At 47.5% G+C, this 127,411-nt stretch overlaps 2 protein-coding genes across 8 annotated transcripts; both read right to left on the minus strand.

The window, feature by feature from the left end:
* Positions 1 to 7,777: 7,777 nt before the first annotated feature.
* Bcl9 (BCL9 transcription coactivator) lies at positions 7,778 to 27,705 on the minus strand. 4 transcript variants are annotated; one of them, XR_011708990.1, is made up of 9 exons: positions 27,627 to 27,705; positions 26,439 to 26,755; positions 24,642 to 24,831; positions 23,512 to 23,611; positions 19,018 to 21,259; positions 17,256 to 17,516; positions 12,903 to 12,953; positions 8,600 to 9,431; positions 7,778 to 8,082 (listed from the first exon to the last, which is right to left on the minus strand). XR_011708990.1 is itself a non-coding variant. In XM_071618506.1 (8 exons), the coding sequence occupies exons 1-8, from the start codon at positions 27,677 to 27,679 to the stop codon at positions 9,397 to 9,399; spliced, it is 3,249 nt and encodes a 1,082-aa protein (XP_071474607.1). In that variant the 5' UTR covers positions 27,680 to 27,705; the 3' UTR covers positions 8,513 to 9,396. The 4 variants fall into 4 exon arrangements, 3 of the variants coding, with proteins under 3 accessions (XP_071474607.1, XP_071474605.1, XP_071474606.1); XM_071618506.1 differs by lacking the exon at positions 7,778 to 8,082 and having other exon boundaries at positions 8,513 to 9,431; XM_071618504.1 differs by lacking the exons at positions 7,778 to 8,082; positions 8,600 to 9,431; positions 12,903 to 12,953 and adding an exon at positions 13,768 to 16,059.
* Positions 27,706 to 27,720: 15 nt separating this feature from the next.
* LOC114081976 (uncharacterized) lies at positions 27,721 to 91,807 on the minus strand. 4 transcript variants are annotated; one of them, XM_071618509.1, is made up of 4 exons: positions 91,624 to 91,807; positions 33,291 to 33,356; positions 31,326 to 31,407; positions 27,721 to 27,939 (listed from the first exon to the last, which is right to left on the minus strand). In XM_071618509.1, exon 4 carries the CDS (start codon positions 27,925 to 27,927, stop codon positions 27,721 to 27,723), a length of 207 nt encoding a protein of 68 aa, XP_071474610.1. In that variant the 5' UTR covers positions 27,928 to 27,939; positions 31,326 to 31,407; positions 33,291 to 33,356; positions 91,624 to 91,807. The 4 variants fall into 4 exon arrangements, with proteins under 4 accessions (XP_071474610.1, XP_071474611.1, XP_071474612.1 ...); XM_071618510.1 differs by lacking the exon at positions 91,624 to 91,807 and adding an exon at positions 37,475 to 37,762; XM_071618511.1 differs by lacking the exon at positions 91,624 to 91,807 and adding an exon at positions 36,777 to 36,841.
* Between the last annotated feature and the right edge of the window lie 35,604 nt (positions 91,808 to 127,411).

Consider the following 127,411-nt stretch of genomic DNA (forward strand, 5'->3'; position numbering starts at 1 on the left):
TGGGACCGCAGCTGTGCGTCCTGAAGTGCTGGGCAGAGGGTGAGGTTCGGGGCTGCTGGGAATCCCTCTGGGAGCCAGCGGTGTGCTGCCCTCTAGTGGCCAAGGGGCTTGAGGCTCTGGCCCTCCCAGTCCACCTGCCGGCCTCTAGCAACCTGGGATGTCTAACGCTGTCTGCAGAGAAGACGAACACTTTCCGCAGTAAAGGAAAAGGTTCTGCGTGTCTGGCCTGTGGAATCCACCTGAAGAAAGAGGTGGGAGGGGCCTCGGCACGATTTCTGAAGCCAAGGTCCAAACGAAGGTCTGAGAACCCAGGAAGCATTAAGTCGTGAGTTCTGAGGTCAAGTCCTATCTCATATGCACTATTTGTTATTTGTGTGACTTTAGGTAAGTCTATTAATCTCTGATAATAAGTCTGCATAGAGCTAGGGCATAGCTCAATGGTAGAGCATGTGCTTAGCATCCCCAAAATAAAAACAACCAATCGATCCATCAGTCTGCCCATCTGCATTTTTAAGTAGGACTCCAGCATCCCATGCCGCCATGGCTTTTGCAGGTGTGTGAAGCACTTCCTGAGACACAAAGGGTCATATCACGGGAGGCACTGTTCATGCTATGGCCAGAAAGAGCCTCTTCTGGGCTCCTCCCAAGTGTCCCTCAGGCAGCTGTGGGTAGCCAGTGCCATCCAGGATGGGTTGCACTTGGTGATAAGACTTGGTGACAGGACCTTTGAGGTTTGTAGGGTTGCTGAAGCCTCACAAGGTGGTAGAGGAAGCATCTCCTTTGCTTGGAATTGAGAGCCATGTACTGAATTCCAGATCTGCCACTTCCCTGGGCCCTCCGACCTCAGGCCATTCCTGTGTGTTGAGGGCGAAGATGCTGTCAGCCGGGGTGGGGCCGGGTGGGGTGGGGTGAGGCGGACCACTGGGAACTCGTCTGGAACACGCTGTCTGCTCAAACACAGATCTCAAATCTGCATCTTGAATCTGGGGCTTACAGAATTCAGCAGCTACGAATGCCCGGAAGCTTGAGTTATTCCTCGTGGTACAGAGATTTTTAGAGAAGGCAGGTCTGTGCTTTGAAAGTCAAGGTACAGCCCAGGTAAACCAGCAAAGGAAGTGGGCGTGAGGTCAGGGCCAGTGGAGTGGAGCCGTTGGTACTGGTAGGAACGAGGCGGGATTTCACAGAGGCAGGAGAGATCAGGACTCCAAGGTAAGGGAGAGATGTAGGGAATGGCCTGCTCTGAATCACTGCAAAGGACAGTATTCATCAGAGACTGATCTGGAAGGAAATAGAGTGTGAAATAGCAGCAAGGCTCTCCACTCTGGGCACCGCACCGTGGCTTAGAAACCCGGGCAGTGCTTCAGAGGTTTGCCCAGGCCCGGCCTGGAGGCACCTCCGGAAAGCAGCCAGGGGATGCCCAGAGACACAAGTGCTGAGCTCGGGGACTGATTGAGTGTGTAACTAAGGGGAGGGCTGGGTAACCCTCGGGTACTCGATGGGGTCAGACCAGCAGGGCTTCTGGGAGAGGAGAGCAGCCCCTGGAGCTGTTAGCAGCCCAAGCCCGATACGCGACGGTAGGCACAGCTTACCTGGGCCTTGGGAGGAGAGTCCAAAGGCTGAGGGAGCGGTGGCCCCTGGGTCAGAGTGCCCACAATGCCCAGCGCTTCAGTTCTCGGGAGAGGTTATATCACGGAGCAACGGACACCGAGAACCAGACAGACTGACTTGGCCAAGATCACATGGCGGGATGGAGACTTAATGGAGTCCGGGTCCTGGTTGGGCAGCAAGTGTGTGTCACACTGACGGAAGCACTGGAAGTGGACAGCTTGGTGGGTAAGGGGCAGGTGTCCTTCGTTCATATGCGGGGATCGGGCAGCCTTCACGGCATCATCTTTGCAGCATATTGTAAACAAGATGGGTATGTGCGAGCCGGTGCCGAAGCAGTTAGGCCGTTCATGACTGTTGAACATCCCACTGAAACCCCAGTGTGTGAATCCCGTGTGGTAGGCCCTGCCGGCCCCTGACCCCATCCCCACCATACTCCCTTTCGCTCTCCCCCAAGATCTCGACAAGGTGACTCTTTCTAGTCATTCAGATCTCAACTTAAAAATCACTCTCTCACCTGGGAATATCTTCTTGTGTGTGTTTAATTGAGTGGTCATTTTTACACAGATGCAGTAGAAGCCCAGATTGACAGACTCTGGAGGAAGAGTACCTCGGCTACTGTTCCATCCATTAGGCTCCATGTGACCTTGAGCAAGGGACTTCTCTGTGCTTCACTACACTTTAACTATAAGAGGGAATAATAATAGCAATTACCCCTTAAGGTTCTGTGAGGAATAAGCATAAAACATTTAAAACAATGCCTATCATCTAGGAAATGTTGATAAATGTCAGCTATTATCTGTTTGTTTATTTATTTATTGCAGTGCTGGGGATTGAACCCAGGGTCTTGTGCATGCTGGGCAAGCACTCTGCCACTGAATCCCAGTCCCAGTCCAGCTAGTCTTATCTTTAAAATGTCTCATGATCGTCTGTCTCCCCCTCTGTGGTGATCAGCCGTTTGTTCACTGCAGTCTGGTTTGTTCTTTGCTGCAAGCTGTGAACACATGGTCTGCTGTAGGGAGATCATAACCTGACACAGAGTAGACATTCAGGACATATCTGTTAATTAATTTGAGAAATTAAAATAAATGGTGGTTTGTTGTTCTTCAGGAAGGTGTTTCATGGTGATTGATAGACTGCTGCCATTTCTTCTCAGTGATTTGCTTAAAAATATAACTGAGGACAGACTGGTCACATTTACTGAGCACATAAAACCGGGAGGAGGATCATACTGGATGACCAACTGCCTACCCGAATGAATGAATGAATGAATAGATGAAACACATATTAAGTATGTTCTACTGATTTTTGGGGGTCCTATCACGGATTTAGAAGGTGAAACTTAACAGAGATAAATTCAGGGTGCTAATCTTGGGTCCTCAAAATCAATTGCCCACAGTTGGATAGAGGTTTTCCCGAGCAGTTTGTTCAGTGTGGATCAATAGAATGATGTTTTCCTCAAAACTCTAAATGGATGCTGGCTGTCCTGGTACCTGGAATGAAGGACGGGATCATTCTGGTCCACCCTGCACAGCTTAGAGCACACCCAGGGAACTGTGCTCAGACCTGGGAGCCAGACTTGGTAGCAGAGCTCCACAGACTCATGAGCTGGAGAAGGACATCAAGAGGCAGGGCTCAAAGAGGCTGAAGGCGTGTCACAAATCCCAGACCCTTGACTTCTGTAGGCCCCAGGACCATCGCAGACCAGAACGTTATCAGTTACAGGACATGAAGACTGGAGATCAACGCAAGGACGACCTTTGAAATAACCAGAGCTGGGTGTGGATGTCCTCTTGTCACTGGAGAGTCATGAGCTGACACTGGCATTTAGCCAAAGCCCCGTGAGGGTCTCATCCGAGACAGTCTCTGCCTACCCCGACTGTGGTTCTAGGTCCACTGCGTCCTTTGATCCCTCTGGTCAGTTTCAGTCAGAGGCAGGCCTCATTTTGCTCTTCATGTGGTCAGGGGCGAAGTCTGGTTCTCTAATTTGATGATTCTGAACTTAGAGGACTGGTGGCCTTGGTGTAACCCTAGGTGGCCCTGGTGTGACCTCATTAAAGATCGCTCTATCCCCATCTGGGCTGGCCTGGCTTTGGGACTCCGGGGAGTCAGCGGCCTCCACCATCCAGCTTGGGATTTCCCTCTGACAATCCCTGAAGGTTCTCTGGGCGACCTTTCAATGCCCAGGAAGCAGCAGGAGGGCTCTCCGGGTCTCCTGGAAGAGGGGACAGGGTTGTAGGCTCCACCTGGGACTCCTGGCTGGCCAGCCGCGGGCCTCACAGAGCAGCCTTCTCTGCACCTGCAGAACGCACTGCACAGGTCACATGACACCGGTTTCTCAACACATCGGGGGCACCCAGCCTGAAGCTCAGAGAGTTCCCAGCGGACCCCCACAGAGGCAGAGGCAGAGGCAGGACTGAGACCCCTCCTGGGCCTTGGGACCCCTGGGCCTTCTCCCCACGTCTCCACTCCTTCCTGGGGAAGGGCTCTCCCCCAGTCTGCCCCTCACCACGGTGGCTGCTGCTCCTGGCACTCTCTGGTCTCCTTCCCCAAGCCCACTCCACCTGTGCTCTGAGTCCTTGCCTCTGCTTGTGACTTCCTCCTGTTCAATCTTTCCCTCCAGGGCTCCTCCCATTTTAAAATGGTATCATTGGCTTCCAACTCTGCTTGGGTCTGCTCTCTCCCTAAGGGCCCTGCTTGTTCTCCTGCCTGGTGCTGCTCACTGTACAAGCTTCTCTCTCCCGTTTCTCCCCGAAGCCTTCCCCGCACACTGGCCTTTCTGGGTCTGCTCCTTACCCACTCTGGACTCTGGTCTCAGGAGCCACGCTGCTGCCCTGCTGTGCCTGGTCCCTCCCCAGCCTCTGGCCCTGGGCCCTCCTGCTTCACTCAGGCCACTCCCCTGCCCCTGAGGATTTATGTGACTCTCTGCTTTTGTAGCTACTTCAGTGGCTGATTCTTTTTTATCAGGAAAACCATTTCCTCGTCAATTATGTGGGAGAGGAGGGCAGATCATTTAGAGATTTCCTTCCTGTCTGTGACTTTCCATTTCTTTGCTGGAACTTCTCCCCTTGGGATGTGCGGACCCCTCCTGGCTGACTCCTGGAGCCCCTGGCAGGGAGCGCTCAGAGCTCTCAGCTACTGCCACCCTCACACAGGGCCACGTCCTCATCTTACCACCACCTCCTCAACCTGGAGGTGGGCAGAGAGGGGAGGCCCAGGACTTTATTATAGTAACGGAGTAAAACAGTCCATAGGCGGTACGTGGGGGCGGGGGAGACTTACTAGAGAAGAACAAGCAAGGCTGGCTGGTTCCAGGTCCCTTCGCTTTCCTAAAACTCTGTCCTGACCAGAGACCCTGTCTTCACCACAGACGGCAGACAGACCTCGTGGGAGCCACTGTGCCGGGTTGCTTCTGAGTTCAGATCTTCAGATCTGGTGACCAATCCCCGAGGTAGATAAAGAAGCTGTAAAGGTAACTGCAGACATCATCTAGGAGAAATTCAAATACTCTGATTCCCAGACTCGGAGAACCAAAGTACTCTGTTTTTAAATCCACCGTGGACTCCAGAATCTGAAGACGGGGAAGACCCCCAGAAGAGTCTAGAGTAGACTTGCAAAGAGAAGTCTCTGAGCAGTGAGCCTCATCCGGAATCAGTACCTGGCTGATGGGTTTCCATGTTCCTTTGGGCTGATAGACCAACAGGAGAAGGATTCCAGGGAATTTGATGAGATCTTTCAGTTAGGCCACGCTGGCCGGCCTGACCTGCGAGCAGCTTCCGTTTCTTCTTCTGTGCTGTGCCCGTGCCTGTAATCACTTATTCCACGTCCAACTTCTTCACGAGACTCTGAAGTTGGTGAGAGAGGGGTAGAACGATCCCTGGCTGGTTTACTGTGTCTGAAGCGCCTACCCTTGTAGGTACCGATTAAAATAATAAATACAAGAACTAATTATCCAATGGGTAAATGGATAATGTGAACTGGAAAATAGACTTACAAGTGATTACACAAGTTTATTTAAATTTTTAATAAATTACCAAATTGATGTCAATATAAAGATTAGTCCTAACTTATAAAAGTCAGGGGAAAAGCTCCATGATATTGGATTTGGCAATGATTTCTTGGGTATAACACAAAAAAGACAGGAAAGAGAATGAAAAATAGATAGGTTGCACTTCATCAAAATAAAAATTAAATGAATTTTAGTGCACCAAAGGACACAATCAAAAAAAGAGAAAAGGCAGGCCATGAATGTGAGACAATTTTTTCAGATTACATGTCTGATAAGGGATTGATATTCAGAATATATAAAGAACTCCTACAATCCAACAATAACAAAAATTTATTTCAATCAAAAAATGGGCAAAGGACTTTAACAGATATTTCTCCAGTGAAGACATAAAGGTGGCAAGTAAATATACGGAGAAGATACTCAACATCATTATTTATCAGGGAAATTCAAACCAAAATCACAATGAGAGACTACTTCATGCCCTTGGAATAAAAGCTTTCATTAGGACTTTGCTTAAAACAAAACAAGTAACACCCTCTCCCTTCCAAAAAAAAAAAAAAAACCCACAAAAATAACCAGTATTAATAAGAATGTTGACAGATAAGAATCCTAGTCCATTCCCGGGAGCAAAGTAAAATGGTACAGCCACTATGGAAAACAGTGTGCAATTCCTTAACAAAATTAGACATAATAAAGTTCCCATATAACCTAGTACTTCTGGGTATATACCCCAAAGAAGTAAAAGAGGGACTCGGATATTTGTGTACCCACAACGTCATTCATGGGCGTCAAATGAAGAAATTAACATAAACACCATGTCAATGATGAATGGATAAACAAAATACGATACATACATATAATGAAATATTATTTAGCCTTAAAATGGGAACACATCTGTCATGTGGATGAACTTGAAAACATTATAAGTGAATCAATCAGACACAAAAGGGCAAGTAGTGTATGATTTCACTCAGATTCATAGGGTCAGATGGTAGGAAGGTGGTGTCCAGGTCTGGGGAGGAAAGAGAGGGAGGTTGTTAAATGTGTACGGAATTCCCGGTTTGCCTTATGGAAAAGTTCCGGAGATGGATGGTAGTGACCGTCGTGTAACAATGTGAGTGTACTAATGCCACAGCATCTTCATGTGCACTTTGAAATGGTTAAAATAATCAATTTTATGCTAGGTTTTTTTTTTACAACAACAACAATAATGATGATGATGATGATATAATAATAATAATAAAAAAGAATGAGAAAAGGTACCTCTATAAAGCTTCACAATTAGAACTTTAGGACTTTATTCTGGGCTCTTTCATCACGTGGATGAAAATCATAACAGCTTTGCTTTTTATAAAAAAATAGAATCAATATAAAGAATGTTAGAAGAAGTTTCTAAGGAATAGCAGATCAAAATAAATATTGAAATAAAATAGGAATAACTGTAATTCTGCATACAGGCTTAAAAAAGCCAAAGAAAATATAAGATTGGGAGTAAAAATAGTTTTATATTAAAAAGATCTTGGGGTTTTCTTTTCCTAAAATTTCAATGCAACCATATAGCAGAAGGAAAAAAAAAAAGGTAAACTTTCGGTATCAGTAAAACTGTGTTTGGATAAAAGGACATGATAGTCTCACTGTGTGAGATCAGAGAGATGAGACCAGGCACCAAGTATTCCCTGCTGCTCCTTTAAAGTAGGTCTGGCTGTGACAAAATAAGACCAAACTATGAGGGAGCCTGGGAACTCAGACGGGATCTCACGGGGCGTGAGGCTGGACTGGGGCGTCGGCCTGGCGGACAGACAACTAGGAGGGACATGCTGACCATGGCCAGCTATCTGAAAGGCTGCCATGTGAATAAGGACTCCCTTATTTTGTGTCTACATCTAAGGGCAGAATCAATACCGATGTCCAAGGCAAAAGTCCCAAGAAGCCCATTCATTAGTGGCAGAATTTTCTGAATGTTAGAGCTGATGACCCTCGTCAGAGTGGCCTCCCTTCCTATGGAGACCCTGTAGAGCAGCGGGTTGGTTCTCCCCAACACCACGACTCTTCCTTCCAGTTTCACTCTCAGAATCTGGCACCATGCCTGGCTCCTGCATCTTCCCCCCAAGGTCCCTCCGTGTATACAAGGGAGAGCTTGGTACATTGGAGATACTGAAATCAAAGTGGTTTGGCTGGAGCATAGCAAGGTGCCGTGGGCCTGGGAGGCACGTTAGAGGTCTTGGATTTCATACATTGGGAACGCATTACAGGGCTCTAAGGAAGAAAGCGGCCTACGTGATTTGTAGTGTTTGAGGTTTCTCTGTGTACCATGTGGAGAGTAGATAGAACACAGCAGGAGTGAAGGTAGATTAAGAAATGGGGGCTGGGGCTGGGCTCGGTGGTGGAGCACTTGCCTGGCATGCGTGAGGCACTGGGTTCCATCCTCCACATATGAATAAATGAGTAAAATAAAGGTCCATCGACATCTAAAAAAATATTAAAAACAAAAAAGAAATGAACATCATAGAACTGGTAAAAGATGGTAACTTGAACAAGTGATGGAGGAATGTGGGTGGATTTAGATATGTTCTGGAAAAGGTCATGAAAGCATTGTCGAAGGCTGTATTTGAGGAATAGAGAATCAAGAATGAGTCCCAGTGTCTGAGACTGAACTAGCTGGACTGGAAGTTGGGAATGGAGATCAGATCTGGGGAAACTGAGCAGTTCAGTTTAAGACACTATAAGTTTGAGGTGTCTGTTTGTCACCCCAGAGGCAGCATCAAGGTGCCAGTTGACCAAATCTAGACTCATATAAATCAGCTGAGAGGAAGATAGAAATTCTAGAGTTGTCAGCATCCAGATGATGCTTACCGATTGTGACTGGCTGGTGTTGGCTGCTCAGTCCCCAGCCTCAGGAATGTTCCTCTGCTGATGGGGGAAGACGTAGGAAGAGGGGAGGGCAGTGATGCAGAAAGGGAGTCACAGGTAGGATTGCTTTCTTACCATGTCCAAGACAGCCACCACTTCACTATGGAACGTGAACACAGAACGTGGTAACGCTGAGCAGGGAATCTAGTCTTGTCGTCCCTCTGTGCATCTCTTCAGCTGGACAGAGGTTCCCACAGCAGCTGTCGTATCCACTGAGCCTAGCACCGCGCAGCGTGTAAGGTAGATGCTCAGTGCTTTTGTTTAAGTGATGGCGATACTGTCTTATAAAGGTCTGTGCTAACATCAGGGATCCTGCTACACTAGGCTAACAGCTGGATCATTTCTTTCTTGGACCAGGTGACATCTGGCTCATCCTTCGTGTGGATTTGATCTTTGTATTTCCTTGTTGGTATTATCACGCATTTAAATAATCATGATTGTATTTTAAAGGCCTCGCAGGCACCAAGTATGGTCAGAATAAAGAGAAAAATAAATTAATTGCAGTGGGTTGACATTTCAAAACTGTCATTTAATTATTTTCACATTTTACTCAATTAAATGTTCATATATACTTGTATAAATAAATCTGTGTGGGTATGAAACTTTTTAATAGCTCAACTACTGACAAGTATTATAGAGGACTTTACCAAAGACTAGGAGACTTTGTAATTTGGAGAACAAAATAAATCACAGCAATCCTCCATCCCCTGTAACCAAATGCATTTTGACTGAATGTAATGGTGATGACCCTGTCCTAGAAGGTGCCGGGCCCAGCCCCCATTACACTTGACACTGAGAACTGAGCAGCCGAACCAGAGCCGGTGAAGCACGTTCTCAGGTCACAGACGGACTCCTGGGGACAGGCTCAGTCTTCAGGAGAGGTCCTCACAGGGTGGCTGTGGAGTCCCTAAAAGGGAAGCGAGGAAATGAAAGCCCTGGGAGCTGGGTGAAGATCAGAAACAGACACAGGCTCCCAGAAGGCCTTACACAAAGGCCTTTCTATAGTAAACAAATAAATAAGACCTTAGAACTGAAGCTCACCCCTACCATGGATTAGCTGGATGCAGACACCACCGTGAGCCATTCTGCCTTCTACCCTGCTCTGGCCACTGGAGCGGAAGATGGCAGCCTGCACACAGCTGTGCGCTGGGGGCTGCTTCCCAGGTTAAAAAAAATAAACAGATTCTTGGACTTCACCTCTGGCCAGGTATGAGGAGTCAAGCCCCCAGGAGCACACAGGAACGCGCAGGTCAGCCAGCCCAGCTGCCTGCCACCTGTGGCTCCAAGCAAAGACTGACTTTCCTATGACTGGGTTTCTTGAACCAGTTCTTTGGAATCCTCGGGTCCCTCAGATTGCTTGGACTCTGAGTGGGCTATTTTGCAAGGGAAGCCTGAGTTCTTTTGCATTTGGTGAAATAAATGCATTCATCATTTGATTTTGTGTGAGGAAGCGTGTGTGAGACAACCCCTGTGAAGGTTCTCTTTGCCGTCTTTCTGTGATCGCAGGCCCACTCCCCTTCCTCCTCTAGCAGGGTTGGTTGCCAAGTGCAATTAAGCACTGAGCCAGGAGATGACATTGGAGTGTAGTCACCTACAGGTCACCTACAGAACACAGATTCATACCCAGATAAGAAGCCAGGTTAAACAAGAGAGGGAGGGGGAGGGGGAGGGGGAGACAAAGTTTATTATAATCCTCATAACATACTTTCCTTTAAACATTATTATTTAACTCCCTCCATGAAACGTTTGGCCATAAAATGGTTTTTGTGCTTTTTAGACTATTTGCTTTACATGTGTTATTAAAAATTTAACCGCCAAATTAAGATTATATGATTTTTCTTAAATGTAAGAGTTTGTGACTTCCAAAAATTACAGATCTGAGCGAGAGAAAAGAAAGTGGCATTAAGATCCAAATTTTCTAAACAGTATGGGAAATGTGATGCAATTTGATGTTTTTTCTTTTTTCTTTTTTTAAAGCAAAAGGGATGAGTCTTGAGTTTAAGGATTTTGTAAAATAAGCAAGTTTTACTAGTGATCTTCCTGTGGTTCCCTCCCCCAGCCCCCAGCTGCCTTCCACACATTCCAGTTTGTAAATTTTATGAAAAATAATCTGATTGAGCTGGGGCTGCAGCTCAGTGGTAGAGCGCTTGCCTAGCATGTGCAAGGCCCTGGGTTTGATCCTCAGCACCACATAAAAATAAATAAAATAAAGGTGTTGTGTCCAACTACAACTAAAAAAAAAAAAAAAAAAAAAATCTGATCACTTCATTCCCTTGCTTAAAACTGATTTACAAATGTTGTGGTTCAGGGATCAAACTCAGGGCCTCACACATGCTAAGCCCGACCGCTACCACTAAGTGACACCCTAAGCCTTCTTGCTCAGAACCTTGAAGTGGGCCGCTCCAGGGTTTCATGACCGCCCCTTCCTCTGCCCCCTTAAAGAGACCTCCCTGCTGTTTCCCTTTCCCTCACCAACAGGAAACTCCCTCCTTCAAGAGTCACACAGCATCCCCTGGGCTTGAGGCTCTATGGAGACGGCCTGTTGGCCTGCTGGACCAGGGTCAGCACTGTCACACCAGTGGGGACCTGTCTGTGTTAGTGGTTGATCAAACATGGACTGTTTCATCCCAGCCTTAGCCCAGTTCTTACATACAGTGGCTCCTCTACCAGTTTTGTTGAATACATGTGTCCTTGGATTAAAGACGACTTCCTTCTCCTTTCACTACTTTGAAAGTACTCAGAGGAAGAAAAGGAAATGACAAAGGGGTACACAGTTTAATTGGAACACGACTATCTAGCTGGGGTGCTCCCAGCTGCTGGTTAAGCAGAAAGTAAGAATGAATGCAGTGCCAGGCACGTGGTGCCCACCTGTGACCCCAGCTACCTAGGAGACTGAGGCAGGAGATGCACGAGTTTGAGGCTAGCTTTAGCAACTTAGCAAGACCCCATCTCAAAATAAAAGGGCTGGAGCCGCTGGTCAGTAGTAGAGTGCTCTTGGTGCAATCCCAGTATCAAAAACTGGAAATATGTGGCACAACATCAAGAAGTTAAGAATTCCCCACAGTGACAGCAGATCATACAGCCAGTTGGGGTCTAACAGCCCCGTGATGCAGCTGAACAGCAATCACAATATTGAGAAGTTGTGGGAGAGCAGGACAACTGGGAAAGAGGTTGGATCAATTTTTTGAAGAATGACTTAAATTTTATTGGGGGTAGAGGATGTAGCTTTGGGACAGAGAGCTTGCCTAGCAAGTGTGAGGCCTTGGATCTGACCCCCAGCACCACAAAATGAATGAGTTTTATTTTCTCATGCCACATCCTTCATAAGATCACTACAGGATGTTTGTGTTCATTCACAACTGCAGAATCACTTTATTCCAGATTGTGTCAGTGGAAGTGCCACATATTCCTTGTCAGCTCTTAAGAGATAACGCCATGACCCATGCCTCACCACTTACCCTGAGGTGAAGCAGCAGGCCATGACTGACTGCATTTCCTCCATCCAATCCCAACTCAGGGAGAGCGGGTAAGGGAAGACTGGCTGGGCCTTCACAGGATTGTGTATGGACGAGACATTTTTACCACTTATTGATTTTTTTGTTAAAAAAAAAAAATCTTGCATCATTAGTTCCCTATGCAATCGCATGAAGTCTCTCAAAATTTGATTCTATTTCATAAGACGTAGAAAAAGTTGTAATAGCTCCAAATAGACTTGGCTTATCAGACACAACATGATGAAATGGTGGCATATGTTGATAGAGTAAATAAATGAAAGATTTGTGACGTGTTTAAAAACCTCAACTAGCTGGAACTGGGAGAGTTGATCTGTACTGCAGCAATTCTCCAGAAGGGGGCAGCAGTCGCCGAGCCAACTGTAACTGCCTCCTCAGAGGCCGCCCAACTCTTGCCTGCCCTCCAAGGTGGTGCCTGCTCTGCAACCCTTTCCTGACTTGACTCCCCGCTGCCTGGCAGGAGCAAGGGGACAACACAGCATCAGTGACCGTGACACTCTTCCACGGTTATGCTGCCTCAGAAACGAGCCCATGGACAAATGCCAGTCCCCAGCCTTGCTCAAGGCTCTCATCTCACGCTCCACATGCTTGGCTGTTACCCTGTTCTCTAATTCAAAGCAAGAAACTAGTGAGATGGCTGAGTTTGCAGAATGAAAACCTCTTACTATCCTAATGTCTCTAGCACATAAACAGTCACACCACCCAATACCAACAGACTAGATCTGATTGAGTTGGGTTTCTTAAACTCCTAAGCTCAATTTTCTCAAGTGCAGAAGAAATCATAACTACCTCCTTCATAGGGCCCCTCAGAAATCAGCAGGACAACACACGGAGGTGACTGGGAGACTAGGCGCTCTGACACTTACCTCCACATGTTTGCTGTCTGGGGCTCTTGTGTTGCTCAGGCTGGAAAACTGCTGAAGGTGAGAGAAAATGGCTCTTAAACGCACTTGTCGGAAAGAGCAACACTCACAGATCAAACTCAGACCGTGAAACACCGGCAGAGCCCAACTGTACGAGTTTGTCAGCAAATGGTGCTGCACCTGCTGCTCCTTGCTTAGATCCTCTCACCTAGGAACAAACATGCACACAGACGCCCACTCATCGGGGTAAAAGTCCTATGACCAAAGAAGTGCGCAGGCCAGAATACAGTCAAGTGCCCAGAAACACGACACCAAGGCCCTCGGAGACCCTGAGGTGCCACAGGCACGTCCAGTGGGAAGTGGAGTGTGCAGTCTGCAGGGCCAGCAGGGGCGACAGGGAGCCGACGGTGGGGACAGGGGTCAGGGCGGATGAACACAGAAGTCCACGGACTGAGAACCCAGGATCTGCAGGTGCAGTCACGTTTTATCTCGGCAGGAGGCAGGGACACCTCACAGCTGGTTCAAATGGCTGAACATAGCTTTGCCTTCTTAATTATTTTATACCATTAAACTGTCACCAAACACTCCTAATAAAGATGATCAACCGCCCGAGAGGTCAAGGTCAGCCAGGGGACTAGGGTTGCTCTTCTGCTCATAACCAGGACTTCGGGGCTGAGACAGTACAGCATGAACTTCCTGAGCAACGCTTCCTCCGTAGCAAGGAACAGGCTTCATCTGAGAAGGCGCTCTTGAGACTTCCCCTGTCGCCCCAGTGACCAACTCTAACACCTGGGTTCTCCGCTGCTGGGCACGTGGCAACCAGTAGGCCAACCCGAAACACACAGGACCCAAGTGAGCAGAAAGGCAGTTCCGTTTTGTAAGAAACAATATAGTTTATTTTTCTGACACCACAGCTCTGGCGAGTGGTTTTGTACCAAATTTAATGGAGGTCACACAGAACGTTTTACGCATGGGAGGGGAGGAAGGGGAAGGAACCACAAAATCTAAAACAAAAACAAAATCCTGGGTAGCTTTTAGCATCTGTTCCACTCCCACATTAATAAAATTCACTTGGGAATTCCTAATAAAAAGAGAACAGAAAATGAGGTGGGCAGGGGGAGTGGGCTGGGGGTGGGAAGGCCAAGGGAGAAGGCCAAGGGCCCTCCCAGGACAGAGCTCCCCTGCAGGGCCAGGAGGACACCCGGCAGGAACAGGGCTTCGCTGGAGCAGTCCCCAGCAGAACACCAGGTATTGCAGCTGCCACAGGGGAGAGGAGAGGAGGGCCGAGGGAGGAGAACACACTTAGGAAGCGTGGGGGAAACAGAGAAGACCTGATGGTGGGTTTGTGTACTGGGAGAGACAGACAGTGCTGACGAGCACGCGAACTGAAACAAATGTCCTAAGCTTCATTATTTTTAAAAAGAAAAATTTCCCCCCTCCCCCCACCCCTCGCTGAACTTAGTTCCTTTTTTGTGCTTTTCATTAATACTCTGCTCTGAGGTCGTAGTTTGGTTTTTCTATACACTGGAGTTGAAAGAAAATAGTCCAAAGTCTGAAGATGGATTCTCCACCTAAAGTAAACAGCCCAGCATTCCTGTTCTCCTCTTGCCCCAAAGACTAACGTCTCTGCTAAAATCCCTTTTACAATATAGTACAGTACACACAAAAAAATAAAGCCCAAATTTAAAAAAACAAAAACAAAAAAAAAAACATAAAAGAATCCTGGGAGAAGCCAGTCCAAAGGACGTAAACATACAGAGAACGGTGCAACACGTGACCGATGGCGATTCTCAAAGCACGGCTACAGATTCCCAAAAGTAGGTGCCATCATGGGATACCCAAGTCCACAAAAATAATTTTTAAAAAATAAATCTTAAAAAAAACACACCTGTTGATTAAACGAATAATTTGTTTTCAGATAGATCCATACATTCTCAAGTTCCCTCCCCCAAAGCAGCCCTCGGGTCTCTGTCCCCCTATTGCATGACCAACATCAGCACTCCTGGCGCTCCCTCCGAGCAGCTCTCAGGACCTGGAATCTCATCTCGACAAGCATCGGCACATCCAATCTTAGCAGCTTAAAACATCATGTTTCCTGGGTTGCCAGGTCCTTGGCTGAATCCACCCATGCCCACGTCAGCAGCCATGCCCCGGGGCCTCATCTGGGGGGGGATCATGATGTTCTGTTGGGGTCCCATCATGCCCTGCATGGACATCATCATTCCCGGGGAGCCCACAGGCCCGGGGTGTGTGTACAGCCCAGCAGGCCCCCGATCCTTGCCAGGAATCATGCCCACGGCAGCAGCTGGATTGCTCATCAGGGTGGGCTGGCCGGGCATTGTAGATTGTGCTGGTGACATCATCCGATGGTGAGGTCCCATCATGCCTTGCTGGAGAAAGGCTGGTGGTCTCATTGGGTTGTGGCCTGGCATGGATGGAGCCGTACCAAGAGGGATGTCCGGAGTTCCCACTGGCCCTGGACCTCCCATGCCAGGTAATGCTAGTCCCATTCTGGGGGCTTGATCACCCATCATCCCCTGCATGTGCGAAAAACCAGGTCCAGGCCCCTGGGGCTGTTTACGGCCTGGGACTTCCCCTCGAGGGAAATACTGCAGAGTCTGGCTAGGTTTCTCAGATGGAATAATGCGGGATAGGTCAAACTCAGGAATTCCGGTGGCTCCAGGTCGGATGACCTCCTGCAGATCTGGGTCTGTAAACACCGAAGGCAGGCTGTTCCCCAAGACAGTGAAGGAGTCGGGACCCCCTGGGCCTCCGGGTTTGCAAAGTGCTGCATCTGCTGAACTTGGGGGCAGGTTGCTGGGGCGGCCAAGGGGGCCATCTCCTGGGAAACCCATCCCTCCTGGGAAATTGCCTTGTCCTCCACTGGGGCCATTGTGAGGGAACGGGACTTGCTGTGGAGGAGACTGTACTGGAGGGAAGCCCTGGGGGAAACCCATCCGTCCTTGAGGTACCATCGGAGGCTCCTGGGACCCATGCCCCATGATAGGGTTGTGTGACATCAAGCCAGGCCCCATTGGGACCCCATGAGGAGGTATGTTGGGTCCCATAGCATTCGGTGAGGGCATCTGATTGGAGTGAGAAAGTGGCTGGGTCATTCCCATTGGGCTGAGGGTTGGCATCGGAACCACGGGGTTTGGACCTGAAATTCGAGGATTCTGTGTATTAATGCCCATTCCTAGAAAAATAAAGATATCAAAGGAATCAACTCAACTAAAAGCAACTCAGAAAAACTAATAAATCAAATTAACAAAAAAAGTTATTGTGCATCTAATGTGCACAGTTCTATCATGGGAAAACAAAATCCCTGCCATCAAAAGATTATAACACACTTGGGGGGGCGTTTGAACCACGCATATGACATGACTGTGCAGAAGACAGCAAGGGAAAAATTCTATGTGAAAGTTCTAAGTTAATATGCAAACAGTGTTGTCTTCTTCACTGGAGACAATTTAACACAGGAAGAAAATAATTTGCCTGAACGACTGAAGTACGGCCCTTTTTGGAGACACAGGATTATTGGTTCCACAAGTCCAGTGGTCAGGAATAATAACAAAGAACCCAAACGAGTCTTTTTTTCCAACTGACACCTGGCATTATTTTATGTTGCCTTCCCAAGAGACCATTTAACTCCAGGTTACAAGACACGTCAAGGCAATGACAGCGATGACGTTTAATGGAAAAGGGGAAGTGTCCTGTCTGCCAGTCTCTGGGATGTCTAAACTTCTGGCCTCCCTCTGGACCGTCACTGAGGGCGGCAGGGAGGGCGTCTGTGCCCGTCACCCAGCGCGGCCTAACCTGGTTAACTGGGATTGCCATCACCTTCACCACTGAAGATCACGCCTTTTTTCTGAGATTGGTGGGGGCAGAGGTGGAGGTGGGTGAAGGAATGAAGGCAGACAGAGCAAACGGTGAAAGGAAGACTTTTATTATCACCCTAGTTCTAAGAAAGGACTCGTCTAGGAAACAGGGGCTTTCCACTCTCTGGAACCCTGTGGTGGCTGGTGGCTTGAGGGTGCCTTTCCAGGAAACCACGTGAGCGCTAATGACATTCCCATCAGCATGCGAGAAAGAAATGACTTCAGCATGACTGCAGGAGGACCCCAAAGGAAAAAGTCCAGAACCCGCCAGGTACACAGAGCAGGGAAGCCCTCTCACACCCTCAGATGAGCTGATGAAGAAGGCCACCCTCCTCTAGTCAGGCACCTCAACTCCACTGAGACTGACTCTGATGGCACATGGCTAACTATTCAACGTCCACCTGTCACTAAGAAAACAATTCAGGAAGTTTCTCCCTAGTCAGCACCAGCTCCACACCCCGTCTTTCTGGCTTCTTACCTGGCATGTTGTTCATTGACGGCAGGTTGGGAGAACGGGCTGGAGGGGAGTCGTCATCAGAGCTGGCCACAGTCTTGATGGCATCATGGTACAATGGGGTCGAACTGGGCATTGCGAACTTGGACATTCGAGACATCATAATTGAGAGAGGGTTCTGGGAGAGGGTTGGCTCTGGAGGCATAGTGTAAGGTGTGCTCGAGGGAAGACTTCCAGGGATATTCACGGAGGCAGGCTGGCTGGCTGTAGGCGGTGGAGGGCCACCTAGGAGAACAAAGCAAAACAAAACAAAGATGGGCAGGGAGTCCACTGGTTCTGAGAGCTACTGGGCCCTATGATTATGAACTGGCAAGGCCAGGAAGGAGACAGATGAGCAGGACAGTGTTATTAGACCAAGGACACGAGTCATCAATCTTCTAGTCAAGCTCTCTGTGTGTGCAGAAGGAGACTGTGGCGTGATATGGAGGTGACGGATCAGCAGATGTGAAGACAAAACGCAGCAGGGATACATTAGAAAAATGAGATTACGAACGACCATTTCATTGAAAAGAATGTGAAATGTAAATGGAACTCTTTCCCTTGCCAGTCACAGTTTAGAGCCTGATCCAGGTATTAGAACCCCGTGAAGCCAGACTAGTGCCCAACCCCAGGTCCAGCCATATCACCCTACACAAACTCTTCGTTTCCATGACTGCTACGGGTTAGAAGCTCACACCTAAGACAATGCAAGGTTTGGAGAAACAGTTGGGCCACAGCCTTAACCTAATCAATGAATTAATCCCTGCTGGGACCAACTGAGTAGTAGCTGGAGGCCGGTGGGCTGTGGCTGGAGGAAGTGGTTCGTGGGGGAGCGGCTATGGGGTATGTATTTTTTATCTGGAGCGGGCAGAGTCTCTCTCTCTCTCTCTCTACTTCCCTCTGCCACACTCTTCTGCCATGATGTTCTGCCTCACCTTGAGTCCCTAGGAATGGAGCCCGCCTTCTATGGACAGAGACTTCTGAAACCATGAGCCCTCAAATAAAGTTTCCCTCCTAAAGTTGTTGTGGTCAGATCGTTGAGTCATAGCAGCAAAAAAGCTAACTAAAACAATGGCCATGATGCTTGACCTAAGAAGGTCCGAAGCAGCTATCTACTCCACTGTTTTAATGACCCGCTTACCCCAGAGGAAGACCCTTGGCTTGGCAGGACAGGCCTCCCATCTTGTTCTGGTTCTAGTTTTCTCGGGTGGAGACTGTACCAAAACCAGTATCACACCTCAGGGCTCTGGTTCCACCCACGAAGCTACTATCATCAGTGAGGGTCTCTCCCAAGAAGAAAATATGAACAAACTGCAGCTGATCTGAGGAAATGGAGTTTTCTGTGGGCAACTATAGTTTCAAGAACCAAACAAGTCTTAGAATAGCCTCCCTCTATTTGCGTGGGACAAGACTCAGTCACAGCCCCTTGAAGTGGGTGGGCCCAGGGTCTGAGGAAGTCACATTTCCCCACTGTTAGGACGTCCTATCTCGCCAGTCTGTGTTCACTGTGCTCATGTAAGTCCCCTCCTCCTTCCACAGCACCCACCACACACAGACACTTTGTAGGGCTGGGTACTTGTGCATACACCTAACGCAGTACTCAGAATGATGCACCTTGCCACGAGTTTTGGCAAAGGCCACTTCCTCTGGTTACATTCAAAGACACCAATTTTCTTAAGCAAAGTCAGGGTCTGGCAATCTCCAGGTATGAGTGCGACTGTGAGGATGCCGTTGTGAGGATACTGACCTGACTCTACACTTCCCAGCATGGCTGGGGAGGCCATGGTGAGGGGAGCTTTATGGTTTGGAGGAATCCCAGGACTCTGAAGGGGAGGTTTGGGAGAGGAGGTCCATCCAGGTGACGGGGCAGGAAGTGATGGAGACTTGAGGTGAACAGGCGAAGCAGCAGCAGACCCCAAAACAGGGGGGGACTTAATGGAAGCAGCAGCAGCTGGGCCTGCCAGCATGCCTGCCAGCTGCGACGGAGTCTGGGGGGACTTGAGGTTCCCCGAGGGTGAGCCCAGCATCGGGGACTGGACTTGGTGCATCGTGGGAGACTTCAGAGGGTTGATGCCTGGGGAATGCACCTGGCTGGCTGCCACAGATATATCCAGGGGCTTGCGTCCCAGGCCACGCTGGACGGGGGGAGCTGGGTTGAGGCTGGTGGGGTTACTCGAGGGGTTGAGAGGTAGTGGTGGCATATGACTGAGCCGGCTGTTAGTCCTTTGGTCGGGCCCAATTGATTCTCTGAGATTCCGCAAGCCACTGCCGCTGCCTGGACCCTGAGACATGGGAAGGAATGGCCTGGGGCCCATGCCATACTCCTGCTGAGGGTGCTCACCAAATGGCAGGGGAACCATCTTCTGCTGGGCAGGCAGCATGTCTGAGCCGCCTGGGCGGGACTTCATCGACTCCTCAGGGCCCGCGCCAGCCTCTCTCATCTTCTGAGGTATCATCTGAGGGCTGGGTCCCACGCTGACATTCAGATGCACGTCTCCCTTCATCCCACCAGGAACCATCCCAAACTCAAGTTCCCGACCAGGGCCTATCTGTGGAGGCATTCCTTTTGGAAAGTCGCCCCTGGAAGGACTCAGCGGGCCCTCGACTGGTATCCGCGGGAAGATGGGATTGTTCCCGGGCTCCATGTGGCGCTGGGAGCCTGGGATCACCCTGTTCACCTCCATGCTGGGCCTGATGCCCTCCATGCCCATCCCTGGGGGGAGACCCAGCTGCTTCTCTGCCAGCTGCTGCTGAAACATCTCTTCAGACAATCCTTGGGGGTTTGGGAAGCGCTCCCCTCGGCCAGGACCGCTGAAGACACCTTGGCCGGGAGGGAAGTTTCGACCATCTGGGATTTTTGGCACATCGTCTGGCCAACTGACTCCAGAGAGGCCTGGTCTAGACGCAGGGTTGGGCACGTTTGGCCCCTCCATTTCAGAGTTTATCATTCCTGCAAATCCCGGGAGGCGCATCTGGCTCCCTGGCATGTTGGGATGGGGAGCCATGCCCCTGGGGGGCAGAGAATGCGAAATGCTGATTCCATCAGAGAACGGCTCTGCAGCCCCGGGTGCCCAGCCTTCACCAGGGGTCACCTGGTAGGGAGGGGGCGGCCCTCGGCCCACAGCCCTGGGCCCGTGCGGGTGGACCAGCACGTCCTGCAGGGAGCACTGCTGCACCACCACTTGCTCCTGCTTCCTCCTCTTCTCCTCGTAGAACTCCTGCTGCAGCTTCAGCCACGCCATCTGCTCAGGGGTCATGTGCTCCAGGTGGTCAGGCCCGATGGGCCCAGACTGGGAGTTCACAGAAGGTGGAACCATTTCATCTGGAGAAAAGGGTACATCTCTATGTCCTTGAGGGCCAAAGGGAGCTCCCACATCTGTCCGGGGCCCAGGACCCTTACCCAGGCTTTGGGACTGAGCCATCATGGCCTGGATTGGCCCTTCTGTTTTTTTCTGAGGTCCATCTAATACCCCAGGATTCTGCTGGGGCCCCCCACTCTGTCCTCCTGAGAATTCTTTCTCATCAGGGAAGAGCATACGCTGGATGTCTCTGAGGGTCTGCAAGGAGCGCTCACGGTGCTCCAGCTGCTCCTGAGACAGGCCGTCGGGGTTTTCTCCCAGTGTGGGGGGCTCGCCACTGGACACTGATGGGGGTGGAGGGGCTTTGGGATCTGCCGAAGAGCTACTGCTCCCCTGGGAGACAGGGGTCACTGCTCGATTGTTGGGCGTTGAGTTTGGCCCGGGGCCGTCCGGGGGCAACGGAGTGGAACTGGCAGGACTGCCCACAGGAGCAATCAGTTTATTCTCCACCCCAGGACTGTCGTGGTCCAGGGGACGTGGGGGTGCCACAGGCTTGGGTGCTGGTGCCGGAATGGGTGGAGTTGGCTGCAGTCTGGTGTTCTGGGAAGAATTCTGGTCCTGGTTGGCTGGAGCTGGGGGTTGTTGTGGGAGAGGTTTCGGATCATTGCGAAGGGCAGATATCTGTGTATTCTGAAGATAAATGAGATTGTTTAGATCATTGGTAAACTGAACAGAGGGGCAATTAAAAGAGCAAGATACGTTATAAAGGACTTGTCCCAGTGACATAACTCTATACTGACACTTGATTTTGAAATTATTTACGTACAACCCTTCTTTGGACATAGAGATGTTTCGATTTTTTTTTTTTTTAAACCTTACTGTCAAATGGCATCCTCTTTCCCTTGTTGAAGATCAGGTTCCAAAAACTTTATAAGCATGCCAGGGGAGAGCCACTCTGCCAAAGAGAATATATCTGAGTATCTATTTCGGGAACAGGTTTGATATCACATGTCTACTATGTGTTTTTGATTCAGGGAAAAGATTAGTTCCTTGGTATGTGGGAGGCTACACCTAACACCTTTTTCTTTTTCCTGGAAGTACAATAGGGTATGCAGACTTATCGTCATCAATCAAAAGGTCTGATGCTTCACTTGTAGCTCTGTGCTCTGCCAGCTACATGCAGCGGGAGGCCACTCCATGTCACATCCCCTCTGGCAGGGTGACGACTGAAGTGTTCCCTCCTTGAGTTTCCAGGGGCCTCACATCTATGGTTTCTGTTTTTAGTTTGTGATCACTGATTCTGTATCTGATAAGAATTTGTACATTAACTGTAGTAGGACAATCTGCAGGAAGGAAGCGTGTGCACACAAGTCTGAGGTTATCTAGCTGGCAGTGTCCCCTGATCTGTCCCTTCCAATGGACAGCAGGCTGCCCTTTTCAATTTATTAAGTACTCTGCTAAACTGAGTCCTGATAAAAGCTCCCTTACCTACACCTGGTGACACAGACACTACGACTGTCTGGAGAAGGATGTACATGTTCTAGGTCTCGACTTCAGCACAGCTGAGACTTCAGAGGGTTAAGAAGGGCCTGGTCTACAAACTTTCTCAGTTATTTTTCACCAGCTGTCAGTGACCCTCCTAATCCCTTTCTGGTGTTCATTTGTTCCTACTTGTTCATTTAATCCATTCTGTATTCCTAAACCCACAAGGCTCTTAACTTACCTCCCCACTTACTCTCTGGAATGTTTACCTTTGGGTAAATCTGCACATGAATTATTACGTGTATCTACACAAATGAAGAACTTATATTTCATATAAGCAAAAACATCCTTTGAGTATTTATACTCTGTGAAAAAATATATACACAAATGTTTCATTGGAAGTACTGATGCACATTTGTCTGTAGATATGTTTGTATGGGTAAACTCAGCTCAATCTGTTTGACTCTGTACAATTCCACTTTTGCAACTCCTCAACTGGAGCCTGGAGGTCACCCCAATTTCCCTTGTCGTGCCGTTTCAGGTTTGGTTTGGTTGGCCAGGTTAGAGGGGGGTAAGATTTAATAAAGCAACTATAGTCAAGGAAACTGTTTCTCACTACCCCTTTCATTTCAGATTTGGAGCAATGGATTATTACTAATTCCCTCCTTAACTCCAATTCTGATTACATTTTAGCACCAGAGAAGGTGGAGGTGATAACTGTATTAAGAACTATCATTAAGTCAATAAAGCTCGACTGAGTTGCAAGGTACCCAGTGGACCCCCAGACGACAAGCATTTTAAATATAATGGTATTCACTCTCCATCTCTGAGTAGTGCAGATACCTGGGAAATATAAAATTCCTAAGTTCAGGAAAGCTCAAGCTCTGCTATGTCCACAGAGATGGAGATTTCTTTGATACACAAAGTAGACAAGATGGCACCGATTTTATCTGGAATTATAACTTTGCTTACTGTCATTTAACTTTCCCATGATTAAGACTCATACCAGTATCAGAGTTCATGCTCTCTGAACACAGGGACTGTGTCTTGAGCTTCTTAGCATTCCCCACAGCATCTGGTGCAATGCCCGGACGATGCCAGACACCAGAAACGTCGTTTGGTTCAATTTAATCAACTATATGCATTAAAATAAACACTGCATATTTCTTCTTCAACTAATTCAAGAATGTTATTTTTAAAAAAATCTGCTCTACACATAGGGTTGAATTTAGATTTTTCCTAGAGATGGTGACCCTGAAATATCTGTGTAACTCCTCTTTTGTTTAGCACCTTCTTCCCCTTACACGTCATCAGTTTACCAGCATCTGATAGAAAGGCACAGTGTGACATGCCTAAGGCCCTACAATGCCAGGGTCACACTAGATACCCAGAATACAGCTCCTTGTCAATCACCACCCCCTCCTGGGCAGTCACTGTGGACCCACTTCTCAACCACATACCAGAGGGGCTGTGCTTCTGTCCGCCTTGCTGCTGGAGATGTTCTGGATGTGGAAAGAGACGATGGTCTCAACCTGGCCCTTCAACACGGCTTCGGCAGCTCTGCAGAGACAAAAGGGCAACGTGCTAGGCCATGTCTCTGTCTCACTCACTGTGACCCCAACTGGACCCCACGCTGGACCTCTAAGGGAGTGGAAGGAGAAGCACCAAGAACCACCAGAGATGTTGGATAAGAAGAAACCAAGGGGCCGGGGGTGGCTCAGTGGTGGAGCGCAGCCTGCCATGTGTGAGGCTCTGGGCTCGCGTCTCTAAATCAACAACTAAAAAATAAATTTAAGAACAGAAGAAGAAACCAAGGGAAACATTTTATTATCATCAAACACCTGAAACTAAAAGACAGCCATGAATGTACCCCAAAACAGGCATTAAAAAAACAAAAAACAAAACCCCAAACTTTCTTCTTCTTAATGAACCTACTATTAAGGTATTTTATAGAAGATCCTAGTTCAAAATCCCAAACTGAGAAGTGTGAACACTAAAATCTCAAAAACACCCAGGGATAGGGAAAGTTTAAGTTTGTTAAGATTCACTTTTTATCTTAAGTGAAAAAGAAAAGAAAAAAAGTGCACACAGGGTACTTTTTGACGAATAAACGAATAAAAATCGATTCAGCCATCCACTCAGAACATACATAGCAAGACGTTCATGGTAGTTATGTTTAAAATTCCAGAGGTTTTTCTTTTTAGTGGTTTTTTTTTTTTTTTAATTTTAATTATTCCACTATAGACAATTACTACTTGGGGCATTTAAAAAATAATAATAAGCAAATTGTAGAAAAAGTATTTATTATATAATCACTCTTCTATGTTTAAAAAAGGTAGATGTGTATATTTGTATTAGCACAAAAAATTTCTGAAAAAAAAGTCAAGGAAGTATTATCAGTGGTTGCCTCTGGGGAGTAGGATGGGGAAGGATTTACATTTTATTTTATCTCTTTTTGTACTATTAACTTTACATGATACAAGAGGGGGGAAAAAAATCAATCTGCAAGGGGAAGGGGAATAAGAACTAAGGTCCCCTCTCCCCACACACATAAGTGACGTTCAACAGCAAGACAGTGCCATCAACTTACTTATTGGCCATCTCAGTAGAAAACACATACACCACTTTGGCTGGAGTCTTCTGAGCAGGTGTGGGCTCTGGGGCAGTAGCTTGGCCATGGGAAGGGGTGGAAGACCTGGGAACTGTGGCGGTCGATGGGGTCATGGAGTGTGGTGTGTGCTGGGAATCCTGGGACTTTATATGGTCAGCAGAATTACATTCTAAAAGAATAAAAGACTCATTGTCATGGAAAGACTGAGACTCTTTTTTTTCTGCCAGCATTTACAGCATCACAACACAAACCCACCTTGAGAATTTCAAGGAGAAATTATCTTGTTAAGAGGAAACCTTCTTTTCTACTTATAAAATTTCAAACACTCTTCTCCCTACATGACTCATTACAAAGCACCCTCCCTCCTCATTTCTGTAAATAGAATACATCCTTCAGGTATCAGTATAACTGTCCCTCCCTCCTGGGAACAGTTTTCAAACTTCTTGGACTTGCCTAGATGCCCCAGCTAATGGAACTCATAGTCCCCTAACTTCTCTTACTTCAGCATTCATGAAATTTCATTGTTTGTTTAACGATCAGCTTCTAGATACACTCAAATCCTTAAGGAGGCTATTGCATCTATCTTACTGACCATGGTACCCCTAGCATCTGCATGGTGCTGGCCCTCATAGTAGGCTTCCCAAACTTAAGGAGGCCTTCCAACACCTGAGGAAGGAAGGAAAAGAGGTAGGGAGGAAAGAAAGGGGGAACAATCACCCAGGTTTTCTTTTCTTTTTTTTCACAATATTGGGACTTGAACCTAGGGCCTCTGAATGCTAGGCAAACCCTCTACCCTGAACTAAAACCCCAGGCCTTTTATTTTTCATTTTGAGTCTCCAGGCCAAAGACATGCATAAAAATGTGGCTAGCCCTGTGAGGTACCCTGTCAAACTATGTGCATCCTCCTGGGCAGCACTCAACAAGGTGGTTCCAGACTAGGCTCCAGTGAGTAGAAAAGTGAGAAGAATCAGTTCCATCACACATCACTAAATTGCCAGGGGTGGCCTTGAACTGATGCTCCTCCTGCTTCAGGCTCCAGGCTAGCTGGGATAACCATGAGGCCAGCTTTTGCTGCACCTGGCAAGGTTTTCCATTTTTCATATGGGTTCCAGTTCTTGAAAACTAACTTCACATTCTGGCCTACAGTTAGATTTTTAGTCTTACACTAGGAGGAGAAAAACCTAAAATCACATATCATACCCCTTTCTGGCTGACTCCACTTTGGTACCTGCCAAATCTCTACCGCATCTGGTAGTCACTCATTCCTGCCACAGTGAAATCAGCTGTGACAAGTCTAGAGTACTGTCAGGGCCATCAAGGCTTCCTCTTGTGTCTGGAAGCCTGGCAAAGTGGCAACCAGAGAGCACAAACCCAAGCCCAGGGGGACTACTCGGATGGAGAACAGGAGGGGATGCTGGAGAACTAACTGCTCCACTCTAGGCCACTTGCAGAGAGGCTGGAGCTACTGACTGGAAACTGAAGGAGAATCAGCACAGAGGCCAAAGACATGCATAAAAATGTGGCCCGCCCTGTGAGGCACCCCGTCAAACTATGTGCATCCCCCCGGGCAGCACTCAACAAGGTGGTTCCAGACTAGGCTCCAGTGAGTAGAAAAGTGAGAAGAAACAGTTCCATTACACCCTGTGAGAACTCCTGAATCTGACTCCTGTTCTCCCCACTTGACCGACACTAGCCTTTCTGGCCTCCAACAAATGTCAGAGGCTTTCCCTCAGGACACCGACTTCCCTCTGAGTCTCAGGGGTCTTAGAGACATACCTTTCGTGTCAGAGTCATCGTTTGGAGTCCCAGGATCTCTCTGATCAAAGGAGTCGGCGGAAACACTTCGCTCCCTTTTCCCCTTGCCCTTGGCACCATTTCCAGCCCCATTCTTCAGCCCCATGCTCCCACCTGGGCCAGGGAGTGCTTTAGGGGTATGGCCCCCACTCTTGGAGTCACAGGGGGATGGCTGGGATTGGCTGGCTGAGCCCCCCTGTTTACCCTGATTGGAGAATTTGGAATCCAGCTGGGGGTTTCCAGATGGGGACATCACTGTAGGGGGACGGACCATCACCTCCTGCTTTGACTTAGGGCTACTAGAAGAAACAAATAACAAAAGGAGATAAGACACCAGGCACAGAAGCAGCAGTTTCCTCAGTGGGTCCAGGACACCCTAAGGACTAAATAACCACCCCATGTTGCACCTCAGCCACTTGCTCGTTCCCATTTCAAAGCCATCCACAGAGGAGGATTGAACACAGTGGACTGCCAGGTTTCAGGAACCCTGGTCACATGGGGACCCATCTCTAGGCCTTCTGTCAATAAAGGACAACGGTTTCTATGTACACAGGGAAGTGACTCTCACACGGAGACTAGTTTAGAGTCAACAAACATGCACCCCCAGCCTGGTGACAGACAGCTGTGAGGAGAGGCCAGCTTCCCTGCTGGGAAATGTGGACAGTCCCAGAGAGCAAGAGGGAAACCCACGGTGCCTGGAAGCTTAGGGAGACCCTCCAGGACGCGAATCCCTCCCAACGGTGCATTTTACCAAAACAGGGTAGACTGACCACTGCCCCAGTGGGGGAGGGAAAGGCTCCTTTCAAAATGACAGCTCAAGTTCTGGGTAGCAGAGGGAAAGCCGGCATGGGACTGGGGCGACTGTTTCACTTCTGCAGCCTCAGGCCCTCACCTTGCCAAGGTTAGCAGACTGTCCTGTTGGTCTTTGTATGCGAGTTTTGGCAAGGTGTGCAGTGGTAAAGAGGAGAGGTCCGAGAAGGATGAGTAAAGAACACTACAGGGCAACTACATAAGCTTTGTCATTAGCCCGGTGACTCTTCTGTTCCTATTTACTATTCCATTTCCCTTCCTTTCCTATCTGCTTCTAACCCAACACACCGTATCATCAGTAAGTGTCTGTGGTGCGCCAGGAATCCCCAAGGGGCCGTGGGGAGTGGCCCTTGCCCTCACCTCTGTGCGTTTCCTGATGGAGAGTTCCTCACTTTAGGGTTACTGGAATGCATTGATTGAAATCCTGAGCTTGCAGTCACAAACAGGGACGGGCTCACCGAGTTCCTCTCGGGCTATCGCAGAAGCAGCTGCTGGGAGCAGCAGCAGCGGCCCACTGCTTGCTTGGCGTGTCCCTCAGCACTGACCACCTGTACACCTTTTTCCTCTTTGTTTTTCTCTGCTGGGGAAGTGGGTCCTTTCTCCTTGCAGCTCCCGCATTCTCTGGGTGTGTGCCTCCTGCTGCCAAAGGAAAATCTCGCATCTCCAGGGCACTCTACAAGAAAAGAACACCCCAAAATGGTGAGACATAACATAACATAGAAACATAAAACCACATCACAACAGGATCAAGAGGAAAGCACCAGCCAACAAAGAGCCAGCGAGATCATCCCTCAGCTTCCTGCAGAGTTAAAGGACAGGGCGACACTCCTATCCTGGCCACAGGCTCTGGTGTTGAAGTAGCTGAAGAGTGACTAAGACCTTATCCCAGCACACAACCTCCCACCCAAGCAGCAAGAACTAGGCATCTGTAAGCAGAGGAGAAATGCAGTTTAATCTTTAGCCATTTAGTCTCCTTCACATTTCTCTACTTCTGAATACAAAATCCTCAAAAACATTTTATTCTTTTCTTCTTCTAAAACAATGCTTTGAAACCACTGGGAAGTGCAGATCCAATCCAGTAACTCTGCTATTTTAGCTCTGGTGGCTAAACAATGGCACCAAAATGTAACAAACCCACCCCAATTTCAAACCACGAATCCAATGAATCTATGCTTATTTTCTTAGGGCCTCAAGGGCGAGGAGGCATGAAAGGAGGTACTTCTGAAAACAAATATTGAGCCAATACTAAATACAATCAGTTCTGTTCCCGATTTCCATGATCTTTCTATTAAATTATGCCAAATGTGTGTCTTGTGTTCTCACTGCTTAATGACAGGGACTTTAGGCATCGGTAAGCAAGGGAATGATCCATAATTCTGAAGGTAAAAGAACATCTTTGAAGGCTAATATATTTTTTGAGCCAATTTGCAAGGCTAATGTGCAGCATAAAGGTCAAGTAAATATTCCCAAACCTAGCTAGAGAATAAATGAGAAAGCCCTTTATTTAGGGAAGCCCAGACTGGCTAAGGGAAAATCCAGGTATACCCTGAGTCAGTCCCTCCCTTCCCTCCCCTCCCGCTGCTGGTATCTTACTTCAGAACACAAGACTGAAGGGGGAGATTATTAAGTGCAGGATTAGTAGCTGAAGAATCAAAACGTGTCACGTAGCTCAGGTGTTGCAGCTTACATGTGTTTCCAGAGTTGAAAACTGGACTAATACCGGGAGGGTCAGTTATTTTCTAGGTTTTGGCAGTATGATCATTGCCAAGTGTTAAGTGTCTATTTTGTCATTTAGAAATTTTTATAGTCCCAACCACTTTACCTGGGATACAGAAGGAATTCATGGAAGTTGTGAATATACACACTTTTTAAATAGAGAAGGCAGGAAAAAGAACTAGAACAAAACATAGGGAATGTTTCTAGGCTGACCTCAAGAGAAAAAAATTCTATAAACATTTTGTTTTTAATTTAAGGTTGTATTTTATCCCTATCACCTTTCAGCCTTTTTGCTTTTCCAGTTTAAACCATAAAATGGATTGTGTTTGTCCAATTTGACAGACAATCATAAAGCATTCTGTAACTTCCCATCAAACATCAGCAACCTCTGGTAAGGAGGAAGCAGCAAATGCATCCGCACGGACAAGGCTATTCCAAACCCTTTACCTCAGGAAAGAAAAGCAGTTATCCCTGTACAGGGCCCATAGCTCCTGGTCCCTCCCGTCTGTGTCACACGACTGACCACTCTGTGTGCATATTTTACCCCTGTGTGAAGGCTGTGTCTCTGAAGACAACCCCCTGTTTCAAGGTCTTTGGTTTTTCTATAACACTCAGCACAACACACTAAGAGAGTTGGGTCTTCTGTGACTTACTTGGCTTCTCACTGAATGGAAACACCCAGCATTTGTGTTGCAATCTCTTTCCAAAGAAATGCAAAACATATTACAAATATCAAATCTCTATTAATCTGCCACGAATTTATGATGAGCTGGTAGCACAGACTCTTTCTAGTAATAATGCTGTGACCATAAAACACTTTTATTTTCAAAGTACTTCTACATATAGTTCCTTATTCTCTTATCACCCCAAGCTCTAGGCCTTCTGATAGTAAGAACAAATGAGCAAAATTCTCGTCTTTTTGTGGGGGATAGCAGGGGGTGCCAGGAATTGAACCTAGGGACACTAAACCACTGAGCCACATCTCCAACCCTTTTGATATTTATTTTGAGACAGGGTCTCACTAAGTTGCTTAGGGGGCCTCACTAAATTGCTGAGGCTGACTTTGAACTTGTGATTCTCCTGCTTCAGCCTCCCGAGTGATGGGACTACAGGCCTGCACCATGATGCCCAGCTCATCTAGATTTTGCTGGGGATCCCTTCCTTCTTGAAACTGACCTCATTTGGTCTCCCTAACACCATGTTTCCTAGTTTTCTCCTAGCGCTCCAGTCATTCCATACCTGCTTCCCTTGAGGCCTCTTCTCCATCAGGCTCCAAAGCCCCAAGCTCCTCAGGACTCTACTCTGGGCCCTCCGCTGTGCTCATCCTGGAGTTCTCTCCATGCCGACAGCTCCCAGATCCCCACGAGGCTCAGCCTCCCTCTGCGGACTGCACCCACCCATGCACTTCACACTTCCCCAGACAGTTCCAACCCGACAGGATCAAACGTGAGCTCCTATCTCTGTGTAGTCTTCCTCCCAAACGACTTTCCTTCAGTTTCCCACACTTTAATAAATGTCTCCTTTATCCACTCAGTTGCTCATGTCAGAAATTTGGGAGTCATTCTTGACACTTGTCTGCTAACCCCCACGTCAAGTTTGGACATTTCTGTTTAAAGAATGAAGTCTCAGCTTGTTTCTTCTTCAGAGAAGGAAGGTTCCTTAAAACCAGGAATCTACGCGGGATTCTGCATTACATTCTTCTCACAGCATCCTGCATTTTTCCGTGTTTATAATTACATGTGTAATTATGTGATCATCTGTGTAACATTCATCTCTAACAGCACACCGGAAGCTCCATGAAGGTGGGGACGAAGACCGACTTGTTCATCCCTGTATTCCTAGAACTTACTACAATGCCATGAAAAATACTGGTTTTTATCCACCAAGAAAATGATATCAACATGGAGAAGAAATAACTGCATTCTCACCCTCACTATAGCATTTACAATAGCCACGATGTGGAATCAACTCAAGTATCTGTCAGCGGATGAACAGTTAAAGAAAGTGCGTTACATTCATGCACACCCTCTGGAATATTATTTGACCTTAAAAAAAGATTGAAATCCTGTCACTTACAACATAGATGAAACTAGAGAACATTACTTTAAGTGAAATAAGCCAAGCACAGAAAGACAAATATTGCATGATCTCACACACAGAACTGAAAAAAGTTGAACTCAAAGAAGTAAATAGTAGGATGGTGCTTACCAAGGGACAGGAGGTGAAGAGGGGAGTTGGGTGATATAGAGGGGAAAAGGTCCGTGAAGCAAAGCCCAAACTTCCTCAAGACCACCTTTCAAAGCCAGGCCTGCACCCCAGTGCTGTCTCCACCAGTGTACTCACCGAAACCCCCGGGGTCACGACACTGCAGTGCTCATCCTGGAGGTGGGGAGTCCGGGAACCCCTTTCTTAAAGGTGATCTCACCTGGAAGACGGTAAATAGTAGGAAAAAATTCCTAAATAAATTTTTAAAAAATGAACCACATCAATTTGTCACTAAATACCTTAAGAGAAAAACAGGGTTCCCACTTATTCTAAAATATTAGTTGACAAGAAAATTGTCATCTCCATGTAAACAGAACCTACTCCCAATTATTAAAGGGTAGATATACAATCTGTAGATAATTCAAGACCCTGTGGCTTTTCCTCCTTCCCAACTGCATATTTTACTTTCAGACACTAGAGAAATACTGGGTGAAATCAAAATCTATTTTTCTACTTTTGAAGTTTCTGGGCATTTGGTCGGGGTACTTTTGCTTTTGCCCATTTCTTATGAGTGTAGAGAACTGAGCACTGACTGTAAAGGTGAAAAGACAAAATTCAGATGGGCTTTTGAACTGACAAAGTGAAGACCATTCATGGTTACTCCCTCCTCTCAACTGTATCTCTACAGGGCAAGCATCCAGCAAGAAAATGTATTTTCATATACTTTGGAAGGAACTTAGGGCTGAGCAACCTGGCCATGTGATCTCCTTTTATTCAACCCCTACTATGTGCAAAATGCTTAACATTAAGCCAGAACAAATACTGGTCAAGTACAACTATTTTCAATATTAGTCCTCATATACTAGAGTTATGACACTGGGCCCCCGCCTTTGCCCAAAACTTACAGTTCTGAAATTGCAAGGAAGAACAGTTCCAGGCTGTCTTACAGCCAAATTATTCAGAATTTTTAAAAGGAGACTCTATAGGGTTGATGTAAAGTTTTAGGTAAATTCACAAATAAATTTGACCAAGCTCAGAATCACCTCTAAAATTCCAATTTCAGCTCTGACAATGATGCTTTCCTACTTTCCTATTCTAAGTTTATTAGAACTATGTCATGTTTAACAAATTTCATTTCTATGCTATGACCACTACTCCATAAAAGGCAGAGTATCAAACTTAGAATGTGGAACTAAAAGGCCTCAGGATTCCATTCCGAGCTCATTCTTAACTTGTGGCATGCCAACTAATAAAAGGCTTCTTCTCAGCAAAAGTACACAATAGGAAAAACCAATCTTTCCCCACCAGCAGGAAGACTGCGGAGGAAAGTAAACTCTACATAGGGTATGTATAGACCTTGGCCCACATAAAATATCAATGTATGTTTTAGTTCTTATGAGGTAAAATGTAGCTACTGACCTTCAATAACTAGCAAACTTTCAAAGAAAGAAAAATTCATATTAAACTGAAGAATCTCAACAACATTCAAGCACTTAAAAATGAATTTCAACTACTTGATTTGAATCATTTAGAATAATGGCTACCCAAAGTAGTATTTCAGAATAAATTTCCCTTCTCTGTGAAATTCTCCTAGATTGCCAACTATCCCCCTTATGTCCTCTATGGCCACACAGCATTGTATTAACACTACTATAACACCTATAAAACTGTGGCACTGTTATATATAGACAGGGGACTCCCTGAGGACCATGTCTTTCATCACCTCAGCACCTGACACCCAGGAGAAACTCAATAAAAGCGGGTTGAGGCATGCATCATAATGGGATTGAGCACTGCCACCTTCACCTTGCGTTTCTAGAAACCAAAGGTGACAGGGTAAATGCCTGTTCAACACCCTACCACCTGTCTTACTCCTCAGTCTTCTGAAGTGACTTACACTCAGTCCCTGCTCACAGAAAAGTATAAGGTAACTGCATTTGTAGTTTTGACTTGCATTTGTTTGATGACTTTTACCTTAGGAACTGCTAGAATAATGAACCAATACAATTTAGCTTAGAAGCAACCCTATGGATACAAAAACAAAAACCCCCCAAAATGCAGACAGAATCCCAGAAGTTATGGGCTTATTACCAAGTTCTTTACCTTTCAAGGTGTCCAATTTGCTCTCTTCTTCTACATCAGGACACAAGAGCTTTCTGAGAATGATCTCTGCCACCCAAACAGAAGGAAATTTTTAAATGAAAGTGGAAGGACACTAGCTAGTCCCACATTCAGTCCTACAAGGACAAGATGAAAGTTAAAGTTTATACCCAAGTTCATACTGATTCCAAAGAAAACCACCCATTCCACAATTTTCTGTGGTCAAAGCAATATCTGGAAAAGGCAATTAAAAAGCACCCTGGTCAAAAATGGGAAAGGAAGGCAAAACCCACTAGAACTCAAAATACAAGTTGGAGATACATACCCTGCAGCCCAAATCTAGCCCAGGCTGAGGAACAGTTATGATTAACAGGTAACTGAGAGCTTATAGAGCAAAATCCACCAGACACAAAAATTTCATATGAATTATTGTTTTTAACTTTTTCCACAGTCAAGAATAGCCACCATAGGTTGTAAAATGGACTTTTATTTCATATGTCCCTGTTTTTCAAGTGGTAGAGATACTGAAAGATATTACAAAGCCTAAAAGGCAGGTGTCCATAAGAAATGATAATTTAACTTCCCCAAATTGCTTTGTCTAGGAAAAAAACAAAATCCACTGGTCTGCAGCAGGCATTCCCCAACCTGGGAATCACTGACTCCCAAGGCTTCTGTGGAGAGACTTCAGGGAGGAGGTGTGTCTATGGACTTTTTGGGAAAAACTTCAACTGTGGTTATAGTTATAATAATTCATAAAAGTATTAGCAATCCTGTGACTGTTACCAAAATAACCTCAAGACATTTTCATGTCAACATTATAGGTGTTGTAGATACCCTAACATAACTTAGTACAGTCATTCCTACTTCAAAATTATAGTATAATTAAACCTGAGGCTACATTTTATTATTCAGTGTGTTATAAAGAAGAACATACATCACTATGCCACAATTAACATTTTGATAACTGTTTACATTTCATAAGCAATTCTATGCATTTTATTTTGTGCATTTAAAAAATATTTTCAGAAGGGGCCCTTTGTTAAATTGCTAAAGGGGTACATGGAATATAACAGTTAAGAACCCCCAATCTAAAGCAAATAAAGTTTCTACAGACTCAACATCATATTCCCCGAGGCGGACAGAAGCTAAGTCATCCCACCACACTATTTCATAGCTGGAGAAAACTAAACTGCCAGGAAGCAGAGAAACAAATTCAAGGCTACATGTACACAGAGTTAGCAAAGCCTAGGTGAGTACTCACAGCATCTATCTTTCCATTCTCTCTTGGTGACCTTTGCTTACATTTCTGCAATTTTCATCAGTATTCCTATCTTGCCACTAAATGGACAGAGGTAGTACCTTTCAAAATTAATATAAAACCAAAACTCAAACAGAACAAGACAGCTTGATAAGCTTGTTGCTATAATTGTTACAACAGCTGAATTTAGTGTGCTAGTGAGATGGTAATTTTGTAGAGGTGAGAAAAAGTTAAGACTACATAACCTCATTCTCAGAGGTGTTCAAAGTACTTTGCAGATAAGCATTAACTTGATAGGCTGAAATGCAGTTATGTGTGGTTAGAGCAGGTAGCATTACCACTTCATAGATGGGAGAATAACAGGAGATTTGTTAAAAGTCACCATAAGGCAATTGGAGAGCTTTAACCACTGATCCAAGTCACCAGGATCAAATATTTAGTTGATTACACGCTTGTGAAATCTCTCTTTTTTCTCCCACAAACCCAGAGTATTTTCTTTTGATTTACAAGAGCAGACACTTCTGAAGGCTAAGGGGGAAACATCTCATACAATAAATTTCAATGTATACAAGTACTTTTTGCTTCTTGCTAGTCATCTAAACATCCAAGAATGGTTTGTACAAGGGCCAGTTATGTACTACTTGCCTTATAAAAAGAGAACTACATGAAAACTGTAATTTCATCTTTTAGCCAATGACCTCCATGTCTGTCTATCCTATTATTACCGTAAATTCAGTACAGTTATTACAAAAGAACATGCTAATGGTTCAATACCAAATCTCTAGATCATAAAACTACCAAATGTCACACACACACCCCACTCTCTGAACTTTTCTAAAACTTTAGGTTTTCTCTTCTTATCCAACCATCAAACAATTAATGGAACCACCAGTTAACTAACAGCTCCTTTTATTTACCCCTCTAATAGTCTGGGTCTTTTTCAGCAGTAAATAAAGAGGACTGTCTTAAAATTTTTATTTAGGAGCATTACGTTTATATACACAAATATTTCTTCCTTGCTAAACTTCCCAGTCACTGGGAATCAAACAATCATGTTGCACTGTCTCCACAATCACAGGTTCTAAACACACTAAGTCTTACTATCTAACATTCTTTTGTCCCCTCCTTCCACCTTTCAACTATTTCACAACTTATACTTTCTGTCTGCTAATTCTGATTTATCACTTTGTGCTCAGTGCACAAGAACCCAAATCTCTGCCTCAAGAACAAACATTTAGCCTGGCATGGTGGTGGGTGCCTGTAAATCCCAGCTCAGGAGGCTGAGGCAGGAGGATCTAAAGTTCAAAGCCAGCCTCAGCAACTTATTGAGGCCCTCAGCAACTTACTGAGACCGTGTCTTAAAATAAAAAATAAAAAAGGGCTGGGGATGTGACTCAGTAGTTGAGTACCCCTGCGTTCAATTCCTGGTGCAACAAACAAACATCTAATTCCTTAATAAATCAAATGCTAACAAATACTTCATCACGTAACACTGACCAAAATGTGGCTTCTAAGCCCCTCATTCCTTTTCCCAGGGAAGCACCTGGGTCCCCCTAACCCAGGTGACTGGCGTCGCTGCTGGCTCACCCTGGAGACTCCGCTGAGGCTCTGGTCCCCGGGTCCCCGGGTCCCCTGCCCGCGGGTCTGGTAACTTCCTGGCCCCGGGGCTGCCCTGGGCTCGGCCCCTTACACCGTTCTTCCCTAGCTCCCCAAGCCCAGGCTCCGGGCGGGGGGGGGGGGGGGTTAGGGCCTCCTCCTGGAGGCTCGGTGGCCTCCTCAGAAGGCCCCCAGCCCTACTGTCACAGCCGGGGCCCTCCCCTGGGGACAGGATGGCCGGCCCCGCCGTGCTTTCCTCGGGACGTCTCCATCTCCCTGTCCCACCAACACTCACCGGTGACATCTTAGCAGTCGCGGCAACTTTGGAAGGCGGCGGCCGCTCCGCTGCGGGCGCCCGGGCCGCCGCGACCTCACCTGCCGGCCCGCCCCTCGGCACCCGCCCGCCGCCCGCCGCCGCGGCCCGCGAACTCTCCTGCGCCGCACGCTCCGGGTCCGCGGGTTCCCGCCTCGGCCGCGGCCGCGCTCCGCCCCGCGTCCCCGGCCCCGCGGGCGCTCCCGTGGCCTCCCCGGCCCCGCGGCCCGCTCGGCCCGGCGCACCCCCGCGGGCGCCCGCCCGGCCCCGGGCCGCAGCCCGACCCCGCGCCCCGCCCGCCTCCCTCCCCGGGGCCACTCACCCTGAGGCGGGCGGGGGCGCGGGCGGCGGCGGGCGGGGCGCGGCTCTCAGCCCCGGGGGGCCGGGGCCGGCGGCAGCGGCGGCGCGGCGTCTCCCCCCGGCGGCGGCGGCGGCGCCGTCCCCCTCCCGCGGGCACACATAGGCTCCATTGTCCGCCGGCGCCTCCCCCTTTCCGGCTCCCCCGCCCGGGACCGCCTCCTCCCTCCCCTCGGCCCTCCCCCAGCCGCGCCGCGCCGCCGAGGGGACGGCCGGCCCCGCCTCGGACGCGGGCGCCGCAGCCCCTCCCCGGCCCGACCTCCCGCCCGGCGCCGCGCAGGGCCGCCCCCTCCGGGGAATGTCCCCGGCGCCCCTCCCGGAGCGCGCGCGATGGTACCAACCGGCCGCTCGCTCCTCCCCCCGCCCTCCCGCGGAGGCCCCGCCCCCGCCCCGCCCCCCAGCCGCCTCGCCGCCTCAAACCCTCCCGCCCTCCCGCGGAGGCCCCGCCCCCGCCCCGCCCACCAGCCGCCTCCACCCCTCCTCCCTCCCGCGGAAGCCCCGCCCCGGCCCCGCCCCCCAGCCGCCTCGCCGCCTCCACCCTCTCCGCCCGCGACGTTTTACTACGGACCGCCCGACCGGCACCGCCTCCTGGTTTGCCTGGACCCGCCCGCCAGGTCCCCTTCCCGGCCCGTCACCCGGCCAGAGGCGACGCCCACTCCTCACCTTAAAGTGGCAGAGCCCTCTTTCTCAACGAAGAGAGCCTCCCGCGGGCGGTGGGGTGGGCGGTCCTCTCCCGCACCCGGCTCCCGCGCGCCCTCCCGGAGCCCCGGCGCCGCCGCCGCCCTGGGAGCAGCCGGAGGAGACGGAAAGGCGAGGAGGGGGAGGGGCAACGTGGCCCTGGGCCATCTTTGGCCGAAACCGGTCGCGAGCTGCTCAAGGTCTTGCCCTCGCGCGGCCCGGTCCGGCCAGGCCCGAGCTGGAGGCCGCCTCCCCGCACCTGAGGCGCGCTCCGCCCCGCCCTGTCCGGCCTCCCGTCCCCTCCCAGGGGCGGCCCGGGTCGCACCCCCGCCACCCGCGCCCGAGCGGATTCCCGCCGGGGTCCGGCAGCGGGGCGGGGGCGGGCTGTCCTTCCCCGTGGGCCCGGCCCCGCCCCGCTCGGGCAGTGCTACCTAGAGCCACACCGGGGACCCTCTGTCCTGGTCCTGGACCGCAGTACGCTCCCCCAACCCTCCGGAGTGGAGGCTCCAAGCCAGCGGACCCCGGTACTGTGCACAGCGAAGTGAGAGGTGGCTGGGTAGATGGCACTTTTTCTCAGAAGGAAAAGCCAAGGCATCATGGTTAAGGCACGTCGCTGAATCAAAGCTCAGATCTGGACCACTCCGCTTTTATCCGCGTGGCCCTGATGGTTATGGCACACCTGCTGCTCTGCAGCCTCCCCCAGATACCCTGCCCTTCATCTCTGCGATTGTGCTTCGTGGGGTCTTGACCTCAGGTGTTTCTGCAACTCAGGGCACTGGCCCAGCAGCTCCTGGAACTCAGTTAAGTGAAGTCTGCCCAGGATAGAATGCCGCGTTTCTCCCCAAAAGACAGACAGGCAACACACTAAAAGACCTAGATAGATTTTCTTCTGCTCTTGCTTCTGTTACCCATGATTTTAACCGGGATGCCTATTTCTGTGTCAGTTTCCCTGTCTATAAAATAGGAAACCTTCCTTGGGGCACCCTTTTAAGGAATGGTTCTGTGGTAAAGAATTGTACAAGAGAACCCTAGATGTTAAAGCTGATTCACTGCTTTCCAAACCACTTAAAACTCCTAACTGGCCATGTAAGTTTCTATGCCATACCTCCCCGACAAAGATCCTATGGAAAATTGTAGCAAGATGTTTTCTCTTTGTCTTCTGTTGTGACTGAGGATATAAATAAAGAAACCAATAATGGTTGTAAACAATAGAAACCTAAGAGCAAGTGAGGGATTCCAAACAGGGAATAATTAAAATAAAATGCTTTTTGGTCAAGTTTTGTCTATAGAATATGTGATGTAACATAGCTAAGAACTTCTTTAAATGTTTGGGGGTGGGGGATCCAGGTATGGTACAGATCTAAGAGAAAGACAGCCAAACCCACAACATGCAAGACACATTTGGGATTTCCAGTGTAGGTGGAAAGAAGGAGTCATAGGGTATATAGATCAGATTGTACCTTTCAGTAAAAAACACTGCCCAAATAAGCCTTAAATTGGGGTCTTCCAGACTAGATCACCTCTGCTCAGCAAGCTCACAATACTCGTAGCAACACAAATTAAATATTCTTAACTGTTTTTGCCAGGCATTAAACCCTCATGCAGTCTTATGTGTCAGAGTTCAAAATTATTTTTGTTACTGGAACAAAAATACAAAGGAGTATTAAGTGTAGAACACCAGAGTAAAAGGTATAATATCAAGAATTGAAGCATGCTCTGTGCAACCAAAATAAATGGATGTTTTGTAAGGGAAAAAGAAAAACTTAAGCATGCTAAAAGTCACAGAATCTAAAGGTTAGAGTCTCAGTAGTAACATTAATTTAATTATAATAAACATGGGATGGAAATGTTTTAAAATTTTTATTCTATTAAATAGTTTATTTAATAGAATATTTGCCTTCTAAGTTTTTAAAATTCCATTCCTTTCCATGTCACTTGAGAAAGAATTCTATTTTGGTATATAAGGATCTGACACTGTGTGTGTGTGTGTGTGTGTGTGTGTGTGAACACTAATGGATAATGGTGAAGTCATTTTTAAAAGCATCCTATAAATAAATGCTTCAAACTGTTTCTGCTACTGTAGAAATTCTAAGATAAGGAATTTTTTAAAAAATCCAAATGATAAAATTGCTTTAAAAAAAAAAAAAGGTTTTTGACACTAAAGAAACCTAGCTTTGACTTTCTTAGCTACTGAAATTTGCTTCTCAGGGATGATAAATAAGCATTTGCTGATTGCAAATATGGGAGGTGGAAGTTTTGCCCCTTACATCCTACATAGCATTTGTGCTATTATTTAGGTTTGCCTCCAGTCTTTCTACTGTACGCTACACTTTGAATTGAAGGAATAAGTGCTTTTGTTTCCTCAGCTCTTGATAAACATACCTGAATATTAGAATTGGAAGGAACTCCATTCCATTTCTCAGATAAGAAGGCTGACCCGGAAGTCCAGTGATTTGCCAAGATTATGCATTAGAATTTAAGTCCAACACTCCACAGCACGGTTCCAATTTCCCAGGATTGTTCATTCCTAACAGTACTTACAATTGTGGAAAGAACATGAAGTTCTACCTTAGGAACAATGAGATTAAGACTGAGAAAGGTTGAGCCCACTCAGCCAGCTGGTGTGAGGGTTCCAAGAGGCTCCAATGAATTCTTCCTATGGTCAAAGTCCTCAGCTTGGCCATGGGTCCCTGCTGCTTGTACTACTTATGACCAGTTCACCTACATCACTGTCCAAACCAAAGCTAGTGAATCTCAATGCCAAGGAAGGCTACCAAGGAAGTCATACTGACTCACATTGAAGGGTTAGAATGGAATGGCATCTCCTGCCTTTTGTGCTGCTGGAATTACATAGGCAGGAAATCATTTCTTCTTTGAGTTGTCCACGACTAGAGAAGCCAATCTCCTTGCCCTGACTTTCACCAGTCCGTTGGGGGCCATGGGGGAGTGCCAGTGTTTCATTCCTGCTGGGGAATGTGGGACCAGCTGTCTCTTGGGTAAGGTAGAAATCAATATTCCCCCTCCTTCCTCCTGTGGCTTCACCTGGAATGATGTGTGAGAGGTTGGGTACTGTTGTGTGTCACGACAGATGTGCTTTCCCCAATCTGGGAACTGGAGGCACCCTGTTGTGTTCTGGTGGATCTGTGAGATGACTTCCCATCTCTTGAGAAGTTTTCACCAATATTTCCCTCCTTTATTTTCATGCTTAACCTATACTGTCCTCTTAACTCTTGTCATTCTGCCTTAGAAGATTCAAGCTCTGTGACATTCAACCTGCATTTTCCTGGGTCCTAAATGACTGGAATTTCAGTGCTGATGCCCCCTCCCCACTTTTCAGACTTAACTGTGTGGTCCATTATGGCTTAGCATGAGACTCAGTAAGCGTCCCATGAGCTCCGACCATTTCTCCCCAGATTGATCGAGCTTCATACCAGTTCTTTACATTGGTTCTTCTCCCACTTCCCTCTTCCCCCTCTATTTCTACTGATTTATTATTTCATTTCTTATTCTTTACTGCTTTCCCACAAGCTGGGAAAGTGCCCCTCCTAGTTCATTTGATTTCCTTCTAGATTTGCCTAGGAGATAATAAAATGATTTTATTCTTCCAAGTTCTGCATTTGCTGCTGTACTCTTCCCACTTTGCAAGATCAACCTCTTCCCAGTTTCTCCTGAATTGCTTCTCAACCATTTCAACGTTGACTTCACGTTTTTGTATCCAGGTCGCTCTCATAGCCACAGTAGCTAGATAGGCAGGACTAAGTTATACGCAGGACCGTCCACCATTGCAGCAATGGCAACGCCTAATGCTGAGATGTATCCATATTTTCCCTCCTGGGCTGCCAGACGAGAAACCAAGAAAGTGAATCCCAACCAAAGCAATGAAACAAACTGAACTCTATTTCTTATCACTTGGCATTCGTTTTATGGAGTCTTATTGTTACCTGTGACATATTTCAGAGAAATTATTTCAAATTTTATCCATACTCCTCTGTATTGCAGGACCAACCTTGTTTTCTCTTTCTACTCCTGAAGGGCCTTGCTCAGTTTCTCCCTTCCAGTGCCTACCTACCCTTTGCTTCAGTATCTTCAGTAAAATCCTTCCTATAGCAAACTCCATTTCCCCATTTTTTACTCCAAACTTATTTAAATAGAAGCTGCCACCACAGTTCTTTTCTTCCTGTCAATAACCCAACCACTTTGAAATGTTCTCTTTAATAAGACCAGACCTAATGGCCAAATCCGACTAATGAAGACCCCCACCCTTTTTCCCTTTAACTCTGAATTCTAAGAAGTGATGATATTCATGTTTTGTCTTCTTTATTGATTCAAATTACTTCTTTTATCTCCAAACTGTGGGTGTTCCTTAGAGTCCTCAGTTCCTTGATCAGCCTCTCTCTCCAGTTCCCCCACTTCAGCCATCACCTCTTAGAGTCTAAACAACACATCTACAAGTCTAACTCGGGCCTCATTTGAACTTAACCCTGCATATCTATCTGCTCCCCACCCATCTAGAGGGACTTCACCTGTCAAAACAAATTCACCCTCTTTCCAAAGTCTCCCCCCTGAATTTCCTGTCTTCCACCTAACCCAAAACTTTGGGGGTAAAATGACTCCAAATCTCCTCTTGTCCATGGATCTTCTCAGTCACCAATATCCACAAATTCCTTCTTAAATCGATTTACTGTTTTCTGTTTCCAGATTGGGATTGTCACAACAGATGTTCCTGCTTCTCCCTGACCAGTTGAGTCCACATGCTTTCTCCAGATAGATCTCCCTAAAGACCTATTCACATATCTTATTCCAGTTCACGCAGTGTCTTTTCCTCTAGAATTATTTAAGCCACACTGATACTTCAGGACCCATCTACTCTATGATCCTAACAATATGGTGTAATAGAAACAACACTGGCTTTAAAGTCATATGGACCTGGGTTTAAATATTGAGCTACATTTTATTAATCAAGAAACTTTAAGCAAAAACAAAACAAAACAAAACAAAAAACCCTTTTTTTTTCTTTCTCATCCATTTTAGTGGTAGTTGTTTATATTATCAATTTAAACATAGCCTAAATATGCAAACGTTTACTATCGTCCAGTTTTTACTGTAGGTCCCAGAGTTCCCCCATGTCCTGTGAGTGGAATCTCATGCCTGCTTTTGAACAGCTTATTTTTGTTATATTTATTGAGCATCTATAAAGTGCATAGCATCTTTGGGATCCAAAAAATGAATCAGACATGAGTTTCTATCCTTGCATGGATGATTCATGTATTTTAAGAAGGTTTTTTAGTAAGCACCCAGTGTGTGGCAAGTGCAAAGTACTGAATGAAATTCAAAAAACATAAGACATGTTCCAGGATGTTGGGATCTGGGATCTATCTAGTTAGGAATACTGACAAGTAAACATTCGTAAACAATTATAATAAGTGCTATGATATGGAGAAATACCAGGGGTTGGGGGCATAGAAAAGAGGTGTCTATCCAGATAGGAGAGTAGGGAATGCCAACAAACCTGAGCAGAATCTTAAAGAAGCATAGGAGTCACCAGGCAAAGGACTCAGCACCACGCCCAGGCTGGGCTGTGGACACAGTGTGACAGTGTGTGGAGACCACCACAGTGTGACAGTGTGCGTAAATGGCAGAGGCACAAGTAAAACGGCAGTCAGAGAAGGTATGTTATTTGATGGGGAGGAGATGAGCAAAAACTGCTCCTTGGAGGTGCACGTGTTGGAGGTGACCTGAAGGTCAGGTTGATGCCAACAGGCAGGGGCCAGAGGCCTCTGTCTTCTTAGCACTGCATGCAGTGCCCTGCATGTGACAAGGACAGCCCCCTGTCTACTGTGATAATGACAGGGATGGTAGCTAGGTCTTTCTCGTGAAGTTCGTTCCTCTGTTTTTCCCAGGATGCTTATAAGGGGTTAGACTGCCTGGTTTTGAATCCCAGCTCTGCCATTAGTAAGCTGTGTGACCTTAGAAAAATTACTTAACAATACTAGGATTCATCAAGTGATATTTTCCACCTGCAGCAGTAGGGGAATAAATGAGTGACTATGTAGAAACATGAGCCAGTAGAGTCTGGTACATAGGAAGGATTCGATAAATGCTGGTTATTGTTATTACTGATGTACTGGTTACTATTATTACCCAAAGTGGACCTGACTGTAGGGGAGATTTTTAGGGGCCATCCACCACCTTAACACTTCACTTATTCTCATGCCTATGTCAATCACCAGTATCTTCTTAATGCTCCTGACATGCCCCTTTAAATTCTGCCACTAGAAATGCATACCTTTGGGTTTAAGATGCCACTTCCCCAAGCCCTTGGGCAGACAGCACAATAAAGGGTTAACTCTGTTTTGTTTTAAGAAGTCATCTGGCCATACCTCTATCCTCCTTAATTGCTAACTGCACTGAGGGCATATTGTGGGGAAGAAAGAAAAGGCTAATTCTGAAGCTTGGAGACCTTTCCCCAGAACTCAAGGCAGGAGGCGAGACACTCAGAGGGCTTTCTGGGATTGGAGGAAGGGGTTGAAACTGAAGAGAGATGCCAAGAAGGGATGAGGAAAACAAGGTCATTTGTACCAGTAAAGACAGGCCTTACCAACTTACACAGTGCTGGCCTTGATCTGGGGACTCTTCATCAGTCACCCCTTTCTCCACTCTGTGCTGTGTTTTGGAATTAGTAATTTTACTCAGAGTCAGTCCTCTAGTAGAGGATGCTGGACAGGTGCTCAAGGAACCCCTGGCTTAAAATTTCACAATGACTTCACCTGTTTGCTTTCTTACCATTTATCATACAAGAATTGATAAGAACCTACTATGTGTCTGGTGCCAAAGAAGTAGGACAAGAGTTCCAACAGAAGCTGAAGAAATCTTACAGTCTAGTTGAGGAAACAACAAAAATAGGAATACTGACAAGTGAACAACTACAAAAGTAAACAAATAAATAACTGTTAAAATATGTCTGTGCAGATACTTATATGTGGATAGCCATAGCAGCATTGTTCCTAATTAGCCCCAAAGTGGAAACAACCTAAATGTCCATCAACCAATGACTCGATTAATAAAAGATGGTACAGCTGTATACAGTGAGATATTATTCGGCAATAAGGAATAAACCACTGATACTTACTACAACATGGAAATGCCTCAAAATCACTATACCAAGTGAGATGGAAAGGACCGCACATTGTGTGATTTCATTTACATGAACTGTCTAAAAAAGGAAAATCTATATAGACAGAAAGTTCAGGTAGGAATGAGGATTGGTCGCAAATGGATATAAGGTTCTTTTTCATGTGAAACAAATATTCTAAAACCAGATTTTGGCAATGGATACAAATTTACTGTAAATCTACAAAAACAAAAAATCATTGAATCATAAGGCTTAAAGTGGGTTCAGTTTATGATACATAAATTATACTTCAGTCAAGCTGGTGTTTCAGAAAAGTAAAGCTGATTTGTGAGGGAGAAGAGAGTTAAATTTTAGGGTTATGATTGACAACCAGACAGGGAAGAGAGACGTCCTTCTAGGGGAGAGAGTGGGCCGGGGTCATAGAGGTGAGAGCCGAAGCCATAAAAATGAATGATCTCAGCAAAAGAAGATGTCTGCAGAACAGGAAGATGCCAAGGGCAAAACTTTTCCATGTCACTACACTTAGGGGCAGTGATGATAATACAGCTGAGCTGATATGGTACGCTCTTGGGTAACAACATATCCAGCCAATCATAAAATTTACTTGTATTCTCAAAGCTCATATCCACTGAGAGCAGAGGTATGTGCCCCTCAAGAGTAGGGTGAAGCTGTCCAGGGGGAAATTGCCTTTAAGTGATTAAAATACACAAAGATAACTGTGACTGGACTGAATATGTCCCTTGCATTTTGGTGTTAAAAGCAATTTTATCCAAATTAGAAATAGGGAATGTGGAGTTTCAAGAGCAATGCGATGATATGTCATTAACTACCAAGATGGATATTATGTTGGACCACCCCTGGAATCAGGCTCTTTGACCCTAACACAAACTTCTGAAATTAGAAGAAGCCTGTCCAGACTCTTGGAGAAACCCTGCGATTTATTTCCCTCTTCTGAATTTGGGGCAAACCCTCCTCCTCCTCCTGCCCCTCCCCAAGCTTAAAGACTTCAGAGAGGGGATCCTCCCAGGCCAGGGAACTAGAGATCCTCTCTTTCCCCTAAGTCCTGACATCTCAACTCCTCAGCTAGTGGAGGGAAAACCCAATCACTACTGTCCTTGGTTGTGAAATAAAGGGTAAAAAGGATCTGGGACAGGATGGGGGAGTGCTGGGGAGTGATATTCGCCAAATTACATTGCTATGCTGTGTGCGTGTACAAATATGTAACAAATCCCATCATTATGTACAACTATAGTGCACCAATAAAAATGTGGAGAAAGAAAGAACCTGGGAGTTTCAGGTACAGAGGCAAAGGAGTGAAGGAAAGAAAGTCTAGGTTGGGAACAGCACTGACTTCGGACCACCAGGTCTGTCAGCTAAGCAGTCCTGGTCTCAGTCTGTGCTGGAGATGGGACCCCAGGCAAGGGCTTTACCACTGAGCTAAATCCCAAGCCCTAAACTGGGGATGAAGACTAAAGAAGGGATGAAGGCAAGTTTTCCCAAACTTCTAACTGACGTTGATCATGTTCTTCAATCATAAATATAGGCAACAGAATAAGATGGTATAAACAGTCTGCGATTCTTTTTTTACCAATACAATCACAGATATTCCAAGTACCAATGATAGTCAAAATTACAGTAGTTATTAAGCCTGCCAGTAGACTTTATTAATGTTTTAATAAAGAAGCATAAATAATATCTGTATTTCAATATGTATCACTTGTTTTGCAATACAAATATGTATCGCAAATTTGATGCTCTGAATATCTAGATCATTGTAACTATTTTTGTAATCTTATGTATTTAATTTCATGTTTAAAATCATTATTCTATCAGTAGAATATCCGATCAGTAGGCTTCACCAGATTGCTAAAAGGACCCACAGCAGAGAAAAGTCTAAGAACCCTAGGCTGGAGGAATCTTTCCTAGTCCCCATCCAGCACCATTTAAAAAAAAAAAAAAAAAAAAACCTCCCTCCAAGGCCTGAAATCCCACCATTAGAGAACATTTCCTTTGGGTTTTTAAGATTCCCATTAAAATGCAAATGCCCCCAAAGGAGAAGAACTTCTCCGAGTGTTATTAGTTAACCCCTTAAATGGGGTTGTTTAGCAGCTAGCTGAGCACAACCTCCTACAATTCAATTAGACAAATGTTTATTGACCTCCTGCCACGGGGAGGGAGCCAGGCCGGCGAGGGCGCAGACCCTCCAGATTTGCCCCCTCCAGGGTGTCTGCCACCTAGGAGGGGGAAGCAGGTCCAGAGAGGAGCGCTTCCCGGAGAAGCGCCGAGAGGCAGGTGGCCCGGGCAGGGGTGGCCGGGCGGCAGCGGCGCTGGGCCCTCGGGGTCCTCGGGACGCAGCCCCGGCCCTTCGCCGCCCGAGCCCCGGGAGCAGGTGGACGCCCCTTAGAGCGCCTCTGGCTTTCCCCCGGGTTACAAGGGTCTGGGGACGCGCAGGAGGAAGTGACTGAGTCCTGCGGGGGCGGGGGACTCTGGGTGACGACCGCGTCGCTGAGGAAGTGACCTGCGAGCGGAGTCCAGCAGGGTCAGCCTGGGGAGGGGGGGGGGGCGCGCTGCGGTGTGCGGGGCGGGGGCCGGGCTGCACCTTGTCCCGGGCTGGGTGGCGAAGGGACCTTGACTTTGTCGCCAAGAAGTTTGCCTCCTATCCCTTTGCGACCGTCAGAAGAGGCTTCACGAAGCTGGGCCTGAGAGCACGAGAGCACTGTCACCGGTGGGGACGGGGCCAGGCACGCCAGGGGCCAGCGTGGACCTCGGGACCTGGTGACCAGTAAGCTCCCCGCCAGAGGAGCCGGTGGTGAGGGGCGCGCCTCGCCCCAGAGTCGCCCCCCAAGTCGGAACTGCTCTGGGCCATCTTGGTCTGCGGATTCCACGGAGCCTTTTATTTTTTTGATTTTTGGATCCTGGGGATTGCGCGCAGGGGCGCCCGACCACCCAGCTACATCCCCAGTCCCTTTCGCTGTTATTTCGCCACAGGGTCTCCCCAAGCTGTTCAGGGCCTTGCTGCGTCCGTCGCTGGGTCCCGCTGTGAACTTGGCTTCTCCTGTCCCGGCCTCTCGGCCTCTCCGCCTCTGGGGAGTAGAGGCTGCCCCCGCGCCCTGCCCACAGGTGCTCTTGAGGACTCAGTGGAGAGAAGGCTGAAAAGGAGGTGGCTTTGAGGGCAGAGTAAGAGCCTGGACGTACATGGCTCCTGAGAATGGGCCCAGTGGGAGAGTGGTCTCCATCAAGACCGTTTAAGGCAGGCTTAGGGGACAGAAGAATTAGGATGCAACGTGTGGGAACAGATAAAGGCTCTCCCGTGTCCAGAGAGAGTCAGGAGGGCTGATTAGTAGTGGCAGAGGGAAAAGAAGGGTGGTAGATTGTACGTGGCTCGATGAGCAACAGAAGTGGGTGGAGAGGCTGAGTCACCCATGGCCTCGAGGATCTGAGCTGCCCATGGGGGAAAGAGCAGGGCCTTTAGGAGAGAAGCAGAGGAATAAGGTGACTTGGTGAGGCAGGTGATGTGCTTAGACATAAAGTGCCCAACACAGAAAAGCCAAACGGAGGGTCTTCATCTTGAGTGAGCATCCCACTGTGGTTAAGTGGGAAACAGGATTGGGCGGGGGGAACATGAGCGCTAACTTCAGGCAGGGGAGGGTGCCCAGGCTGAATGTGTCACCATTTTGTTGAGGATCCCCTAACAAGGTGGCAGCAGCTCTGAGCTAAGAAGTCAGGCAATTCCTTCTCTTTCCGGGAGCTCCCTTTTCATTTTCTTGTTGGAAAAGCAGACAATAATAAAACTTATCACCCACTCATCTCTTGGGAGTGCTGCAAAGAGCAACCAATATACATACATAAATAAGTTTGAACCTCTCGGCAAGAACACAGTGTGCTAGAAATGCTAAACAATAATAAATCCAGCCACCCCTTCACCATGAGAGTAAACAAGTTGTCTTTTTTTTTTTTTCTTTTTAAGAGCAAATGTAATTAACCAGGTACTAACTTTGAGGTTGTCTGTGTAGTCTCCTAACAACCAGTAATTAAGTCTAAAATCTTGATTTTTCAAGAGTTCTCTCATTAAAAGGTCTTAGAGGGACCCTAATACCTCCATCAAACCAAGGCTCAGACTATATAGCAATTAACTAACATGAAAATCACTTTAACATCCTTTCTGACTTCTTAGTATCACATATGTGACTACCAGCAACATACAAACTGCAGGCAGTCCCCACCATCTTCTTAAACTGTGCTCCTTGTCACACCCCTGAGGTCCGCCTCTTGGCAGAATGGTGCCATATAAAATATTCAGATCCTGGATCAGATGTGTGCAACCTACTCGGCAAGAAGGCTGTCAGACAGAAACACTGAAAGGGAAAAATCACCCCTAAAATGACAAAGAGGGCAAATCCAGCTTTAGAGGAGCACACCTCTAATTACATGTTCCATGCATAGCAAATCTCTTTTAATAAATCCCATCACAGTCTGCGCTCCCCTAAAGAGCAGACCTGATAGGTAGCAACTCCCCTCCTCTGTGGTAAAATCCAATTTTCACACCTGGTAAATGAAATAACTCCACTGTGAACCAAGGGCAGGTTGGGGTGAGCCATTAACAGAAGGTTAGGGGCTCTGCATCATCTAACAGCTCTTCTGGGAACCCCTGCTAGAGATTGCTCTTTTCATGCCAGTTGAGGCTACTTGGCCAGAAGACCTCTCACCTCCCGGGCCGAGGCGCAGGCCTTTATCATTTGGAGTGTTAAGATGAGCACTGTGGCTCAGGTCTGCCTATGTGGGAGGCCTGGCCCTGGCTTTTCTCTCCTGAATGTGGGAAGGTCTCTTACTGCTTGTGGACTTGTAGAAGATAGGCTCCCACTGCATTCCTGACAAAATGACCAACAGAAGCGACAGTGGCAAAGGGATAACACAAGGGAAAAAGGAACTGAAAAAACAGAGATCCAGCCAGGGTCTGTATCCTGTGAGGACCTAATAAAGGTGGACATCACAGGGAATCAGCAATGAGAGCGTGCATGCACGCGCGCACACACACACACACACACACATGCCCCTGAAGATCACTGGCATGCGCGCGCGCGCACACACACACACACACATGCCCCTGAAGATCACTGGCATGCGCGCGCACACACACACACACACACACACCCCTGAAGATCACTGGCATGCGCACACACACACACACACACACACGCCCCTGAAGATCACTGGCATGTGTGCGCGCACACACACACACGCCCCTGAAGATCACTCGCATGCGCGCACACACACACACACACATGCCCCTGAAGATCACTGGCATGCGCGCACACACACACACACACGCCCCTGAAGATCACTGGCATGCGCGCACGCACACACACACACGCCCCTGAAGATCACTGGCATGCGCGCACGCACACACACACACGCCCCTGAAGATCACTGGCATGCGCGCACACACACACACACACACGCCCCTGAATATCACTGGCATGCGCGCGCGCGCACACACACACACACACACACACACACGCCCCTGAAGATCACTGGCATGCGCGCGCACACACACACACACACACACACGCCCCTGAAGATCACTGGCATGCGTGCGCGCACACACACACACACGCCCCTGAAGATCACTGGCATGCGGGCCAAGGACACATCCCAGGATACATACGTTTAGAAAAGGTGATGATCACAAGTAAGTGGAGAAAGGAAGGATCACTTAACAAATAATATTGGAGTGATTCTTCTACTTTAGGGAGAAAATTTATAATCCTCATTTCATGCCATACAATTAAAAAAAATCCAGAGTGATTAAAGAGATAACTATAAAAAATGAGTCAGGAGAAACAGAAGAAAATATAGGTGAATATTTATCTAAAGTTGGGGACAGGGAAAGATTCTGAGAATGAAATCAAAGGCAAAAATAATTGAAAGATTTGATTCCATACAAATGTAAAATTCTGTATATAAAATAATCATGAAAGTCAGACAACGTAGTGGGAACTAAAATATTCCAGTGTAACTGAAAATAAATTAAAATTTTTAGTATATGAAGAGCTCATACAAAGAGATATGAAAGATATAAATGCCTTAGTTGAAATTTAACAATTTTTCCTTTCTTTTGCTCTTTCTCTCTCTCTTTCTCTTACACGCACACAGTATTAATAAAAAAAATTCTCTCGAACTTATGGAAAAAAACTTATAACTAGCCATCAAAGAACTACACATAATTTGTATTTTCCATGAGGACTTGGCACATGGAAAATACTTGATAAATATTTGTTGACCTGCTTAAATTCTTAAATTAACGAAAAAGAGAATTCCAATGTTCAGTGTTGATGTATGTGTCAAAGGAACAGTCTCATATGCAGCTTGTAGGATTGTACACTAAAGCAAGAATCAGTAAAATTGTTTTGTTTTGGTTTTTTTTTGGTACCAGGGCTTGAACCCAGGGTTGCTTAACCACTGAACCACATCCCCAGCCCATTTTATATTTTATTTAGAGGCAGGGTCTTGCTAAGTTACTCAGGGCCTCGATAAGTTGCTGAGGCTGGCTTTGAACTTGGATCCTCCTGCCTCAGCCTCCCGAGTTGCTGGGATTACAAGTGTGTGCCATTGTGACCGGTCGTAAAGTATTTTTGTAGCAGGCAGTACATATTTTTGGGGTTTACAGGCCATACAGTATATGTGATACTCCACAGCCCTTACACTGTAGGGTGAAAGCAGCCGCAGACAGTGTGTAAATGAATGATAATGGTGGTGATCCAAAAATACTTTATGGACACTTAAATGTGAATTTCACTTAATTTTCATGTGTAAGGAAATATTATTTTTCTTTTGGTTTTGTCCTAAGCATTTAAACATGTAAAAACATTCTGACTCATGGGCTGTCCAAAAACAAGCCACAGGACAGATTTGGTCCTCATGTTTTATTATATACTGGGCCATCTCCTGTACTAGAGTCACATTTCTGGAAAAGAGTTTGGCATTAGATTTTAAGGTTCAAGGTCACATGGTATAACTTTAATAATTAGACTTTAATAAGGCCATACACAGGTTTGTAGGTATTAAAATAATCAGGAACAAATATCTTTTTAAGTATTAAATTAAAAGTTCATACTTTGTCCTAATTGCTCCAATAATTCCTTTTCAAGGAATAGTTTATAAGGCAAAAGGAAATTTATACAAAGAGGCATGTAAACATCTGGCAGAATGGGGATGGTACATTAACACTTGGTACGTTCATACAATGAAATATTATACAGACATAAATCTTTCAACAAACAATATTTTGTCACATGCAAAAAAAAAGTTCATGACAAAGTCATGTGGAAAATCAGGATACAAAATATGTACATTATTCGACCCCAGTTTTGCAAAGCACACATGCACATAGGGTTTATGTGGAGAGAAACATATAAGCATAGAGAAGAGATGGAAGGAAATGCGATGAAATGTGGATGGTACTCTGGAGGCTGTTTGTGAATGGCTGGATTTTCCTTTATCCTTTTGTTTGTAATTCTCCCCCATGAACAGTGATTACTTTTATAATTAGGGAAATATACAAATGCTGTATCTTAAATAAACTGGAAAAAAATCCAAAATCAGAAGTTCACATAGAATAGAGATAAAGAAAAGCCTTTCAAATTCAATCTAGGTGTAAAATCCCGACAAAACTGCAATGAAAAACAGACCCAGGCAACTGAAATTCGCCCGGGTCTAAAATGCATGCAACATCACCACAGGAGGAAAAAAGTTCTGATCAAAAGCAGCTGAGACCTGGAGTCTACAACTGACTCCACACTGAACGTCTCCAGGAAAAGAAGCACGAGATCAAACCCTCTGCAGATCCCTGTGCACAGAGTGGCTGGGTCCCTCGGAAGGCTTCCTTTCTCCTACCCTCCAGTCCCCCTGCCTGCTGCAAACCAAAACCAAAACAAAACAAAAAACAAACAAACAAACAACCCGGACTCTGCTTTCAAACGTCAGAGTAATGGAATTCTACAACTGACCCTGGACTCTGTGTTACTGTTAAAGATCACGGCGTCTTGTGGTGTCCCTCTTCCGAGTGTTAACAGCTGGTTACACCTTGATGCACCTTTGCCTGGACGTGAGGATGACAGGAATCGGGGAGGACAATTTAAGTAAACGGAGGGCTCCCTTAACCAGTCCAGGATTTCACAGCTTGTTCCAGAACCTGACTGTGCGCAGCCGGTCACCACTTAGGGGAGCCCACCGTAAGCCAGTTCTAGGCTACGCCTGCATGCATTTTGCTTTACTTAATTCTGATAAAAAGCCAGTAAGAAGATCTTTCCCAATGTTACCTAAACAACTGTCCTGCCAGACAGACACACCACATAAACCTTAGAAGGGTCAAGTAATTTGCTCTGGGTCATCTTGATAGTTAGCCATATAAACCTGAATTTCAAGTTTGTGACTTGAAACACTTCTAAAATGGCTGAAATACTTCTAAGATCAGATTTTAAAGAAGCAGGGTAGAGCACCGGTGCTACCATTAAACACACTTGAGTATAAGGTTCAAAGGTCACATGGTATAACTTATAGGCAATTTTTTAAAAAAAACTTAGGTTTTCTCACCATAAAAATAGGAGTAGTAATAAGATCTCTCTCTTAGACACAGCGGGCCCTCAATAAAACGTGGCATTAGGGAACCAGAACTACTAATCTCCTTGGCCAAGTCAAAACATTTGTAGGATTGCCATCAGGAAAACAAAAAATTACAGTAAAGTAGGGAGATTGTGTAGATTATGGAAAAAGGACTTTTTCTTCCCTTTTACTTCTCAGAAGTTTAATTTTCTCCTTTTCTATTCAAGATAAGGAAGCACGTTTGAGACAACAGGTTTGGAAATGGAGATACTTCATAGCATGTTTGTGCTTTTGCGATCAACCTAAACCACTGTGCGTGGTGCTTTTGTGGATGGCAGGAGTGATGGACACTTTCCTATAGGAAGACTCAGTCTCACAGAGCCCCTGAGTGAGCCAGAGGAGAATCTTTTACCCACAAAGAGGAAAGTGGTCACATCCTTCCCTTCCTTTGTGGTTTTGACCTAAACCACAACTCCTCCCCTTTAGTTAGAGTTGTTTTCTTTACATACATTCAAATGGGAGCTGCTTTTCTTCCATCTAACATGTCGCCCCCTTCCCTGACTCACAGAAGCACATCCCACGCCCCTTTTCGCCAAGGCAAGCCTGTCCAGTACACAGGAACAGTCTGAGCTGCTCTGACAGCCATCTATTCTATCCACAGACGCCTGCGAGCGTAAGAGTTCCCGGAGTCTGTTCCTGGAGTCTCCTGGAAGATTCCAGAGTCCTTCCAATGCTCAGGCCCATGGCTTGGGGCAGGAGGGATGAACTAATGTACTGGGCACTGCTTAGGCAGAAGGGAAGCCAGGGCTGGGGTTGGGGCTCAATGGTGGGGCACTTGCCTCGCACACACGACACGAGGCACTGGGTTCGATCCTCAGCATGGCATAAAAATAAAATGAAGATATTGTGTCCACCTAAAGCTAAAAAATAAATGTTAAAAAAAGAGAAGAAGCCAGCCGAGCGCCTATAATCCCAGCTGCTCAGGAGGCTGAGACAGGAGGATCGTGGGTTCAAAGCCAGCCTCAGCTATGGCAAGGCACTAAGCAACTCAGTGAGACCCTGTCTCTAAATAAAATGCAAAATAGGGCTGGGGATGTGGCTCAGAGGTAGAGTGCCCCTGAGTTCAACCCCCAGTACCAGTAAATAAATAAATAAATAATAAGGAGAAGACTTGGGCCCTGAAATGAATGAGACGTCGGGCTTTCCAGGTAGGGATGATGGGAGGAAACACCATGTCTTGTCTGTGTTCTCTGAGAGAAGAAAGAATGAATGAAAAGGAAAAATAAACACAATGCTCAAGCCACGAAAAAGAAAAATCAGAAAAGACCCCAAAAGCGGTAGGTTCAGGAAGGTGGGCAGACTGCGGTCTCCTGACTGCTGCTGTGGTTCCCGAGTTAATATTTGCCAGATTTAGCATTCCTGTGAGTGCCGTTGGGGTAATGGGCCCCAGTCAGCTCACGTGGCTCTCCGTCTCAGGGACAGGATTTCAACCGTGTCACACACAGCTCTCATTACTTGCAAGGAAATGATCTTACTGAGGAAGGCAGCACAGACCATACGCACACGTACTTAGGAAGACAGAGCTGTTAGGTGTGCCCTGTGCACGAGTGACACAGCTCCTCAGGAGAGCATTTCCAGGGTGGATCTGAGAGCCCCTTCAGGACGTAGGTGACGAGACAGACACAGTCAGTTTCACTGTCTTGCTAGAAGGGGTGGAACGACAGTCATCTTCTAATTTATTAAGCACCATCAACGTCAAGAGGGTTTCCATTCCAAATAGTAGGAAAAGAAAGTCCTCTGCTGTTGAGGAGTTTATGATCTTGTTAGGAAACTGATGGCACAAAGTCAGAATTCTAAGGCTAGAAAGGACCCTGGGTGTCATCTGATCCAGTTCAATCTCACGCCTCCGTCCAGCTTTTTGGTTGAAAGTTTGATAACTGAAATCTAGGGAGGCTGAGTGCTAAGTGTCCTTCCCACTCAATAACGAGCTAACAGGGATGGAGCCAAGTTTTCTAACTCCAAGTCTGGGTACCCTTCCCTTACACTTCAAAAGGAATAACTAGAACAAATAACTATGTGAGTTAATGTGACAAAAACCATGTGCACAAAAGTACTGTGGAATGTGAGGTCTGTAGTTAGTCCAGAAGGTCTCCCTTGGAGGAAGGTCTGAAGGACGTGTGTAGGAATTGTCAGAAATGCAGTTCAGCTCAGCAGCCGTTTCTGAATGCCTCATATATGCAAGGTATTTGATAAAGAGGGGAGGAAAGCCAATCAGGAGGGTATCACAGAGACCTGTCCTACAAGGCAGCTGTACCCACTGAATTTATTAGTGAAGGGGAATGACTGAAGTAAGCCACACAGACAGTCCTCAGCCAGCAAGAGGAGAACGGCCCTCAGACATACTGCGATGGCAAAGAAAAGTGATCAGGACTCAGGGAGTACAGCTCGAGAGGGAGAGTTCCAACTGTTTTCCCGGTATTAGGGGAAGGTTTTCTAAATTTAAGCAGAGTAAAGAAGAAATCATCAATTAACTTATATATTAAAACTATTTGGAGTTTGTCCTTATAGACATAAGGTCTTGATTTTTTGTATTGATATAGCCACGTTCATTCAGCTCGATATCATGAAGACGCTGAAGAAGACATTTAAACACGCACACACACACAGAGCATTCATAGAAAAACCGGAAGCACGCTCCAAAGCTCATATGGTAGACTAGGAGGACACCGAAGACCAAAAGGGACCTTGGCGGTCATTACCAATGGAAAAATAAAGGTCCAGAGAAACAGAAGGAAAACCCATTTGGTTTTAGCTCTAAGGTTTATATTTTTTAAGCCAAAAAAATTAGGAGATGAAATATAAGCATCCTGTGGACACAATGGAACATGATATTTCTTTGTAATATACATATATTTGTAGTTGTTGATGGACCTTTATTCTTTATTTTATTTTGTTTGTGGTGCTGAGAATCAAACCCAGTGCCTCACACATGCCAGGCAAGTGCTCTGCCACTGAGCCCCAGCCCCAGCCCCTGGAACACAATATTTTAAATAAAGATACAAAGTTACTGTGGTGTTAGAGGACGGTTACAGAACATTCCACTGCTTTATTCCTTTGGTTTGCCAAAGATACTTTCCAGAAGAGAATCATGATCTACTCAGTCATGAGAGCCTTCCCTAGTCTTTACTAAAAACAACAACAAAAATCAATCTATCTCAGTCCAACGCGAGCCCATGGTAAAAAAAAAAAAAAAAGCCACAGGGAATACATCTTTGATAAATAAAATGAGATGATAAATAAGACTATCAGTTCACAGGCCACCAAGTTTTCTACAAAGCCTAGCATGTGCAGGGCTCAATAAATTCTAAATAGAAACTATAATAGGCTGATGATGACCTTGACTAGTGTGCTCTTTGGATATCATGATGTTTATACTGCTGTAATATTAACCCAGTCAACTATTACTTGCCCAAATGTAAATCTAATTATTTTACTATCACAGTTATTTCTGGTTATTCAAAAGCCAAAAACAATCCCAGATTTTAGTGTGATAACTATTGGAAGTTGTGTGGATGTTCTTGCACTAAGATAGCCCTCCAACAGATTCACCAACCCTGTCCACACAAATGATACACAAGGATGCCCTTCATATAAATAGACATTTCTCTTCTGACAGAGATAGATCTGCATGAATTCACCTTCACTTTCTCACCTTGCAGTGACAAGAGATCAGCAGTCAGTGAGATTGCTAACAGTGACCGTGACCTAGCCCCTCAGTCTCATGACTGCTGATATGGACAGAAACAGCAGCATAGAAACCTCATCTCAAGAATCAGTCAAAACAGAAACCCAGGAAGACCCAGGAGTCATTCTTGATGATGTCACTATTGTCATGAGTCAAGCAGCATTTCTCATTCACCAGTTCCATATTTCAAATCCCAGTATATCATCAAGATGTGTCGAAACAGTTTTTGCAGAAAGGTAGACTTACGGAGCTTTGTTCTTTGGTTTCTACACAGTGAATTTCTCATTCTTCCGGTTTTTGCCTAGATGAGGAAGTGAACGGATTCACCTCTCTGTTCACTGTGTACTATGCTGTTCTGTTAAGGATCAGACCTTTGAGAATGTATAGGCATGGAGTGTGCAAAACTGGTCATCTCTGGAGCAGCTGGGTGTGGGGGAAAGTTGGAAGGGAGCTTTTTCACTTTTAGATTTTTGTGATAATTTTATACTTGGCGCAAGTATCACTACTTGCATTATAGTCCTCGCACTTGTGAAGCTCAGGCAGAGGGTTCCTTAAGACCAAGAGTTTAGGGCCAGGGGAGGGAGGGGAGAGGGGGTGGGGGGGAGATGATGCAATGAGACAGACATTAGTACCCTATGTACGGGTGTGATTCCAGGAATGGTGTGACTCTACCTCATGTACAACCAAATGAATGGAAAGTTGTGCTCCATTTGTGTAAAAAATTAAATTCATTAAAAAAATTTTTAAAAAAAGAGTTTAGGACTAGCATGGGCTATAGAGAGAGAACTTGTATCATAATAAAAATAAATAAGTAAGTAAATAAATAAGTTTTCATAAAGTAAGCAAAAATTCTTGTTGAGCTTCTCACTTCCCGGAATGTTTCGGCAGCGACCAAGATTAATAGCAATGATTCTCCAAGTTTAAAAGGCACGGGCTCCATTCTGGTCTCTGGGTCCTCCACAGTGCATCGGGGGCACTGTTTCATTTAAACATCTGGCAGAGGTAATTTGAGACAAATATCCCCCCAAATTTTGTGTTCATAATAAGTGAACATTCTTGAGGTTTCCCAAAACCGTAGCTGGTGATTGCTGAAATACAGACTCTGAGAGTGTTAGGTACATTTAAAGAATTTGCAGAATCCAGTGATGTGTAAATGCACATAAATTCTATCTGGTTTATTCCAATTCTCTTAGGGTTATTAAATTCAATTACCAATTATTAGACTATGGGCAAAAATCTCTAAATTGTAACATAAGGTTGGAACGTTAAGCAGATAAATATTAATGAGTGGTTAAGGGAATCTATTGCAAAATTGTAAAACAGCATTTTTGAAATGGGAAGAAAGTGTCTATTCCTCTCTCCTTTCCCCAAATGAACATTATCATATTTGTATTACCTAGAAACTTTACCTTTGATTTTTCTAACATAAAGAAAGGAAGCAGGATGTAATGGAAAACACGGAGTAGAGAACCACACGGACCTGGTTTGAATCTCTGGGTGACTGATAAGCTGGGTGACAGTTCGTTTGGCTCTTTTTGTTCAGTTCCTGAATACTGCTGGCACTTCACCAGGTGCTGGGCACTGGGCAGAGAGCAGTGGCAGAGGCAGAGGTTAGATGAGAGTTTGTTGGGGAAGATGGACAATTAGACTCTGATAGAGTGTGAGAAAAAAGTCACAAGGAACTCTGGAGGGGAACTAACCAGGTCTGGTGCTCAGAGGTGCCCTCCAGAGGAGTGATGTTCAATGCAAGAGCTGAAGGATCACCCAGACTCAGCCAGAGGAAGCGACTTCTTCCCTCCAGGAAGAAGAGTTGTAAAATGCGGAGTTTAACAAGTTATCTCAGAGGTGTCGCTGAAGTTCTGATGAGTTTTGACATTTAAATTTAGCATAGCATCTGGCACATAGTAAATGCTCAATAAATGATAGCTATTATTATTCTTTTTACAGCCTTCCCTGAGTTGCTGAATCATCCTCAAAAGTACAAAAACTGACAAAGTGACCTTCCAACCAAATATTTACCTTCTCCTGCTTATACTCTGTGGAGCAGGAGGGTTGAGCAGACCAAAAGCACGTCCTATTGGCCCAAGAGTGCACGCCCACAGCTCAGTGTGGGCCCTCACCTGGACCACAGAGACAGGTGTCCAAATCTCTTTTCGTGGGGTTAACATGTTACGTGAGTCAGATCCACATTCTGGCCCCTTCTAAGGCTGCTGGTTCTCCCTGTTTAATCAGACAGGAAACAGATCGCGTGCTGCGGCAGAGGCGTACAAACACGCTTTAATTACAATATTGTAACACCAATTAGAGATCTATCTAATCGAGGACTCCGCACTTCCTGCTCGGATATTACTCCCATGTTGGGATAATTACTGCTAATTAAGCTTGGAACTAATTAGGCTAAATGATCTCATTTATACCAACAAAGATGACTTCTAGGAGTTCATAAGAAAAACCAGGGTGATTTTATCATTCCTGGACTGTTTGGCATTTCACACTGGAAACCGAGCACCTTCCCCGGTTTGTTCCCCTGGAATTCTGGTCCTGAGTGGTGGTAGGTTCTTCTTTGTCTAGGGATTCTCTCATACAAGGAAACAACACTGTCCACTCAAATTATACCGAGTTCTTCCACAAATGGCAATCATAGTCTCATGAAGGGGCAGCCCCTGAGAGCGGTGACAGTGACCCACCCACCGCCTTGCTCAAGTCCCTGTTGTCTGCATTGCATTTACTGTGCCTCCAGACCCTGCCTCAGGTAGAGTAAGGCACCATTGGGGGGCTCAGTGCCTTATTCTTCCTAAGCTCCGTCTCCTTCTCTAGGGTAGGGACAATAATAATGCCATGTAGGTTTCTCTGAAGATAAATGAGCTCATACGTATATGTGGTAAGCAGAATAGTGCTTGGTCACAGTAGTTCTCAAAAAGAACAGGATTTTCCCTTCCTTTAGGGCACCATTACACCCACATCTGAACTAAGTTGCTCATCTCACCTGCCCTGCTGTTCTTCTACGGCATAGTGCAGGGGCAGTGTCAAAAATCACCCCAGGGAGCTAGGAACCCTAGTTATTTTCCTGTTTACCTCTAACTAGCTGTGTGACTTGAGAAAGTCCCTTCCTCCTGGGAAACAGTGACATTCATTGCACGTGTTGAGCCAAGACTATGGGGGATAGTTTACATGGACTTCCTGACTGAACCTTTATAGCAGTTCTCTCCATTTTAGAGATAAGGAAACTGAGACCTAAATAAATAAGTTATTTAAGAACAAAACAATCCGTACTACCTTTAAATGGCAAGGTCAGAAATTTAAATTGCATCTCACTTCAGAGCCTGCTCTTTTTACACTGAAGATTGAATCCGGGGTGATTTACCACTGAACTACATTCCTAGCCCTTTTTATTTTTTTTAAATTTTTCTTTAGACATTGATGGATCTTTATTTATGCATTGATTTATAGGTGGTGCTGAGCATTGAACCTAGTGCCTCACACATGCTAGGCGAGCACTCTACCACGGAGCCACAACCCCAGCCCCCCCACTTTTTCTTTATTTTATTTTGAGATAGGATCTTGCTAAGTAGCTGAGGCTGGCCTCGAACTTGCAACCCTCCTGCCTCAGCTTCCTGCGTGGCTGGGATTAGAGGCATGTACCACTGGCCCAGCCAGAGCCTACTCTCTTAATCTTTGTTACACCGAATTTTTCCCCGTGCCCATTTTTGACTGATAGAACTGAAGTCTCCAGAGTGCCTTCTGGTTCTAAGAATCTGGTTCTTGTTCTGTGGTCAGGAATCTTATTTTTAAGCAGCAGTATTAATCAATTATGAAGACTTTATTTTGCCTAACCACATGATCCATTTTATGGAGAATAACATAGCCCAACACAACGCCCTGACATATAAGTCTAATAAGATCTGCCACAAATATGAGGGCACACTAACGTGTGCTCATGTGCACACACAAACAACACACGGAGAGTCTTTGCTGGATTGTGCCATAGGGAGGAACAAACCCCAATAAACAAAGCCAGCTTCTGTCCTTAAATATTACAGAGGACTGAAACCTTCAACCTGTGAACTTTCCTCCTGAAGAGGTGTTCAGGGGATCAGAATGCAATACTGGCTGGGCACCTTTGGTCAGTTCAGGTCAAGAATTTCCTCCACCCACAGCTGTAGCCTATCCCAGAAGTGATTTCAATTAAGGCTGAAGAGACGGATGGAAACACACGGGTCACCTGGCTCTGAGGGGCCTTCGCTGAGAAAACCTGCCCTGATCCTGGCCTCTGGTTTACACCTAATGGAATATAAGACCCAGGAAGACATGGGCTTTGTATGGTGTTTCATCTCCACCCCCCAAACAAGGCCTACCATATAGCAGATGTTCAGTAAATGTCCAGAACAACGAATAGAGAAAATGAAAGACACTGGTGTCCGAGCAGGGGTTTGGGCAGAACCAAGGGAGTCCATGCACCTCTCCAGGAGAGAAGGTCCGAGAAGGTCCTTCCCCTCCTCCTTCTGCCCTTGGATTCTCATGCCTGGAGAGTTGCCCACAGCCACGCCTTTATAAATCAGTCCCTGGTTCTGAATTCTGTCGTTCTTGGATCTCTCCATTGGGGAAATGGGGGTGGGATTCCTGCTGAGAAAGCACTCAGGACTTCAACAGACCCTGAGGGGCACTCCCCAGTTCTCAGACCACTGCCTCCCGGGGGCTTTACCCTGAGGGACAGGAGGCCTTTGCAGCTCAGCCGGGAGGGTGAAGAGCACTGACGCGCCCGGCCCAGGAGTGTGGCAGGATGGCCCTCACCGCCGGGAGTGGGAGCAGGAGTGCTGGTGGCCAGGAAGTTCAAGGGGGACGGAAGGGTTTGGAATCTGGCCACCTGGGGCTCGGACCAGCAATCTTTGTTTCTTTCTGTGTAAAACGGGGACAACAAGAGCAAGAGTTGTGAGAACCGAAAGAGATGACAACTGTCACAACTGACCCCACTCTGCAAATCGTACCCGTGAGAGCTGTGGCCTCTTGGTCAAGGTTCTTCTCTAGTGATGGGACACTCCAAGAATGGGGGGACCGCTGTGTCCTCAGAGGCACTTGGTGGCCCCTGGTATACAGCCGGGTGGACGGAAGACAAGCAGGTCCCCTGGCTCTACCAGAGGTTGGTTCTGGCTGCCCATCTGGCAGGATGGCCCAGAGCCTTGGGTAGCAAAGAGTAGACGTGGTCTTCCTGGGCCCCACACATTTCTGTGCTGGGGATGGATTTATATGGGTGGAGACCGGGAGGAGCTAAGGAAGGCCTCTTTGTTTTCTGCTGTTTACAGGGTTGGTTCCTACCATTCCTGAGAGTCTGAGCAGCCTTGGCGAGTGAGGGAGAGACCCTTGGTCACAGGGAACCCCAGTATGACTTATTAGAACTCACTTTTAAGAAACTGAAAGAGGGCAGCAACCTACCTCTGAGGACAGGCCTTAAAATATGATTTAGGAGTATAAAGATAAGTAAATAAATGCTTTGGTAAATTACGGGAACTTTTGTAAGGCGAATCAACAGGTATCCTCTCAGTTCTCATTCTGTATTTTGTGCGTGCACAATTTTAACTCATCGTTTTTGTTTCCTTAATACATATGTGATCCTCCGCTTCCTCTGCTGCCAAGACGTGCCAGCCACAGAGATGAGGGCCTCTGGTCTGAGGACGGTAAGAGGCCTATTCAGAACCCCAAAGCAGCATGGTGCACTAAGGGAGAACTTGGTGCAGTCGACCAACGCTTTCATTTGATGATGAAGAAGTTGTGGCCCAGAAAGGTGACACGACGTGCCCAGGTTTACACGACTGTGCCCTCTGAAGACAGGCTACTGGGATACTGCCTGAGAAAATATGCCTGCTTTCCCCATGTGAGAAGAAAAACAAAAATGTTCAACATCTGTTGCTTGGGGGGGCGGGGAGTCAACAAAGTTGCCAAAAAACAAGGCCAAAATCCCTCATGGGGGACTCTTTTTCAAGATAACTCCTAGATTTGACAGGAAGGATGACGTGGCCCAAGGCAGGTGTGTTAGGGAGCCCATGTCCTGGCTTTTCCTTCCCCCACGTGGCCAGGATGAGCCTCAAGGAGGGCTGATTTCTTCAGGAAAGGAATATGCCTGTCCCTGAAAATGCCATCCAGTTATCTGAGTATATATGTCTCCACATATTTGAGGGCCAGGCACGGTGGTGCATGTCTGTGATCCCAGAGTCTCGGGAGGCTGAGGCGGGAGGATTGTGAGTTCAAGGCCAGCCTCAGCAACTTTATGAAGTCCTAAGCAACTTAGCAAGACCCTGTCTCAAAATTAAAAAATTAAAAAGAGCTGGGAACGTGGCCAGTATTGGGTCTTCCTAAACAGTCTTTAGAACGTCCTTCCTAGTGTATAAAGTGGTCCCCTGGGGGCCTCACTGGCCTTCTCTCTGCATCCAGGCTCAGCTCACTCATTTACTCACTGGTCACCTGGCCCTGCCTGGGTTCCTGTTCCGAGCTACATCGGGTAGGCCTTGGAAGGCCGCGTCCCTGCAATGAGGAAGTAACTGCTCCCCAGTGATTTCCCCTACCTCCACCCCCTGAAGACCGGGTTATCTACCACTCTTCTTATCTGAGAAGACTCAGCCTCTTTTGGAAGGGGAAGGAGGGGAAAATTCAGAACTGATCGGTTTCATGTCTCCGATCGTCAAGCAAGCAAGCTCACGTCACCCAACTGCAGCAACAGTGACGAGCTGGGGGGTGGGCAGATCAGAGAGAAGAAATGGCAGGACTGCAAGCAGAGAGGGGTTCTGTACGCCTGTGGACAGCAGAACAAATGAACAACAACCAAGTGGAACTGTCATGATTTGGACATGAGGTGTCCCCCAGAGCAGGAAGATTCAGATGTAAAGTGATTGGACTATGAGAGCTGTGACCTAGTCACTCCCTCCTGGTCTGAATGGCTCCACTGGGAGGTAATGGTAGGCAGGTAGGGCGTGGCTAGAGGAGGGGTCGCTGGAGCACACCCTGGGAGGGCTGCTCTTCCCGTGGCTCCCCACGCACCCCGTGCTCCTTGATGCCAGGAGAAGAGACGGTTCTCTTTGCTGCTCCCTGCCCCCGAGACACGTTGCTTCATCTTGGGCCCAGAGCAATGGGCTGGTTGTCTATGAACTGAAATCATCTGCCCCCAATACACTATTACTCCTGGAAGTTTTTCTTGTTGGGTATTTTGGTCATGGTAATGCAAAAGCTGCCTAAAACAGAAATTCAAAAAAACCCCAAATCTTATTCATTCATTCCACAAATATGAGATGAGCACCTGCTAGGTGCCAGGCACTGTACTAGGGGCAGGGTTATGAGATAAAAAGATCTTATTCTGGAGACTCTCAGGATTCAGAGGAGGAAACGTACACATCCTCACAATCAAGCAGACATAAGTCCTAAAGGAAGTATATATGCAGTGCTAGATGGAAAAAGAAAATACTGAATTTGGAGACATTTTAAAGATGGAGTCGAAGATTCTCATGATCATAAAGATGCAGAATCAAGGACTGGGTTGGTCGGAGGTTCTCACCTTTTTTAGGTGGTGTTATTAACTAGGGAAGGGAAAGTAAGAGGAGACGTAGGCTTCTGATGTTGCAAATGTGCCCAGGGAGGTCGAGGTTGAGATGTCCGAGGGCAACTGAAAATGTCTGGAACTCAGGAGAGACGTACAAGTGTCAGGGAAGCCATGCAGACGTAGCTGTGGACGCCCTGGGAAGCTGTGGGAGGGTGCAGGGACGGCTGACGGGGAGTCGGTCAGTGGTGCCGTGTCAGGGAGAATGGGAGTAGGGCACGGGCTGGTGTGGCCAGGAGCAAGAGAGAGGACATGCGTGATTCCTGCACCTAGAAAGATGTGGGGCTGGGCGGCGGCCTCGGCGTGAGCACTCGCCTAGCGCGGACGAGGCCCTGGGTTCCATCCTCACACCACATAAAATAAATAAATAGATAGATAAAGATGGGTTCATCTACAACTTCATCATTCTTAAAAAGGATGACAATGCAAAGCTTCTACCCATTCCTATTTGATAGAAACTGCTTTAACGTGAGTCACGAGTGGCTTTGAATCGTCAGATCCAGAAAGCCCTATCCAGCCTCCATCTTGCCTGACCTCTCTGTGGGCTCTGCACTAGGGACTTGTCCGTGCCTCTTGAAGCTCTCCCTCACTTCTTCTCTTGCTTCTCATTTTTTTCCAGCTACTTCTTTTACCTTTTCATTAAGTATCAGGGGTCCCCAGAGTTCTATCCTAAGACTTCTCTTTTCATTCAATGTGCACTTTCAAGGGATTTTGCAAAGTTTCATTTGCTGCTTATGAACAGATGGCTTTTAAACCGTATTTCTAGCCCAGACATCCAGTCGAACACGATATCTGACATATAGAAAGTAAGCAATAAATGTCGGCTGAAACCACCGGAGTTCTAGCTGGATATTGTTCGGGCCACAGACTCCCGTGGCCATAATCATCAGGATGTCCCAGATCATGCCTGTGGGTCTTCAGATTCATCTTAAATGGAAATGATCTTCTGTGCCTGATCCTTCTTTCTTAACTTTTTCCCCCTTGGGGAAGTGGCATCTGTTAGGAAGAATTTCTTTTGTGGGTTTTAAAGCCTCTCAAGACTGTGGAACCACATCTCTTAGGAGATGGTTTGACCATACTACTTTGCCCGTAAGCACTTCCATCCTGTGACAGAGCCCTGTCGGGACAGATTCCAAGACTACGACTTTTCCTGAGGATAAGGGGATAACTTGGACATTTCTGAAAAATCAGGCATGGACCACAGAGGCGGAATTGTCAGCCTACCTCAACGCTGGCGTGCAAAGGCTTCCGTGAGAAAGGCTGCAGCGCGCTCTGTCATGGAGAGAGGGTGGCACGTGCTGACGTTGGCAGGTGCCTGTGCTCTGCAGAGCAGAAGGGCGGACGCCAAAGTGTGACTGTTCGAGCTGCAGCGGAACATTAAATCTGCAACAGCCAGCAGTTGGGCAGGAGGCAGTCTGGCTGTGGGTCACCAGCAAGGCCACCTTCTAAGTAGATAAGGGGATCTCTGCGTTAGGGGAGGGAGATATGGGTTCCTGAGCTGGGGTGGGGAGGACTAGAAAGGATTTTAGGCTTCACTGTGCAGGAACACTACTCGCTTTCATTTCCCGGGTCTCGTTATTTCCCCACATGTTTTCCTTCCACAGAATTAGGCATTATTCTCATTTGGGGTCAGTCGCCTGCCAATTTTGATGCTTAAAAAAAAATAATGGTTTTTGTGCCATTCATCGTTGAGCATATCTTTTTTTATAAGTGAGACATTTTCTCCTGCTTTCACTTGACTCAGAAGTAAACGAATGGTTCCATCTTGTCTTTCCCTCTTACACGTGCCTTGGGCATTTGGCAAGTATGTATGCAATGTCACCTCAGTTAGAACATTTTGGAGGTAAGTTATCTGCGATTATGAAAAGCAGGCCAGAGTACAGTTCTCTTCCTAAACTCACTGATGACATTGCTGCTGCAGTAGTAGCAACAATCCCTTATTCAGATTTTTAAAATATTCTCCTCTGAAAGACCTAAGTCAGTTTCCTAAATTCTGCCGTCTGTTGGCTTCACTCTTACAGAAAACTGTTACCAGAGCCGATGGGCCTGTAAAATCCACTTGTTGAAACCGTGCTCGTTCGGGGTGGGGGTAGGGGGTGTCGGGAGAGGGAGGGTTGGAAAGAGCTCTCAAGGTGCGGTATCCCTGGTCAAGTAAGCCAGGACTGCAGACAGACACCGTCAGCACTGGGGGATGCTCAGTAGGCTTCCCAGCCACCAAGGCTCTGTTCCCCAGCGCCCAGCCTTGGCCTTTTTCTCTCTTTCTCTTTCTCTTTTCCCTCTGTCTCCCTCCCTCCCTCCTCCCTTCCTCCCCTAGCTCCCACACAAGGTGAGGTGATGGAAAGTGCCTGATGCCGAGACCCCAGCCATCCCGAGCCTCCTGTGCTCACCTTCACCCAGACGCTCTCTGTACATTAGAAGGAAAGGAGCCCCACTCAGGCCTAGAGGTGAGAGTCGAGACCGAAGGACCGTAGGCTTCAGGGCCTCTCACTTTCACAGAGCTCTTGCCAGGCCCTGCGTCTAAGCGAGGCTGACTGTCCTTCTCTTCAGGAGGTCCCCAAATGGAATAGCTCCCGGCCACATGCACCTGGACTCGGCTCTGCCTGTACTCGTAGTTCACTCTCAAGTGTTAGCTGACCTCTTCCTCAGCAAGACCCAACATCCATTTCACCTGACAACGAACCCCACAGTTGCTCAAGTGAGACACGTATTGGAGGGACAGAGCCACCACACAGTGACGTTTCCAGCATGATTGCTACTTCAAATGTTGGACCCTATTATCTTGAGATGAGCTTTTATACCAACCAGATCATTTGATTTGATGCTAAGGGTCTTGACAAATTTTAAAAGCAACCCCCCATACTTTTATAACTATCAGCTTACTGCTCATTTGATATGGTCTTTCAATGACAATTAATCAAAGAGATAAGAATTTTAGGAAACTGTAGTTTGGGGTTCTAGTACATGGTAGCATTGGTGGCAACTGTGACTGCCAGCGTTGGGTTGGTCATCTTGGAAAGGGCCAGCTGGTGAGAAGATGGGGCAAGGGGAGGATCTGGAGGGAAGAGAGTTAAACATCTACCAGGAACCCACGCTTTACGCAGACCTGGTATTTCTTACAATCATGTTGCATGTGATCCTGGGGGACCACAATCCCCATCCCAGATTCCCCAGATGTTTGCCTGAAGAGCAACTATTTCAGGATTGAAGTGAATAGAGAAAAAGAGGAGGTAAGGCCAGTCCCAGGGTATTGACGTGGGTCTGGGGAGTTTATTCAGATTCCAAGCCACTGAACACTCTACCCCACAGCCAGCTGTCTAGGGCACTGTGGTTTCACAGAGGTGGGGTGAACGTTCAGCGTATCTTTGTTCTAACACAGTGAGAGCTTGCCAACAGCACTGTGCCAGGCAGGAGAAGAAGGTCCCCTGACACAACAGGCAACTTGCAAGTTCTGTCTCAGGCCCCTTTTCTTCTGAGACATGGCTCCGGCCAGAGGAATGGAAGCCCGTCTCCGTCATAGTTACCCTGTGAAATAGCAGGGGGTGCACCGTAGAGCTGGGTAGGAGTCAGCAAGTGCTCTCATCCTTTTGGGCTTACATTTTCTCATGTATAAAGTGAAGAGATTGGGATAGATGATGGCTAGCTAGCATCCTGACAACTCTCGACATTCTAAGATTTAGTCCTTGAGTTTAGTACATTGAGTTATTAACTAAAAACAACTAGCTTGCTTTTATGGTACCTATAGGATCAGGAGAAAGTAGGGGGAAATGGAATTCAAGAAAATTCAAGAAAAACAACAATGTTGTCCAACAGAACTTTCTGCAAAGATGGAAATGTTCTCTGTAAACAGTGTCAAAAGTGGTAGCTACTGGCTATCTGGGGCTATCAAGTATTTAAAATGAAGCTGATGCGACTAAGAAACTGATTTTAAAATTTTATTTCATTTTAATTATTTCAAATTTAAATGGCCACATGTTAATAGTGGCTATCATATTGAATAGGGAAAATAGCCATTTTATGTGAGCCAAATGTCAGGTATACAGATCAAATAGGGAGTGGGTTGAGAACTGTTCAGTTGAATAATAAAGAAAGGCATGGGTTTAATTTTGGAAAATTACAAATAGAGCACAATTATTGTTTTATTTATTTAATTTTTTTAGTTGTAGAACCATATCTTTATTTTTATTTATTTATTTTTATGTGGTGCTGAGGATTGAACCCAGTGCCTCATGAGTGCGAGGCAAGCGTTCTACCACTGAGCTACAATCCCAGCCCACAATTATTGTGTTAGATCTTCTAAGAAAGAAGGACAGACTCTCATATTGTAAGGAAGGAAATAATAATGAACCTTGTGATCATATATAACCTCATGCTCTCCAAGAGCCTTTCATGAGCATAGTTTGAACTCTGTGAGGTAGAAGACAGGTAATATTTTCTCATTTTACAGATGAGGAAATTGAGACCCAGATGTTTGTCCAAGGTTGCAGCCTTCAAACAGTAATGAAGAAATGTTTTGAACCAACCAATCACTTCCGGCTTCACTTTTCTACTCCCTCTCCCAGACAGTCCAACCTCCAATCCCTCCCCTTGCCTAGCTTCACCATGAAAATGGTAACAAATTATAAAATATTCCAAAATATAATAAGAATAGAAAAGATGTGCGAAAGAAGGGCTCAATAGTCCACCCAACTAGACAATCAAACCTGAACAAATCAAGAGTCCATTATATCTCAGCTGGGCATGGTAGGTAGCCGTAATCACTGCAGAAGGCTGAGGCAGGAGGATTGCAAGTTCAAAGCCAGCCTTAGCAACTTATTAAAAAAAAATACTGTGATAGAGCTCAGTGGTAGATGCCCCTGAGTTCAGTCCCCAGTATGGGGACAGCAGGGAGTTATATCTCTTAAGAGAAGAGGAAAGGAGTAAAAATTAATTTTCCAGTATGTATCGGGCGTTGAGAAATCACTAGCTTGAGCTCATACACCAATGAAATGGCACAACTGGGATTCTGTCCTGCCCTCCTGGCTGTTCCCACAGTCATGTCCACATTCAGAGGAAGGAAGATTCCTCCCTTTTCTCTTCCCACGGAGAATGCTGCAAAGAAGCCAAGCATGTAACTCTGGGGCTGCCAGGCCTGGACTGGACCTTAGATCTGGCACATTCTACATTTCCAAATCCCCTTCCTCAACTGCAAACCTGGGGTGACATTCTACCAATTTTATAGGGCTATGGGTGGATTCAACCAAATTAAGTTATAAAAAACACAGCATAGCGCTTGGCGCACTTGCAGAGTGAACAGTGGTTATTAATATTTTACATTTTTAATGTGCTGCAGACTGTTGGCAATTCTAAAACAGGAGTTCCCAAAATTACTTCAGACAAGTAGTGTTTTTGCAAAAATCCACTGAGTAGATGATCTCTGAGGACAAAGGACGCTCAGTTGGAGGATGGGAGTGAAGTTGAATGGATGCCGCAGATTTCAAAACGGTCATTGGCAGGATCAGCGACCGAGACGGAAACAGCGAGGTGATCTTGGCTCAAAGGCCTAGGGTGGCTTTCTGACCCCCTCTCTCTCTGTGATTGGTGTCCCCACTGTCCCTTCTGGAGTTCACATATCCACTCCTCATTGCCTGTGTCTACCTGCACCTGTATGAAAACCACATTCCCCAAAGAACCATTCTTTTTACTCATTCAGTAACTGCTTATGAAGTACCTCATGTGGCCAGGCTCAGTTCTGATAGTCAGGGCTCAGCAGTACACAGGACAGGGGGAGGGGACAGACACAAAGTGCACAGATGGACAAGATCCCTACAGAACGCGGTGCTAGGGACAGCAAGAAGGAGAAAGCTGGGCTTGTAGGTAAAGGGCCGGACCATGGATGGGTCAGGAGAGGCAGAAAGCCAGACCTGCAGGACAGGGAAGAGCCAGCCTGCAGGATCTGAGGGCAGACGATTGTGGGCAATCGTCACAGCAGGTGCAGGAGCCCTGAGGCAGAAATGAGCTGGGTGCACCTGGGGGAGGAAAAGGCCAGGTGGCTCAGCTGAAGCCACCTGTCAGGAGATGAGGGCAGACACAGGCAGGGGTCAGATCATCAGGCTCATGCGCGGCCCTGGGACGGGGCTTGGGTTTTGTTCTAAATGCGTTTGAAGGCCACTTGGATATTATGAAGCAGGGGAGCGATGGGATCTGGTTTGCCTTTCAAAAAGATCACTCCTAACCTACCCCTGCCCAGCTCTGAAGTGTGAGTGCACACGCGCACGCACACTCCTTCTCCTAAGAGCACCGCCACTCTCCGGTGACCTAGGCCTGCCTGCGCCTCTCCCCGCCCTTCAGCCCGTGCCAGAGCCACCAGGTCTGCCGCACGAGTGTTCCTGGAGCTCAGCCTCCTTCCTGTTTCCCCGCCATGGCCTAGCCATGTCCTTGAATAAGGTCTGCTAATGTCACTTCCTGCTCAGGACCTCCAAAGACCTCCAGTCCCCAAGAACCCAAGTCAGAATTCTCTAACCCTCCCGTGTCAGCCTGACCTGCTCTCCTCTCCCTCTGCGCTCACCTGTGTGCCTTCTGTGCGCCACCTGTGTGCCTTCTGTGCTCCACCTGTATACATCCTGTGCTCCACCTGTATACATCCTGTGCTCCACCTGTATACATCCTGTACTCCACCTGTATACATCCTGTGCTCCACCTGTGTGCCTTGTGTACTCCACCTGTATACATCCTGTACTCCACCTGTATACATCCTGTACTCCACCTGTGTACATCCTGTACTCCACCTGTGTGCCTTGTGTACTCCACCTGTATACATCCTGTGCTCCACCTGTATGACTTCTGTGCTCCACCTGTATGACTTCTGTGCTCCACCTGTATACATCCTGTACGCCACCTGTGTGCCTTCTGTGCTCCACCTGTATACATCCTGTGCTCCACCTGTATACATCCTGTGCTCCACCTGTATGCCTTCTGTACTCCACCTGTGTACATCCTGTGCTCCACCTGTATGCCTTCTGTGCTCCACCTGTATACATCCTGTGCGCCACCTGTGTGCCTTCTGTGCTCCACCTGTATACATCCTGTGCTCCACCTGTATACATCCTGTACTCCACCTGTATACATCCTGTGCTCCACCTGTATACATCCTGTGCTCCACCTGTATACATCCTGTGCTCCACCTGTATGCCTTCTGTACTCCACCTGTGTACATCCTGTGCTCCACCTGTATACATCCTGTACTCCACCTGTATACATCCTGTGCTCCACCTGTATACATCCTGTGCTCCACCTGTATACATCCTGTGCTCCACCTGTATACATCCTGTGCTCCACCTGTATGCCTTCTGTACTCCACCTGTGTACATCCTGTGCTCCACCTGTGTGCCTTCTGTGCTCCACCTGTATACATCCTGTGCGCCACCTGTGTGCCTTCTGTGCTCCACCTGTATACATCCTGTGCTCCACCTGTATACATCCTGTACTCCACCTGTATACATCCTGTGCTCCACCTGTATACATCCTGTACTCCACCTGTATACATCCTGTGCTCCACCTGTATACATCCTGTGCTCCACCTGTATACATCCTGTGCTCCACCTGTATGCCTTCTGTACTCCACCTGTGTACATCCTGTGCTCCACCTGTATGCCTTCTGTACTCCACCTGTATACATCCTGTACTCCACCTGTATACATCCTGTGCTCCACCTGTATACATCCTGTGCTCCACCTGTGTACATCCTGTGCTCCACCTGTATGTGTTCTGAACTCCACCTGTGTGCCTTGTGTACTCCACCCGCGTGCCTTCTGTACGCCACCTGTATACATCCTGTACGCCACCTGTATACATCCTGTACTCCACCTGTGTGCCTTGTGTACTCCACCTGTATACATCCTGTACTCCACCTGTGTGCCTTCTGTACTCCACCTGTATACATCCTGTACTCCACCTGTATACCTTCTGTACTCCACCTGTATACATCCTGTACTCCACCTGTGTGCCTTGTGTACTCCACCTGTGTACATCCTGTACTCCACCTGTATACATCCTGTACTCCACCTGTATACCTTCTGTACTCCACCTGTATACATCCTGTACTCCACCTGTGTGCCTTGTGTACTCCACCTGTGTACATCCTGTACTCCACCTGTATACATCCTGTACTCCACCTGTGTGCCTTGTGTACTCCACCTGTGTACATCCTGTACTCCACCTGTGTACATCCTGTACTCCACCTGTGTACATCCTGTACTCCACCTGTATACATCCTGTGCTCCACCTGTGTACATCCTGTACTCCACCTGTGTACATCCTGTACTCCACCTGTATACATCCTGTGCTCCACCTGTGTACATCCTGTACTCCACCTGTATACATCCTGTGCTCCACCTGTGTACATCCTGTACTCCACCTGTGTACATCCTGTGCTCCACCTGTGTACATCCTGTACTCCACCTGTATACATCCTGTACTCCACCTGTGTACATCCTGTGCTCCACCTGTGTCCTGTACACCACCTGTATACATCCTGTACTCCACCTGTGTCCTGTACTCCACCTGTATACATTCTGTACTTTACCTGTGTGCCTTCTGTACTCCACCTGTATACATTCTGTACTCTACCTGTATGCCTTCTGTACTCCACCTGTATACATCCTGTACTCCACCTGTGTCCTGTACTCCACCTGTATACATTCTGTACTCTACCTGTGTGCCTTCTGTACTCCACCTGTATGCATTCTGTACTCCACCTGTATACATCCTGTGCTCCACCTGTATGCGTTCTGTACTCCAGCCAATCTGGCCAACCTGCTCCTCTTGCACGTGGCTTGCTTTTATTTGTACTATTTCCTGGGAGTGAACTGACACTCCCTCAATTACATCTGCTGAGATCTTTGCCATCCAGTCTCTAGAGTAAAATGATACCATCTCCCCAACACTGGCTCTGCTCTTTCTGACTAAATGTGAACCTCCCGCAAGATTTTGTCTGAACCTTTTAGAGTATTTATTATATTCTTCTTTGTATTACAGTTAATTCCCCTACCAAATTATTAACCCCTTAAGGATGGGCACTGAATACTATTCATTTTATTTTTATTTTTTAGTTGTAGATGGACACAATGCCTTTATTTTATTTATTTTTATGTGGTGCTGAGGCTCATGCTAGGCAAGCACTCTGCCACTGAGCCATAGCCCCAGCCCAAATGCTATTCACTTTTTATGGCTGTTAGTATCTACCAAAGAACCAAGTGCTTGCAAGAGTTACCTGATAAATACATGTTGAATGAATGAATGAACAATGGAATAAAAAAACAAAAATAGAAAAGATGAATTCTAAAATTCATCTTTGGGCTGCATCACTCAGCAAGATGATTTTTGGAAATCTATGAATAGTCAGAAGAGGGAAGAAGCAGGGTCCAGCCCTTTAATCTTCACAATGGCTTGTAAGGGCCCCTGGGAACACCAATAAGCGTGGAGACAGTTTTCCATTGTTGTCCATGGAATGGAAGTCAGTAAAAAGTCACGCGGGAGTTGCTGGGAATCATGCACTGTGTTGACAGGGCCCTAGGACGTGGACTCCAGTCTGTGGCTCCCCGCTACCCACAGTCCTTCAATCCCCACGGTGGATTTATGGGAAATAATGTAAAACCATTTCCCTTAGCAATTAATTTTGAGTTGAGCAGTTCCTGTTCTGAAAAAAAGACAGAAGTTTCAGTTGATTTCCCAATTCTTCACTGTACTATATCAACATTCCCAAAGACTGAATCAGTGTGTTGGGGTTTACCTCAATCAATTGCACTGGTGAGTTCATTTATTTTAAGTGGCTTTGCTTTGGAAGGAAGAACTCACTCGTGGAGCAGCCTTCTGTTTCTTTCTTCCTTTCTTTTTAAGAAAATGGGGGCAACATTTGCTTGGGAAACAACAAAGCAACCTCCCCTCACTATCTCTTGCTTCGTGCATTGACCTTGACTCTTTTTGTGAATAAGATGGTAATCCCATGGCCTTGTTGTTATTTAAATGACAGGGACGGTCAGTACATGGCTTAGATGAAACCGTCTGTTATTAATCATATCTGAGCCTCAGAAGGAACCAATGAATAAGGGTGCCTTGTTTTTATTCCTTTTTAGTAGCTTAGAAGACTCCTCCTAGGAGAGAAGGAATCCATGCAGATTGGTCCCGTTAGTGAGGGGAACGCAGCAGTAGGTGGCTCCTGGGGGTGCGGCTGCTGCTCCTCCCGAGTCCTAGTGAGGTCTCGAGGTCTCGCAGGGAGCTGGTTCCCGATCATCATGTTCATTGACCTTTCTTTTATTCTGAAGTATGGAGTCCTGCAGGAAGTGAATAGAGGCAGGCCTTCCCAGGTGGTGTCTAGAGCGTGGGGATCTTGTCATCCAGAGTTTAGGGAGCCAGCTTTCTACCAGCTTCACATCTCTGTTCTCTGGTCTTAGCCCCTGGCCTTAGAGAGCCAACGACTGTTCCATTACCCGGAGAGTCCAGAAAACAATCTTCTTTTACAAACACTTTTTTTTTTCTTTTTTGCGGTGCTGGGGGTTGGACCCAGGGCCTTGTGCAAGTGAGGCAGGGCCTCTACCAGGTGAGCTGCATCCCCAGCCCCCCAAACACTATTTCTATATGTACGTGAGGTCAATGGAGAGATGCAGGTGTGAGCCTATCCTTAGGGATGAGGGTCCCTTCTCTTGGCTGTGGTTCTCTGAAGGAAGGGGAAGAAAGTGCATTTTTATTATGACATTTGGCTCCTTGGGGTCAGAAGTACTCTCCTGTAGTTCAAGAAAACAAGGTAAAAAATACTCCGTTTGCGTTCCAGCAAGGTCATTGCGTTCCAGCAAGGTCATTCTCAATGGGATAGGAAAACCTGGATGCAAACCCTGGTTCTGCTTTTAACAAACGGAGGAGCCTGGGCAGGTTCTTGCACCTGTCTGTGGATCAGTTTGCCTAACTGTAAAACAGGAACAAAGATACCAGAGTGTGAAGGTTTTGCACAGGTTATATGGGATGACAGATATAGACAAGATAGAGAAATACAGGGGATGACAGAAGAATCTGGTGGGCTGGTAGCTGAACAATCAGAAGATTTATCGTGACCTCCCAAAGCCTCTGTCTTTGGACCTGTCCCGCTCAATTTATATAGAAATGATTTGGTTAAAGCTATAGAAAGCATTTTTTTAAAATCTCATTTGACAGAGGACGAAAATAAGGGATGACCTACCTGTTGGCTACATTTCTTATCACAGTGCTAAAACTCCATTTGCTGACAGAAAAGAAGAAAAAGAAAAAGAAAAAAAATCTCATTTGAAGGTGCTATAAAATTGGTAGAAATGACTATTAAATGCAAATGCAAAAAATAAACCAAAAAAGCCTCAAAATGTTAATTCTAAAAAAATGAATTTCAAAGTAGATACAAGCAAAAATAACTTAAATCCAATATATAAATCCCAAAGTCCAGGTTGCTTACATAGCAGCATGTGCTGGGGAAAGGAGATGTGGGGAGGGGGGAGGGGAGGAGGAGGCTGGAAAAATAACGTTCTCTTGGGCTACACCAAGAGACTGTGATATCTAACGCAGGGGAGGTGAGGGTTCTGCATCCCCATGGAGACAAGTGATCAGTTTTGAATGCCTCTCTTTAAAAGGAACACAGACAAACTGAAGTGCATTCAGTACAATGGCCAGAGAGAGAAAACTTCCATGGTGTCCTATAAGGAACTCAGTGTTCCACCTGGAGAAAAGAAGTCTCGCGGGGACCCTCACACCTATTTCAAATATGGGGAGGGACACATGTAGTTAAGATGGGTGAACCACTACGTGTCTCCCCAGACAAAGCCAGGACCAGTGAATGGTGAAACAAAGCTCCTGAAGGTTGCACAAAGCTGCCCTGTCCCCACTGGTCCTTCTACAGACTCTGTGTGGCTCCTCGAGGGGAGTGTCACCATCAGGAGACAGGCACCTGACAGGAGACCAGACCAGAGGAACCCAAAAGTTTCCTTCTACCCCTCAGAAGTCATGGCTGCCCCTGATCTTTGGGAGACAGATCCAAAGGTAAATGCTTTTAGTGAAATATGTTTAATTAATTAATTATTTAAAGAATCCCTGAGTTCTGGGCAAGTAGTGGTTTCAATCACCAGCACAGGACTATGGAGAAGGCACTTAAGTGGAGACAGACAAGTTTGGGTCAAACCCCAGCTCTGACACCTGCGCTTTGACTTTATGCAAATTACCCAATGACCCTTAGCCTCACTTTCTTCATCTACCCATATTAGTACTTAGTTTAAAGGTTGTTGGCAGGATTAAATGAGGTACCGTGTCTCATTGATTCTAAGATGCATATGTGTTTGCATTTTAATCGCTCTGAAATGAAGCTATTAAACATTCTAATATTGATGGCACATATAGCATACATACAATTTAATTGGAAGTGTTGTTTTTTTTTCAAATTTCATGGTGACAGATTGAAGTGGGCCTTACAAAAATCAATAGCAATTCATATTCAAAGGAATATACTAATGTGTACTAACAATTAGCATAACGAATGGCACACAGTGTGCTCAGTACAATGCTGTTTCTGTTCTTCCCTTTTTAAAATATTTTATTTGTTAGTTGTAGTTGGACACAATACCTTCATTTTATTTATTTATTTGTACGTGGTGCTGAGGGTGCAACCAGGGTCTTGCACGTGCTGGGCGAGCGCTCTACCGCTGAGCCCCAGCCCCAGCTCCGTTCCTTCTTTTCTAGACAGCTTTTCACGACCTCTTGGGAAACAGGGAGGTCCTCCAGGATTCATAACTGGAACTGGCTGACAGATTCCCAAGATGGCAGATGAACGAGGACGTTCACTCTCACCTGATCTCAAGGAGGTCATTCCTAACTCCCCCTCACACCTACACACACTTAGGTCTGTGTACAGTATGTCTACTCCTTCCCTCCCCGTTCTTCCTGTGGTTATGGAAACATTCTGGACCTTCCAGCTCTGCTTGCTCCGTATACTTGAGTTCAGATCGAGGTTCACTTATGAACGCCAGGCCAGACGTGCCTGCCTGCTTTGTATGAGGAGAGGTTCCTGCCTTCACCAACGCTCTACTCCCAGTTTTCCAAACCCGTCACCTGCCACAGATTCGAGTTCTTCCCTCTACTGGTGCTCAGTTCAAGGTGTTACTTGGCCACGAGAAGCACAGAATAAATTCAGTGCTGCAAGGGTACATCAGTAAGGGAAATTTTTTCTTGACCTGGATGGCCCCGAACATAGTCATCAGAGAGGTTTTTCTTTCCTTCTTTGTAGTCAGATACCATGGTTGTAAGTGCAGATTTTTCCTCATGTAGGAACATATCTAATCCTTTATAAATGTTATCAAGCATGTTGCCTCACTGTTATTTTATGTTAGTGAAGTTGGCCAGGTTAACTACATAGTACAAAATCCACCTCGTTATAGCTACCTCACATTTTTTAACTATTTAATGGTATACACCATCTAATCTTGCAGCGATATTAGAAATTCATTTGCTAGTGCGCTCTATCGCGCTCTCTCTCTCTCTCTACCTCGCTCTCTCTCTCTCTCTCTCTCTCCCTCTCCCCCGCCCCCCCAGCCTAACTTCTAGACAGTGGATTGCTGCTTGGTACCCCCAGCAGAGGGTGTGCAGAAGTATGGTCAGTGAGCCAGTAACTTAGTCAATGTTCATTTGACCCCCTGTAGGTCTGCCATTACGCTGGGTTCTGGGACGAGAAAGATCAAAGCTAGGCCTTTAAGGCCTTCATCTTCTAGAATACAGATATGGAACAGAAGCCTTACTGAGCAGCAGCTTTCTCAAGCGATAACACTTTGCTGATTTGGCCGTGGTCTCCACCCCCTTTTTCGACGTGTGGATGAGAGGCCCTTGGCATGTTGAGCCACAGCTAGTGGTAGTGGGCTGCCTTGGGATCCCCACTCGGCTGGAGTCGTCAGTGTGTTTGTTCCTAGACCTATTTGTGCTAGTTCTTCTTATGATTGTAATTACATGATTTAATTAAACTTTTTTAAAGTAGAGAAATACAGGCACAAAAAAGAAATTGTTTCTATAAGATCTAAGTTGGATATACAAGAGAGACATCAAAAGTGAGTCACTAAAACCAACAACAACAAAACTGTGCTGTCGACGTAGGCATGGGAGAGCCGATTGCAAAACATCGTTTAATTTGGGAAAACTCATTTGCCCCACAACTGTCTTTAAGATCTTGCTCCACTTTAAAGAAACCAAGACAAATATACATATATTATATATATAATAATTTATATATATGGAGAGAGAGAGAGAGAGAGAGAGAGAGAGAGAACGCACCTCCAGGATCAGAGTGCTAATCGGAGGCCTTAGACTCCAGAGACGAGGCTAAAGGTCAAGGAATGGTTCCGTCATTTTTGTGCTCTAACTCTCTTGTTCAGCTAAATCACTATGAATCAAGTCGGTTATGAATGGTTTCTAACGTTGCTGACATAAAGTGCTGAGAATCAGGCACGATGGCCTCTTATGGGGAAGAGAGTGCACGGGCAGACTCCACGGGAAAGAGGTAAGTCCTGCTCCTTGCCAAAGGGGTCAGAAGTCCCTGGGAAGTAAGGAGGGGCGAGTCTCCTCCCAGGGGAGGACCAGGTGAGTCAGTTTTCTAAACTTCATAGATCAGCCCGGAGTTAAGAGAGCACGGATGCGGGTCTCTTTTCTGCCCTGTGCTCTCCCCAGTTACCTGCCTCAGTGTGGGCGGAAGGTGCGGAAACTGCGGGCCCGTCAGTGGGCTACGGGGGAGATGGGGTGGTCATGTAGTAATAGAGAGGTAAGCAGAGACCACCCCAAGACTTTTCAGAAGTAAGGTGATAGGAATGCGAGGATGATCCTAGAGATGAAGGAGATATTCCGTTTATTTCTAAGTCCGCACCAAGACATAAGAAGTATGCGACTGAAGAGAGGAGAGGGTGGACATAGCCCCCGGAGGCACATGGAGTGGAAGACACTCTGAACCAGCACTCAACTTAACTAGTACTCAACTCAACTAACCAGCACACAGCGACTCACCAGACTCCTCCAGCAACAGGCCGTGACCTCCACTTGTTTTCCTGTGTGGGAACTGGGCGTCATGGAAGTCAAGCTCACGACACAGGGTGGTGCAGATGACCAGGGGACGGGGACCAGAACTCAGTCACTCGATTGCAAATCCTACATGCACTCCAATATCCCAGGCCACCTTCTCTGGAGCTGCTCAGTTGACCACCCTGTGCTGGGCTGTCTCGGGTTTACTCATTTGTTAAAACTTTTGGTAGGAAAGGGAGCTGCAGCTAATGGCTGAAATGAGGGCTGGAGGTTACCGAGGATCTCAGTTATGCTGCCTACCTCCAACCTCCATTACCAGGGATAATCAGAAGCCAGCTCTAGCAATTTTCTGCAACTTTCATTAATTTTAAGTGAATTTATATACACTGTCATTTTCCCCCCTTTACCCAGATTAGAATGAACTTGTCTTTTCAGTCTCATTGCAGGCAGACCCCTTGCATGTCTTTGAGACTGTCTGTTGTTTTTCTCTGGATCCTTTGTATTTCTGCTTTATTTTCTTTGAAATGAAAGGACCCAATGCTGAATTTTGATTTTAAGGTGAAGTCATAACATCAATGTATATCATTAAAATGTTTTATTGTAATTACAGAAATATTCAATGCCAAATTATGTGCACTATATTATTTTCTGCATTATTCTTTATTCCATTCTCAAAGTTAATACAGCCTATTATATCTCATTCATTCTTCTGACTGCTGCTGCGCAGCGAGCAGATGTCTCCATTGAGCGATCCACAATGAATCCGAGATCTTTTTCCTGAGCACTTACAAGTAGAGTAATTCAGAGCCCATCAGTGAGCATGAGCTGTTTCAATTGTTCCTTCCAGTGTACATTAGCTCGCACTTGTCTACATAAAATTTCAAAGAATCATAGATATTAAAGATGGAAAAGACCAGTTAGTTTATCAAGCCTTCCCGCTCTGCCAGCAAAAGCAAGCAAAGGAAGGAATTCTATCAGTATGTACTATTTTAATGATGCTGGTTAATAATGATCACAATTACCATTCACAGTCTGTGATCTCTTTCATCCTGAAATCAGTTAAAAGACTTTTAAAAAGCAGCATTTCTCTTTTAAAAGGAAACCAGGCACATATATCAACGTTACCATACTCTAAGTCAACCCAAAGAAGCCACACATTCAATTCAGTTGACTGCAATAAACAACTCCTGCCCTTTTGTGTACCAGCTACTAAGTGATTTCTGGTAGTGGACACATAAAGCTATCACAGTCATTCTAAGAGTCGGAGGTAGGGGTTGGGGTGGTGGCTCAGTGGTGGAGCACTTACTTGCCTGGCATGTGTAAGGCCCCGGGTTTGAGTCTCAACACCACATAGAGATAAAGTAAAGGTCCATTTACAACTAAAATAAATATAGATTTAAAAAAAAAAAGAGTTGAAGATAACATGGACACTCTGGAGTTTCTCTGGCTCTAGGAATTGAGAAAGACTTCATGAGGAAAGTGACAATTGAGACAGGCCTTAAAGGCTGAGCTTAAAGTCCGTTGACAAGAGTCTGGGGGAAGGGGACGTGAATAAGGACCAACCGAAACAAAGCTAGAGATCTTCACTGGATTTCCACTTTACAGTATGCATTTTCTTACTACATGTGAATAAAGTCTACTTGACCTCTTTAAAAGGATTAGGATATAGAGACTCAACTTAATCAATCACCTTAAACAACAACCACAACACCTGGACTACCGGTTGTGGTAGACTTATGGAAACAAGACAGAATACCTTAAATAGGACTCCCTAAAGATTTTTTTTTTTCGGAAAACCTGGTATCCTATACAAGGAAAATTGGGACTTCCCAGCTAGAGACTAAATTCAAATCAAAGAGTAGATGCATAGACGGTCTACCTGTTGGTGCCTTCGTACTCACCAAGCAACACATGAGAACCGACAGCAGGGCATCATTGGGTCACTCCACAGATTTGTGGGTCCTTGTTGGAACACTGTACAATTCTAGAACACAGAGTTGGGGCTAGAAGCATAGAACAGGAGGTCTCATTTTCTGACTCCTTCAGTAGTTATCCGTATAAGTATAGACTAGGAAAAGGCCGATACATTCTTACACTGAGTAAGAGTAGATGTTTCTCTACTTTCACTCAAAGAACCTAACCCTCAAAAACCCTGTCAGCATATCCGTTACTTACTTTATTAGTTTCTTATCAAGTTAGCTATTAATGCCTTTTTCATAACACCACTGGTCTGAAGAAGAAGGAGACAGCTGAAGACTTATGGCTCCTCCACGTTTGCCCTCAAGGACCTTGCAAACATCTCCTACGTGAAGCCTAGCAATTTTCTGCAACTTTCATTGCCAAATTAATCGTCCTCTGCAACGATCGACTCCTGTGGTTCTTTGAGCATTGCTATGTGCTTTACAACGTGTGTGATCCTCTCCCTCCGACAGGATGGAAGTACCTTAAAGGAAGGGATTCATACTCCATTCACCTGCATTCCCCACGTTGCTGAGCTCATTTTTCTGTTGCCTGACACACAATAAATATTCACCACATGTCTGTTAAATCGCTTCTCCGGGTCTCGGAAATCTTATTTTGACATATTTAAATTATTAAGTTTTTTTTTTTTTAACCTTTCCAAAATTTGCCCTAGTCTGTTTGATCATGTCACTTGGATTCAGATGCCAGCTCCTTGTAGGTGGGTGCCTAACATGAGCCTTCATTTAATCAGTACGAACCTCTGGTAGGGAACTGAACCAGCCCTTAACAAGACTTGAACCTTGACTGAGTCACTTGTGCCTTTGCAAAACCTTTGGAGTCAGATGAACCTGGGTTTACACAGACGTATATTCAAGCTATGATTGTCCTTTACTAGTTTTATGACCTTAGTTGTGTGAACTTGGGCAAGTTACACTCTCTAGACCTCAGGGTCCTCAACTAGGAAATGAAGGTATTAGCAGCATCTGTCTCAGTTTAAACGAGACAATGTACGAAAAAGTTTAGCTCTGTCCTTAGCACAAAGCAAACAATGATTATTATGTGGTATTCTCATTCATCAAATAGAAATAATAACACAAGTGCTTTAGGATTATTGTAAGGAATAAATAAAGTAACAAGTAAAATTTACTTAACACGCTATTCCATAAGGTTTCTTTCTTCCTATGTGCTAAAATAATGCTACAGTTGAATGAGGACCTATGACATACCAGGCTTGGTATGTAATACAGTCACTTTAAATATATGGCCCATCTAATTTAACTCTTACAACAAGGTACTGAAATGATAATCATCATCCTTATTTTACAGTTGAGTAAACTGAGTTGAAGAGGGAATAACCAGTCCAAATTCACATAAGTGCTTCAGATTATTCCAGAAGCTATAGATGAGAAGGATCAGGGGCAGATGAGGGAAGTTTGGGAGACACACACAGAGAAGAAATGTCCTATGGAGTTGGGCCTTTCTATTTGTTCTCACCCTTGGCCTCCGACCCAGAGTCATGCTTGCTTTGTGCGCTGGCCTCTGGGCTCCATGTCAGTATGTGTTCTCGCTCACTCTTCCCCTACTCTAGCTTTTAAACAGATACATGAAATAATGGAACGATATCATTCGTCCAAGAGTCCACTCTCACACACCTCCCTCTCCCAGTCTGTCTCACTCACGAATTCGCTGTTTCCATGGTTGTCTTTTCTGTTCACTGATTATCACCCATGAAACATTTTGATTTTAATGACCTGGTTATCCTTAATTTCCTAGACTTCCATATGGACTTCCATGAGGTACGTCAAATATTCGTGTTGCCACTACATGGGAGGAAAATGGCCCTCCCATGGTTCCTCCTAAAAAGCAGTCCACACCAGCCCTGCCCGCCCCCTCGCCCTGCCCAGCCTCCTGGACCAAAGGGGAGCGTCCGGCCTCTGGCCACTCCAACACAGCCATCTGAGGACAGAAAGCATCACAGTGGGAAGGTGAGATGTGCTAACTGGGTTCTTCCTGGGGATCCGCATTAGGGAATTCCGGAAGAATGAAGCAATTTTCAGGAAAACAACAACCGGAAGAATACAAAGAAAAAACCATGAGAAAGAAGCCCTGAAGGGGTCAGAATCGAGAGGGCAGAGTTCTGGTGTGGGAGTCCCCGCAAGCTGAAAAAGCTACAATTGGGTGACAGCGAAAGGCTACAGACTAAACCAGCAGGTACCAGGGGAGACGGCAAGCAAACAGCCAGAGAAGGAGGCTGAGGGAGGCAGGAGGTCTCCTGGGCTGGCTCAGTGCGAGAGCTCTGCAGTCTGACTTCCAGCCCTGTCTTGAGCCTCCTCACAGCGAATGCCCCTGAGTCAGTCCTTTGCAACTGGAAGCCCTTTCCCAGAGAGTTCAGCACTTAAAGTGTCTTTTAGAGAATCGAAGTGCCTTGTTCCCTTCCGCGATTCTGAAGGTCACCACGCAGACCCCTGGAAGCCAGGCGCTCCCCTGGCTGCTCTCGGATGGCCCAGCCTTTCTCAAACACCTCTTCATTCTCCATTTCTGAGAGAGGAAACTTCCCTTTACCGAACACCTAAAAATCAACCAATGGTCCTACCGGGGTGAGACAGGCAAAGGTAACCAAACTATTTACCTTCAGCGATTCTTCAGCAGAAGAAAATAAGTCATGGGTGAAGAGTCTCGAGGCCCAGGAAGGGGAAACGGGAGAAACAAGCTTAGGGGAGACCAGCTGGGAGCAAGACAGGATCCCGGGCACCCAAAACACTTGATTACAAACGTCAATTCATTCTTTGCAATGAGAGAAAAGGATGAAGACCTTATGGAGATTTCCTTTTTAAATGTGAGATATAATGCTTCAGTTCAGGGTTTTTGTCATTCTTTTTGCATCTACATTAATTAACAGGCTACATTTCGATGTGAATTGTTTATCATTCTACAGCACTTATTGATCGCCTGCTTTGTTCCTCCCCTTCCTAAGCATTAGAGGTACAGACACTAAAAACGTCTCGCCCTGAGGGAGCCACTGCCCAGAGTGGAAGGCCGAAGATCTAGGACAGGTGCTAAGGGTGACAGGGTGCATGCCCAGCTCGGGTGGTGCAGCATGGTGGGGTGATGACGAGGGGAAGGCTTGGGTCAGGGAGCTTTCCAGAAGAAATGCCCAGGATTGAGTCTTGCAGGCAGCAGGAGCCGGTGAGGAAGGGTGAAGCAGACCAAGGAGAGGGGCAGCCTCTAGGTCACAGTTGCCTTAGACACCCTAGTGTCACGCACCTCTGTGTGGTAAGCCACCAAACAGGCATCCGTAGAGCAGGTGCCCTGACCCTCACTCGCAGTCTCCTGGCCATACATTCTCACAAAATCTCCCTCCTCAAACACATAGCAACTGCACAAGCCCGAGAATGATAAAAAATCCAACATGTCTGGTGTGTGACAAGATAAACTACCTCCAGGTTCACAAATGTTTCTTCTGAGCTAAATGATGGCTTGGTTTCTTTCAGATGCTATTAATGGCAGTTTTGAGTTTGTGTATTTATTTTTCAGGAAAAAGGGTGATTATGTTTTTTTGTGGAATTACTAAAGCTTTTCAATGCTTTAGACCAAAGGCATTTTAAATTTTGAAGTGAATAATGTAAAACTACTTTTGATAACTACTTAAGCCATTAAAAATTAGATTGGCAACAATAATAATAAATATGTAGAATACGCTTTTCTTTTCCTTTATAAAAGCAGTTAGCATTCATCAATAATAAATATTTTACATATTTCTAGAGTATGTCTGTATGTCTTAAAAAGCTTGCTGATATACTCCTTCTGCTTTTCTATCTTTGAAATCAATAATACATCACTCTTATGCATTTGCCTTTGAGATTGTAATGAAATTAAACAAGATACCCAATGTTAGAAATTTTAAGCAACCCAGAATAAAAGGATCAATATAAGTCAAAGATAATTATGTATTGGTATATATGTGAATTGTTTATTGTCTTCAAAATCTCCTTTCCCAATTAGGAAGTAATTATATCTTATATACTATTTTTTTTTCAGATGTGGGAAAATTAAAAAAAACAGACCATGAGGCCAATTAAGAGACTCATTGGTTTACTAACCGTCAAAGCAGCCTTGAAAGGGTCTCCTTTGCTACAAGCAAAATGATCTTACTAAAAGATGACAGAGAATTTACATTGGGTTCTAAAAATCACATTAAGAGCTATTGTACAAAATTTTTAAATTATATCTTTTCAATGGTTGAACCAGCTTTAAATAACTAGTGCCTGAAGTGGCTCATAGGGTGACATGATCAATGGAAACATGGTTCCTTCCCTCTCTGCTCTGCCTCACCCTCAGGCCCACTTCAGAAGCAGTCTGCTACTCACATCCTAGAGGCATGTACAACATGCACACACACAACACACATGTACATATCAGCAAGTCTTCATAATGTCCTCATAGGCTGTCAATAGTCCTGCCGTCCCCAAAGCTGAGTGTTACACACACGGCACGTATCACCAGCACTACAGTCGCTTAAACTGGTCCTTTGCACCTAAAACAACACGTGAGCATGATTCAAAAAGAAACAGCCTGTTTCTATGAAAAGGCTGTAAGAGCCGTGGGGCGATGGACCCAGCGCCGCCGTTTAGATTCATACTTATTATACATGAAGACATGCATCGAAGCAGCCTATTCTTTTGAAAATGGTTCTTTAGTCTTGCACATGTGCCTGCATGCTGACTGGCAAATTCTTTCAAAACCCATGAATTAAGATCCTACTTTTTCCTATCGTGCTTTCCACCTCAAAATGCCAATGTAGTTTGTACGGTGGATGCACAGGAATGAATCCCACCATCCACAGAACCCATGGTTCTTGAATTGGGCTTCTTGACCAAAACACCAGATTCATGCTGTATTCTTTTCACAGAATCAGAAACTCTGAATAGCTGAGCTGGAAGGAATTGTAAAGATGATTCAATCCAATTCTCTCATGGAAAGGAGATCTAGAGAACTAGAATGGGGATTTTGGCAAAACCAAAACCCAAAGCTGCTCCAGTGTACCCTGCAGAAAACACGTCATCATTAATCAGATTCGGGGATCCTTTTTTTTCCCTTTAAATCAAGGGCTGGGGCTGGGGCTCAGCAGTTGAGTGCTTGCCTGGCACGTGCGGGGTGCTGGGTTCGATCCTCAGCACCACATAAAAATGAATAAATAAATAAAGGTATTGTGTCCAACTACAACTAAAAAAATTTTTAGAAATCAATACTTTATAAGTCCTAGTATTTAAAAAAAAAAAGTGTGTGTGTGTGGGGGGGCAAACTACAGTCATCATTTTAATGCCACGTCACACCTGAATAGTGCGGTGACTGCCTCAGTTCTCTGCTCCTCATCACTGACGGGAAGACCTAGCGACTGAATCGCCACCCACACGTTGCACCCTATTTTCTTGAGTTCTTGAATGAATCATATAACCTTACTCGAACATAACCGAAGGATAACAATATCACTGAATTCACAGTCTCTTATAGGAGATGACCAAGCAGATATTTTAGAGTGCATTGAAATATCAGGGCTTACAAGGAATGAAGATGTTTTCTATTTTACATTTTACGTCTCTTAGGGCTGGGGTGCAAAATTTCCTTCATCCAAGCTGTATGCAACATAGGATTTGGGACTGAACAGTCGGGGGACGTCCTGCACATCGTGTGAGTTTTGCCTTTAGTGGGACTAGAGGTGCCAGCATTTTTACTTATACCCAGCACATACACATTGAACCTTGTAAAACATCACAAAAGTGTTCATTTTTATTCTCCCAGAGTTGAGGACGGTCTGACAAACCTCTCCTCCAACCAGGCCCTTGTTTTACTCACGTCTCAACTGCCCACTGTTTTTGGATTACTCTTCCAGTGCCAACTCAGATTTCCTCTGCCAGAGGCAGCTCCCCGGTGAGTAGCATGTTTGGGAGGCAGAGTTAAATCGGAAGTGATCAAAGACTTGCAAATAGAGTGCATCCTGCCCCAAGAAAGAATTGGCCTCAAATGCCAACCGCAGACCATGGCAGGCTCTGATTTAGGGAGTCGGTACAGTGTGGGCAGGGCACATCACTACATAACAGTATGGGGTGCACAGGAATGACTCTCACTTTGCTCATGACGTGACTTAACCATACAGTGTGTGTGTAGGTTCTCAAAGTGTACGCACCAAACCTATGATTTATGTGTGGGTGGGCATGTCTATCTTCTTTTTAAGCTATTAAATTAATCTTTTTTTTAAAAAAAGACAGATTGACAACACTGAAGACAACATTTCCTTGAGTACTAGAAAAAGACACAATGTAGAAAATGGTGATACAGGCACCAACGTAAATCTGCCTTCTTGCAAAAATGACTAGCATTTCAACCATATCCTCTCTCCAGGGAAGACCACAAACGGGAACAGGGATGGGGAGATGGCCCTATCTTTGATATCACCAAACTGGGAAGATTTTAGTAACCCAACCAAAATGGAATCAGTTGCTGGGATTTTTTAAAAAATCTTTTCTCTCTCTCTATAGGCATGTTGGGAAGAGTGGGAAAAGCCATTTCACTACCCTTACTGCCTTTGAAATTCCAAGATGACAGTAATAATGGTGGAGTTTCCTGCAGCCAAGTGTTTAGTATCAGCCCAGGAACTATGGAATAAGTAAAGCGAGGGGAAAGCCTCACTAACCACAGTCCCCTCCAACGCCTATTAGGATTTAACAGCGCTCAGAGGCTACCGCTAACTGAATTACCCAGATAATGACTGTTATAAGGCCGGCTCACAACAAGTGTTAAGGTATTTAATAGTACAAGTGTAAAGGGTTAGCAGATGTTATTTGAGTCTTTGCTATGCTGTGTGCTGGGGTTGGGGGTTGCGGGGGAAGAGAGAGGGAGAGAGAGAGAGAGAATTTCCTAAAGTCTTTGTCATTGCAATTGCTGGGCTCCATGATTAGGAATGTCACCAGTGGAAACAGGACTGGCTGGGGCAGGGGAATCTCAGGCACAAAGAGAAAAGGACAGTCAGCTCATATCCAATTTAGGTCGACAACGTGAATGTCTTATTATGACATCTGCATGCTGCTGTTGAATCTGTATCATGTTCTGATCCCTATCAGGGTGCGGGGGCACACCTTCAATCCCAGCTATTCTGGGGACTGATACCAGGGACCATAAGTTTAAGGACAGCCTCAGAAATCTAGCAAAATCCTCTCAAACTAAGAATAAAATGGACTGGGATGTGGCTCAGTGGTAAAGTGCCCCTGGGTTCAACCCATAGTATGAGAAAGAAAAAATACAATAAAAAAGAGCTGGGTTGTGGCTCAGTGACATAGCACTTGCCTAGCATGTGAGAGGCCCTGGGTTTGACTCCCAGCACTGAAAACAAAAAACAAAAAAGTTTTAATAACTGATTTGTGGAAGTATGTATTTAATGTTGATCATACCGACAGCTCTATAAGCTCCCTAAGGGTAGGGGCTTCTCTGTAGTGCTTTTTCTATATCCATAGTGCCCAATAAGGTGCCCGACACATAACAAAGGCTCCCAAATATCAGCTGAGTCAACAAATGAATACATGAGTGGATTTGTGCCAGTCCACGTTGTGGCCGTGTTTGCCGTTTGTGCCCGCGACGGCAGGAGCAGGGCAGAGAGCTGCTAGAACCTAGCATAAGGAGAGAACCAGAGAAGTGCCTACCCTGATGGTCCAAGGCTGGAGGGTGTGAGATGGAGCGTGGGGGAGGCGAGGTGGCTGGCATGACTACCCACAGGACACTCTGAGCCCCAGGGTGAGATCTGCATGACACCACAGCTTCGTGAGGCCTCCTCGGATCATCAGTTGCCTTTCTTGGGCCTGAACATCCTCATCTGAAACACGATGAACCTGGGCTCGCTGGTGCACACCTGTGACTCCAGCTACTCAGAAGGCCGAAGCAAGAGTATCACAAGTTTGAGGACAGCCTGGGCGACTTAGGGACACTCCATCTCAAAATAAAAAATAAAAAGGGCTGGAGATATAGCTCAGTGGTGAAGCCCCCTGGGTTCAACCCCCAGGACTGCGATGGAATAAATGAATCATAAAACATGGTGAATAACCTTTCTTCTCCATTGCAGTTCTGAGATTCTGACATTTTGGAAAGGTATCTGAGCCCCAAGAGCTTGCCAGAGACAAACCATGGTACGATCTTCTGCCTACGAAGTAGAAAACAATTAAGTTTTGAGATATAAAGTATCGCTCTATTCCAATAAAACAGTCAATGTGGGTTGGAGGGGGGCGGGCATCTTCTTGCCAGATTGAGACCAATTAAATGTCTTTCAGACATCATCCTTTCCCTGCCTAGAAATCAGTTTCCAGGCCCTCCTATAAGAACAACAATATTCTCAACCAGGCCTGGCCTTAGCTTCCACCTCTGGCCATCACAGGGAGTCCGTCTGATAAACATTCGCAGTTAGAATGGAAGTAGTCACAGCCTCCCAGACTTTCACAGATTTTTGGGGAGGCAAGTAGCAGAGTCATAGGAAACCTAGAATTAGGTAAGAAAGCAAAATTCCCCCAGAGAATTCAGAGAGAGCTACAACTGAGCATCTTAAACAATCACTGTGTAAGAGCAGAAGAAAGAAAACCCACAATTCAAAAAAATGTGTATCTATATATGCATAATTTTTTCTTCCAAACAAACATCTTAGAGATGAATATTAGGTACTAATTTCAGCTTTCTACTCCCACATCTCAAGATGTCACTTGGAAAAGCAAAAGGTTTTATCCACAAAACCACCAGTGAGTAAAGAGCCGTCACATTCCTACCCTCACACGCACGGTAAGGTATCTACTCTCTGATAAACGGCAATTGTAAATAAATCTCATTTAATCTCTAAAAGCCACAATAAAAATCTTCACCCTCCACGGCAGAGCTTACAGATGTGTATGCAGCCCTGCCGGGGCCAGAACACAAGGTCTCGAATCAACTACCACAACAGGAGGCACATTTTCTTCTCAAGCATCTTACATTGACCTTCTTTTTAAAAAAAAAATGTAGGAGGGAGGAGGAAAGGGGAAAACCCAACCCCTCCCACCCCATTCTCTGTACAAATCGGCCAATAAATCTAACGAAAAGACACAAGAGAGAGGGACAGAAGCCAACAGGTGGAAAAGGGCTTTTTGTTTCCTTAGAAATGCTCAGACACTTGATCTGTGCTCCGGGGTGTTTGTCTCAGGGTGTCCTTAGCGATGGTTTTGTCATCATTATGGTGATGACCAGGAGTCAGGGGGACACCTGTACTTTGTGATTCCACAGCATCTCTGGCTTGGCCATCTCTCCACGTTTTAGACACAGCGCTCTGTGAGGTTTTGCCAAATCCCGGGGAGATGGGCCGCATCCCCAGTCGGCTTTCTCTCGTTTACACAGGTGGGGAAACTGAGGCCGGGGCACCCCGGCTGCTTTGCAGTGTCTGCGACGGGGAGATGCCGGAGGCTGGAAAAGTTTGTGATTGTCTCGTGGCAGACTTCCCTGGCTCTCCCTTCTCGCCTGCCAGGCCGCTCTTCCTGGGAGAGTCTGGGCGGGGGCTGAGGACTGGGGTAACTCCCCTTCACCACAGGCGCGCCAAGGCAGAGTGTGGGAAGTCCACACTCCACAGACCACGGCAGACTCGCACACACAAAGCTCGATGCCACCTCTGCAGTCACTCAGCACAGCCCAGCCAGCCCTGGCTCAGCCTGAGAAGGCACAGCTCGGAGCTGGCAAGGCCGCCCTGGCTCGGGCTGGGCTTCCCGAAGGAGGGCTCTGCCCTCTCTCCCTCTCTCCCTCTCTCTTTCCCTCCCACCCTCCACCCTCCTCCCACCCTCTCCTTCCACCCCTTTCCCCCACCGACCCAGAGGCGAGATCCTGTTACTGGGGTTCCCTGGAAAGAGGGGCCATCCCCAGCCCTGAGCGCCTTGGAAAGACTTGCAGGGGCAACGCGGGCGCTGCAGTCGCAGGACCCCAGCGCCCCTCCTGAGCAGCGCAGGAAGGAGACCCCCACTTGCAGGCACAGGCGAGCCAGCCTGCTCAGAAGAAGGAATTGTTAGGGCTCTTACCTTTTTTATGAGGAGAAATTCTGGAGAATCATTTCAGAAACTGAGGGGGAAAGTGAATGGAGACAAAAAAGGCCCTTTTCCTGCGATCCCTGGCCTCCTGGTATCAAGACACCAGGACAACATCAAAGCAACTTAGGGGGAACACTTTAGGGGCCTATTGTCTGCTCTGGTCTGATCTGTTTTCCTTCTGACTCCCCCTCTCGCTGCGGTGACACTTGGTACGGCCCAGGCATTCATGCCAAGTAGCTTTCACACATGGAAGCTTGTCTGAAGCAATTGCTGACAAGCCACAAACAAGACATTCCCCTCCCTTCTCCGCACCCCCTCTCCTCCCCCCTCCGCACCCCACTCCCCCTCCACCTTTCCCTCCTCCCCTCCGGTCTCCCTCCTCCTTTCTTCTGAATGCAAACTAAAACTCTCCAGTGACAGGCCCGGCTTGCAGGCTTGGCCTAGCTGCACAGGCAGGCGCGCACACACACACACACACACACACACACACTCACACTCACACGCAAGCAGCTCAGCTAGTTGCTGCTGCACTGGTGGAGTTGAGAGACAGGAAAAAGCCCAGGCTGAGTTGGGGGCAGGGAGAGAAAGAGAGGGAGAGCTGCCTCCCTCCCGCGTCCTGGTAAGATGGAGAGGAGCCGTGAGCCCTTGGAAACCCGGCAGTGGCCACCACGTGTGCCCACGGACACAGACTCCAGGCCACCTGAGCTCCAGGAAGAGTGAAATGAATGACCCGACAAAGGAAAAGCAGGGCCCCGTCAGTTTGGGATCAGGGGAGGGGGAGATGAGATGGGGAGGACCCAGGACTGGGGCTGGAGAACGTTTGGAGGGTTTGCTTCTCTCCTGTTGCACCCTGAGGATCCGGTTCCTTGGCTGTACCATCGAGCACAGACCTGTGCACTAGGTAGAATACAACCGTGAAATGTGTAAATGTGTGAGTGAACTTAACTGTGGGCTCAACTTGTGCCCAGGATATTTTCAAAGTGGAGCTTTTCTTTCTTTCTTTTTCCTTTCTTTCTTTCTTTCTTTCTTTCTTTTTTTTTTTTTTTGAGCAGAAACCCTAGAGAGCAGTAGCAGAGAGAATAGTAACAAGTAGTGTGAGCTGGGAGAGCTGTGAAGTGTGATGCTAAAGTTACTGATTGTCAGGCTGCTGGAGTTTATGGAGGGTGGGCCTGGGAGTTGGAGGGGGAAGGGTGAGTCTCTGTGAGCTGTTTTCTAGGAATGAGGGGGATGAGGTAGGATAATGAATATGGCAAGAAGCAAGCAGGAATTTGATTGGTGTGGAGGGCGGAGATGGGGGGAAAGGGGGGAGAGGAGGGAGGGAAAGAGAAACATCACTGCATTAAAAGAGAGAGAGAGAGAGAGAGAGAGAGAGAGAGAGAGAGAGAAGCCCAGAGAGTGAAACATGCAGAGTAAATGGGAAGGCAAAGGAAGCATAAGACGTGAGCAAAAAAGCACAAAGGATGTGCAGATTCACAGCAGGCGTCAAGTCAGAGGGCCAAGGAGACCAGGAGGAGGACGCAGGGTGCCTGTGAGTCAGCAAAGACAGCCATCCTGACAGGCCAGGAGCCCAGCGGAGCTCAGCCCACCACAGGTTCCAGACCAGAGCTGCCGCCGTCTGGCTGGGCACAATCAGGAGCCACTTGTCAAAAGGAGGCACAGAGCTGCGTTTTTGCAGGAAGGTTCCTCATACCCTACCCCTCAGGGTTTTCCTCTACAAAATGCAAGTCGTGTGAGCGCACATCACTCATTCCTTCATAGGTGTGGAGCCAGGAGGCACCCAGGACTTTTTTGATACTTGATACCAGCTAAACGACCTAGAACTCACCACGTTAAGGACTTCTTGTTCCTTTCCCCTTAGCTTGCTTCTCCACTATGGCCCATCCCTAGAGCTGTCTGACTAGACTCCCAAGCACCGTGACGATGGCCGTGGTGATGGTGATGACCATTACCTTTCACTGAGTATTTACTTGTTCTCAGCATTTTCCCAAGAATTGACACCATGAAGTAATTTCTACTAAGACCTTCTCCATTTACAGATGATTTTAAAATGAGGCACACAGAGGCTTAGTGAATTAGATCACATAGCAAGATAGAGGCAGAGTTGAAATCCAGCTGAGCTCCGAGTGAGGCGCAGCCTCAGCACAGCCTCAGCATTGCCCCCACGTTGTGCTCCTCACTTGAGCAACCCAAGTTCTCCATGACATTCCAAGTCCAATTGGCCACATAAGCACACAGTTCTGCACCCCAGGACTGGGTTGGATCTTCTCACTCTGAGCCAGGGGAACTTCTGACCTTCCCTTAAAAGCCACTGACTCACAAACCCCCCCTCCCCTGCTTCTAAGTGGTGGTGACTCACTCTACACAATGCGGCCTCCTAGACGATGATTACATGAAGGGTCACCTTAACCTTTCGTGACAATTTAGACTGCCAGGCAATGGAGAAAGGCACCTAAGACCAGAAAAGTTTCCCTTCCTTAAATAGAAGAACATATTTTCAAAATTTAAAAAAAGCAAATAAAAACCACCCACAAAGTGCTGCTCATACTGATGACCGCTAGCATGTATTAAGCACTTATATGTATATTAGAAAAAACTCCATTAGGTAACAACTAGTATTGCTTCCACTTGTGAGATGAAGAGGCTGAGTCATGGTTGAGTAACTTGGCAAGGTCACGTGGCCAGGAAATGGTGACTGAGATATGACCCAGGCAAAGGACCTTTCTAGAGGTAGAGGATCCACAGTATGCAGTACTGCTAAGAGGGCAAAAGAGTGGCTCTGATTATTATTGAATGTGATTGATATTAATAATAAGTGATTATTTGTATCATTATTACTAAATGCTCAATGAGAGAATGAAAAGGGAAGTGACCTATGTTTTTGCAGGTACTTCTAACCCTCATGATCTCTCCCATGGATGACTAGTGTCTCCTACCCGGCAGAGGACAGAGCAGGCTGAGCCTCTGGGTCAGAACACACAGGTAGGAACACCAGGTCAGACTGTCAATGTCTTTAGCACCAATGACTTCCACCTGCCAATCTAAGGAGAGAAAAGAAAACCCAGTGGGTAAGTGAACAGGCAGGTTAATGCACAAATGTCCCTGAGTTCATTTTACAAGGCCTCCGAGTGCTGAGCCTGGAGTGTAGATAGTGCCCAGGTCCTTTGGCAGAAGACCTGGATGCTAATGCAGATGCTGCCTCCCATCAGTTGTGGGCCTGGGCCTTGTTCTCTGAGCCTTGGCTCCTCAGTTACAAAATGAGCCTGTGCTATGTGCTGTAAGACCCTTTCCAGCCCCTGGTGGGAGTGTTCTAAAGTTGTCAGGTTGAGCCAGGTGCATGGGTGCCTGCCTGTGATCCCAGCAACTCAGGAGACTGAGACCTGAGGACGGCACAGTCGAGGCCAGCCTCAGCAAGTTAGTGAGACCCTGCCTGGGGATGTAGCTCAGTGGTGAAGCAACCTGGGTTAAACTCCAGAGATGAGAAAAGGGTTGTTGGGCTGATGAGGAAAGGTCTGCAAGCCACGGTGGCTGGTGAGATGTGTGTTTGGGCTCAATGTGCTTCTGTGTGCAGGAGAGGTCAGTGGCATAAAGGGAAGGGCAAGAGGCCCTCCTTGGGCTCTCCAGCCCTCGTGCAGCAAGGCCTTGTCCTCAACACCTTCTGCCTGGGTTGTTTTTCACTTTATTTTGTCTCACTCCAGGAATTCCCACCATTACCAATTCACTTGCATTGATAACAATCTTTTTAAACGCCTGGGCCTCTGGGTAGGATAGAGGAAATGAGCCCTTTAGGCTTTAATGTGAACTATTTCACCCTCTCCTTTCCTGCAAACCCCGAGTTCATATCAAATACCCACTTAGATTAGAGGGTAAAAAGGAAAAAACAGGAGAAACAAATAGACAGCTTTGGAGCTTAGGAGGCTCTTTGGTGTAAGGTTGGCCTGGCTGTGTGTCGGGGTGTCACTCAGAGCAATGGAAAGATAAGGAACACTGGGGAAATCCTGAGGAGCTGGGAGACTCCCGGGACTTGGTCTGGGACGAGCTTGGACTGAAGGGACCAGAGAGACCCTGGCTTCATCTTTCCCATCCGCCTCCCTCCTTTTTGGTGTCTGGCACAGGCTCGGGGTGGCTTCCCGTGGCTTCATGGTGGGACTCAAGTTCCATTCAAAATGTAGGAAAAATGCTCACATCTCTAAACGTCCAACCTACAATCACCTTAAAAAGGCAGCCCATTCATAGTTTGACTTCTACCTGCCCTGGGATTGAACAGCGGGGAGGAATGTGGGTGTCAGACAGAGGGGCTTCTCTCTCCTCCCCGTTCCGGAAGGAGAACTGTCTGGAAGAAAGGAGAGAGTCAGCAGAAAATGAAGAAACGAATTTCAAGATTCACCAAGTTAAAGCCACAATTTTGAGGCAGGTAAGATTAGAACCCAACTAATCTGAAAATAACCCATCTTGAAATAACAAATGAAATACATAAAAACCGTGATTAAAAGGCAGGGTGAGGCTTGCTGCATTTTAGAAGTAAAAGATTTGGATCCTGATATCGGGGTGCTCATGAACGAAATGAACTCGGTTGAGTTTTTTAAACTTTCTGAGTCAGTTTCCAATGAGTTACTTTGTAAATCGTCTTTGTCAACAGTAAAATTCTATACCCATTTTAGCAGGTAGCATTTAATAAGAATAATACGTAATAATAGTGCCAACAATGTGCAGGCATATTCTTTGCTTGGGTTATCTCGTTAATACTCCCAACTCGCCCTATAAGGAGAGTACTACCCCAAGGACACAATATCAACACAGTATAATGCGGTATTTATGAACTTGGTCTTTACAGCCAAAAAATGTGGCGTTGAGCTATGGGCTCTGCCATCCTGAGATTGTGGACAAGTTACCCAACCTTTCTGAGCTTCGATTTCTTCATTTGTAAAATGAAGATATTAATAGTACCTTCCTCATGAGATTATTTTGAGGATGAAATGAGATAATGAATGCATGTGACAGAATTAGCACAGTGCCCAGCACATAAAACGTAATCAACAAATGTTAGATGTTCTATTTGTTCTCATTTTACAGCCTTAGTGAGATTAAGTGCTTAGCTCAAGGTCACACAGTTCATAAACAGAAGGGGTTCAAACTTGATTCTGTTTGATCCCAAACCCTGTTCTTTACTGCTGTTGTATATTGTCTGTATTGCCATCGATCTTTGTGACCCACAGATAATTTTGAAGGGACACACTATTTACATCACCTTTTGTTTTTCCTTTATTAGATTCTCATGAACTGTAAACACACTCTGTAAACGTACTCACGGAAAGCATTTTCCATATAGGGATCTTAGAGAAATTATGCTATTATTTTAAAAATATTATTTGAAAAGACCCCTCAAAGTAATCCATATTGGAGTTAAGTGTCTCAGAAGGGCATGGTGACAAACTCATGTTTTAGGACTTAAAAATTATTTATTTAAAAATTATTTGCTTTTCACCTTCTACTCAGCTAAGCTTCGCGTCAGGAAGGAGCATTAAGTGGCGGAAGGTCCGGTACAGAAGAAAGGACAGGGCATCCGAGTGATCCACAAACTGAAACGCGCTTCGCCCAAAACTCTGAGATTGTAGAAAATCGAGAACTACATTGTTTACATGTAAAACATGTGTAAGGAGACAGGAATCAACCTTAAAAATATGAATTAACAAAAGGTGCACATTACTGAGCTTCTGTGAGAGGTAAAAATAGACTGTCATCATAGTAAGGAAGAGAGATTTCCCTCTCCTTCAGAATAAATGAACACAACTTGATTCTTTCAACCTGTAATTGTCAGGAGAGTAGGCAATGAGTGCACAGGCTGAGAGGCTATTCATCCTGGAATCGGACGAGAGGCTAAATGCCCCAAGATCTTAACATGTCATTTAAAAAAAAACCAAACTTTTTAAAAATCTTTATTTTATTTATTTATTTTTATGTGATGCTGAGGATCGAACCCAGTGCCTCGTACGTGCTAGGCGAGCGCTCTACCGCTGAGCTACAACCCCAGCCCAACAGGTCATTTTTTATACACATTTATTATTCTTGCTTTATCTGGGTGACTTTTTGATTAAGTTCTAATTTCTACCAAATGCCTATGAAATGCTTTTGAAGGGTCCTTTCTAACTGATAAAGAATAATCAAAGAGATCTGCTCGAGGTCACGTGTGTTCCATTCATATTGATAATTGTCACTTGACAATTAACTAAGTATAAGTTGAAGTTGTGTAAATTTCATTAAGAGACGTCATAGTAGCACACTGAGTGTGCACACTCACGCACATTCCTCTTGGGAGGAAGATCAGCCTGATCATACATTATTAAGTATCCCAAATACAAAAGTCTTAGAGTGTCTATTAGGGACAAGATACATCTGCAATAACACGACTGACATTTTAGGGGGACAGAAAAGCCTTTTTGTTCCGCATTCCCCACCCCCACTTCTAACTGGGATGTAGAAGGCGGAAAACTCTGAGAGAGGCGTTCGTTCGGATCAGTGTTGACCAAGGCGAGGAGGGTCCCCACCAGAACCCAGGGCGGTGGCTGTGGGCTGTTTGTAACGCCCCTTCCTTGAGATTTGCCTCTGTGGAGAGCTTGCCGCTCATCAGAGCAGAAAGAGGAGCAGAGCTACCAGGGGAGCGACTGGGTTTAGTAAACAATGAGCCAATTTCTCCCCTAGGGAGCAGATCAGAGGGACGTAATGAACTATGGAGAGAAACTCTCCAGCAGTCAGAGACAGCCAGGAAAGAGACTGCCTCTTCTGCTGCCCTGACATTGAACACGGGCTTCCTCTGGCCTTGGGGAGTGGACAGAGGGATCTAGATGTGATTTGGGACACTGAGGGGCTAGGTTTAGAGCCCTACAGAGGCAGTGGCTCCCCAGACCACCAGCCACAGCTAAGCAATGCTCGGCTCAGACCAGCCCCGGTTTAGTCTAAGCTCATCTGAGAGGGTTACTTAAGAAGGACTTCTTAGCAACCAGCTCCAGAGTTGGAGTTGTTCTGCCTACAGAGCTAGAAGGAGATAATTGCTCTGAAGCTACTGTAGCTTATATTCATAGTTCATCTGAACCTGAGGTCGTTGACCTCACCACCTAAAGTGGAAATAATGCAATTATCTCAGCTAAAGACAATTTAATAATAGAAAAACAGTACTGAAGCCAGGGAAGGAAACTTATCTTTATGTGATGTCTTCTGCCTACAATGGAAGGCATACCTTTCATAAAGATAAGAAATGCACTACAGGCTGAGTAGAGGTGATGTTTTAAATTCAGTTCAGTAAATGTTTTCTATTGATGTTGTGTGCAAAGCCTTGCTAGGCTGGGGACACCAAAGAGAGAAATACCCTGTCCCTGTCCTAAAGGGACACTTTCTCTAGTGGAAAAGAGAGATCCATCAGTAACCATCATGAGTTAAGTGAAGCCAGCAAATATTGTAAACATTTTGAAGTGTCTACTCAGCGTATTCCTTCCACTTAAAAAATAATAATCCCTGAACTATCCTTTTGGATAAACTTTTCACTAATATTTATCCTATGCCACCAGTTCCCTTGGCCAATCAGATCTCCTCTCCCAGAAATTTAAAACGAAGGCTCACAGAAACAAGCTGATCTCTATTAGCTCTTGAACCGAGAGGACTGCCCAGAAAATAAAAAGTAATTAAATAAACCTGCTCGGAGAGGTCAGTCTCAGAGTCCACGTGGCCTGAGAGAGAAGTCTGATGTGGGCTCCCTGGATTCAGAGTCTTTCAGACGTTCCTGATTCTAGTGACCCTTCCTTCCCAGCCCCGGACCCAGCCTAGCGCGTCCCTTTTCTTGCACTCAGTAGAGATGGGGTGAAGCCCAAGCCCTCCCAGTGGCCAAGCCTCCACCACTTCTGAATGTGCGGTGGGGAAAGGGAACACACAGGGAGTTTGGGGCCCAGTAGGGATTGGATGGGGGGAAAGCACAGCCTATAGCCAAAGAAGTGCCGAGAGGGCTCTGAGCAGGAAACAGCTCTGAATTCTTCAGGAGAATCTGGGGGGAGGCTTCACAGAGGATGTGACATTTGATCTCAACCTTGACAAGTGAGACGGATTTTAACAGGTTTGGTGGGATAATGCATCTCAAGGAGAGGAAAAGGCGCTTCCCACTGAGAAGGCAAGAAGGTTGTATTAAGACGTTACTTCCACACTTCATTTCCCCTCGAATTTTCAACCAAGCTCCAGAGGCAGGCTAGTCTGCTCCCTGTGACCTGCAGGGCAAATCTGGCCGGCTGCCTGTTTTTGCATAATGTAGACTTCAAGATGAAAATGGGCTTTACTTTTTAAAATAGAGGTTGTAAAAAAATCAAAAGAAGAAGAATATTTCACGACACGTGAGAATTATATGAAATCCAGACTTCAGTCTCCATAAATAAAGCTTTATTGGAACACCACCGTTCATTCATTCATTCATGTATTGTCTACGATTGGTTTCCATTGACAACCAGAGAGTTAAGTAGTGGCAACAGGAACCATGTGGTCTGCAAAGCCTCAACTATTTCTATCCGGTCCTTTGCAGAAAAAGGCAGCTGACGTATATATATATAGTTTTATAATACATATTTCTATATACATACCTTCAGAGGTTTCTTTTGGACATTTGTGAAGATGCAGCCTCCAGAGGAAGTATAACAGACAAATAGTGTATCAGCACATATTTGTAGGATTGTTTGAGAGTGATCCATAATATTTGTCAGTGATCAAAGATGTGAAATTGTGTGTTTTGCATCTCACAGAACGTGTGGGTGTGTGTATATGGTTTGAAAAAATATGCAACCATCTATAAACATTGGCTACTTCTGAGATGTGAATTATGAGGAACTTTATAAAACAATAATAACAATAGTAACCACCTTGTACTGACTGTTCACTATGTGCCAAACACTGTGTTAGTGTTTAGTGTATACATATATCATCTTATTTAAATTTTCCAAGAACCTGATGATATAAAAATTATTATTGCCTTCATTTAACAGATAAGAAAAGTGAGACACAGAAGAATTAAGTGATGGGTCCAGAATCACACAACTAATATCAGGAGATCCAGAATGTGAACAAAGGCAATGCGAACCTAGTGCCCTTACTCCTTCCAACACAGCACACTTTTTAATACTGACCACGTGTAACTTTTGTAATGTGTGTGTGTGCGCGTGTGTGTATGTGATATGTCGTATATATGTGTGAACACACACACACACACACACACACACACACACACACACACACATATATATATAATACATATAGTAGCATGATTCCCGGCTCAGAGTAAAGATGATGATGATGAGGAAAAGGACGAGGAGGAGGACAAGGATAACATATTTTGAGCTCTTCCTATGATTGGGTTCTGATACAACGTACCAGACACTCTGCATGCTCATCGGGAGCACATCTGACAGATTGTCGTTGCTGTTGTCATTCTTGCCACCGTTGTGTGTTTCCAGGATGGGTGTGGGTCTGGGATGGAGCACGGCATCCCACGTCTGTATCTGGAGGGTTAGGAAGGAGTCGTTCTCAGCGCTTCCACCTGTTCCTCGCAGCGTCCGGTGGTCAGAGAGTGAGTGAGTGAGGATGGGTGAACCAGGAGACTGCGGGGGTCAGGCAGGGAGCAGTTCTGGATGCGACTCCAGAACCTGTTGTCTCTGTGATCTTGCTCTGGTCCTCACATTGTCACGGCTGGACATATTCATCCCATTTCCTCAATCTTACCTGGTGTGACAAGGCAACAGGTATCGAGGCCCCCGGGAAGCTCTCCCCGCCCCATGGCAGGCCCCCCATGGCCCGAGAGTCTCTCATGAAAGATTCATTTCTTTGGCTTAAAACTCTGCCAAGCAGAGGTGACACATTAAGCCAGTGACAGCACGGCGATTCAGCTTCACGGAATCACAAGATGTTAGAGCTAGGAGTCACCTGAAGTCTGCAGCCTCATTGTTCCTGCATCTGAGCGTGTTCTTTCCGCTTTCTGTCTGCAGTGGGAGACGTGTCCTGGCTCCTGTCTCAGGTGATGTTTCTCCCGTTCTATGAATTCACCCGCCCTCCTCCTCGGAGACTGCCCCCCACCGTCCTCTGCTTCCCACACCATCACCCTTCCCCTCTCCCAGCCGCGCCCTGGAAGTGTTTAAATAGCGCCAGTCTCACTCACCTTCGTAAATCAAGGGCCTTTGGGGCCTCACCCCACACCTTTCCTTTTTAGCCAAACTCCTCGTCAGGATCACCTATAAACTTAGAGGGGTGACGGGAAAACTGAGCGTTTAGCACAGGCGCAGGTTCACCTGGGCCTGGGCCAGCCTCGAGGAGGAAGCGGGGTGGCCCAGTTAGCTGAGGAATGGAAGAGAGGAAAGTGGGAGGCTCACGCGGACCAGTGCCTACTTCACAAACCGTGCCCCGAGCCCACAGTGACTCTTCACCGATCCACAGGTCACACTGGGTTTGGGTACTACTCTGAGAAGGCTGGCTAGGTACTGTGGGGAACTGTCCAGTCCCCACCCGACCCCTGCCTTTCAACGCCTTACGCCTTCGTCTGCGTCCTTGGTTTCAACACAGGACAGCGCATGACCGAGCCGAATGAGTGGTCAGGGTCAGGCTCCCCAGGCTGTGAGCGTCAGCGCCACCTGGGGACTTGCCCGCAGTGTAAGTTCTCGGACCCCTTCTCAGAGCTCTGTTTCCAAGGCCCTCCAGGTGATTCCCTCGAATGCTGGGGTTTGAGAATATCCATATGGACACTGGGGACCCCTGCAGAGTGGAGGTCAGACCCAGGGCCATTTGGCACCTACCTTTGATTCTGATGAATGAGGTACAGCACAGGGTAGAAGGGGGGCCAGGGAGGTGAACTGTGAGCCCAGGTACAGAGATTGGACGACACGGGAGGATGGGGAGCCAGGACAGGGGTTCAGGGGACATGGGGGTCCCAGCGAGGATGGTGGTGGGGCCAGAAAGCCTTGCTACCAGGGAACAGAGACCTCTCTGCCCCTCTGCCTACACAGGGTCCGCCTGCCCCTCCTGGATTCTGTCTGCTCCACCCCGCAGCCTCCCTTCCCGTCACCCTCCGAGTCCGCCTCTCCCCACTGCTGCAGGTGGAAGTCCTCACCAGTCCTTTGAAAGACGAGGCCCTCCTCAGAGCATGGGGGCCGCCCCCGCCTCTTACATCCCGACAGTGTGTGCCAGGACCACTCAGCACGGAGCACAGGGTGGCTTTCCGGTTGGCTCTCTACTGTTCCTCAGCAGTGAAGTCACCAGGGACCCCGTGGAAGGCTCCACGTGGCACGGTTAGGCAGCTCTCAGCGGGAAGTCCCTTCCAAAGCCCAGAGGGACCCTTCAAGGCCGCACCCGCAGCAGCCCTGTTTCCCGTGGGATCTTCTCTGAAGACAGAGCCTTCACAGGCACCTCATTCCCTGAGAGGCACCCAGTACGTGGAGGCGCAGGGGGTGCTCAGTGCACTGGCGGGAGGGCTTCTGTTTCCCTTAAAGGTCTTCATCAGAGGACCAGGATTTTCAGCCTGAACTCTTCTATTTGCTAAACAGGTGACTTTGTCTGATGTCCTAACTTCCCTTAGTTGTCTCATCTGTGAGATGGCATGACAGCCAACACGGTCACCGAGAGGAGGACAGGGGAGGATCGTGCAGCCTCCGTCTCTAGCACAGGCTCTGAGCGGCTTTCCTGTTCCTCTGTCCCCTTCCCGCCTCGGCAGAACTGGGCTGTGAACTGGTCTTCCTGAAAAATCGTTCTTATTAAACGGCGGCAGGGTAGTATTTTAAGATATTGATTCACCTTTCCCGTGTCTACTTCCCGTTCCAACGTCTCTTTTCACCCTTCACCTGTGGCAGGTGACATGGCAAAAAGACCAGTACACAGGAGACCAGGCTCTGCTTCTGGCCTCCTCCAGGCCAGGGAAGACCTGTGCTGTCACCAGCGGCCCTCAGCGGGGCCCTGGTGGAGCAGCCCAGACCTTCCGGGAATGAAGGTGTCCCCAGGGCCAGCGCCCTCTCCCCGTGCTTGCTGAACCCGACAGATCTTGCTCCCTTTGAGCATGGGGGCGCAGGCCGATCTTTTGAGGTGTTATTTTCAGTGCAGGGTGGAATGGGGGTTGGAAATAAAATTCCATCTTAGTTCTTGGCTGATTTAGTTTGAGACTTGACATTTAAGATGCTGTTATTGACCAAGTCACTTCCTTGATCTAAGGGTCTCAGTGACTGCTCACCAATTCCACACTCAAGTCCAGGTGTGACCTGGCTTCCAGCTAGCCAGTCAGTCAGACTTCCCGGTGTCTTCCTCCAGCCCAGCCCGTCTCTGGGGCTCCCTCTGGGTCTATCCAGTGCCCTGCCATGTCCCAACATTGCCGAGTATTTCTGGATTCTCTCTCTGTTCCCACCTGCACTGCTGAGGATCTGGCCTTGTATTTTATTCTGAGTTTGGTTTCTCCCCTCACTATCCCCCTCCCTGTTTGTTCCGTTTACAGAGAGGCAACCGAGTACAGGAGTTTACAGTTTGTCCCTGAAGGCAGAAAATCTTTCTGAACCTTATGATCTTGTTGACCTTGGGAAAGTTTCTGCATCTCTCTGGAGATGGTAAATGTCACTGCGAAGTTAGATGTTTATAAATCACAGGTGGCCCTGGATACACCCTGTGTTGCTTAATGACAGGGTGTGTTCCAAGAACCGTGTCACCAGGGACTCACCATCCTATTTAGGATCTGTCATTTACCAACACTTTGTTATATGAAGTGTGGTTGCAGCATACATAAAGTCATGGCTATTTTTATCTTTCCAAAATGCAAATACCATATGTCATTTCCCCTGCAGTCTTTCACGGACTGCCCAGTCCTCCGAATAAAGCAAATCCCAAGAATGTCCTAATAGCCCGCAGGATCTGATCTCTACCTCATGTCCCATTTCCTGCGCTGTCCTGCAGTGAGCTTCCACGGGACACTCTGCGCATGCTGTTCTTGCGTCTACGGTGGCCTTGGTTCCATTGACACCCATCGGGCCCCCAAGCCATGCCCGGGGAAGATGGTGCCCTTCTGCCTACTGCATTATACACACTTGGCTGTCACTGTCATTCCAGTGCAAAACACTTCTCTTTACGTGTCTGCCTCTCCTATTAGACGATAAACTGCGTGAGGGAAGGGATGATGCCTTAGGCATCTTTCAAGTGCATAATGGACATTACCAAAAAAGTCTGTTCAATGCCTTGATGAATCAATGTGGTATACTATAAAATCAATAAAAGTGGAAGTCACGTTTCTTGGAACATGAGTTACCTCCTGGTGTCTTCGAGTCCCACGGTTCTCAGAACGCCACACCAGGCCCTCGGAGAGGCAATTCCACTAGTGCTCACAGCAAGCTTCCTGGCTGTGGACGTGAGACCATCTTGCCAGCTGTGGTAATGCAGGTCCGTGATCTCAGAGACGCCAGAGGGTGAGACAGGAGATCTACCCAGTCCAGGGCCAGCCTAGGCAATCAACAAAACCACATCTCAGAATGACAAAGGGACCGGGCACATAGCTCAGTGATGAAAACCCCCGAGTCCAATCCCAGTACCAAAAGATTAAAAAATAAAACGAAGTGTGATCGTGCTCTGGCCTGGGTTGGAGCTACTCTCATACCAGTCCCCTATTAAAACGCAGGTTCCCTGAGGGCAGGGTGTAGCTGCCCAGCTCCCTATCCCCGCGGCTTCCTGCAGACTGGCTGCTCAGTGTTATTCGGCGAGTCAGCAAAGAATGTGTGTCAGAGGGAACGCACGATGCGGTGGCCCCTCTGCCTGTCTTCTTGGGCCATTACCTGTTTTGCGGTATAATCACATACCGTCTTGGGTTGTAAGCCCGAGAGCAAGCACTACCCCATACGCACTTTTCTCGCAGCCCTGATGACGGTGCTGAGAAACGTGGCAGAAGTTCGTGCACATCTTGAGGAATTGCGCCTGCCCCTCTGACTAGAAATGGGAGTAGAAATGACTAGAGCTGTACAGAAAGAAATTGGCCTGGTGTCTAACAACCAGCCGCACCCAGTGTACGTGCTTCTCCTGTTGGCTCTTACTGAGTCTGTTCTTTGGCCTGCGGCTAAGCTAAGCAAGACCAATCTGGTTGGTCATGTTCTCCGTCCCTCAGTCTCCGTCCCTCTCCTTTGATTCATGCCAATAGCCGTTTCCCGGGGATTCCTCCCTGTTCACGCCTCCATCGCCTGCCTCTGTTCTAAGTTGGTCCAGGACAAACCTTGGCTTCTGCCATCATCCTGCAGGACGGGTGAGATCAGAGCGACTCTTATAACCACAGCCAGAGCAACAGCAATGAAGCTGCATTCAGCAAGGGCTTGCAAGGCAGCGAGCGATGAGCCAACTGCTTTCATTTTTTTTTTAATATTTAAAAATACTTAATAGCGGGGCACATACCTGTAATCCCAGTGACTCAAGAGGTGGAGGCAGGAGGGTCGCAAATTTGAGGCCAGCCTGGGCAACTTAGTAAGACCCTACCTCAAAACAAAATAAAAAAAGGCTGAGGATGTAGCTCAGTGCTAGAGTATCCCTGGGTTCAATCCCTCGTACCGCAAATCAATAAAAATAAATAGGAATAAATAAATAAAAATACTTAATACCTGCCATTACATTTTATCAGAATACAGTAAAATGCAATAGTTTAGAAGCATATTGAATAAAACATAAAATGCTGAGTATTTTTCTGAGTTTTGTCAATTAATTCTTACAATGATAATCATCATTCATTTTCAAACAAAGTTATAGCCAGGCAGATTTTATGCGTTTCACGCACCTTGGCTTGCTTCAAGCCTCGCCACAACTTTTGGAGGTAGATGTGCTTGTGTTACCACTGTTTTAAAGGTGGGGAAACTGAGGTACAGAGAGGCATAGAGAGACGCTAGGTCGCCCAAGTCACAGGAATGGAAGTGGCTGAGTCCTGTTCAACTCCAGGGCAGGGGCCCGCTCCGTCACTCCACGCTGTCCGTGGGGTAGTAAGAACAGTGTTCCCGTCAATAAACAGATTCCAGATCGACTTATTCAAACAGGTTTGCATTGGCGGATGCATCCTGCCTAGGGATGTCACCGTGAGTAAGGCAAAGTCCTTGTCCTGGTGGGGCTCCCTTCTAGATGAGGAACCGAGGCTCTCGGGGTAAATAGTGGTCAGTGAGGGCTGGTCAGCCTGTAAACGACAGCCCTGGACCCTCAGTTCCCACCCGGCCCAGGGTCTTAATCCTGAGCCCTGCTCCTGCCAGAAGACAGTCTCCTGTCACCGGCCCAGGAAGGGGCGGGGGTGGGGCAACTCTGTGACACTGCGGTGTGCCTGCACTATGACTGATGACATTCTTCCACCCTGGCTTTCTCGGTGTTCTTTTTCTCCCTTCCCTTATCATTCTCGTGAGCCTTCTAGTGTACAAGGATAAACTTAGCCTTGAATGGGGTGCCGAGTCCCGGGGAGATTAGCAGGAGGACAAGCCCAGGGCTACCACTGACTGGGCATTCTTTCACTCCTCCTGAACGCTGTAGGGTTTTAAGTGCGGGGAATGAACCCAGGGAAGCTTTACCACTGAGCTACATCCCCAGTCCTTTTACTTTTTGAGACAAGGCCTTGCTAAGTTGCCCAGCCTGGTCTCCAACTTGCTACCCTCCTGCCTCAGCCTCCTGAATCATTGGAATCACAGGCGTGCACCACCGTGCCTGGTTTTCCCAACAGGTTTTAATCACCTGCAAAAATTACTTGATAATCCTCCTCCCCTCACTCTTCCTGACAAATTTCCCACTCCTACTTCCACCAAATTCAAGGCCTTCTCAGTCTTCACAAGGGGAGAGTTCTGTCTTATCTCAGTCTCTCATCCCGTGGCGTCCCCCTCTCCTGATATCTCTGCAGCTCTTTGCCGGTCCATCCCAGCTCCTCGGACACTCTGCTGGGCCTTTTCACAAGCTCACATTCCTTTGGTGCTTCAGGATCCTGAGTTCTTGTTACCAGGCCTCACATTCTCCAGGCCCAGAACTCAACCTGGTCGACGTTGGGAAACAATCAGCCTATGACTGGGTCGGGTTAGGCTGTCGTGGCCCTTCTGCGCCGCGTGGGTGCGGTGGGGCCTGGGAGGTCCCAGCTGAGTACCAGGACCCGGGGGCTTCCAGAGGGAGGTGCTTCCGGGTGTGCCACAAAGTCTGAGGCAGGCAGCCCGAGAGCTGCAGTCCTGGGCCCGGGACACGAGGGTCCTTCAGTTTTCACAGCCGGATCCCAGGAAGAGCCCCGGAGCTGGAATCACACCGCAGAATCGTCCCCTCTGAGCTAAGGGAACAAGAATCAGTCATTGGCTACGGCTGCCGCATCCTATTGCCCTCCTCCTTTACTAAATCCCGTAGTAAGAGCCTCCTCTCAGGACGAGAAGGAGACAGGCATCATCACCATCTACGCGTGTGATTCCACTGCGCTGTGACTCAGCACGCGGACCCAGAGGGAGGAGTAGTCGGCTCCGCTTGTGTACGGTGTGTCAGAATGCATTCTACTGCCATGTACCACTGATCAGAACAGATTCTCTTAAAAAAGACTCTTCATCTCGGAGCCTGCTTCTCGGGAGCCCACCTTAGAGAAAGGGCCATGCTGAGCCAGTCGGGGGGCGCCTCCCCCTGGGAGCCTGTGCTGCGGAGGGTACAGACAGAGGCACAGCAGCAGCATCAGAAAATACCAGGTGTCCCTGGGACCAGGCATGGTCACCGGGCGGTCCTTGGAGCTGAGAGGCCAGCGTGAGGAGGAGCTGCGTGCGGGGAAGGCGGTGGGGAGAGGGTCCGCAGGCGGAGGAAGGAGGCGACACTGCAAGCAATGTCCCCGACGGCGATGGCTCTGTGCGCCTGGCGCTGAGGGTGGCTGTGGTTAGGAAAGGGTTGAGGGCAGCTGATGTGGTCACGATTATGAAGGGCCCAGCGAGCTAGAACAGGCTGGCACCGCGTCACCAGGCAACGGGACAGCCAGGGGGTTGCGGCAAGACCTCTATTCAGAACACAAACCCCAAAGCCTGGGACTCAATATGGAGAAGGGACTTGAAGACAAAACCGACGGTAAGGAAGCAACTCGGCCGATATTTCAGCTGTGACGGGACGGTCAAGGCTAGAGTAGCGCCTGAGAGAGACAAGAGCCACTTAGGCTCCAGGTTCCCAGGTTCTGACTTCGGCAGTTATTCCTTGTCTGTAATGGGGCTACTACGCACCCGGAGTAGGGCGAAGGCTCTAACGTACCAGGAGGATTCACTGCTATCATTATTATTAATTTCATTGTTTTGTGAGTGACAATTGGCACCCTGGAGTCACCATCAAGCTGGTGTCATTATCTGTGTGCTCTGAATTTGGGCAGCAGTCACGGAAACGGAAAGATGTAGATGTGTTATGTTTGGATGTTCCCCAAAAGCTCGGAAGTGAGGCGATGCAAGAAGGTTTGGAGGAGAAATGACTGGGATACGGCTTTAACCTGATCAGTGACTTGATCCCTGGTGGGATTAACTGAGTGGTAACTGGGGGCAGGTGGGTGTGGCTGCAGGAAGGGGTTCATTGGGGGTGTGGCTTTGGGTGTATATTTTGTATCTGGTGCAGGGTGGGGGGGTCTCTCTGCTTCCTGACCACCGCGGGAGCTGCTTCCCTCCGCCACACTCTCCTGCCATGATGTTCTGGCTCATCTTGAGCCCCAAGGGATGGAGCCGGCGGCCCTCGATGGACTAAGACCTCTGAAACCGTGAGCCCTGTGATAGATTTCCCTCCTCTACAGTTGTTCTGGTCGGCTCCTTTAGTCACAGCAGCGAGAAGCTGAATAAAGCAAGATGGGTTCAAGAAGCGAAAGAAGTGGAATTGAAGCCAAACGGAAACTAGCTGATGTTTAAATGAAGGAAAAAGAGGTCCACAGGCTTTGTGGCTCGGGCAGCAGGTGGATTGCAGCATCCTTCATTGCAATGAGACTTCAGGAGAAGAAGAGGACTCTGAATGAAGTCACATCCAGTCTGGAAATACCGTTTTTGAACAGCCGACTAAATACCCATCGTGGAATTATCCGTGAGCCTAGAGTTCAGGAGAGAATGGGCAGGACAGGTGCAGGACAGGTGCAGGACGGGCGGAGGAGAGAACTGGGTACCGCAAATAGAGAAGAGGGCCAGACACTGGACCCAGAGAACAGAGGTGAAAGGACAGATGCCTGTGTCGGGGACTCGTCTAGGGAAGAAAGCAGGCGGTCAACAGGCCGACAGATGATCAGATCCAAGGAATGTGTTTTGACATGATGCTATGGGTGGGTCCCAGGAGCTAAGGAAAGTGAGGAGGGGACAAGGGCTCTAAAGACTAGAGCTAAAGCCGGAGACAGTCATCAGGGTGGGAAGGAAATGTCCACGCTCCTAATCCAGAGACAGACTGACTGACTGCCTAGTAACCGTCGGCCCCTGCAGACTTTCCTCTGTGCCTCAGGAGGTGTTTTGGTGCCCTTGGTGCTGTGCCTCTCACACTGGGCTGTCCTGGGGTCCTCGGAGTTCTGAGTGTCCTTATAATTGGAGGCCACCCTGGTGGGAAGTTGAAAGCAAGCAGACGCCCTGCTAAACCAGGGTTGCCGTCTTCTTCTGCAAATGAGGACCGTGTGCAAGCTTCCTCTTTTAGGGGAGAAAGAAGTAGATGGAAGTTATTGCCTTAAGGTCGACGTACATATAAAGAGTCTGAGGCCCAGAGATATTAAATAACTTCGTTAAGACCGGACAGCTAATTAGATCAAACTAGGCCAGCGCCTAGGTTTTCATTCTCGGGCCATTTTCTTTCTGGCTGTGTCTCAGACCTTGCACTTCTAACTTCCCCATCTTCAGGTTTGTCTGAACTGCAGTGAAAGAGATGTGTACTTTCAAATGTCACTGGAACCAGGCAGGGAAGGATGTTAGAGAGCATCAGTTAAGATCATTGCCCACCTGTGGAGCTTTACAATAAAATTCTCTTCTCCATTTTGATTCTTTTGGGGGCAAGAGCAGAAAGTTAACCCAGAAAGCAGCCCCTCAGGTTTGCTGGGACTCCGTCTTCCCTTCCTGTCGAGGGATCTCATTCATCTCAGTTGACGTCAGGTTGAACAGAACCCACAACCTGATGCATAAAAGCTCTACCATGACCTAGGCTAAAAGATAGCTCTCCAAAAAAGGTGGACTCGTGACTCTCACACAGATTTGAAATGAACACATGCTAGAGATTATCTAACTCAATCAACAAGGACAAGGCGGATGCTAGGACTGGTTCACAAGAGAATCCAAGAGCAGGCTCATTTATGGATGGGAAAAAAGGCAAAACTGACTTCTTCCTCAGAGGTGTAGGAATCATTTGAACCTGTACCAGACTGGTGGAGTCTGCATGGCTATGGACAGAGTTGATTTTCAATGCTATCAGTTGTCTGCAACTTGCAGAGTTGTGAAGTGTCTCCCGTGGAATCTAACTCGGGTAACACGGGAGAGTGTGCCAGAGACAATGTATGGTTTTCTGGAGACACTGAATTCTTGCCTACATCTATTAGAAAAGCAGAGATTCCTATTACAAACCACCTGTGGGGCTCCCAGCTTGCTCTCCTCGTACAGACATACCAAGATATACAAGTGGGCATGGGTGTGTTTACATGCATTTTTTTAAAAATAAAAGTTTCACAAAACAGCACTTATCCTTACTATAAGCAATGCACCTGGACACTTTATATTCTTTTGTTAATGCTTGTATCCACACAGATTAATCTCACAACTTATTAATGGGTTGCCACCCACTAATGGATCAAAGGTTCAAGTTTGAAAAGGAGATACTCTCGATCAATATTCCTCATCTATGTGTTGTGAAGGACCAACTTTTAAATATTTTACAATTTCCAGTTCTTCATAGACAGATTGATACGTGTGTAAAATGTAGTAGAAATATGTTACTAGGAAAGTGAAATGGAAACACACACACACACACAGACTTACAACATGCAAGCTCAATTTTTGATTAGTGGATCCAACAGACATAAGATTGGATGACGGGGCAAGGTCAGCCCCACTTACACGATTCTGAGTGTACGCTCTCTATTTCCAAACTTAATCCCACATTCAGGGATGGTGGTGGATTCCACTAGTCCCTGGACCACACTTTGACCACCCCGAGTGCCCACCGTGCAGACAGGACAGGATCTTGGCTTTCTAGGCCAGACACTCCCTCGGGCCATGTCGGTCAGTGGGACTTACTGAGGCTGACCTGTGGCCATAGGAGAGAGACACTCGCAGGGGCAAAAGGACAAGTGGGTCCTAGACGGATCTGACCCTGCAGTGGCCCTCCTCTCTGTCCTGTTGCCACAGCGTGAGCGAGCGCTTCTCTCAAGCTCTCGTCCACGTTCTTCTTGAGGCTTTTCTTGGTACTAGTTGATTTTCTTATAGTTTTCCAGCTCAGATTCGCTAGAGAACCTTCCCCCTCTCCAACCCGCACTTCTGCTGTGGAACCTTGTGCCCTCCTCGGGTTTCTCGCCAAAGTTCAGAAGGGCTGCCTGTAGGAGGGGCCGGACCTGGCCTGCAGTCAGAAGGCTGGGAGCAGGCTCCTGGGTTCAGCCACAGCCACCATTCTTCAAGGAAGAGCCTGGGGCCTCTGTCCTCAGCACAACAGACCATGGGGAGAAGGACTTTGAGAAAAGGATTGACCCAAAATGCAGTTTGTGATGATGTCCCCAAGTCATCCTTAGAGGGTTTTCTCCAGGAGAGTGATGAGTCCTGCTGCCACAGCCCAGCTCTAGGTACTGGAGGGGCAGACACCACTGACCACACTTCTGTCCTATCCTGGAACCTGATCAAAGAGAGAGACCTTGGCCTGGCGCGGTGGCGCACACCTATAATCCCAGTGGCTCGGGAGGCTGAGGCAGGAGGATCGCGAGTTCAAAGCCAGCCTCAGCAACAGTGAGACCCTGTCTCTAAATACAATACAAAAAGGGCTGGGGATGTGGCTCAGTGGTGGAGTGCCCCTGAGTTCAATCCCATGTATCCCCCACACACACCAAAAAATAAGGGAGAGAGAGAGAGACCTTGGAGAATCTACCCAGTGGGGTACATCAAATTTCTCTCAAGTCAAGAGACACTCTGACTTTGCGCAGTATCTTCTGGAGATATTTGCATGTCTTCAAACTCTGTTAAACAAGAGTTTATATTCTCCCCCCAATAATGCAATCAAGCATAATTTCAAAAGAATAATGACAAACCCAATTAAACATGTGGAACAATGAAGTTGTGTTGAGAGTAGACAGTAGGCAGTGAACAGATTTCTCCCAAAGCTACGAGAGAATCATTGCCTAGCGTGAGTCAGTCTCAAGTCTGAGAAAACTGCAGCTTAACCCAGGTCCTATACTTTAAGGGTGAACAGTCACAACCAAGTGATGTCAGAATCTTAAATGCCAAGCGTCTGTTCTTATATTCTCTCCCCCATGTCCTTTCATTTATTCATTTCATACCAAAATGAACAGGCGTATTACTTGCTGTTGAGATTTCCCAGGCTTGGCCACGTTGCCCTATATAAGATATAATGGGTATAAAGTGCTTAATACCACGTGGGCTGCATAGTAAGCGCTCAGTGGATGTTAACGCTGACATACATAAACAGTAAACGTATCCTGTCTAGATGGCCTGAGTTGTTTTTGGGCAGGTGGTGTATTGATGCCCATGTGGGTCTCAGCTATCTTCATTACCTGATCCCGTTCCGCTTCCTTCCTAAGTGTGCAGTGGTCTCCTCCACTGGTTTTCAAGCTCATCTTGGAAGACTTTTACAGCCTTCTAGCACCCTGCCGTTCTCCCTCTGCACACAGTGGGCACGAAGCACGTGCTGATGGCCGGCTGATCTACTACGCCTCCGTCCATCCCATGATAAGTTTCATCACTGCAAATGTAAGAGCTGCCTCCCGCGTCTCCTGCCCTCCAGAACAGTCTCCTGGATCTCCCGGCCTCAGTGGCTCCCCATCTCATCTCACCCTGTCTTCCTTTTGGTGACCTTCTAACTGCGTTTCCTCCCTGACCAGCGTTTTAACTCCACACACTCACATTGTTTAGTTTGGAAAATATTTCCCACTTGTTCCTCTATCTGACTTTGGCTCCACCCATTCCTCCGCTGCTGTCCAGTATGAATGAGACAACAGCTCAAAGAGCAGCCCTAAAAAATGGAGAGCGTTGCACAGAGTCTCGGGGAAAACTGAACACTACTTTAGACCAGGAGCTGAAGGCGTGGAGGGAGGCTTCCGCAGCCTACCCGCTCCGTGGAGCTGGGTTGGAGGATCTGGATACGGAGGGGGCTGGGGCGGGATGAGGCCTTGGCCATCTGGATGGGAAGATTCCGATGCTGAAACGGATCTCTGGAGTTAATGAACTTCACAGTCCTGTGCCCTGACTTTGCTTCAGTCTCCGTCTCAGAACAGACACCTGGCGTGAGCTCCTTCAGTGGCAGGCAGGAGGAAGGGAGTGAAAAAGAGGTGGGGCGGACTTCTTCCAAAACACTCTCCTTCGGAAGCTCGGCAGGTAGGTCTATGGGTGGAACAGGTAAGGCGCACCTTTTGTCTGGTCAGGAGGCCTCAAGGTGCGTGCACAGTTACGCACCTGCAGGTTTTTTTTCTTTTTTTTTTTTGGTAAATCAAGTCTTCTCTAATTACAGGATTTCATTGTATTTTCATACATATAATAATCTAGTTTACCATGTAAATGATTCATTTACAATTCAATCAAACAACCAAGGAGAACAAAATGTTAAAATAAACATGTGTTTAAATCAGATACCATGTGTATAATTAGACACAACACACACCCATATCTTAGCATTTTGATTTGCATAATAATACAAATAGGTCATTTGAGGCTGTGCCAAATATCAGGGATTAGATGACCTTTAAGTTCCTGCCAAACTGGAGAGTAGGATTTTGTGATCTGAATGAAAAATGAAAAACTGTAGTGTGTCATCCAAATGTTTACAAGAATGCAGCCGTTGGGTGTCAGGTAGACAAAACACCCAGACGATTGACAGAGGCATTTCATTTCCATCCAGATGTTTCTGCACTGTGCTAGTTTAGCTGGCGCGCAGCAAAGTTGAGTCACTTACTGAAGATCTGTGACAAAGTCTTCTGAATATACTGGCAATAAAATCGTTTAGAGGTTTGCCATTTTAGGATCGGTAGCACAAATGCTTTGTTACCGCCCCTGATAGCTCTGGATCCATAAAATAAAAATGGTCAGCTCTGTTCAACCCATTTCCCAGCTCTCTGCTCTCCTCAGAACGCCCAGCCCCACCCCGCCACGAGGCTCTGCGTGAACCTGAGCTCTGACCGTGGCAAAGTGGGCCCCTGGATCACAGGGCTGGGCGCCGTGGCCTTCCTCTCTGAAGCCGCTCTGTTCACAGCAGCACCGGGTCTAAGGGACATGGCGATGTGGGCACAGGGCTGGCCAGATGGGCCTTCTGGCCGTCCTGAGGGTTGATGGCAGTACAGGGTCTGGATCTGGCTGTGAGTCACAGGCCTGGCTGACGCTGACCCAAAGTCCTGTCCACATTCATGAATCTAAACTCTGCCCTTGGCTTGCAGCTGTAGGGACTGTGCCGAGTGGCCCCCAGCCTCTTTGACTCAGCTCCTTCCGGGTGCCTGCTTGCTGCCCACCCCAGGCCACCTGGTTCCTCCACGCCCCAGGTGTGTCAAGCTTGACCCCTCAGATTGAAACTGTGCTTCTCCAGCACCTCCCTCTGCCTCCTTCCTGGCTTCCTCGGCCCTCTGCACAGACCCTGTGGCTGCTCTTCAAGTCCTGCCTGGACCTGGACAGGTGGCCTTGGGCCCCAGGAGGCTCTAGACCAGCTCTCCCTGTAGCCTAGAGCGAGGCGCATTCCCTGGGCCCGCTGCACTGACTCGTCTTCATGAGCGTGTAGACTTAGATCAGGTCCCCTCCAGTTCTGAACCACCTTCTCTCCCTAACACCGCTGGACCGGCTGCCCCAGGGTGCCACGGCTCGTCACTCTCACTAGTTATCACGCAGGGATTCGGGGGGTGAAAAAATAAGGCTCCAGGACTAATATCTTGAAAAACTATGAGATGTGTCGCTGCCTTCTCATCTTCACGAGCCACCTCCTCTTCTTCTGTGTTGGATTTAAAACTCAGACGTAAACGTGCACCTTAGGACAGTGCTGTCACTTCCTCAAACTGCACGTAAAAACAGAAAGGTGCAGTCAGTGTAGCCCTGATGTCGCACCAGCCAGGCTGCTTCAGGGTTCCATGGGACGAGCCTGGCGCACACAGGAGCAGAGGGGGTGGAGCGGGCTGGGGAGGCGTCACCAGGACCAGGGGAGGTACCAGCGTTGGGTGACGGAGGGAAGAATGTCCACATGGCAATTCTCCATGAACGTAACAGGAAATAAGGAGAAGCACGGAGGGCAGAAGAAGTTAACCCACCAACAAGGTTCGGGAGCTTCCAGGGTTTAGACTTGCAGTTAAATCGCCCAGTGAGATAGGAGACCTGGTCCTCTCCTGGCGAGGAGGGTCCAATGTGAAGGGCTTCCCCTCACCTGTTTACACCGTTGACGTCAGTTCAAGAACTCACAGAGGGGGTGGTCTAAGGAAGGGGTGTTGACACGGGGGAAGGGCGCCTGACACCCTCTCCTCACGTGAATGAGTGAGGAGTTTTTCTAGTTGTGACTGTGGTTTTGTTATACTTTGGAACCATAAGCTGACACAATGATCTACTCTCCCATAACATTAAATAAAAATCGCTGGTGATTTTAGGCCCAGGGACAGTTCTGCATGAGCAGCCGGTTTCCAAGTTAGTTCATAAGAGACCAAACTTGTGCCTTCAGGGTCACTCTGGGTAAGAACGGGACACCGTCTCTTTGGGATCAGAGAAGTCGTCCTGCGTTGGCCAGCTGGGCCGTTGAGGGAACGGCCGGCCAGGAGACGGAGTCCCCCCACATCTTCCCCTCCCTGTACTCTGTCTTCCCTTTCCCATTTCATTCCCACTCCCCTCTCTCAGCAGCCCAGTGATCGAGGGTCAATTTAAAAAGTCATCAATAGTCTCTTCTTTTCCAAATCAGCTTCTCCACGGCCAGGAGGACTCAGGTCTGCACCTCTTCCACCTCTGGGTTTCCTAGTAAGGAGAGGGACCAGGGGGAGGTCGGACCCAGGCCGTCCCAAGACCCTGTGGAGTTGGAGGTGGGGGGCGGGGGGAGAGTCACCTGAAGGGGCCGGTGGATCAGACTAGAGGAGAGGTAGGTACGGAGGGTGGGAGCGAGTTTGTCAGCCGTTGCTGAAGGAGCCAGGTTGAAGGCAAACGGACAGAGATGATGATGGAAGATAACCCAGTTAGCAGCTCCTGGTTCAGAAAGGAGTCTCAGGTGAGGGCGCGGGGCGGACCTCAGGGGAGTCACCTGCTGGGACTTCTGTACATCATGATCTTGGCTGTTGGAGAGACGGTAGGTCCAGAAAGAGGGTGAGGAATCTGGAAAAGCAAGGAGGTCAACCATGCCATTTTTTTTTTCCAAAAAACTATCACGGGAGTTTGTTGTACAATTTTATAGCTTGTAAAGTACAATCTCACGGAATTTCCACAGTCCCCCGATATAATTGAGAGGTAGCTGTGATCGACTCTCCGTTCAACACACTTTGAAAGCCACGATGCACAAGGCGCTGTGCGTGAGACCCACCACAGGCAGGACTCCTTCCACTGGAGAGATTCGCTGTGAAGCCTGAGAGTTTCTGCTCGGGGGCAGCCAGATGCCTGGGCAGAGCCAGCAGGGGACCTAGTCTAGGAAAGTGTTTCCAGAAGAAGTGACATTGAAGCCATGTTGAGAAAGATGAGTGAGAGGTGACAAAGGTGACACGGAGCTTTCTGATTCGGTCGTTTGATGAACAGAGAGCCCCATGACGTTGGAGAGGAGGAAGAGCAGGTGGGAGGAAAAGATGACTTATCTATGACGTCAGGTCTGAGATACCATGAGTCACTGTCCGGGGGCAGCTGGAAGCACAGGACAGGAGCATGGGCGGATGACAGTGGGGGTGGGGTGGGGAGACGCACGTGGACGGTCCTTAGGGAACAGGTGTGCTCCCCAGGGAGAGTGGACAGAAGAGGTGGGTCCAGGTGGACCTCCAAGGCACTTCAGAAGTAGAGGAGGCTAAGAAGCACCCTGTTCCTGGTGAGGGTCAGACGAGTAGCCGTATGCTCTGGGCAAGAGGTGTCCCCTCTCTGAGCCGTGGTGTCCTCATCTTCAACTGGGGCATAATAGCTCCCACCTCAGAGAGCAGTGTCTAGGAAGCTCATCTTAATCCAGGCTCACAGTAAGCATCGAGTAGTGTCAGCTGCTATTTTTACAATTAGAAGAGTGACCAGGACAAGCAGCAACAGCTGAGGGGGTCAGAGGACCCAGGTGAAGGTGGCCTTGTGAGAGCTGAGAGGGGAGTGTCGGGACGAGGAGAGACTGTGCGCTCAGAGGGTCTACGGACGTGGCCAGAGACAGCACACGGATGACGTGTGGCAGCAGCAGGGTCTGAGAAAGAACTGGAGAGATTAACTGTGGGGAATGGAAGCTCAGGAGAGTCCAGAAACTTGGCTAAGTCCATGCAGCTAGAACTTATCATTATCTAGTCACCCCAACTCGATTCGGTTTGCTTCCTACCCATAGGACCCCAAAGAGGTGATGCACCAGGGCACATCACTCCAGGATTTCTGTGGAAAGAAGAGAATGGATGCAGAGAAGGGGAGACATGGGCACTCAGCAAGGGTCAGAAGGTGTCATGGAGGGTCAATCGTCAGGTCCATTTCCAGGAAGGGAGGGAATGGACAGAAAGCAACCAACACTCATTGAATGCCACCACGTGTCAAGCCCATGGGACTGCAGATGAGACCTTGGTCAGGCAGGAGTCCTGCTCCCAGGAACAAGACTCAAGTGGTGAGTGGCTAAAGGCAGCAGCAGAAGACCTGCCTCAAAGCACTGGTTATTCACTGTCGAATGAGTCGTGGCGTAGGATGAACGGACTCCTTCGGACCTCGCCACGCAAGACTCGCCTGTTGGACTACCCCATAGCAGGGGTAGATGCTGAGGTCTCCTGGGAGTGGGGGCTCCTTCTGGCTTAGGGGGTGCGAATCACAGGGAGACCTAAAGATGGAGAGAGAAACAGATGCACAGACACAGGGCGCAGAGAAGGGTGGAGAAAGAATGTCTGGCTTCAGTGGCTCACTGAATAAATGAAAGGCTTGATCCAAGGAGACTTAATCCAAAGTGTGTATGAGGCTGAGTCACACAGGGGGACACTCGGAAATCAGACTCAATCTGGACCCTATTCACCTGTATACATTTTGACAAAGTTATTTAACTTTCCTGGATTCTTTTTCCTTGCTAGGCAGGGATAGTGAGATGACTCGACGGGCTGCTGCGACATATATACATATTTATATAGACCTCCTTTCTAAAGTCTGACCCCAAATCACTACTCAGTAATGGTGAATTGTCCATAGCAGTCCAAGGTGCTCACATACTGTCACTTTCTGCTGCAGAAGTTTGAGATGCTCTATAAATACGAGAATGTGAGGCCTCACCAGACACTGAGAACATGGAAAACAAACGTTATCATTTTATGCATGGGGAACCTTGGCATGGAGAATCAGGGCTTGGCCAGAGGAATCAGCGATTCCGTGGGAGGATGGGGGAGGGCGGGAGGGAGCAAAGCCACAGAGATTCTCCCTCTCTTCCTTCTCCCTGCCTGCAGCCAGCCCTGCAGCCGCCAGCAGGTGGTAGGGTCAGATTACATGTACTCTCCCCTGCAGCTGGGCTTCACTGGGCTGGCTGTGGCTGGGAAGGATACAGGGTGACCCTGGGCGTTTATTCCTCCAAAAATCAGACAGCAGTAAAGAGGCCAAGGGCTGATCAGACCCAGCGCTGGTTCCGCCTAGAAACAGCCTAGGAAGCCGATTCCTGGGCCTGTTCCCACCTCCTCGGTGACAGCCTGATAACAGTCCCCCAGGACACTACTGTCGCTGGTCGCTCTGCCCTTTCACATAGGCAAGCAGAGCCCAGAACCGGCACCAGTCTTCGGGTCTCAGGCTTTTCTCTGTGTTCAGGTCTGTGGCTGTGGTTCCCATGCATGGAGGGATCGCTTGTCACAGTGGGCTACTTATACCTGCGTTTTCTTTCATTTACCACAGTCACTCAGTGCCTGTGACATAGAGGGGCCGGTGCCTCCTAAGGAATGATCTCTAGAACCCTAGTTGCTGGGTGTCGGCCGAGACCCAGGCCCTGAGTAGGTGTCGATCCCGCCTGCTCCAGCCCTCCCACAGGCACAGGTACTCGGGCGCACACCTGTGTAGGAGTCGGCTCCTCGAGAAACACGAGCATTCGGTTTGAACGGGGATCATACCCTCATGTGCACAGTTGTGCCTCAGAAAGGCCTGCGAGAAGAAGAGGCCTAGGAGGGTTCTTGGCACACAGTAGGTGCTCAGCAAGTGGTGGCCATAGAGTGAAAAAGACTGTGCGACCCCAGGAAGCGGAAAGTGCCAGCTAGATTCCTAGCCCCGATGAGTCACCCTCACCCCAGAGCTCGGTGAGACCCCGCTCAGTAGATCAGAATCTAATGACAGGGCCCCACAAAGTGGGCCGCAGGCACCTTGCCTCCTTGGAACTCTGCGCCTCGCTCCTCAGCAGGGAATTCTCCCTCCTGTACGGACTCAAGTTCATACTCTCTGGATCTGCCCTCAAAAGTGGTGGAGGGCTCCCCGGTGTGGGTTCTCTGGAAGAACCCAGTGCACCCATTAGTCCGCACAGACGCCTCGACCTTCCCCTTCCACAATGCCTGGTCTCTGTCCCCTTCGGGGGCTTGGCCTTATTAACCAGCTGTTTTACATCGGCCTTTCACTACTGCCACGACTTCTGCCCAGGAATAACTAGGCTGGAGCCATGAGAAGACACGGTGCTGTGCGACCAGTGTCTCCTCCTGTCTTCCTCACGTGCGCCCATTCAGGAGTGATGACAACGGCTAGATCAGTAGTGCCCTCACCCCGTGCAGAGGTCCACGTGTGTGATCTCAGTTGATCCTCAACAACCTCTGAGGAAGGTACTCGTGTAATCCCTGAGTTATAGACAAAGAAAAGCATGGCACAGAGACCGAGGGACTTGCCCGCGGTCACAGTCCATGGTGCTAGGTGTGGATTGGAACCTGAAGTAGCGGGGGCCAGGTCCACACTCTGACGCCTGCCGTGAAATCTGTCGGTGTCTGCACGTCAAGCCTCCTCCCCGAGGTCCTGGCTGGGACTCATCATGGACTACACTTTCACCTTCTCTACGGGATGGCAAGCAGCCCTTTTCATCCCCGCGGGAGGATTTTATTTTTCCTTTACTAGCTATTTCTTTCACACATTCATTTGCTCAACAAGTATTTCCTGATCGCCCCGGGGCTCTGTTTCTATTGCACTAACTTTGTGGGAGTTCCAGCAGCATTTTCCAAATCTCAGTGAGCTTTCGACTTTATCTCTTGCCCTTCCTTGCTCTGTACACACAGAAAATCAAGAAGACAACTCACCCAGTGGCACAGCCCATAACCCCAGCCACTCGGGGGCTGGGGCAGGAGGACCCCAAGTTCAAGGTCAGCCTCCACAGCTAAGTGAAACCCCGTCTCAAAATAAAACCATTAAAATGGCTGGGGATCAACGCGTGGTCGAGCACCCATGGATTCAATGTCCAGCACGAGAAAGGTTCAAAAAGTTATGAGGGATTTTTCAGAGTCTGAAATCAAGAGCATCTTGGAAATCACGTGTCAACCCACTCACTCTAACCATAAGATTCAAATCCACGGACCTAATCCCGGCTTCTTTCTACTATCATAGGTATATACTTCTTGTTTTAATTAATATTTTCTCTCTCTTCTTTGTTACTTACCCTTTGGATCAGGTACATAATAGACAACAGATATTTGGTCATCTGTATCAATTTGTGACTCAATTTTATAAAATGGGAATAGTATTTAATATTTATTTCTTTGGGGTCTTCCAAGGAGAAAATGAATGAATACATCTGTGTAAAGAGTCAGATATATGCCTGAATTAATAAACATTAGATTATTGTTATTTTAAATTCTACTTCAGCATATTTTGTTAGTTTTTGTTGTTGTTTGTTTTTTTTTTTTTTTTGGTACCAGGGATTGAACCCAGAGTGACTTAACCACTGAGCCACATCTTCAGCCCTTTTTAAAAATTTGATATTTTGAGACAGGGTGTTGCTAAGTTGCTTATGCCCTCGCTAAGTTGCTGAGGCTGGCTTTGAACTTGTGATCCTCCTGCCTCAGCCTCCTGAGTTGCTGGGATTTCAGGAGTGTGCAACCACGCCTGGCTAAGTCAGTATTTCTAAACACTTGTTGCAGTTAAACTTTTTCTATCCTAAAGAGACTTTAAAAATGAGCTTCTTCAATTGATCTTATGCTGCTCTTAATGAGCTAATGGAAGACATGATTAAGTGTTAAAAAAAATACCGTGTCCCTTCCCAGCTCCCCGTCCCTATTCAAGGGTTGATGGTTAAGTATCTTCCTTTGCTTCTAAAATACCCTGAGCTTTGGGTCATAACTGCTTCCCCGCCCCACCCCACTACTGACTTGTTGAGGGTAGCCCACCCTCCTTATCCGTCATCTTCAGCTCAGCCCTTAGCAGGGGCACACAGTAGGTATTCACAGGCTTGTTGTTGAGTGAATGAAGGTGGCATCCGCACATTTGTGCCCTTCCCTCCCCTACTCGACACTACCCTCGCTCCCGGCTTCTTTCTACTATCATAGGTATATACTTCTTTTCCCTGGATTCATTTTTAATTCTTATCTCTAATAAACCACTGAGTTTAAAACAACAAATATGAACTGTCAAGCCCAGACCGGCTGGTGGCTCACACAGAGGCCATGAAAAGGACATGCACTCCAACAGTGGTAGCACCCAGTACTACAGGACAGGGGTGGTCTGAGCCCGGACAGCCGAGGGCAGCTGTCAGTGTTGAACCCGGAGTGACGGATGGAGGAGGTAAGGTGCTGAGCGTCCGCGTGGGGCAGATAGGCCTGCCCTGGAGTGCGGGTACTGTCCCCTCTCGGCTCCTGCCTCACCATCAGTGAGATGAAGATGAAGACCCCCAGCACCCGTGGTCTCCTGGGGCCAGGGCCGGTCCAGGGCCTCGGGCACTGAGAGGCAATGCTAAGCACTGGCTGTGGAGGAGGGGCCGCGGAAGGTCAGCAGAGACATCATGTCACCTGCAAATAATCCGTTTCACTTTTTTCGTTTTCAATGCATTGTTTTTTAATTTGTCTTTCTTATATTGTGGAGTCTATGGCCTGGGCCAGCACAGTGTTGAACAGGAGCGGTCACAGTCAGCCCTTCTGCATTCCATCCGTTTGTGGGTCCCGATTATCAGAATGAAGAACCGCCTGGCGTTCCTAGCTTTTCTCATGAAAAGGAGTGATATTCTGTCAGATCCCCCGAACACCTGAGACGGCCATACTGCTTTGCTCCAGGCCCTGGAGCGGTTCTCCAGAACCTCCAGACCCTTGACTCCAGGTCGGCGCTCACAGGCCTTGGTCTCCTGAGGGGACCTGGTAAGGGGGGAAGTGTTTCATTTATCGACATCGATTCTGGGAACTGGTGAGGAGTCTTTCCTCGTCGGTGGGGATGTGTGATTCACCAATCACGTCTAGAAGCCATTTCTCTCTTGAGGCTGGACCTGAACAGGTGAGGTCCAGTAGCAGACTGTGGACCTGTGGTGACCTCCCCTCTCTCCTCTCTCCAAACTCGTTCTCACACACACGCAAGGTGCGGCACCTGGACAGAACCTCTAGACACAACCCGCATCTCCCCACGTAAAGAGCAACAGCTGTCTTTTCCTCGGGAGCCTCATCATCATGATAGGTTAATAGGGCACTTGTGCTCACGGACACACGTGAGCCATAAATACAGGGATGATCATTTAAAGGAAATAAGATCATTCATTTTGACTCTACTCTCCGCTCTCCTGAGCTTCACTGAAATCACACAAGCAACCAAGCAGTAGACAGACACCCGGCTGAATATGGTTTCCAGAAAGACTCCCTGCCTCTGCCTTGTGATTGGCTGAGCGTCTCCTGAGGGCAGAGAGCTTTTTAAGCAGCTGGTGCAAATGGATGCCTCTCTGAAATTAACCAGTTGATGAATGTCACAGGCATCAGGCTCCATTCCAGAGCTGGGCCAGGCTGTGCTCAAACTGTGTGTTTCCTGCACGGCCTCCAGGGTCCCTGACTAACGAGGAGATGGATGGTCCAGCCGGGTCCGTGGCCGGGATGGGAGCCAGTGAGCAGGTGACCGCAGTGTGCTCAGCCCCGGGGCTGATACTTCTCTCCCTGTCCACCCCAGAGCCGTGAGCAGTCCCTGCCATGTCCGGTTTCTGGATATTTGTTGAGATCAACCTCAGTTCAGGGGGAAGGCCCAGAGTTTTATCGCATGCAGCACAAAGTCTTTTACAGACAGGCTTGACCCTGTCTCAGGCACTTATTAACCCCCACTGCACCCATATCCCCCCCTCTGCATAAGGAGAAAAGGACCCCATCACACGGGCATTACATGACACACAAGTACGTTTTAGATCAGCTGGGGCACACTGGGTGCTCAGAGAGTGTGGGTGGGTCATTTCTATTTCCACTATGACTGTGTGGAGAGACCAGGAAGGCCACCTGCATCAGGCGTCACAGACCCAAACTGCTGTTATTAGAGACATTTCTTAGGATTCTTGGTGGGTCCTCTTTTAAAAAACAAATATGAATCTTACACATGTCCAGGGGTTAGTCATGGATGTCGTCAACACATCTAAGTGCCTTCTTCTTGGTCTGAAAGAGGAAGGGGTGACGACTCTCTTTGCTTTCACCCTGGCTTGTCCAAGATGGGGCCCATGCCCAAAGACCCCCAAAACGGATCTAGGAACTGGGGGTTGGTCCAGTTCACTTTGGAATAGAGTCTACCTTGTAAACGCTTTGCAGTCCTGGTCCGCGGGACCTGAGCGGCTGGGGTGGGGCCAGGAGACTGGCTTCTCCTAGCTCTGCTCTTTCTGTGGGATTCTGGCTGCGTTAGACTTCTCTGCAGGACGGGTGGTTTGCATTTTATGGGTGATTACCAAGCGCTAACCAGGCAACTGCTCTGTGACGAACACCAGGAGTGACAGAGAAGAGGGGTCACAAGAACAGACAGAGAAAGGCTCAGGCCAGTGGCTGAGGGGAGGAAGGCAGCGGTTAGTGGGTTGTTTATGGAGACTGGTTTCTACTTCCCCAGGGACCAGCACTTGGGAACCAGACTAAATATCTCTGAGGCAGCTTTGAGAATCCTACGCCCACTCCAGAGAAGGCACAACGGTTCACAGAAGGCTGAACAGCCACAACAGGGGAGTGAGATCTCAGAGCTGAGGTTTGGCCCACTGGGTAGCCACGTGCCACACCTGTCTCCCGCACCCGCTGAGCCCCTCCAACACCCTGACCATTAATTAATGGCCAGCAAGTAGCCGACACACTAATTCGTGCAATGAATGATCTTCTTCTTGGGTTGCTAACACGTCCCAAGACCAGGTGCGGAGGCTGGCAAGGGGATCTTTAAAGTCTCTACTTACTATTCGGGCCACAAGGTTCCGTTGCTTAGAAAATCCTTAATGAGAACAGTTAAGTAAACAAGCAGAGCATCAACACCGACACCGTTTCAGGTAGGATGATGCACGTTAGCCGGTTGGTGGAATTAGTCCTGGCAGGTAGATCCACCTAGGGCACTCCCCTGATTTACCCTTGGCTAAGTGTATCTTAGTGGGGGTACTGGGGATTGAACCCAGAGGCCCTCTGCCACTGAGCCACACCCCCAGCCCTTTTTATTTTGAGACAGGGTCTCGCGAAGTTGTCAAAGCTGGCCTTGAGTTTGTGATCCTCTAGCCTCAGCCTCCAGAGTGGCTGGGATTGTAGGCAGTGACAGGACCATAGGCATATGCAGCGCTCCCACCTCTTCTGGGCTTGTGATGCTCCCGTGGTGTGATTATGATGTATTCTGAGTCTCTTCTTGGGTCCTTTTCCTCGGTAAGTTGCTTGATGACATCAGAGTGGGAGTCACAGCATCAGAAGCCTGCTTCCTGGGCCCACTCTGCTACTTACCTGCTGCGTGACTTTGGACGGCCAAACACTTTCTCTAAGACTCGTTGGTAAAATGCACAGTAACAACACCTTCTTAGATGGGCTGTGAAGACCCATCAAGGTGAAGACCTGCTGCAGGATTCTGCAGAACCCTGAGCCCCTGGGGCCTGGTCTGTTTCTTGTTGTATGGAATACCTAATGCAGCGGTTCTCAACCAGAGAGCTTTTAACAATCACAAAGGGCTGGGCTCCACTCCCAGATATTCCTATTTGATTGGTTTTGGGTGGAGCTGTGCGTTGGTGTTTTTAAAAGTTCCCAGGTGACTGCGGTGTGCAGCCGGGGTCAGGACCTGCGCTTGGCTCTGTGCAGGAGGCTCAGTTCTGCTGGACGAATGGACGATCCTAATTATGACTTCTTCTCCCCTGCCCCTGGGAGCAGCGTGCTTCCCGCCGGAGGGACAGACGTCCTGTGTCAGGTCACACTCAGGTGCCCAGCGGTTTCTAGAACTGCTTTGGAAGAGCACCTGAACTTTCTTGGTCAGAAGATGTGCACGAGGACTAACCAGCTGGTGGGCAGCCCCGGAAGGCTGGGGGGGCAGCCGCTGCTCTGGCCACGCACCTCGACGTGGCTGTCTGCCAGGCAGCGGGGGCAGAGGGGAGCTGGCCCCCCGGCCTCCCCGTGCCTGCTGCCAGTCAGGCCAGGCTTGGGCTGGGCTCGGTGCTCCGGGGATTCCCGGGGCCCTCCCTGTGGTCTACCTGGCGCAGAGCCTTGAGTCAGGGTCTTCTAAGTGGACACCTCCACGTGGAGTGGGCTTCCAGGACAAGCTGGGGGGCACACCGCCGTCCGGCCTTCCGTCTCTCACTCCAGCTTCACTCTCTTCCTTTCAGGGTCAAGAACTCGCTAGGGAGCTCAAGGAGCCGAAGGGCGTGGGTCTGTGTGTGTGCACGCACTTTGTCCACCAAGCACGCCGTGTTCAGCAGGCCGGTTCCCACCAGTGCACCGTCAGGAATTCCATTCCTCTCTTCCCGCCTCCCGCCAGGCCAGGCTGACCTCCTGTGGAAGGTGAGGAGCTCGCTCTGAACCACTAGCCACCTTTCTAGCACTTTCGAGCACTTCCCAGTCCCCTGCCTGAAGGTGGGGGGTTGGCGCTGTGCGTGCGGGGGCAGAGCTGAGATGATAGTGACAGGAGAGTGCCTTGCACAATGGTGCTCACTGCAGAGGGAAGTGCCCATGTGGCCCAGCGCCCTCTTCTGCCCTTGGTGGCACTCAGCACACATCCGCTGACTGGGCTGCATGGAAGGAGGTCTAGGACAGTGTCCCCTTCTTCTCCTCACCTTGTGGCCAGAGGAACGATGCACGCGTCTCCTACGGTGTGTGTTTTCTAAAGAATGTGCAGTGCCCTTCGAGGGTACTTCAAAATGTAGCCAAGTAGTCTATCCGGACAGGATCATGTGAGTTCATTCTGAAGGAACAAGGACCTCCACAGAAAGAGTGAGGGTTGGGGCATTTGATGGATGTTTGCTAAGCGTCAAGCCCCTATCTGTGCTGATCTCCAGCAGAATACAATATGGCAAGGAAGCACTGTCACAGAAGAGGATACTGAGGTTCAGAGAAGCAAGGAGATTTGACAGACTCCACAAGATGGGACATAGCAAATTGGTATTC

This window comes from Marmota flaviventris, chromosome 10 (genome assembly GCF_047511675.1).
Source record: "Marmota flaviventris isolate mMarFla1 chromosome 10, mMarFla1.hap1, whole genome shotgun sequence".
NCBI lineage: Eukaryota > Metazoa > Chordata > Mammalia > Rodentia > Sciuridae > Marmota > Marmota flaviventris.

What these genes read in the sequence shown, in the direction of transcription:
- Bcl9 (XM_071618504.1), bottom strand. Translation starts at nt 27,679, where the DNA reads ATGCATTCCAGTAACCCTAAAGTGAGGAACTCTCCATCAGGAAACGCA. An exon ending in CCATCAGGAAACGCACAGAG is followed by an intron (nt 26,756 to 27,626) that starts GTGAGGGCAAGG and finishes TGTTTCTTCTAG; the next exon opens with TAGCCCTAAGTCAAAGCAGG. An exon ending in GCTGGGAAGTGTAGAGTCAG is followed by an intron (nt 17,517 to 19,017) that starts GTCAGTATCCTC and finishes TTGTTCTCCTAG; the next exon opens with GTGGCCCTCCACCGCCTACA.
- LOC114081976 (XM_071618509.1), bottom strand. Translation starts at nt 27,927, where the DNA reads ATGCGAGATTTTCCTTTGGCAGCAGGAGGCACACACCCAGAGAATGCG.